The sequence below is a fragment of the Bos taurus genome, chromosome 1 (genome assembly GCF_002263795.3).
Source record: "Bos taurus isolate L1 Dominette 01449 registration number 42190680 breed Hereford chromosome 1, ARS-UCD2.0, whole genome shotgun sequence".
In the NCBI taxonomy this organism is placed as follows: Eukaryota; Metazoa; Chordata; class Mammalia; order Artiodactyla; family Bovidae; genus Bos; species Bos taurus.
Window position 1 is genome coordinate 13,739,197 of NC_037328.1, and position 144,179 is coordinate 13,883,375.

General features: G+C 35.7%; 1 long non-coding RNA gene across 1 annotated transcript; it reads left to right on the top strand.

The window, feature by feature from the left end:
- Positions 1-16,063: 16,063 nt before the first annotated feature.
- On the top strand, positions 16,064-92,790 carry LOC132345454 (uncharacterized). Its single transcript, XR_009494768.1, has 4 exons — positions 16,064-17,014; positions 89,600-89,765; positions 90,982-91,031; positions 92,636-92,790. It is a non-coding gene; the product is annotated as an uncharacterized lncRNA (long non-coding RNA).
- Positions 92,791-144,179: the final 51,389 nt, after the last annotated feature.

Here is a 144,179-nt window from a genome sequence, read left to right on the forward strand (position 1 = left end):
GTGTCAAAATCAAAGCCCATATCGTTAGCACAAGCTTTTAATGCTCTATTTCAAAAGAGCCAGAGGAAAGTACAAAAAATAATATCCTAGTTCTACTTCCCCTTTTTGTTAAATTACTCATGTTCAAATAAGCATCTTGTGTTGTTTTAGACATTTGACACCTATCTGCATAAAAGATATCTGAGACATCATCTAAGTTCTGATATTATTTTCTACTCTGGGAGTTTAAAGGATCTTAAACTGGCTTCTTGAAGATTCATGTGAAGGCAGTCTCACCCAAAGATGACAATTGAGTCCTCTGATTTTGAAGTGCCAAAACCTTTCAGCAAGGTGAAGGGACAGTGACACTGTAAAGTAAGTGTCAAGACACAGTGTCTACTGACATTTGAATTTTTGATTTAGCTATGCAGTGTTCAGTGGAAGACAGCTTCATTTCTTCATAAGAAATGACTTTTTATCCATCTCTATAGCAATACATGGTCCAAGTGTACATGCAGTTGATAGATTGTTCAAGGATTGAGTAAGCATTTTAGGAATTAGTTCTGCCCATTCTCCTTCTACTTTGCTCACCTTCTTGTCCTAAAAATCCAAATAAACAAAAAAGTCTTGTCGCATCCATTAGCAGTTGAATAGGAACATTTGGGGCTTCCAAAGTCGCTCAGTGGCTTAAAACCTACCTACCAATGCAGGAGACACAGGTTCGATCCCTGGGTTGAGATGATCCCCTGGAGAAGGAAATGACAACTCACTCCAGTATTCTTGCTTGAGAAATTTCATGGACTGAGGAGCTTGGCAGGTTTCAGTCCACGGGGTCGCAAAAGACTAGGATACAAGTCAGTGACTAAACAAAAACAGTGAAGGAAATTTTAAAGGGAGAAGATGACTAGGTAGGAATCCTCCATAAAATAGTTCTGTTAAGAGTTTTGGAGGCTGAAAGCACTGGCTAAAATGAACTAAATGGGCTTTACCTCTATATGTGCTAATGCTATTGAACTCTTACCACAATATATGCTAACTCTGAAGTTTACAGAAGTGAGATTAAACATTTATGTGCTGACCATGTTACATTAGAAGCATTAATTCTAAGCTGTTAAAATTTTTAAGTGCCTGGAGTGTTTAGTGTGAGGATACTGAATTATTGTTTTTTTTTTTTTTCTTTTCATTGCACTTTAGTGATAACAGATATTCTATGAAATGGCGAGAAAACTTGGAGAAAATTCTGTGTATTCATGAAGTATTTTGCACAAGTAAATTAAGTTTTATGGTCTTTTAACATACATTTCTGAGTTGGATTAAAACTACTATTTATATGGTCTAGAAAAAAGTATTCTATGCATGTTGCTGTGTTAGCCCCTGAGTCATGTCTGACTCTTTGCAGCACTATGGTCTAACCATTGAATTCTCTAAGCAAGAATATTAAAGTGGATTACCATTCCCTTCACCAGGGGATCTTCCTGACCCAGGGATTGAACCTGGGTCTCCTGCATTGCAAGCAAATTCTTTCCCATCTGAGCTACCAGGGATATGCATATGATATCCCAGATGAGCCCAGCTTTGATTTCCCAAGTGCTGCTACTGGTAAAGAATCTGCTTGCCAATGCAGGAGACTTAAGAAGAGATGGGTTTGATCCCTGGGTCAGGAAGACCTCCTGGAGGAGGGCACTAGCAACCCATTGCAGTCTTCTGGCCTGGAGAATCCCCTGGACAGAGGAGCCTGGCCAGCTATAGTCCATGGGGTTGCAGAGTTGCACTCAACCAAATTGACTTAGCACAAGATGTCCACTGCTCATGAACCACCCCCTTGTACTCGCCCACCAACCCATACATGCCACTTACATGCAGTACCTGTTTGAGTGTCATTTGAGAACAATTCAGTAGGTTGTTTCTGTCATGTCCCTGACTGTGTCTTCAAGAAATGTTTTATCTGTTAACTGTACTCTTTGTTCTTCAATGTTTGAATCATATTGGAAACAGAATTACTTGGTACTATCTGGGTTTGTTTTTGAATCCTTCAATATTAGACTTGGAAAATTTTCCTACACCATTCTGATTTTTAGTTATCTCATCCTAAACTTAGAATAATAGTAGCACTCTCAAAATTAGAATTAAAGGCACTCATTTATGGACCCATTGCAGGCCCTGGACTATAATAAGTGACAAACACCAGTTCCGTCATTTGTCTTTAAAAATCAGTTATAATGTTATCAATTAGGCATATAAAGAGAAATAGTTTTCTCAATATATTGTAGCATATTTTAATATTTTTGATGTGTAGGACTAACGCAAGATTCACATGAAAAAAAATTTTGCTCTGTGCTGCCTATTTCTTAAAACACTACTACACCAACCCTGCCCAACCCCAACAGCAGCTGGAGAGGTTTTGTTAAAATGACAAACTGCTTAACTCTTATTCCTTTAATCCTATCCTAAAACTTTGATATTTAATAAGGGACATTCTCCTCAACATGTTCCTTTAAGTACTCCTAAGATTCACAGCAATGGACCTGCCCACTTTCACTCCGGAGGGTACCCTTCTCTAATAGTACTATTTTGTATGATTTTCATGAACACTGCCATTTGTCATGGTCTCTTCTCTATGAACACAGTAACAGTTTCAGCAGTTTAGTTTCTGGTTTTTCTTATGCTGTTATTAATAAACTGAGTTGTAAATGAGCATTCTTAGCCCTTTCAATGTGCTAGAAAACTCACCATATGCTATATAGATTTTTTTTTTTTAAAGATCATACTCTTTTCCTAAAACTTTTATTAAATCAAATTCTATATTAAAACCTGGTTTCTTGAGAGTAATGCTTTGCAGAGTCACCATCTCCTCATCTACATAATACAAAATCAAAGGAAATGGCAAAGTCTTGCCTGGAGAATCCCATGGACAAAGGAGCCTGGCAGGCTACAGTCCATGGGGTCGCTAGAGTCGGACATCAGTGAGCGACGTCACTTTCACTTTTCACTTTTATGCATTGGAGAAGGAAATGGCAACCCACTCCAGTGTTCTTGCCTGGAGAACCCCAGGGACGGGGGAGCCTGGTGGACTGCTGTCTATGGGGTCGCACGGAGTTGGACACAACTGAAGTGATTTAGCAGCAGCAGCAACAGCAGCAGCAGACTGACTAACACACACACAATACTAAAAATATCAGCATACAATAGCTGTTAAAGTTAAAGCTCAAGAATAAGTTCTTTTAAAAATCTTTATTTATTTTTGGCCATGCTGGGTCATTGTTGCTGCATGGACTTCCCTATTTGCGGCACGCAGGGGCTACTCTTCATGGAGGTGCCCAGGCTTCTCACTGCAGTGGCTTCTCTTTTTGTGCAGCATGGGCTGTAGGCTCTAGGTGCACAGGCTGCAGTAGTTGTGGCTTCCAGGCTCTAGAGCACAGGCTCAGTAATTGTGGTACATGGGCTTAGTTTCTCCACAGCATGTGGGATCTTCCAAAATCAGGTTTGAACCTGTGACTTCTGCATTAGCAGGTGGATTCTGAGTCAAAAAGGAAGTCCTAGAATATTTTCTAATTGATCAGCAGCAATGTTTATTATTATTGTTGTTATTCACTAAATCATTACATATTTTTCAATCTGGAAATACCAAATGTAGGAGAGAATTTAAGGCAAATATGTAGGAAATTATAATTTGCAGTGCTATGAAGTTGTGGTTTCTTAGCAGCCATACAAAATCAGGAAATTTAGCCCAGGGATTTGAATTAATTTCTGTCTTTCCTCTTCAAAATTCTTTAAAAAAAACGAAATTAACACCTAGGCTGCCAGCAATTAATAGTCCCTTTTCCCCTGTAGAAACAACAGTGTGTCCCATTATGGAAACCTTATTGGAAGTAATTCTAAGTTATAGTTAATATTATCCAGAATTTAATTCCGTAGCTGACCATTTATAAAAGTGTAATGAATTAATTAAAACTAAATAATTCAAATTTTATAATTATACAAAGTTTCCTTAGGCAGGAGTCAATGTTCTAATTGCACAAATGAACAGGAAAGCAGCTACACAGATATTTTCAAGAACTATAGCTGAATGAGTCTGAGAAAAACGCTAAGATGCTAAACTAAATACTTAAGCAGCATAATTCAGTAGAATGTGGTAGAACTAAGAGACCAATAATTTAACATCGTTGTTTAGTTCGCTAAGTCATGTCTGACTCTTTTGTCACCCTATGCACTGTAGCCCGCCAGGCCCTTCGGTCTAAAATAGTGAAGCAGGTTGCCATTTCCTTGCCCAATAACTTAGCAATTCTATTTATATCATTATTTGCTGATGCAAACTTTTCCCAATAAGACTAGAAAAAATTGGAAGAAATTAAGTCCAATAATATATTTACCTTAAAAATGTAACTGAATAATGCTTACTTTTTATTCATTATTGTAAAAATAATAATTTGGTGTTGTTTTGCTGTGCTTAGTCATTCAGTCATGTCTAACTCTTTGCAACCCATGGACTGTTGCCTGCCAGGCTCCTCTGTCAATGGGGATTCTCCAGGCAAGAATACTAGAGTGGGTTGCCATTCCATTCTCCAGGGGATCTTCCCAACCCAGGGATCAAACCCAGGTCTCCTGCATTGCAGGCAGATTCTTTACCAGCTGAACTACCCAGGAAACCCTAAAATGCCATACTTTGTGTTGAAAACATGGGACTATAGTTCTCCAATGTCAGTTTTTGAAAGTAGATTATATATTCAAATATAATCATTTTTATATACATAAATATGAAATTCACTTTCTTTTTAGCAATTAGTTTGTCTATCCTATTTTTTATAGAATTATCTGAAGCATGCTAGAAAGATGAAGTGAATAATTGTTCCTTCTTTGCCAGAGATTTAGTGCTTGCTTCTTAATTATGTCTTTAAGTCTTAATGACAGTGTCATATTGAATTCTTTTGAAGTCATGATATCAAAATGCACAGGATCTTCAGGCATTATGCTTTATTTTACAGTATAAAGTTTATATGGCAGTTGAGGTTCAGTGGAAAACAGAGTACCTTATTCCAAAAATGCATATGAACCAATGATAATGAGAATAAACTGACAAAAAGCAGTGAGATGTAGAAGTCAAGTTTATTGTCTTTTCTTTTTAGATTTCTTCCCAATAATTGATGACATTTTTATTATTAAAAATTGAAATGACACAAATTTATAAAGTAAATGCAGAGTATAAGATATATACTGAGAGGTAAGAATTCAATAACTATAAATGAATTTTAAAATGCATTTGACTTAATTCAGTTCAGTTCAGTAGCTCAGTCGTGTCTGACTCTTTGTGACCCCATGGATTGCTGCATAGCAGGCTTCCCTGTCCATCACCAACTCCCACAGCATGCTCAAACTCTTGTCCATCAGGTCGGTGATGTCATCCAACCATCTCATCTTCTCTTATCCCCTTCTCTTCCTGCCTTCAAACTTTCCCAGGATCAGGGTCCTTTCCAATGAGTCAGTTCTTCGCATCAGGTGGCCAAAGTATTAGAATTTCAGCATCAGCGTCAGTCCTTCCAGTGAATATTCAGGACTGATTTCCTGTATTTGACTAGTGATTATTTAAATATACTTTGACCATAAGTAGTTTTGTTTTTCCAAATAGATTGCTAACAAACTTTTAGATATCTTTTTTCCTCCCTGTTTGTGTCACCCAAAATTCATATGCTGAAACTCAATCACCAATGTGAAGGTATTAGGAAGTGGAGGCTTGGAGGTGATTAGGTCACGAGGGCAGACCCCTCATGAATGAGATTGTTGTTGTTGTTTAACCACTAAGTCATGTCGGACACTTTTGCAACTCCATGGACTGTAGCCCACCAAGCTTCACTGTCCGTGAGATTTCCAAGGCAAAAATAATGGAATGGGTTGTCATTTCCTTCTACAGGGGATTGTTCTAACCCAAGGATTGAACTTGTATCTCTTGCATTGGCAGCAGATTCCTTGCCACTTAGTCACCAGAGAAGCCCCATGAATGGGGTTAGTGCTCTTAGAAAAGAGGATCAAGGGATCTCCCTTATCACTTCTGCCATGTGAGGCTAACAGTGAAAAGACAGCTGTCTAGGAAATGGGCTTTCTGGCATCTAGAATTTTGAGAAATATATTTCTGTTTTTTATAAACCACCTAGGCTGAACATTTTGTTATAGAATTCGAACTGACATTCCTCTATCTGTACCCTTGGATCACTGTAACCACCTTAATCTTAATCTCTTTGCTTCTAACTGCATTACCTGTCCCACATGCTATATAGACTGTTAGGCTAGACATAGCCCTTTTTAGGTTTTATACCCTTTCACCCTTGCCCTTTTCTCTTTTTACTGATTTATAATAATAATATTCAAACACTGAGTCACCCACAAACCACCACAGGGGAGAGTGATGGAATGTGAATGCTACTCTGAGGATAGTGGAGGCATCCAGGTATTCTCAGGGGCAGTGTACGATGTAGGCAGAGAGGATGGATGGGGATCCTAGCTTGGACTCTCATTGCTGCTTGCTGATTGACAGAGCAGGAAAGGGGATGAGAATGAATGAGTAAAATTGTTATCCCCAAAAGAGAATAGCATTTAGCTTATAGAGGGGGTCACAGTATGTATTTCATGCAGACTAAGGCTGGAAGTTGGGCGTCCCAGGTGGCTCATTGGTAAAGAATCTACCCACCAATATGAGACTCGGGTTCAGTACTGGGTTGGGAAGATCCTCTGGAGAAGGGCATGGAAACACACTCCAGTATTCTTGCCTGGAGAATCTCATGGACAGAGGAGACTGGCAGGCTACAATCCACAGGGTTGCACAGAGCTGGACACACTTGAAGCAATTTAGAACACATGCAAATGTCCCTTTCATCCCTGCTAACTTTCTGATATTTTTAATTTCTCTGCTATATTTGGTTCTGATGCTTGTTCTTTCTTCTCAAATTGCACTTTTTGCCTTTGGCATGGCTTATAGTTTTTTCTTTAAGCCTGGGCATGATATATTGGGTAAAAGGAGCTGCTGCAAATAAATCTTTCGTGAAATGGCAGTGAGATGTGGTGGAGGTGGAGTGTTGTGTAGTCCTACAAATAGGTCCAGGTGTTTTAGTGAGCTGACAGCTGAATTTGATAGGTGTTTCTCAGTTTTTGTTTTTTTTTTTTCCTCCTCTTGCTTTAGTGGGACAGGATGGCTACAATATGCTTACGTTGTGTACTACCCTTTCCCCTAATGAAACATCAGGTCTGATTAAGGGTTCCCAGATGGCTCAGGTGATAAAGAAACTGCCTGCCAATGCAGGAGACTAAGAGACACGGGTTTGATCCCTGGGTTGGGAAGATCCCCTGGAGAAGGACATAGCAACCCACTCGTTTTCTTGACTGAATTATACCATGGACAGAGGAGCCTGGTGCACTATGTTTCATAGGGTCACAAAGAGTGAAAGTGAAAGTAGCTCAGTCATGTCCAACTCTTTGCAACCCCATGGACTATACAGTCCATGGAGTTCTCCAGGCCAGAATACTGGAGTGGGTAGCCTTTTCCTTCTCCAGGGGATCTTCCAAACCCAGAGATTGAACCCAGGTCTCCCACATTGCAGGCGGATTCTTTACCAACTGAGCCACAGGGGAAGCCCAAGAATACTGGAGTTGGTAGCCTATCCTTTCTCCAGCAGATCTTCCCGACCCAGGAATTGAACCCGAGTCTCCTGCATTGCAGGTGGATTCTTTAACAACTGAGCTATTAGGAAAGCCCAGGGTCACAAAGAGTCATACACAACTGAAATGAATTAACATGCAATCAGGCAGCTTTGATTAAACCCCAGCAGGTGAGGCTCTGTATCACTAGTTTCTCCAGAGGACAGGCCTTATGAAGAAGAACACAGAGCTCTGAAGTATTTCAAAATGGTTCCTTTTCCTTTTCTCCAGCTGGAAACAGGAGTTGTTCTCTGATATTTAGTGTGAGAACCTAGATGACCTCCGAGTGGCAAATTTCACAATAATGTTGGGCTCCCCTAGGCTGAGTCCCCTGTTGTTTTTAAATTTCAAAGCTATCCACACTGAACCTCCAGCAATTTGTCAGTTTCAGTCCAGATTTTCCTAACACAGTGTCGGTTCTTCCAGCAGGTACAGTCGTTTGTGTCAGCTCTGGTGAGTCATAACTCCAGGTATTTATCTGTTTCTTTTCAATTCAGGGGGTAAGCAATTTGTCCTCTGTGCTCCTTTATCTTATGGATCCAAGAATAACTGTTGATTTTTCATTCTGTTCAGTTTTTTACTTGTTGTTAGGATATGATGATGACTTCTAAGCTCCTTTTAAGCAGAACTGGAAACCAACTATAAAATATATATACTTATATATATATATATATATAATAAATACTCACATATATATATATATATATATATATATATATAGAACAGTTCAGTTCAGTTCAGTCGCTCAGTGTGTCCGACTCTTTGTGACCCCATGGACTGCAGCACTCCAGGCCTCCCTGTCCATCACCAACTCCCGAAGCTTGCTTAAACTCATGTCCATTGAGTTGGTGATACCATCCAGCCATCTCATCCTCTGTCATCCCCTTCTCCTCCTGATTTCAATCTTTCCCAGCATCAGAATCTTTTCCAATGAGTCAGCTTTTTGCATCAGGTGGCCAAAGTATTGGAGTTTCAGCTTCAACGTCAATCCTTCCAATGAATATTCAGGACTGATTTCTTTTAGGATGGACTGGTTGGATCTCCTTGCAATCCAAGGGACTCGCAAGTCTCCTCCAACACCACAATTCACAAGCATCAATTCTTTGGTGCTCAGCTTTCTTTATAGTCCAACTCTCACATCCATACATATTGGAAAAACCATAGCCTTGACTAGACAGACCTGTGTTGGCAAAGTAATGTCTCTGCTTTTTAATATGCTGTCTAGGTTGGCCATAATACTTCAAGTTATATATAATACTTCAATATATTATATTAAATATAATATAATGCTTCAAAGTCACACTGTTAAGATTCAATTCAAATTTGATTTTGTATTCTATTCAGATCTCTGATATTTTAATCTTTTTTTTTTTAATGTTCAAATATTTCTCCTTGAGAACTATTTCATGAATCTTAAATTTGATAAGGCAGAAATTTAGTACAAATATTGGACTGGCCAAAAAGTTTTGAGTATTACCATAAGTTTTTTGGGACTTCCTGGTTGGCACCATGGTAAAGAATCCGCTTGCCAGTGCCAGAGATGCGAGAGATGCAGGTTTGATCCTGGGTTGGGAAGATCCTGTGTAGAAGGAAATAGCAACCTACTCCAGTATTTTTGCCTGAGAAATCCCATGGACAGAGTAGCCTGGTGGGCTACACTCCATGGTGTAGCAAATAGTTGGCCATGACTGAGTGACTAATCACCCACACAAGTAGATCATAGCAAACCTGAGTCATGACAGTGACAGAAACTGAGATTAGAAAGTTTGCAAAGATATTTCACACTCTGCAAAGAGACTCATTCTTTACCTTTCAGTCAGTAGCAACTATGTTAGAGACTGCAAAAATTGAGAAAGTTATGACTAGAGTCATAACCCAATGGAATATTATAAAATTAAAAGAGAAAATAGACCAGAGAATAATGAAGAGATACATTTAATACATTTATTAAAATAGTTGTGGTTTTGTAACCAAAGATGGGATTCAGTTGCTTACCACTCAAAAGCCAATAAGGGGACCAGATAGGTGAAATGGAAAGTTCGCTCTATTTTGGATGCCAGCAACCTGAGGAAAGGGTGAGCTCCTGTCCAAAAGCAACTCTACCACCACAACTGACAATCAGTGGGCAAGAGCTTTTACAGGCTGAGGGAGAGATCTAAATGCAGAGACAGCACAGTCAATTCTGACATTCATCTTGAACTTGGTCCTTGATGGTCTGATCAATGCCATCTTGGTTGTTTTAAGTGTAGATAATCTTCATTTCAAGGATCAGTTTGTTCCCACATCCTTAGGCCAATTCTTAGAATTGTAGCAGCTTATGTCATGGCTATAGTCTGGTCATCTCATTGTTAACTTTGTCCACCTGGTACGAGTTTCAGTATCTATGCTAAATGCTAAGTCGCTTCAGTCATGTCTGACTCTGTGCGACCCCATAGATGGCAGCCCACCAGGCCCCCCATCCCTGGGATTCTCCAGGCAAGAACACTGGAGTGGGCTGCCATTTCCTTCTCCAATGCATGAAAGTAAAAAGTGAAAGTGAAGTCATTCAGTTATGTCCAACTCTTAGTGACCTCATGGACTGCAGCCTACCAGCTCCTCCATCCATGGGATTTTCCAGGCAAGAGTACTGGAGTTGGTGCCATTGCATTCTCATTCAGTATCTGTAAGACAGCTTAAAAGATAAGGCTCCAAATATTATCTATAGCCCTTGAGAAGGAACTAAGGTCTTGACTATACTTAATGACTACATTATTACTGTTTGGTTTCTTTCGTTTTGCTTTTTTTCTGCATGTTCTCATTTCTTAAGTGAGATTAAAATATTATTGGGCTAAAGTTTTTCCACAGACAAAAGGGAGGCAGAGGACTTGGGGGACAAGTACCATAGAGTCCTGCTACATTTCAGTATGGAATAAAGATAACCTGGTAAGTCAATGGCAGTAGGAATTAACAAAACAGGGAAGAATCAAGAGATATGTATGAGTGATTTGGCCTGAAAGTGATGACCATTTGTGCTTTATTAGATCAGTGTATTGATCGTTAATAGTAAACAAATATATTCAAAAATATAACTCACTATATTATTGTTAGTATACACAATCATTTGAAACGTTTTAAGTGAATTTTAGGTATCTTTTACTGCATCCATTTCAAGTAATATTCTATTATCTTAAATTTTTGAAGCAGGCAGTAGTACCCATTTGTTCAGTTCAGTCACTCAGTCATGTCCAACTGTTTGTGACCCCAAGAACCGCAGCACACCAGGCCTCCCTGTCCATCACCAACACTTGGAGTTTACCCAAATTCATGTCCTTCGAGTTGGTGATGCCATCCAGCCATCTCATCCTCTGTTGTCCCCTTCTCCTCTTGCCCCCAATCCCTCCCAGCATCAGTGTCTTTTCAAATGAGTCAGCTCTTCACATAAGGTGGCCAAAGTATTGGAGTTTCAGCTTAAACATCAGCCCTCTCCCAGGGCTGATCTCCTTCAGGATGCACTGGTTGGATCTCCTTGCAGTCCAAGGGACTCTCAAGAGTCTTCTCCAGAACCACAGTTCAAAAGCATCATTCTTCAGCACTCAGCTTTCTTTATAGCCCAACTCTCACATCCATACATGACCAATGGAAAAACCATAGCCTTGACTAGATGGACCGTCGTTGGCAAAGTAATGTCTCTGCTTTTGAATATGTTGTCTAGGTTGGTTGTAACTTTCCTTCCAAGGAGTAAGCATCTTTTAATTTCATAGCTGCAATCACCATCTGCAGTGATTTTGGAGCCCAGAAAAATAAAGTCAGCCACTGTTTCCACTGTTTCTCCATCTATTTGCCATGAAGTGATGGGACCAGATGCCATGATCTTAGTTTTCTGAATGTTGAGTTTTAAGCCAACGTTTTCACTCTCCTGTTTACTTTCATCAAGAGGCTCTTTAGTTCTTCTTCACTTTCTGCCATAAGCCTGGTGTCATCTGCATATCTGAGGTTATTGATATTTCTCCCGGCAATCTAGATTCCAGCTTGTGCTTCTTCCAGCCCAGCATTTCTCATGATGTACTCTGCTGCTGCTGCTGCTGCTGCTAAGTCGCTTCAGTCATGTCCAACTCTGTGCGACCTCAGAGACAGCAGCCCACCAGGCTCCCCCGTCCCTGGGGTTCTCCAGGCAAGAACACTGGAGTGGGTTGCCATTTCCTTCTCCAATGCATGAAACTGAAAAGTGAAAGTGAAGTCTCTCAGTTGTTTCCGACTCCTAGTGACCCTATGGACTGTAGCCTACCAGGCTCCTCTGTCCATGGATTTTCCACACAAGAGTACTGGAGTGGGTTGCTATTGCCTTCTCCGGATGTACTCTACATATAAGTTAAATAAGCAGGGTGACAATATACAGCCTTGACATACTCCTTTTCCTATAGATAAGCAAATTAGTTTAATGATTAAATTAACTAAGATCACATTTTAGATTGAAAATTCAAACCATTTTGAAGAGTCAAGCAAGTTCAGTTGTTCTGGAGTCTATGTTTTTTTGATTCAATAAAGCAATATATAATTACTTAAATATTTGTATAGTTAGCAAGTGGCAAGAATATGAAGTAGTGAGATGGCTGAGAGGCAAGAAAAAGAATTCTGTTAGAGGATAAATGCTAGATATATATTGAAATAAGCTATTTGATTTTTTAAATAGATGGTTAATGTAAATAACTCTGTCTACCCTCAGTCAAAGGTGACTTTACATGCAGATATTTATACTTTTTAAAATATAAACATATTATCCCATAATGTTTACAGAACAGAAAAGATAATTATACAAGGTTGAATTTTACTCATAATTTTAGGATTTGAAGAATATTCTGTAAAGAAAGGATTTTCTTGTTTTTGCCACCTTAAAACCTTCATGATATCTAAAATACTTGCACTATTGTTTATACTCATTATATCTCAAGGACATTTATAAATAGAAAATTAATTGCATAGGGAAAAAGCCCTATTAGTATGTGTTATGTTATCTGTATCATTTCTTTAGTTATTGATATAAATAAATATATTTGGTTCCAAAATGAATCTACATGTGCAATTACACTGACCAAGGAATAAACCATAAATGGAACTACAGAAATATCAGAATTAATGAGTTTTTATAAGCATGTATTCATTCTATTCTAATTCATATAAGAAATGAAGGCCTAAAAGGATCAGTAACCTGTTCTAGTCAAACTTGAATGATTTTCAGAGTCACAACACAAGACTTCTGGTACTGTTTCATAATGATAAATCAATAATTTTGTATAATATCTTAACATATTATTTCCACACACACAAAAACAGTTGCTTAATCCTTTGAAAAAGGAGTAGAAGGTATAAAAAAACTTGAACTGACATCTAAAACAAACCAAAAAAAAAAAACAAATTGATTGATATATTTAAAGCGATGTTGCAGCATTGGTTATGACAAAAGTAGGAACATACATTTATCTTCATGTCCATTTATTTATCCCTCATAAGTTTATTTTCTGTAGATACTGAAAAATGAGAGCAAAGAGTTAAGCCAGACAATTAATGAAGTGGAATTGAAGTGGAATGGAAGTCCTGTGTATATAACATTGTCAGAATATAAGGTGTAACTCAAGGGCAATTGACAAATACATTTTTATTATTGTTTCTACCTATTCTTTAGGGCAAGAGGGTTGGGATATTTTTCAATTTCTCTTTATAGCAGAATCTCAGTTAGACAATAGACCCTAATAACCATGCTTCTGAGCAAAAAGCGAATTGCACTCACAACATCCTGACATAGAAGTCAAGAGGCAGCAGGTGGACAGGAAATACTACAGTGTGCCAGGGAGAAACTGCACTTCAGTGACCACAACTGCATATGCAAAATAAGTGAAAAGATGCATGCAATAGAATATGACTGGACCAGTTTCAATTCTGTTAATCAGACAGCATTCATGCTTCAATGCTGCAACAATTAACCACTCCATCATGCTTATTGATTGTACAGATGATGCCATGGTGTTCCTGTTAAACATAAAATGGGGTAGGCTATGTGCCACCAACACAGATGTCATTACAATAATGTCCTCTTAATGGTAAAATTTTTAAATGTAATATTCTTTTGCCTTCAGAAGAAATATATTATGAAAATCATTACTAGTCTTTAAAAGGTCAATACAGTCATTTTCACATTATTCCTGCCACTGAGTTTCTTGTGCCTGATATCATCAAGTAATATTGTTTTATTTTCTTAAAGACTCAATTTCTACATGTAGTATCACATTTAGTTTTGATCTTGATAGTTTCTTCATATTGGTGATTTTATTATGTAAATGTATACACACATATGTAGATCTATTTATATCAGTATAAAAGTAGGTTATATATCAACTACATTACACTGGTTAAAGTTTCTGAAAAGTTCTTTGTATTGCTATTAGCTATTCAAAAAAGGATTTATATAAAAGCAGAACTGCAATCATGCTGCCCAAGTTTTAAATCAAAGTGATTTTAAAACAAAGCCAAGCCTTCTGCTTGATGTTTGCTTTTCTTACCATTACCATCAATAACAATTTATCCACAGTGAAAAGTGTGCTATTAGTCACCTCTGAAAATTAACCACTTGTTCAGTCTAATGACATTTTTACAGAATTGCCAAGGATCATTTGTTTACTCCTGCCCTCGATTAAGCTGACTACTTTCTCAAGCCTAAATGCCTATCATTTAGCCAAAATGATAGAAGCTAATAGTACAGAATTTATATATAAAGAATTAATTTAAAATCTGTAATTCCAAATGACAGGAAAACGAGTGAAAAAGTTGGCTTAAAACTCAACATTCAGAAAACGAAGATCATGGCATCCGGTCCCATCACTTCATGGGAAATAGATGGGGAAACAGTGGAAACAGTGTCAGACTTTATTTTTCTGGGCTCCAAAATCACTACAGATGGTGACTGCAGTCATGAAATTAAAAGACGCTAACTCCTTGGAAGGAAAGTTATGACCAACCTAGATAGCATATTCAAAAGCAGAGACATTACTTTGCCAACAAAGGTCCATCTAGTCAAGGCTATGGTTTTTCCTGTGGTCACGTTTGGATGTGAGAGTTGGACTGTGAAGAAGGCTGAACACCGAAGAATTGATGCTTTTGAACTGTGGTATTGGAGAAGACTCCTGAGAGTCCCTTGGACTGCAAGGAGATCTAACCAGTCCATTCTGAAGGAGATCAGCCCTGGGATTTCTTTGGAAGGAATGATGCTAAAGCTGAAACTCCAGTACTTTGGCCACCTCATGTGAAGAGTTGACTCATTGGAAAAGACTCTGATGCTGGGAGGGATTGGGGGCAGGAGGAGAAGGGGACGACAGAGGATGAGACGGCTGGATGGCATCACTTACTCAATGGACATGAGTCTGAGTGAACTCCAGGAGTTGGTGATGGACAGGGAGGCCTGGCATGCTGTGATTCATGGGGTCACAAAAAGTCGGACACGACTGAGTGACTGATCTGATATATATATATATATATATATATATATATACACACACACATACATATATAGAGAAGGAAACGGTAGCCCACTCCAGTATTCTTGCCTGAAGAATCCCATGGACTGTAGCCTGTCAGGCTCCTCTGTCCATGGGGTAGCAAGAGTTGGGCACAACTTAGTGCCTAAACCACCACCACTAACCATATGTATATATACATACATATATTGCTTTTGCTTTCTTTTTTCCTTCTTTTTTTTTTTTTTTGGTCTGTTTTTCCTAAGAAGCAAGAGTGAATGATCAACACACCCTTTTGTTTGGTTTGAAAAAATAGCCGCTTTTCACTTCTTCGTTAAATCTCAGACACCTCTCTTGATTGAATAGGCAATGAAAGTCTATGGCTTTTAGTGCTCCAACCAGGAAATGTGTTGATCGCAATTTACTACAACCTATGTTTCTTCTTTCCTAGTGCAAGATTCAGAGACAGGCTCAGAAGGTGATTAGAAAATAAGGGGCAAAGCTTTCAGAGGGTTTCTATGTTATAGTATGATTTTTATAGATCCAAGGGTTCTGAATTATCTGGTCTTGTAAGGAAGTATAGCTGATATACTAGAATAAAGCTTGTAGTCATATAGGTACCTGAAACTGCTCAGCTTCCACACTTGTACAGTCTCCTAGAATGAAAATGGCATAGGCCAAAGCAGATAAAATAAGGTAAACAGGAAATGTTTATTGCTTTTCATTTCTGATTTAAGTTAGACACATTTATTAGTTGAGAATTTTTGTGATAATGGAGGCTGTTTAAAATGGGAAACTAAAATGTTATTAAAATGAAGGTCTGTTTTAGTTTTCTTTGAGTTACAGACCTTCCAAACTTTTGAAAGTCAAAAGTTTTTGAAGCATTCCATTTTTTTTTTAATTTTTGACACCAATAACACAAGAAACCAATGCATTTTATTTTTATTTGTTTTCTTATCATAAAGGATTAATATTTCCTATTTGGAAACTGAGAATAGTTTTAACATTGCATTGCTACTTCAACTTTAAGACAAATAAAAAATCAATGTCATAGCAGTAAGAATGGATTTGAAACTACCACTCCTTCCTCCATAATCCCTGCCCTAAATCTTCTTCTCAGGGTCAAGGGTTTAATTTCAAGCATTTACTTGACAGAGTATCACAATAATAAGACACTCTGTTATCTACAATTGCCATACTTGTTTATCATGAGTCTTTTTGATCTGTGAATGGTTTATCTTATTATAATTTGAAAAGCGTAAAAATGACTTGTTAGAGCAATTCTCCTATATCTTTCTCTTTGTCCATTACCGTATTGACATGGCACAGATGAGCTGGAGGTGTTGAACATAAAATAACAGATAACAATTTCTTTTTTCATTTAGAAGTACTATTGATATTTTTTAAAGGAATGAACTGTTGGAGAAATGAGTTATAAATCTAAAAACAAATAATTTGAGGATCAGACTTAGGACTAGGATATATGTTGCTATTTGTAAAGAATAGGATATATGTTACTATTTGTAGAGAAAAATCTAAACTCAACATTTCAAAATGACTATTTACCATTATGACTAATGGGCTTCCCAGGTGACTCAGTGGTAAAGAATCTTCCTGTAATGTAGGAGATGTGGGTTCAATCCCTGGGTTGGGAAGATCTCTTGGAGAAGGAAATGGCAATCTACTCCAGTATTCTTGCCTGAGAAATACCACAGAGAGAGGAGCCTGGCAGTCTACAGTCCATGGGGTTGCAAAAAGAGTCAGATGTAACTTAGCAACTAAGCAATAAATTATGACATCAACACATGTAAGAGATGATTTGTTTTGTCCTTTAATATCCACATCATGTATCTGCAATAGCTAGAATGGTGAGTTCTTATGTTTGTGTTACATATTCTGCTAGCTATAGATATATTCTTAGAAATGATCAGTTAAGATTTGTTTCCTTAATTCCAGTTTGTTTGTGATTTGAGGAGTCAGTGAGTAGTCTTTTTCTTAGTATTAGTATTAAAATACTTAATATTAAAATTAGTATTAAAATACTTAAAATTAGTATTTTCTTGGCTCAACAATTTAGTATATAACACTTCAACTTCACCTAGCATTGTTGTTTGTAAGCACCAAAAAAAAAAAAAAAAAAACTGTTTTAGTGAGTATAATGGAACATAATTATAAACAATGTGAACATAAAAATTGTAAGCAAAATAATTTTCAAGAATTGATATGGATCAGTTGAGATTTTTCCTCCCTTTTAATATGATATTTTATTTTGAATTCCTTACTGTCTTGAAAATTACCTAAGTCTATAGGAGTTCTTGAAGTTGAAGGATGTAACGACTATAATTCATCAAATCTCAGCCCTCCATACAGTAGCTTTACACTTGCTTTCTCCTCTTTCCATCTCCACCCCTACTTCAAGTAATAAATTCTTCAAAATATTTCTCTTCTAGGCAAAACATGTAACTGAAAGAAATTGTAAGGGCGATTGAATTTACATGTAATGCCATATTTTAAATATAAGTCTTTGAATAGCTATAAAGTGTTCTCCAGAAAAACAGAGCCAATAGAATATATATACATGCATGCATATATATATATAATATATATATACATATATATATATATATATATATACACACACACACACACACACACACACTAGTGGCTCAAATGGTAAAGAATGTGCCTGCAATGCAGGAGATCCAGGTTGGCTCCTTGGTTGGTAAGATCCCCTGGAGAACGGAATGACTACCCATGCCGGTATTCTTGCCTGGAGAATTACGTGGACAGAGGAGCTTGGCGGCCTACAGTCCATGGGTCACAAAGAGTCTGACGTGACAGAGCAATTAAGAGAACATATAGTTTTTATGAATTATATATATTATATATATATGTATAATTATTTCATATATTTTTCTGCCAAAATGTATGCTTCCTAAGGATAGCAATTTCTGTCAGTTTTGTACCACTAGCATGTTTTGACCACCTAAAAAATAGTAGGTGCTTAGTACACAGTTTTAAATATTTAAGCCAAATTTCCCTCCATAAACTTTTTTTTTTGAAAAATCATACCCTAAACAATATAGAAGAGTAATTTACAAAGCTCTTGTTAATATAGTATATTTTTTCTTCTTATCTTTACCAATTCCTATTTATACACATCAATATTTATCAATTTCCTATACAACATGTTCTAGATAAAGTATACTTTTCATCATTAAATATATATATTTCATTCTACCAAGTATATATTATATATTAGGGGTATATAGTTATATCCCTATATACTATATGATACTATACTATACTATACTATAATATAATATCAAGTTATTTTAGATTTCAGATTTCTTAGAAGTGTGGCCTAAAAATTAGTTAAGGGCATATTCTTAAGAAGGAATGTGGAAGAAAGTAAATGAAACATCTTAGGTATATTTATTTGAATAGTGTCATCTCAAAATTTATGTCTATCCAGAACATCAAGTGTGACCTTACTTGGAAACAGAATGTTCACAGATACAGTTAGTTGTATTAAGATGAAATTATACTAAATTAAGATGTGCCATAAAGTCAATGCTGCAAAGTCACTTCAGTCATGTTCAACTCTGTGTGACCCCATAGACGGCAGCCCACCAGGCTCCCCTGTCCCTGGGATTCTCCAGGCAAGAATACTGGAGTGGGTTGCCATTTCCTTCTCCAATGCATGAAAGTGAAAAGTGAAAGTGAAGTTGCTCAGTCGTATCCGACTCTTAGCTACCCCATGGACTGCAGCCCACCAGGCTCCTCCGTCTATGGGATTTTCCAGGCAAGAGTAATGGAGTGGGGTACCATTGCCTTCTCATAAAGTCAATACCTGTTGTCTATATAAGAGGAGAAGGGATACAGAGATACATATGAGGAAGAAGGTCATGATAACAATAGAGACAGAGATGGGAGTAATGGAATTACAAGGTATGAAATGCCAAGGTTTATCCAGAGCTAACAATTAAAAGAGATCAAGTAGTGTGCTTCCCAATAACTTTCAGAGGGAGCATAGTCCTGCCAGCCCCTTGATTTCTGATTTTTAACTTCCAGAATTATGAGAGAATAAATTCCTGCTGCTTTCAGCTACCTGACCTGTGGTAATTTGTTATCAACACTAAGATACTACAGGTATACCTCAGAGATATTGTGAGTTGCATTCCTGACTACCGCAATACAGCAAATATTGTAATAAAGTCTGTCACACAAGGGTTTCAGTTTCCCAGTGCACACAAAAGTTATGTTTATGCTATACTATAGCTTAGCTGGCAAAGAATCCACCTGTAATGAAAGAGACCCTGGTTCAATTTCTTGGTCAGGAAGTTCCCCTGGAGAAGGGATAGGCTACCCACTCTAGCATTCTTGGACTTTGCTGGTGGCTCAGATGGCAAAGAATCTGCCAGCAATGTGGGAGATCGGGTTTGAGCCCTGAGTTGGGAAGATCCCCTGGCAGACAGCATGGCAACCCACTCCAGTGTCCTTGCCTGGAGAATCCCCATGGGCAGAGGAGCCTGGTGGGCTACAGTCCATAAGGTTGCAAAGAGTTGGACACGACTGAACAACTGAGCACAGCACAGTAGTCTAAAAAGTGTGCAATAGCAATATTTCTGATAACATAATGTGCATATCTTACTTAAAAATACTTTATTCCAAAAAGAAACTAACCATCATCTAAGCTTTTAGTGGGTCATTATCTTTTGCTGGCAGAGGATCTTGTCTCAGTTGATGACTGCTGAGTGATCAGGATGGTGTTTGCTAAAGATTGGCATGGCTGTGGAAACTTCTTAAAATAAGACAACAGTAAAGTTTGCCACGATGGTTGACTATTTCATGAACAAATAAAGAATAGCATAGAGTTTCCCTGTTACATACAGTGCATATCCGTGGTAGAACCACTTTCAAATTTGGACTTAATGCTCTCAAATACTGCTGCTGCTTTATCACTCAGTCAGTCAGTTCAGTCTCTCAGTAGTGTCTGACTCTTTGCGACCCCATCTTCTGCAGCACGCCAGGCCTCCCTGTCCATCACCAACACCCGGAATTTACTCAAACTCATGTCCATGAAAAGGCTTTATCACTAAATTTATGTAATATTCTAAGTCCTCTGTTGTCATTTCAACAGTCTTCACAGCATCTTCACCAGGAGCAGCTTCTTTCTCAAGAAACCACTTTGTTTACTCATCAGTAAGATGCAACTCCTCATCTATTAAAATTTTTTCATGAGATGGTAGCAATTCAGTCACATCTTAAAGTTACACTTCTCACTCTAGTTCTCTTGCTATTTCTAACACATCTGCAGTCACTTCCTCCTGTGAACTCTTGTTGGTGCTCAGTCAGTTCAGTCACTCAGTCATGTCCAACTCTTTGCAATCCCATGGACTACAGCATGCCAGGCCTCTGTGTCCTTCACCAACTCCCAGAGCTTGCTCACACTCATGCCCATCGAGTCAGTGATGTCATCCATCTCACCCTCTGTTGTCCCCTTCTTCTCCTCCCTTCAATATTTCCCAGCATCAGGGTCTTTTCTAAGGACTCAGTTCTTCACATCACGTGTCCAAAGTATAGGAATTTCAGCTTCACTGTTAGCCCTTCCAATGAATATTCAGTATTGATTTTCTTTCGGATTGACAGGTTTGATCTCCTTGCAGTCCAAGGGACTCTCAAGAGTCTTCTCCAACACCACATTTCAAAAGCATCAGTTCTTCAGTGTTCAGCTTTCTTTGTGGTCCAAATCTCACATCCATACATGACTACTGGAAAAACCATAGCTTTGACCAGACAGAACTTGGTCACCAAAGCAGTGTCTCTGCTTTCTAAAATTCTGTCTAGGTTGATCATAGCTTTTCTTCCAATACCAAAAGTCTTTAATTTCATGGCTGCAGTCACCATCTACAGTGATTTTAGAGCCCAATAAAATAAAGTCTATCACTATTTCCATTGTTTCCTCATCTATTTCCCATAAAATGATGGGAACAGATGCCAGGATCTTTGCTTTTGAATGTTGAGTATTGAGCCAGCTTCCTCACTCTCTTCTTTCATTTTCATCCTGAGTCTCTTTAGTTCCTTTTCACTTGCTGCCCTAAGAGTGTGTCATCTGCATATCTAACGTTAATTGATATTTGGCCCTGTAATCTTGTTCCAGCTTGTGTGTCATCCAGACTGGCATTTCACATGATGTACTCTGCATATAAGTTAAATAACCTGTGTGAAAATGCAAAGCCTTGTCATACTCCTCTCCCAATTTGGAACCAGTTCACTGTTACATGTCCAGTTCTAACTGTGGCTTCTTGACATGCATACAGATTTCTCAGGAGGCAGGTAAGTTAGTGTGGAATTCCCATCTCTTTATGAGTTTTCCTTAGTTTGTTGTGATCTACACAGTCAAAGGCTTTGACTAGTCAATGTAGCAGAAGTAGATTTTTTTCTGGAATTCTCTAGATTTTACTATGCTTCAACAGATTTTGGTGATTTGATCTCCGGTTCCTCTGCCTTTACTAAATCCCACTTGAATATCTGGAAGTTCTCAATTCACATACTGTTGAAGCCTAGCTAGGAGGATTTTGAGCATTACTTTGCTAGCTTGTGAGTTGAGTGCAATTGTACAGTAGTTTGAACATTCTTTGACAATGTATTTCTTTGGAATTGGAATGAAAACTAAGCAGGTTTTCCAAATTTGCCAGCATATTGAGTAGAGCACTTTCACAGAATCATCTTTCAGGATTTGAAATAGCTCAGTTGGAATTCTATCACCTCCATTAGCTTTGTTCATAGTGATGCTTCCTAAGGCCCATTTGACTTCACATTCCAGGATATCTGGCTCTAGGTGACTGATAACACCATCATGGTTACCTGGGTCATGAAGATCTTTTTTTGTATAGTTTCTGTGTATTTTTGCAACCTCTTCTTAATATCTTCTGCTTCCATTAGGTACATACCATTTCTGTCCTTTATGGAGCCCATCTTTGCATGAAATGTTCCCTTGGTATCTTCTAACTTTCTTGAAGAGATCTCTAGTCTTTCCCATCCTATTGTTTTCCTCTATTTCTTTGCATTGATCACTGAGGAAGGCTTTCTTATCTCTCCCTGCTATTCTCTGGAGCTCTACATTCAGATGGATATATTTTTCCTTTTATCCTTTGCCTTTCACTTTTCTTCTGTTCTCAGCTATTTGTAAGCCCTTCTCAGACAACCATTTTGCCTTTTTGCATTTCTTCTTCTTTGGGATGACCTTGATCACTACATCACATACAATGTCATGAACCTCTGTCCATAGTTCTTCAGGCAATCTGTCTATCAGATCTAATCCCTTAATCTATTTGTCACTAATACTGTATAATCCTAAAGGGTTTGATTTAGTTCATACATGAATAGTTTAGTGGCTTTCCCTACTTTGTTCAATTTAAGTCTGAATTTTTCAGTAAGGAGTTCATGATTTGAGCCACAATCAGCTCCTGGTCTTGTTTGTGCTAACTGTGTAGAGCTTCTCTATCTTTGGCTGTAAAGAATATAATCAATCTGATTTTGGTATTGGACATCTAGTGATATGTGTGTGTAGAGTCTTCTCTTGTGTTGTTGGAAGAGGGTGTTTGTTATGACCAGTGAGTTCTCTTGGCAAAACTGTTAGCCTTTGCCCTGCTTCATTTTGTACTCCAAGGCCAAACTCGCATGTTACTCCAGGGATCTCTTGACTTCCTACTTGATTTCCAGTCCCCTATGATGAAGACATTCTTTTTTGGTGTTACTTCTAGAAGTTCCTACTTCAGCTTTTTTGGCATTAGTGATTGGGGCATAGACTTGGATTACAGTGATAGTGAATGATTTGAATTGGAGATGAACAGAGATCATTCTTTGTTTTTGTTTTTTATTTTTTGAGATTGCACCCAAGTACTGCATTTCAGACTCTGGTGGCGCTAGCAGTAGAGTATCTGCCTGCCAGTACAGGAGACATCAGAAACAGTTTCGATCCCTAATTAGGGAAGATCTCCTGGAGGAGGGAATGGCAACCCTTTCCAAATTTCTTTCCTAGAGAATCCCATGAACAGAGGAACCTGACAGGCTAGGGTCCATATGGTCACAAAGAGTCAGACACTACTAAAGCAATTTAGCATGCATGCAGTGAAGTCTTATACCCTTTAAAGCCAATCATCAAACATGTTTCTGGCCTAGAACTCTAAGAGAGCCAAAAATTGCAAGTTCAAATCTCAGCATTTATGCAATTTTGGAGATATTCTCAAGGTGGATAGAGGATAGAAGATGTATTATTCAACAGAATGATAGTTTAATTTACACTTTTAAACATTAAACATATATGGGACCTCCATTTTTATTCTTACTGTTGAGCATTCAAATATTAGGAGTGAAGCTACTTTTTAATCTACTTTTGTGTTAGGGTCAATATTTTTTAAAAGCCACATGCAAATAAAATAAAGTATGATAAAGGGTCAAGTGAATTTCATTATGTATTTAATTTACCACTGAGAAAAATCTCTGGAATAGGTTAGGAAGTTTGAATATGGATCAAAATGTTATGAGCACATGGCCTTGGACCATGAAATAAGGCAGATATATTGAACCTCAATGTTTAGTAACATATATTTGAGGAAATAGATATGCCTTTGAGGATATGGTTGCAGTGAAATATAAGTAAATCAATTTTTTGACCTACATTGACTCAACAGATTTACATCAATTTATTGGTGCTGTCATTTTTATGATTTGATGAAGTTAATAGAAAATTTTGAGTCCTTCTCTTTCACTTCTGATGATAAAATTCAGAGCCATTTCCCTTTCTACCCTCTCCTAAAGACCTAATAAGGAAAGCCAAGTCAACATAGACTCTTGTGGAATTTAATACTCTTCTCTTAAAAAAGCTATGAGTTAAATAAATGTTATCACTTTGGTTCTGCAAACTCCCTGGCCATTCCTATTGTGACCAGAATCTATTTCATTGACTATACCTTCAACTTGCCTTCCGGGCTTAAATTAATATTTTTGGACCTTATCAAATGGCAGAGTTTTTTCTTTTTTTCTATTTTCACTTCCTGCACCAACTAGAACACCAAATGCAGGTATATATTATATTTCAGACGTATGTATGTGTGTGTGTATATATATATATACACACATATATATACATATACACATTTATGAGGATATACATTTAATACCTATACTCACAGCTAGAATCTTTCTCCTTGGCAATAAAAAAATTTCCTAATACTTACAATGATATAAATAAATTGTAGCAATTCTTTCTGGAGATCTGTTTTGCTATTCCAACTCTGTCTGCCCTTTACCCCATGAGTAATGCTGAGTTAAGAGTGGTAACAGGCTTGGTACTTAAGTGTGTTAGAATAAGGAGAATTTATCTCACCTTGGCAAGAAAGGCTCGATAAAGTGTGCTTCCAATGTTGCTGTTAGTACTTGGATAGGCAAACGTTTTCTGTAAAAGATCAGATGGTAACTATCTTATACAATGTGGACTTCATATAGTTCCTGTCTTATATTCTATGCTTGCTTTTGCACAACTTTAAAAAAAATGAATATTTCTTACCTCACTGACCACACAAAAACAGGCTTAATCTGGCCATGGGCAATAGGTGATCCATCCATGTATTTCACAACCTCTGAGATAGGGCCAAATCAATAGTTCAGATATCACTCTTTTAAATATATTCATCATGATATTTTAAGTATTATAGCCTGTGTTTTCCTGCTGAAACTAGGTATTTTCTAGAGCTGTGCCCTAATGGAGAACAGAATTCTAGGAAATTACATGCTATGACTTAGTGAGTTTTTTTTTTTTTCTTAAAATTTCTTAATGCCCTTTAAAAACTATATAAACATATATTTATAATAAAAATATACCAATTTTAAATGCACAATTTGATTACTTTTTAAAAATATATATAATCATATAACAATATAATTATGATGTGAACATTTCCAACACCTCAATGATTTCTTAATCCCTTTTGTTGCTGTCAGTCATCTCTTATCAAACCCCTGGATGCTGACAACTGTGATCTGTTGTTTAGGACTTTATTTTTGTCTTTTCTATAATTCATATAAATAGAACTATGAAACATATACTGTTTTGTGTATGGCTTCTTTAACTTAACAAAATACTTTTGGATTCAATTATGTTATTGCATGTACTGGTAATTCATTCCTTTGTACTGCTGAGTAATATTCTATTACATACCATTTGTTTATTTACAAAAATCTAATTGAAAGATTTTGGGGCAATTTCTATATAATATCTTATTATATACCATTTGTTTATTTATTTACAAAAATCTAGTTAATAGATTTTTGGACCATTTCTATTTTTCTGACTATTCCAAATTAAGCTGCTCTATAGGATCTTTTATAGACAGATCATTGTGTGGATGCATACAATTAGATGTTCATTATAATAAGCTACAAATTTTCCATCTGTAACATGAATGTGGGTTTTCTTGAATTTCAGACAATTTCAAAATTACAAAATTTCTCAAAGTCTCCCAGTATTTCTGAAAGTTTATCTAAGAAACTCAGGTCCTCTGATTTTCTTCAAGGTTTATTCTACTAGAAATATACATTTTAGATATAAAGTCTGATTGAAATAGTCTAGCTCATATGCCAACCCTTTAGGTTAGGGAGGACTGAAATATAAGGAAGTATGCATGTTTTATATGAGAAGAGTAGTCCAGAAGAAAATTACTGCTTCCTAGCTAGGAAAATGTGAAGTCAAATGGGCTTTAGGAAACATCACTATGAACAAAGCTAGTGGAGGTGATGGAATTCCAGGTAATTTATTGCAAATCCTAAAAGATGATGCTGTGAAGTGTTGCACTTAATATGCCAGCAAATTTGGAAAACTCTGCAGTGGTCACAGGACTGGAAAAGGTCAGTTTTCATTCCAATCCCAAAGAAGGGCTATGCTAAAGAATATTCAAACTATCACACAATTGCACTCATTTCACATACTAGCAAAATAATGCTCAAAATTCTTCAGGCTAAATGTGAACCAAAATTTTAAGATGTTCAGCTAGAATTCAAATGGCCAACATCTATTCAATGATCGAAAAACCTAGAGAATTCTGGAAAAACATCTATTTCTGCCTCTTTGACTATGCTAAAGTCTTTATGTAGATTACAACAAACTGTGGGGAAATTCTTAAAGAGATGGGGAGAGCAGACTACCTTATCTGCCTCCTGCAAAACCTATATGCAGGTCAAGAACCAGCAGTTAGAACTGGACAAGGAACAACATACTGGTTCCAAAGTGGAAAAGGAGTACATCAAGGCTGAATATTGTCACCGTGCTTAATTAGCTTATATACACAGTACATCATACAAAATGCAGGATAGATGTAGCACGAGCTGGAATCAAGATTGCCAGGAGAAATATTGATAACCTCAGATATGCAGATGAGACCACCCTTATGGAAGAAAGTGAAGAGGAATTAAAGAGCCTATTGATGAAAGTGGAAGAAGAGAGTGAAGAAGCTGGCTTAAAGCTCAACATTCATAAAACAAAGATCGTGGCATCTGGTCCCATCACTTAGTGGGAAATAATGGAGAAACAATGGAACCTGTGAGAGACTTTATTTTTTTGCGCTCCAAAATCACTGCAGATGGTGACTGGATTTATGAAATTAAAAGATGCTTGCTCCTTGGAAGTAAAGTAATGATAAACCTAGACAGTGTATTAAAAAGCATAGATATTACTTTGCCTACAGAGGTCTGTATAGTCAAAGCTATGTTTTTTCCAGTAGCCATGTTTGGATGTGAGTTGGACCATAAGGAAGGCTGAGTGCTGAAGAATTAATGCTTTTGAATTGTGGTGTTGGAGAAGACTCTTGAGAGTCCCTTTTACAGCAAGGGAATCAAATTAGTCAATACAAAAGGAAATCAGTCCTGAATATTCATTGGAAGGACTGATGCTGAAGTTGAAACTCAAATACTTTGGCCCCTTGATGTGAAGAACTGGCTCTTTAGAAAAATCCTGATGCTGGGAAAGATTGAAGGCAGGAGGAGACGGGTATTACAGAGGATAAGATTGTTGGATGGCATCACTGACTGAATGCGCATGAGTTTGAGCAAATGCCAGGAGATAGTGAAGGAAAGGGAAGCCTGGAGCGCTGCAGTCCATGGGGTCACAAAGAGTAAAACACAATTGAGCCACTGAAAAACAACAACAACAACACTGTGGGGAAAAAATAGCTGTCGACAACACTCTAAAAACCAAAGATTATACACATTATATATATATATGTATATATATATATATATATATATATATATATGTGTATATATATATATATGTGTGTGTGTGTGTGTGTGTGTGCATGTGTGTGTGTGTGTGTAGATATGCATATATATATTTATACATACATACACTAGTTGAACTAAATTTAGTAATTCTGGTTATGTTTAATTGTTGAAAAATTAGAACTAAAAGTAAAAACATGACAACAAAATGTCTCAAACTGGTACTTCAAAAGGTTTCAACATAGTAGATAAACTAGAGTAAGAAAATAAAAACTGATTAACTCTTAACTCTTTTATGGCATCATGGAAAGGGAGCAAATATATTGTCTTAGTGTGCACATAAATAGTGTCTGTCAACCATTGTTGTACTTGGAATTACCTGTGAACCTACAAAAGATTCCCATGTCTAAGATATAGCACATATTATTTTAATCAGAATCTCTGGGAGTAGGATCTTGGAGATTTTTACATGCAGCCAAGGTTGAAATCCACTGAAAAAATTTTAAACAAAAGAGAGGAGGAGGGGAGATTGTGATGGAGTCTGAATAAGAATGACAATCACTGTAAAATTCCCCTTTCTGCATACTCAGCTTCTTTTTGAATGGGCTGTTTCCATAATAATGAAACTATGAATCTAGTATTTCTTCTGTTCATATGCAGTTATTTTTAAAGAAGGAAAAACAGTAAGATTATCCCTTTTAGAACTGTAGTTGGAATGACTTGATTCATATATCTTGAACTTAGGAACAAATAATCACTGTAGCTAAGGAGAAGGCAATGGCACCCCACTCCAGTACTCTTGCCTGGAAACTCCCATGGACAGAGAAGCCTGGTAGGCTGCAGTCCGTGGGGTCGCGAAGAGTCAGAAACTGAGCGACTTCACTTTCACTTTTCACTTTCATGCATTGGAGAAGGAAATGGCAACCCACTCCAGCGTTCTTGCCTGGAGAGTCCCAGGGACGGGGGAGCCTGGTAGGCTGCTGTCTACGGGGTCTCACAGAGTCGGACCAACTGAAGTGACCTAGCAGCAGCAGCAAGGAGAGTAAGACACTATGATTTGACCAACTTGATTTACCCATTTAATCTTATTTTGTGGCAAAGAAGTGATACAGACAAAAATGAAAATTTAACAAGTAAGCCTAACTACAACAGCACAAATTTAGAGGCTGCTAAGCAGGCAAAATATATTCTATTCCAATAAATATCAATAATATTTAGATAATAAAAGAAACTAAATCTAAGAGTAATATCTAAAAATAAGTTATGTAATTGTAAGGAATAAATCAAAACCGACACAAAATTCAAACAATAAGGAGATAGAGAAAACTTTTTAAAAATTAAATATGAACATACTTAGATTAGTAGAAGTATACAATTTTAATGCTCAATGCCTTAGAGTGAGACATTGATAAATATCATCATTTGCAAAAAGAGTTCAAGAATTTAGATGCATTAAACAAAATAACATCACTATTTTTCAATCATAATCTGTAGGGACAAATTTTTAAAAATCATAAATATTAAATAAGAGGTGTCAGCATACCTGTATCAAGAGTAAATTTTTTAAAAAGTTCATATATATATATATATATACACACACATATATTTGAATAACACATTTGCTGATTATTATGTTTGGCTTTGTAACACTTTCTTCAACTGAATTGGTATGACTTAGCTTGATTATGCCTGGAGAACAATTGCATCAGTAGACTTAGGAGCATCAATTGAACAGAGGTTAACAGTACTGTGAAATGTCATATATTTTAAATGTATGGATATGGATATCTGAACAAAAGGAACTCCAATGAATTGCAGAGCCTGAAGAGGATGTGAGGAATTCATGATTAAGATCTTGCTCCAGCATTTTTAGTAAAGCTGAAATAGTAATCCGTAATAAAAGATTTTTGGACAATTTCAAAGGAATATTACAGGCAATAATTCAAAATGCAACAAGAGACTCTCTGTATCTTGAGGAATATGCAGAATAATTATTTTAAAAGGCCCAAATATCCACTTAATAATTTCAGTGGTTTAATAGAAGAAAAATTTGAGTCATTCCTTTTTTATGGGATTTATTAATGAACAATTAAGTAACAGGGATTATTATTTCCTTTTGTTGCATTATGAATAAAAATCACAAATGGACTTTGTGTGTATATATGCAGATACCTGAGCATTTAGACAGATGTGAGAGATAAGAGGATGTTGAGTGGGAAGTATTGCTTGAAAGAAAATCAATTATATAGGAGGAGAAAAAATAGGCCATAGGTTTGGTTTGTAGCACAGGAGTTTCAGTGGAGATCCACAGGACATTGTAGAGAAAATCTAATATTGGAAGAAGAGAATGTCAAAAGAAGAAGAAATAGGATAACTGTGGAATGATTTCATTATTTCAATCAAAATGATTCTCACTTTAAGAAAATTTAATGAAATAAAACATTTCTAACATCCATTGATGTAAGCAGTAATGAAGGCAGGGACATGTTCTAAGAAATGTTAGAAAACTACATACACACAAACAGAAAATTCTATAAAAAGGAAAACAATGGGATGAGTCGAGTTTTCTGAATGTAAGTAATTTTTTCTTCACAAGTATGTTTCTTTACTAGATCTTGGTGGTCACCAAGATCTAGAAAAATACTAAAGATTAGCTATTCTATTACATTTTTCTACTAGGTTAACATAACCCCCAAATCTCCCATACCTTTAGACATATATTAACAAGCAAGCACAAAACTGTGCTGTGATTATTTTCTATGTACTTGGAAATATCTTTTTCTCTGTGAGTCCTTTTGGGTATTCTGGAGAAAAAAAATAAATATAAAACCAGAATACTTCAGTCCTTTTTACTGAAGGTGACTGTCACCACATTGACTGTAGGCACAGGGTTTGGTTTAGCATCTTTCGCGATCAGACATTTAGGGACCAAATTGAAGGTACTACTCTTTAAGGCTAACCACTGAAGCCATTCTTCACTAATGTAAGCCCATTTTTATTTTATAAATATCTTATTTCATAAATTAGTAAGTCAGTGGAGCTGGTCATAAATAAGATAGATGAAGCACTCCAGTAGCCACCTCCAAGAAAGTGACTTTTTAATTAAATGCTAGCTGACCACCATTGGAGTATAAATTTCTGAATTCAGCAAATATTTTGTCTAGGCTGTAGATCAAATTAACATACAGTGTTACATTATGCTGAAGAATTCTAAACTACTGACATACTAACATTCAGTCTAACTAGATTACTACTAGGTATAACTGACTTGTTGCTTCTCTTACTGACAATTCAAATTAATATCTGTAATAAATCATATTGGGGCTGGTGCACTGGGACGCCTGGAGGGATGGTATGGGGAGGGAGGAGGCAGGGGGGTTCAGGATGGGGAACACATGTATACCTGTGGTGGATTCATTTCGATGTTTGGCAAAACCAATACAATATTGTAAAGTTTAAAAATAAAATAAAATTAAAAAAAATAAATCATATCATATTTTATTCACACTTTTCAAGTCTACCTGCATAAATTTCTGCTTGCAAAGAAACCTCAGGAGTGAGGAGCCTTGTACTAGGAACAGATTAATATAGGTTCACCTAATTGTTGTGTAGTTGCTAAGTCACGTCTGACTCTTTTGTGACCCATGGACTGTAGCCTGCCGGGCTCTGTTCATTGGGATTTCCCTGGCAAGAATACTAAAATGGGTTGTCATTTCCCTCTCCAGGGAATCTTTCCAACCCAGGGATTGAACCTGTATCTCCTGCTTGGCAGGGAGATTCTTTACCATTGAGCCCACCAGGGAAAGCCACATTTGTCTAGTATTCTGTTTAATCTCCCATACAAGCTAGGTGACCTGAAACTTGGGGTCTCTATCTTTGCCTTACCATCACTTCAGATAAATTATCCAAATAAAAATTTATTTTAGAAAATAATGTAGAATGTCATAACCAGTCTATTTACAATCTTTTCAAAAGCTTTCCTTTCTGGAAGTCAGTATTAATCATAAAGTTTTCTGCTAGGATGAGTTCCAAAATTTAAACTCTTTACAATTCCCCCATCTTCAGCTGCAAAATCTGCAAACTTAATATATAGACACTTTTCTTTAAAAAAGTTAAATAAAAAAGAATGTTGATTAAAGTGAAAGTTTCAACTGTTTCTTAAACTTTAATTTTTATTTATGCATGTGTCTCTTTTAATTCACCCCACCAAAATTAGTATTTACACTTTGTGATTTCAGTTTTCTGTCTTCAAAGGTGTATGTTTTTTTGTGTTCTTGAAAGAGAATTGCTCTTACTTTTAGTGGATTTTGAAAAAAATTTGATTAAAGGAGCTTTTGGAGGTTTATTTATTTTGTCATGACTGGTTGAGTCATAATTTAAAACATCAACTTTTCTTTTACTTAAATATTTTATTTTGCTCATATTTACTAAGGAGTATTAATTTTCTTTCCAGAGAGTTCTTATCGCTGAACTGCTTAAGATTTAAAACTTAAAAAAAAAAAAATAAGATTTCATACGTAAGTTGAAATTCATCTACTTTTTAATAAATGTTTTTCTAGGAAGTGTGTGTTGTTCACATATATTCACACCTCCTTGAAATAGATTGATTTTATATATATATATATATATTTGAGCCCATTATACTTAATAACCAGGATACACTGCATTTAGATCATGAGCTTTAAAGACAATAGATTTAAAATTTTAAATTCTTTATTGTAGGTCCATATACTTACAGATATAAAGAACTTTTGCCACAAAGTGCAAAGCAGTATAATAGGGATCTGTGTGTATTTTGTGCTTGATCTATTGCCATGTTTAAAAACCTGGAGATTTCAATATATGTGCTGTGATGACATTTTTATTTGAGAGGGAGGCATTTAGATGTTTGATTAAATGGTTATTCAATGTCTTGGTGTTAAAATGTTTCATGGGGTTAATTAGTTTTCCAAGAAATTATCAGCAAATATAAATATTTAACTTTATTAGACCAATTATATTATATTGTATGTGAATCAAAATAAAGCAGAAGTCCAAAGCAGAGATAACAATGTGTTACTGAGAAGAAAAGTTGATGAAAGTTATTTCTACTTCACTTAAAATGGCAATTATAGGCATGTAACTCACATGTCTAGGCTGATTCAATTTTACACTAAAATCTCTCCTTAATAGTTTCTCAGGTGATAATGTTTATTACCTTGCAGTTGAGTTATCCATGGGGTTTATTCTCTGCCTTAAAAATGAGCAGATGTAATAACAGCAAACCCCTAGGTAATAATGAAAAAGTTTTAATATAAGAAAATTATATTTTACATTTTCTAGCTTTTAAAAATGATTTGACTTTCACAATAAAAGTATGAGGGACATACTTTTGGCAAAGTAGAAATATCCTGGACTCACCTTTATGCAGACACCAAAATTACAGCTACATATGAAACAACTCTTTCTGAGAACTGATAACTAAAGAACAGCTACATCATAGTGAAGGATAAAAGAAACACATCAGAATGGGTAGGAGAGAAAGGGACACAGTCTTTCCCAAACCCCACCCACAGTGTGGTAACCTACAATCAGAGAGATATACCAAAAATGGAACTTATCCATGAGGAGTGAGAGATTTGCATGCCAATTCTTGCAGATCATGCACCCCAATTCTTATCACAATATTTATTAAATTATTTATATCAATAAGGGTTCATGTATATTTTTGTAATCTCTGAATTATAATCCAATACTGTTATTAATGCTGCTGCACAAATGTTCTGTGGCCGTAGAGAACTCTCTCAGTTTACCCCTATTTCCCTTTGATATGTCTCTTTTCATTTTACTTTGAGAACATTTCCTTTCTTTCTAGAACTATCAGATGATCAGGACTTATCTTGTATATTTTCTGTCTAATCCCTAAAATCAGAGCCCTGATTGCTTTTATTATAGAATGGTATTTAGAAACCAAGTTATATGATTTGGGTGTGTTCATTGAGGCTATGTTCATCACTCTTTCTAGACCTATTCAGTAGACAAAGACAGAAAATCCATGTTTATGCAATAAGTATTTATACTGACATATTTATAATTAATTTTCATTTATCTGTGTGTATATTTAATATAACATATGTGTATATACATATTTATACACATGTTTAAACCTATGGACAAAAATAGTTACAAAAACCATTTTTAATGTCTTTGCTAATTGTAATGTGTGTCTATTCTGGTTGTATTTTCATTAATTTAATATTCACATTGTGGTTTATATTTTCATGATTCTTTGCTACACAGTGCAAGACATTGTGAATCTTGATGTGTGATGGCTATTTTTTTTATATCTTAGACACTTCTGAGCTTTTTGAGGATAGTAGATTCAATTAATTTACTTGGAATAGGTTGATCTTTGTTAGTATTGTTATTTTTTATACTTTTAGGTCAATTCAGTGTGGTCCACATTCTAAAGTTCCTTATTCCCTACTACCTAGATAAAACCTTAAGTGTTCTACCCAATGTTCCATGAATTAAGAGATTTCCCAGCCTGGATGGTGAGAACAGATGCAGCCCTGTTTGAGCACTGGACACTGTTTAATTTAATTATTTGAATGCTCATTTGCAAAAAGCTAAATAAACAATGAGGGGGAAAATATATGCACACATTTATGATTGCAACATAACAGCATGGATCAATTATTTAAAGACAGACAACTGTGGTATAAATAACTTGTTTGCTCCTAGTCAATGACCTTGCCCTTTGTTTTTAATATAGTCAACTTTAACATTGCCTTGAACCTTGGATCCCTACTGAGCTGCATCATGTTGGCAATTTTACCCCCTGCATCCAAACTCAAGGGGAGCAGCACAAGTTTTCAATAGGCTAATCAAAGTCACTTCCGTGCTCTGTAGGAGAGCAAATTAAGTTGATCATTTTCATTGCTCATATGCAAATACAGTTGCACTAAAAATCCAAAATACACAATGCATAGGTTGTATTCAGTGTCAGCATTTTAATATATTCTTATAGAACAACCCACACAGTGCTTTTAAATTTACACATAATTATAGAGAATTATAATATTAAATTTTAGTGTAGTACTATTAAGTAAAAGAGGTATGTTAAGTAACTATAGACAGGTTTTTGCATTTTAAAATACTATTGGATATTTTAAATAGTCTATATTATTTTTTTATAAGATTTGTAAGCACATAAAGTGGAAGAGCCAGTGGAAAAACATAATATTAAATGGAAATATTACCATTTGAATTATTTTCAATTCATGTCTCTTTAGTATTCAAGTAAAGCAGACACATTTGTGTGATATGAAACTAATGTTATAAATAATGCATATCAACATTACCATACATTACAGTTACACTTTATAAGACCTTTACAGTAAAAGTGGAACCCCTTTGAATGAAGGAGACTTAAATATAAACATGAATATCTTGCAAAAATTCATAAAAGGAAAGGAAAAATCATACTTAAAATTTCATTTGAAATATCTCCAACATGAGAAAAAAAGAGTGGTTAGTTGTTTAAATTTCATTTTGATCCAGTGCATGAGGAATCTCTCACAAAGGCAGCTATAGTTAAAATATGAACACAATTACTTTCTTGGTATGATATAAACTGTACTTACTTTCTAAAAGAAAAAGTACATAAATCATATTAATAAGCCCTATTATTTCCTCTGAAGGAATTATCTCCCATATTAGCATTCATTTTTTTCTTAAAATGTAAATAAGAAATAACATTTCATAAAATGTAAAAATAATTTACTTTTTCTTTTTTTAATTTATTTTTTTAAATTTTATTTTATTTTTAAATTTTACAATATTGTATTAGTTTTGCCAAATATCGAAATGAATCTGCCACAGGTATACCTGTGTTCCCCATCCTGAACCCTCCTCCCTCCTCCCTCCCCATACCCTCCCTCTGGATCGTCCCAGTGCACCAGTGTAAATTTTCTTAATATTATTTGTATTTAAGGACCTACAAAAAGAAGGCCACACAAGTGGCCTGGCCCATGTCACAAACCTAAACTGAAGTCACCCTGCACTTATGAGAAATGCTTCACTGTCAAGAAAACAGCCTACACTAAATGTAGGAAAATTTGGGTGCAAGAAGATGCTCATGTCCCTAAATGAGTAGTTCTGTGGCCTAAGTAACCAGTTAAATTTCATCTTTAGCTAAAGACAAAAAAGGGAAGGTTGTAGAGGAGGCCAGTTGTTGACAGTGTTCCAGGAAAAGTAAGCTAAACAAGGATGAGGTTTGTAATGGAGATTTAAGTCTGTGCAGTCTCTGTTGATTAGATTCTCTTGTGATTTAGAATTATCTTTCTCTTCCTGGTACAGAGAGGAAGACACCCTTAGCAATGGACATATCTTCTATAAATGTTAATTTCTCTTATAAAAGGATAACTTTTCCTCTATTTTCAGAGCTCCTCTAATGTCTACTGTTTCTCAAAACAGTTCAAAATAATCTTTAAACCAAAGAGGCATACTTCAGGCTGGGACATCCTGCTACCCTTCATAGTATTAACGTTTATGTAAATTTGGCTCATGTCCTAAACTGCTTGGGGAGTAATGGGCATGGTTGAGAAGAGTCAGTTAAAGTGAAAATTGCTATTTTTTTGCTTTTTTATTTATTTTTTAATTTTTTATTGCTATATAACCAATTAACAATGTTGTGATAATTTCAGGTGAACAGCAAAGGGACTTAGCCATATCTATACAAGTATGCATTCTTCCCCAAACCTCCCTTTCATCCAGGCTGCTACATAACATTGAGCAGAGTTCCATGTGCTGTACCATAGATCCTTATTGGTTATCCACTTTAAATATAGCAGCGTGTACCTGACCTTCCCCAAATCCCTAACTATACCTTCCCCCTGGCAACCATAAGTTCATTTTCTAAGTCTATGAGTTTCTATTTTGTTACGTTCATCTGTATCCTCTCCTTTTAGATTCCACATATAAGAGATGTCATATAATATTTCTCCTTCTCTGTCTAAAACTGTGTAGGTCCATCCATGTTGCTGTAAATAGCATTATTTCAGAGAATTGCTATTTTTTAATAGGTTCATATATGCTTATTAACTGCTTAGTACCAGTTTGAATAGTTCTGTGAACTTATTGATTTATTCCCATGCCAATAACCAAAATTATTTACTTGCACTTAATGATCAATTATTGACTGAAAGACTAATCCATGTATTATATTAGGCAGTTACCAACAGCATGCCTATTTCTCTACAGAGTTAATGTTTTCTGTATGTGTAACACAGTTCAATATGCAAGATTCAGCTATATGTTTTCTTTTCACCTTAAAATATGTTTATTTTTTATTTAAATATATTTAATAGCACATTTATTTTTCTAACAGTAATTGCTTAACAGAAAAGCATACAAGGCTTTCCTGGTGGCTCAGATGGTAAAAAGTCTGCCTGCAATACAGGAGACCTGGGTAGATTCGGATAAGACTGAGCAACTTTCACTTTCAAAGTATATAAAGGTGTTAAATGTTGAAATGGAATATATAGTGTTTTGGTAGTGGTAGTTTAGGGCTCAGTCATGTCCAACCCTTGCAACCCCATAGCTCCTCTGTTCATGGAATTCTCCAGGCAAAAATAATAAAGTGGTTTGTCATTTCCTTCTCCAAAGGATCTTCCTAGCCAAAGGACCGAACCCAGGTCCCTGCACTGCAGGTGGTCTCCTGTATTCTTTACTGAACCACTAGGGAAGCCCTAATTTTTATTTGGGCTGTAAAAACTAGGTTGTCCCAATATATTCTTCAGAGATAAGCTTTGTTTTTTTTATTGCAATATATCAATCTACTTTTCTATTCAAGCCAGAACAATTTCACAATCAAATGTGAAAGACTTGAACATAAGGCCTTAAACTATATTTCAGGAACCATATCAGGGCTCTTCTCTCCATTGAAGTTTATTGAAAAAAATCTTTACTCTTCTGGACTTTCTGGCTGTTTTCTTGGCTGTTTTTAATTTCTGTTTTACAATGGGCTTTTGACATATTAAAACTCACTCTATGAAGTGAGTTTAAGAAAATATTCTTTTTTTTTAATTTTTTAATTAAAAAAAAAATTATACATGTGTTCCCCATCCTGAACCCTCCTCCCTCCTCCCTCCCCATACCATCCCTCTGGGTCGTCCCAGTGCACCAGCCCCAAGCATCCAGCATCGTGCATTGAACCTGGACTGGCATCTCGTTTCATACATGACATTTCACATGTTTCAATGCCATTCTCCCAAATCTTCCCACCCTCTCCCTCTCCCACAGAGTCCATAAGCCTGTTCTATACATCAGTGTCTCTTTTGCTGTCTCGTATACATGGTTATCGTTACCATCTTTCTAAATTCCATATATATGCGTTAGTATACTGTATTGGTGTTTGTCCTTCTGGCTTACTTCACTCTGTATAATAGGCTCCAGTTTCATCCACCTCAACCTCGAATAGCCAAAGCGATCTTGAGAAAGAAAAATGGAACTGGAGGAATCAACCTACCTGACTTCAGGCTCTACTACAAAGCCACAGTTATCAAGACAGTATGGTACTGGCACAAAGACAGAAATATAGATCAATGGAACAAAATAGAAAGCCCAGAGATAAATCCACGCACATATGGACACCTTATCTTTGACAAAGGAGGCAAGAATATACAATGGATTAAAGACAATCTCTTTAACAAGTGGTGCTGGGAAATCTGGCCAACCACTTGTAAAAGAATGAAACTAGAACACTTTCTAACACCATACACAAAAATAAACTCAAAATGGATTAAAGATCTCAACGTAAGACCAGAAACTATAAAACTCCTAGAGGAGAACATAGGCAAAACACTCTCTGACATACATCACAGCAGGATCCTCTATGACCCACCTCCCAGAATATTGGAAATAAAAGCAAAAATAAACAATTGGGACCTAATTAAACTTAAAAGCTTCTGCACGTCAAAGGAAACTATTAGCAAGGTGAAAAGACAGCCTTCAGAATGGGAGAAAATAATAGCAAATGAAGCAACTGACAAACAACTAATCTCAAAAATATTCTTCAAACATTCCTAAATTCTATCCATAATCCAGCTTTTCATTTTCAAGATTTTTGGTCATCAAATACCTCAATAAATTTAATGAAGCCATAGACTTCTCTGAGTTCTACTGTAGATCTGTTTCCACACTCTCTGGAAGAAAGAGAACCAAATCTACAAAGAAAACAGTTCTGGAAAACATTTATTAAGTGGCCTCTTTATAAAAAAACTTCAACTAGATTTTGATATTTTGAATAATAAGTGTTTCCACACCGTGAACCATTGCTTATATTCAGTAAGCATCTAAATAATGTGTATTTGCCTTGTGAATCCAACATGCTACTATATAGCTGAAACATAGCTAAACACTTTATCCTCAATGCCTCAATGGTACACAGTGTCATGAGTTTCATTTCACTTTGAATGACTTCTAATAGTGTATGTGCCTTCATCTGTGCATCTTTGACCTCCTAACTAAAATAAAACCCAAATCTTCTTTAATGTCTTGCTCTTGTAGGATCTGACAACTTTTTATCACAGATTGAATTTCCTTCACTGTCATTCCTAGCTGTTTTCCTTGGTTTCTGTGATAAAATGTAATTGCGCAGATGAAGGTTCAGAGGCTCTACTCCAAGGGTGGCCGGGGCATTTCTCCCTGGCAGCTGTAGGTCCCTGAATAATCATTCTAGTTTATAAAGCACAGAGAAAGCAGTCAGAGGCCCTCAAGAGGAGACCACTATTCCAGTTCCACAGACCATTTTATCAGCAGTGGGGGTGCTGGTCTTCAGAGTCCTCATTGCAGTGCATAAGTGGGAGGCATCTCAGGGAAACCAGTTCTCCTGGCCTTGAACTTTGACTTCCTCCCTTCCAGCCAGGCCTGCTCTGCTTTTGGTATAGATGCTGGGTTACCTGATCATCCACTTTGAACTTTGGCTACATAGGACAGCCCAGTACATCCATTTATCAGCAGGACACTGACACCTCTCCTCCTTGTTTTGCTTTCATTGGTATCACTAGCTATAATCTCATATCTTCTATTAAGATCTAGCATATCAAATATGTAGAAGTCTTTTTATATAAATACCTCTTTAACCTGTCAGTTGGTTGTCTCTTTTATTTCACTGTAATATAATATATCAGAGTAAGTCTGTGCAATTATAGGTATATTGTATTTCTTAAGGGATATTTTTAGTAACCTGAAGACTAAGAATACTCTTCCATATCTTTCCTGTCCATCATTCTCTGTCCTGCTCTGTTATGCTTATCTTCTTTCTTGGAATATTATAGAATTTAGAACTCTCTATAAAGTCTAAAACTTATCTAAAGAAAATTTCCCAAGTTCTTCAATGGGTATGTTATTTTCAGCATTTGAAATTATTATTTAAAATCTTGGCAGGGCCTGAAAATTTGCCTTTGCTTACTTTGCCTTTGCCAATCATACATAATTGTGTTTAGGTACCTAATTAACATAGCTAATTTAAATTATTGTCTTTAATTTTGATTGATAGGTAGATAGACAATGGATATAAAAAAATGAAGTTCAAATCAGAATATATTTTTCTGCCGTTTCAATCCATAGTTCTTAAAAACATCCTCAAACACTTTTAATTGTATATTTCCTAAACATTGAGAGCTTCTACTTAAAATTAACTTTGTTATGTTGCATAGGATGTATTTGTCAGGAGAAAAAATGTAACTACAATTGGAAATAATAAATAGACTCATGTAGCCAGGAGACAACCACCTCTGTGTATAACCTATGAGAAGATCCATATGACATTAATAAACATATACAACTTTGCAAAACTGAAATGATCATAAAAAGCATGAATTAGGAGAATTCAAAGGTAATTTTTATTCAAATATTTTTGATCATTACATATGGATTTTGATGTGGAAAAATGCTATCAAATTTCAAAAGTTAGGTAAAATTTCCTTTGTTCACTCAAGCTATAACTTGAAGCATCTTAGATTAACAAGACGCTTATTGTGTATTTTCTGGTTTAAACTGTTGAAATGGCACGTCTTAAATTTTGATTTTTGGCTTTCCATAAATTTCTTCATTGTTTCAGTTTAGAATATTCTTTTTAGAAAGATAATGTCCATCCCCAAGGAAATTAAATCTATATCTTCTTTAAAGATTCAGTAGGGAGTAGTTGTTTTGTAAAATGGCACATCTTGTTATTGTATTTTTCTCATGGAAACAGTGACATGTGTCTCAATGGCCACACTTGAGTTCCCTGCTGCAATTATAAATGACTATGAAGCCATTTCCCTGGTGGAAATAGCTCTAGGATTGACATTTCATTTTAATGGAAGGAGCTGGTGTTCCTCTAAATACAACAAAACTAAAAGCCTTCCTTCTATTCTCCGCATCTATTAAGGATCTTAAGGGATTAGAAACTGAAATGCAGCTTGTGCTGGACAATTCCTTTTCTAATTGTAGCTTTTTGTACCAATCATATATAACTGTCTAGGTACCTAATGGCCTTCATACCTAATATGAAAGATTGAAAGTAATGTTGAATTTTTAAAGTAAAGAATTTTGTTGAAACTAATATTTTTCTCCTTAGATATAATGTATCTTACTCTGACTGATATTAGACAAAGTATGTTTTATGGACAATTAATTTGCTGATAAGTTAAGAAAAATATATTTCTCCCCAATCAGGACTTTGTTTCCTGATTTGATCTTATAAGCTTGCACTTCAAAACTAACTCTTAACCAATTATTCATATACTGTACTAAGCATAAATAAATCTATCTTCTTCCATTTTATAGATGCTTATGCTGCTCTATAAATGTATTTCACTTATAATGGTGAAATGAGAAGGTAGACACTGTGTTTTTCCAATTGCCAGGAATTGAAAACTTCACAGTTTAAAAACCTGGATTTATTTCCTTAGTCTTAGTTAGCAATCACATGATGAAATAGAGTAGTTTGCTGCCATACTTTATCCAGTAGGAATCATTAGTTTTTCTGTATGTTAATCAGTGATTTTGCCAATGTACTAAAAATATTTATTTATTCATTCTTCCCTTTAATCAAGTTATTGCATGCTTAAATGACTAAGCACTATATAAAATAACCCATACAAAAACTGAGCTTTAAAAGTCCTGTTGTTAGTTACTTTTTTGATCATCTCTGTTCTTGTAATGAATAGTCAACGTATATATGAAAAGGATAACTAAGCGGGCGTCTAAACATTTGATAACATTCATCTGTTAAGGCATTTCGTCAGACTCACCAGATATCTTCTCCTTTTAAACTCTGTAAGTTCTTAATTAAAATGAGGGAAAATTGAAACAGATCCATGTAATAAATAGTTCATTTTTAATTGCCTCTTATTTTAAGTCTATGTATTTTAAAATAAAAATGACTGTATTTGTAAAATTTTGAAATAAAGTTATTAACAACTATTGATCGACTTTCCTGGTTAAATGGAATTTCTCCAGAAAGGTTAAAAAAATTATAAAAGTTAAAATTGATAATTATTTTTGAAGACTACTTTGTATGGCCATATTCAGTTCAGTTATGCAATATAACTTAGTACCTGCTTTTTGCTGCTTTTACTTGATTCTCAGTTTCCCATTCTGTACATGCCTCAAGGGATTGACACAAAACTTTGTTTCTAATTATAGTTCTTGGTGTAAAAATTCCAACTACTCATCTGTTTTCTTGGACAGACTAAACTCTATAAAAACATGGAGAATTAAAAGATTTTATTACTTTGTTAAGTACAAACATATTTAACACCAGATATAATAGAATAGCCTTACCCTCTTCATCGCATTATATAATTTACAAGGTAGAGTGAGCACTTTTTCCATAAATTGCCATATTCTCTTTTAAAGTTAGATCAACTTCTAATATTTTACCCTTTGAGTTTTATTGTCACATCTTTGAGTGTTTCTTTTATGTGAGATTTTGGCTGGCATCAGTTTCTCTGAAATATCTTTATCATTTTGTCCCCATCATCTTCACTGAATACATTCACCTTCTCTAAAATTTCCTGACTCCAGTCTCTAGGACAGTTGTAGTATGAACATACCCATGGTTGTATTTCTTCTATAACTCCATTTAACTTATGTTTGAATTGCATTTCCAGTGTTGGCTTTTCTTTGCTGAACTTTTATCTTGGTTGGCCACTTCCTTTTTTTAGTTATCCATTTTTGTAAAATGTCACTTGGGTTTATCACCGGGACACCAAAAGGCAACACAATTCCATGTTTTATGTCTTTGTTGGACTGAGCAAAAGATGGGCAGTGATAAATTGCTATCCAGCTCTGAATTGCACAACTGTCAGTAATCATGATGAGCAGGTAACTTATGAAGTGATGTCTGCCCTGGAGAACTAGCTGTGAAATGTGTGCTTTATGCAACTGAGTACAGTTAAGACACTTAGGTAACAATTTTGGACCATATTTTTGAGGGAGGAATGATTTTTAACTAACAAATTTGGACCATATTTGGTGAGGAGTGATGTTAATTAACATTGAGAAGTAGAATTTGGGAACATCAAGACCATGAAAAATGAGAATTGGTTGTACATAAATTTAGATGGAAACAATTCCAAAAACAAAAATATGCATTATTTTTGTGTTCTGTGTGTATGCACTAAAGAATGACTCCCTTACACAATAGCAAAATATATCCTATTCCCTCTATTTAATCAAAAAAGAGGTTTTATGGATGGGTTAATATTCCTCCATGTCTCTAATCCTGTCCATTCTTAATGAGTTATTCTATGCATTCCAAATGTTTGACAGATATAGAGCCTTAGTTATAAAGTAAAAGTGATTTTGTAGTCATCTTTTCAGTTTTCCTCACAGATATTTGAAATCTGTGCTGATTTTTGCTTACTTCTTATAAACTCACATAGATCCTGTTTCTCTTGCAGTGTCTCACTAGAAAAATAACAAATACATCCAATTTTGGTACACACTTAGTGTTTAGATAATTTTCAATTCCTTACCTTTTTTCTATTGATGTTTACAACACACAGCTATAAGATTTAGTGTATGTCACAGGTGGACTTCCCTGGTAGCTCAGCTGGTAAAGAATCCACCCGCAATGCAGGAGACCCTGGTTCGATTCGTTGATTGAGGAGATCACCTGGAGGAAGGCAAGGCAACCTATTCTGGTATTCTTGCCTGGAGAATTCCATGGACAGAGTAGCCTGGCCAGCTACAGTCTATGGGGTCACAAAGAGTCAGACGCGACTAAGCACCGCACAGCACAGGATATCACAGGTACTCTTGCCAGAGTCGAAATGGAAACTGGAGGAGAAAATTATTCTGCCACTCTCAAAGAATTATATTTTGTTCTTAAATCCTTGCAACCAATCATTGGGAGATGTAACTGATGAAGAAAATGCTTTCTCCCCCTGGGAACAGATTTTTTGATAGGCAAGGCAGTTTTAGTCATGGGTTTACGGTACTGCCATGAGATTTGGCTTATTCAGTCTCTTGTCAGGGTCCCCTCACATAGAGTGTGAAGTGGCAGGGAGTCATCAAGCTAATATCTGGTTAGAAAACTTTTGACAGTAATCTAGTGGCAGGTCAATATCAAATACAGCAGCAACAAGGCAGGGATGAAGGAACATAGAGAGGTCAGGAAAGTCAGTGTCGCTCTCAAGTACAAGCAAGCTGGTGAACAGTACTATATATATATATACTTTTTTTTTTTTGAACAGGCCTATTTGAGATGAGCCAACTTGATAATTCTCAGTCTCAAGGTCCAGACTTTTTACTGTGTGGTAGCTGCATTTCCCTCAAATGCTGTTTTATCCTCTCCTAAAATTTCTGTGGAAAATGTTGTAACTGCTAATACTTTTAATACTCCAGTAACATTAGATATAAATAATCTCAAAAGGAGGCAGATTAGTGGCAAAGGGAGAGACTGATCAAGAAAAACCAAATACTTGGAATGCAATCAGGCATTTTCCCCTTTACTTACCTCTCTGTACCATTTCTGGAATTATAAATGACAAGTAATGCAATTTCTATACACTGAAGTAGAAAAACATACATAATGAACTACAGATTGAAATCAAGTCTAACTATAGATATAAATTAAGAGTCATTTAGCTATTCTAAATGAGTAACTTCCTCATTTCATGTTATTTGCCTAAGAGACTCCAAATAGATCAGTACATAAAGTGGTATGGATTAAGGTTTTCAGTGTTACTCTGAATTTGAGGAACTTGAAACAGAATTAGGACTAATAGCCAAAGCTGAAGAAAGGAGTTATCAATTACTACATGTTTTAAAGACAGTCAAATAGGGGATTGACCTGCTGGTCCAGTGATTAAGACTCCGTACTCCCAATGAAGAGTGTCCATTTTTGATCCCTGGTCAGGGAACTAGATCCATGTGCTGCAACCAAGATCCAGTACAGGCAAATAAATAAATACATATATGTATATATATATATATATATATTTTTTTTTTAAGTAAAAGTGCTGTGGCTCAGGCAATAAAGAATCTGCCAGCAATGAAGGAGATGTGGGTTGGATCCCTGGGTTGGGAAGATCTCCTGGAGAAGGGAATGGCTACCCACTCTAGTATTCTTGCCTAGAGAATTCCATGGACAGAGGAGCCTGGCAAGTTACAGTCCATGTGATTGCAAAGATCTGGACATGGCTGAATGACTAACACTTTCATAGTAGTAGTTTTCTGACTCGCTGGTAGCTCAGATGGTAAGGAATCTGCCTATAATGCAGGAGACCCAGGTTCAATCCCTGGGTCAGGAAGATCCCCTCGAGGAAGCAATGTCAACCCACTCCAGCATTCTTGCCCAGAGAATCCCATGGACAGAGGACCCTGGTGGGCTACAGTCCATGGGTCCATGGGGTCAAGGACGTAAATGCTTTTCTCCTATCCTATCTCAGCTAGAGAGAAGCTAGTTCTAAAAAGCCATTTACAAAAAATGTATAAGAAGTTGAGGCTAATGTCCTGTTTCCTGGCTTGTCTTATAATGAGCTTCACCATCTAAGGGACTACTGTCCTTGGGAGATTTTTTTTTTATTTTTTAAAGAAAATTTCACTTTCATTTATAAATTGGGAAAATATGTATTACATAAACAGTTACATATACCTTAAACATACATGCACAATGACAACATTTTGCAGTTTAATTTTGTCTCAACAAGCCACAAAATATTTCTAAAAAGTGAGAAAAAAGAAAAAAGAAATTTCTTCATAGTCTGCCAATGAAGGGCATCAGTAAAGATAATCCAAAGTAGATGATGATCTCATGTTCCTCATTATCAATTTAAGCAAAAGAATGGAGTACTCCTGAAGAGTACAGTAAAAAACCTACCCACCTAGCTGTGAGGTTGTTCTTTGTCCATTCCTGGGCACCAAAGAACTATTCTCCTTTTACTTCACTATTTCCACTTGGCACTTTTCTTTATAGCATTAAACCATATTCCTTATACTCGCTGATTTCCAACTAGCTGGCTAGATTCTAACCATCCTGCATTTTATCAAGAACCTATTTGCAGGGACAGAACTAGATATGCAGACTTAGAGAATGGACATATGGACAAGGGTTGGGGGCAAAAGGGAGAGTGAGATGAATTGGGTGATTGGAATTGACATAAATACACTACCATGTGTAAAATAGGTAGCTAGTGGGAAGCTGCTGTACAGCACTGGGAGCTCAGCTCAGTGCTCTGTGATGAGCTAGAGGGGCGGGATGGTTGGGGGAAGGTCTAAAAGGGAGGTAATATGTGCATACGTATAACTGACTCACTTAGTTAAAGAGCAGAAACTAAAACAACAGTGTACAACAATTATACTCAAATTTAAAAAAGCCCTGAATTACAAGGGAAAGATGAATAAAGTATTGCTTAACTTTATTAATGTATGCTTTAGACTTCTACCTACTCTCTTTAATTTTTTCATTGTTGTACAGTTAGTGTACAATATTATATAAGCTTTAGGTGAACAACATAGTGATTCACAATTTTTAAAGGTTATTCCACTTATAGTCATAATATATTGGCTACATTCCCTGTGTCAAACTTTCATTCTTGTAGTTTATTTATTTTATACATAGTACTCTCTATCTGTTATCCCCTACCCTTATATTGCCCTTCCCCTCTACTCTTTCCCCACTGGGAACCACTAGTTTGTTCTCTGTATGTGTAAGTCTGTTTCTTTTTTGTTATATTCACTAATTTATTTTATTTTATTTTTATTCCACATATATCTTGATATCATATGATATTTGTCTTTCTTTGTCTTCCTTATTTCACTTAGCACAGTAGCTTCCAAGTCAATCCATGTTTGTTGTAAATGGTAGAATTTCCTTTTTTTGGCTGTGTAATATTCCATTGTGCATATATACCACATCTTGTTTATCCATTTATCTGTTGATGGACACTTAGGTTGCTTCCATAGCTTGGAGACTGTAAACAATGCTGTTATGAACAGTGAGGGGCATGTGTATTTTCAGATTTTGTTTTTATCAGGTATATACTCAGGAATGGGATTGCTGGGTCAGTTTTTTTAAAAACTTGCACGCTGTTTTCCATAATGGCTGCAACAATGTATATTCCTACCAACAGTGTATAAGGGTTCCTTTTTTCTATGAATCCTTGCCAGCATATATTAATAATGGTCTTTGAATCATAGCTATTCTGACTGGTATTAGGTGATATCTCATTGTAGTTTTAAGTTGAATTTCTTGATGACTAATGATGCCAAGCATCTTTTCATGGAAGATATTGATAATGTGACTCCTGAATTTGAGGAATGGTTTTAAACATGGAGACTGCTTCTTCCCAAGATGCAAGGTTTGAAGAAATGACCCATCCACTCTTCTTTTGGCCGGGCTTTAAAACCTTAAGTGTGTCAGTCACACCTCCTTCTTACGCCTGGCCTCACTCCCCTGACACTCTCCCACTTCACTAGGCTTTCACACACATGATCAGCACCCAAATGTCTGTATATTTAATAACATGACAATATGATAAATGAATACTGATGTCTCTTCATGCTTTAATTTGCACTTCTTAATTAAGAAATAGTTTTCATATATTAATTGAATGTTTGTGCTTATTTTATATGAAATGCTGATTCATGTATTTTCCTTCTTTTTTATAGAAATGGTTATTTCTTTTTACTATGTTGATTAATAACTATTATTTATCTTTTAGATTTAATTAGCCTTTATCCGTCAGATGTGGTATATATTTGAAGCATACCATTTAGCATCTATTTTTGGTATTTTTTTAAAACAAAGATCTATTTTATTATTATGTAGACAAACATATCTTTCTAGATTTTGAAGAATGCATTTCTAAAAAATGCAAATTGATGAGGATAATTATGCATAAATTGGAGTATAAAGTGTGCATAATCTAACATTATGATAAATATAGTGATGAAACATTATTACCATTATTATTATTATTGTCATTTCTACATTATTGATAACTTTTGCCAACATCATTTATTGGAGAGTGAAACTTACCTCTGCTAATATCAATTTTATCTCTATCTTACAATAAATTATCTCATATATTTATAATTATTTTAGATATTTCAGTTATTTTTAATTGATTCATTTATTCCTCAGTACTACAAAGCTTCAGTTACTATAGTTGTATATTATACTTTATTTTTCTAGTAGTATACCTTCTTGTTAATCTCCTTTTCCTTGAATTTTCATGGTTATGTGTATATATTTATCATTCACTTACTTTGCAAAATGAACTTTAGAATTATTTGGTTAACTGTTTCCTCCCCCAAAATTTATATTGATTTTAAAATTTGATTGCTTTGCATTATAAAATAATTCAAAGGGAATTTACAATTTTACAGTTGAGTTACTATTCCCCAATACTTGTAATCCCTACTCATTTATTCATATTACTTATATTTTAATATTTTTCTTCATATTTTTAATTATTATCTTAAAATATGTATATATAAAACACCATACAGAAAGCCTGGCTATAACAGGACATATAAACTCTCCTTGATTACTTTTTACACTTTTTAGCTCTTTGAGGTGTGATTGGCAAATGAGCATTACAATTAAGCTGTACAACTTGAAGCTTTCATATAAACAGAATCTGAAATGATCACATCAAGCTATTTAACACAGCCGTCATCTCACATGGTGACCATTTCTTTCCTTCCTTCTCTCTGTCCTTGCTTTTTCCTTCTTTCTTCTTCTTTCTCCATTTTTTTTCTTAATTTCCATACATACATGTGTGTGTATATATATATGTATATGTATATATATATATATATATTTCATTTTCTTTAAACAGGTTAATTCAAACTTGTCTCTAGAAAGAAAGAAAGGACACAGGGAGACTGTGTTCCTGTATTTATGAATTGAGGAAGAACTCAGCCAGGAAAGACAAAATTAAATCTACATAGAGAAATCTGAAAATTTATAAAATGCATTCACAGAACAGTAACAGCAATTAAATTTACCAGTAAAATTGCATTAACAGTTTACTTCACTTGTAAGTCAAGGAATACAAATTAAATTAAAATATAAGATTATAATTACTTTATAGAAGTTGACAACTTATATAATATATTAATACTCTGGAAATATATCTAGAATTGCTCACTGTAAGTTTGTTAAAAAAAAAATATCTACCGACAAAAGTCAAGTTAAATAAATTATAGTTTAGTTGTATAATGAAATATTGAGAGATTTTAAGCAGATATGGCTAGTTTTAACTCTCCAGGCTTAGGCTTCCATCTGCCTAGTTTCAAATTCTCACTTTCACATTTTTTGAGTAAAGATTAAACTCTCAGTGTATCTGTGACTCTATGTCTTCATCAGTAAGATTAAATAAATTCTGACAGTGGAAATTGAAAGTATCAGTCACTCAGTCTGTCTGACTTTTTGTAATCCCAAAGACTGTAGCCAGCCAGGCTCCTCTGTTCATGGAATACTCCAGGCAAGAATAATGGAGTGGGTATCCATTCCCTTCTCCAGGTAATCATGCCCAACTGTAAGTTGACTATACAGATTGACTGTAATAACACAACTCACAGCTGAGAACAGTTTCTAACTTACCCTTAACATTCATTGTATGGTATCTATTATTGAAAGGATAATATAGAAATCCTTTTATTGAAAGGAAAATATTTCTAATTTTTCAGTGAATAAAAACAGCAAAAAAGGATTTTGCAGCTGTCTTTTTCAATGCCAAGAAATAAAAACACTATAGATGGTCATCTATAAAATATGGAATCATAAACTATTTTTATTATTTTAGTTCCTTTATAAATTAAATTTGCAGTAAGTATATGATCTAATGAAGTAAAATTATCAATATGGTCCAAAGAAGAGAAGGAAAATCTTTAGTTACTTGAAAAGTAACAATCTCAGTTATTGGTCTGATAAATGGGAAAATAAAATATAAATGTATACTGAAAATTCAAGTTGCAATAAAACCTTTTTTAAAAAAAAAATCAAGAATTACATAAGTAAAATCATTGACCAGATCTGTAATATTCCAATTATATATGTCATGATATCAGAACCATTTGGTACAGCCATCAGTAACAGAGTGTGTTTTTTTCTATCAATCTTAGCAACCTAGACTTAGGAGGGGAGAAAAAGAAAAAGGATGATTAAGAGAAAAAATTAACTCAGAGCCTGAGTCTGTGCTCCAAAAGATTGCAGAAAACACCTTTTTGTATGCTTCACATGTCCATTTCTTAATGTCTAATTCTTTTCAACATATAATGACCAGAATTATTCACATTATAATGGAACCAAAATGCAAATTACTACCACACAAGGCAATTCTTTTAGACCATCAAATGAGATGAAAATGTGTGTTATCTTGTGTTCCCACTATCCTTGTAAAATAACTCAGGGTAGCTCACAAATGAAAGACAAGGAGGAAAAATAATGCAATGGGTTACACATTTCTTGAGAGGTGATAATCAGCATTCAGCTAAATATAGTGGCGCTCAGTCAAGATGAAAAAAGTGAAAAACTATTCAAAACACTTCTGCCCACTTAAACGGTCAGTATAAAGAAAATATTAATAAACTGGCATGTGATGTACTATAATTACCTTTCCAAATTTGTTACCGCATTAAGTATGATTTGAATTATTTCTCAAGATGGGATTTAAATATGTTCTCTATTTAAAATACACACCTTTATAATATTTCTTTTATTTTCTCCACTGTGGCTCTTTTCCATCTAGCTTTCTCGTATAAATTGCTGGCTGCCTATAATTTGTTGTTGCAGCTATTTCCCTTCTTACATGCTTCTGCCTATTATTTTGTGGTATCTCTCTGGAGAAGGGAATTTTAATAACTGTTATTTTAACCATATTCTTCATTTTTATTTTTGTACTAGGGACTTGCAAACTTTTATATATTATCATACTTTTTTGCTGGAAGCTCTTAATTTCTAATAAATATTTGTCTTTTGTATTACATTTTTATAGAACTTTGTTTTTAGAGATATTTTTGCCAGAAGTTGTCATCATTTTTAAGTTAATTGACTTAGTTTAATCTTGCCACTCTACTGTATGGTACAGTTGCAAGGTTAGATCAAAATCATACACAGAGTTATGTTGTTTTCTCCTTATTGCAAGAATACAGCAAATATTTACAGGTGACTTTGTTTTTCTTTCAGGAGGAAAAAATACTTTAAAATTCATGAAAAGCATATGTATCTACGTACATATATAGGCATATGCTCACTACTTTTAAACAATGGCAGGGAATTATTTAAAATTAAAAAAAAATTTTTTCAGTAAAAACACAGTACCATGATGACACTATATATACTCTAAATTGCTTACAAAGTGCATCAAATTTATTGATTCTTTATACCTCACACAACTCTACAAGTTAAGCACTCACTGTTATTTACTCTATTTTACATAAAAGAAAACAGAGGCTTAGAGATGCTGAGTAACTGATGAGGCCACACAGCAAGGAAGTGGCAGACCCCAGGTAGTGTAGCTCCAGAGCCCTAATTTATACTTGTCATTATTATTGTTGCATTCCTTAATAACTTAAGCAGTAAAAAAAATCCTTATAATTAGGTATATTTAGAATGAATCCTCTTTAAGAGATAATAGTGGCTTAGATGGTAAAACATCTGCCTGCAATACAGGAGACCCAAGTTGGATCCTTGGATTGGGAAGATCCTCTGGAGAACGGAATGGCTACCCACTCCAGTACTCTCTCCTGGAAAATTCCATGGACAGAGGAGCCTGGCAGGCTACAGTCCATGGGGTTGCAAAGAGCCGGACATGGCTGAGTGACACAGTTAATACTTATTAAGAATTTTCAGGGCTAGAATTGTTTTACTTGCATTACATTGAAAAAATCACATGAATTAAAGAACTTAACCTATATAACTCAATAACATAGGTGTGTTTTATCCCCATGTTGGAAATAAGGCACCTGTGGTTTCATGAGATCAACCTAAACGATCAACCTAAAGTCACACAAGCAAATTATTTTGCAAGTAGTAATGCCGGTAACGATTCTAACTCAGAGTCAGGCTTTGGAAGTCACAGCTGTGAGTTAGAGACACCAAGTAAGTTTTCTCACTTGTCTTGGTTGCTTGTTACTGATGCAGATGTGAATGGGCAGTATCTAATGGTTCAAATCCAGATTTAAATTGCTCTTTCAGGCTGTGTAGGTTTGTCCTTAACAAAGTCTTTTCTACCTGAAGAGGTATGATTGAAATTCTTTAAGGTACTGTGCCAAATTAGTGAAAGCAATCCTAGAACAAAAAGCAAAAATGAACCAATTTCAACATGATAAATGTTAGACGGATACTTGAAATAAAAATTTATAGAGAGGTCTTTGCTAAGAAAAAACTTTTATGCAAATATCAGTTTTTATAAACAAATGCAAACACACAAAAGTATAACACTTCATAAATGAAACTTCTGAGTGTCTAGGCATTACACACACACAGGGAATTGCCATTGTATGACTAGGAAATCCACACAGTTCTTTAATTGCTGATGTAGAGGTATATTTGCGTACATTATCACTTACTTTGGACTACCTTATTTTTTTTTCAGAAGAAGTTAGATACTTATTCTTTATTTTAGGAATCTGGCATTATAATGGTATGAAATTGTCAATAGCCAGAAAGAACAGTTTGTGAATATAATCTATATTTAATCTGAGCAATGTGTCAGACTCTTCTTAAGTAATTATGATTAAACATATCTACTTTGAATTTCTTTTTTTTTTTTTTTGCTATCAATAATAAAAAATCCCCTAACCCTACAAAATACGAAGAATTGTCTGGATGATGACTTATATCTAAATCCTGAAACTACAAATTAAAATCCTGATTCTCTATCAGTCTTACATGTCTGTGGTACCTGTTTACCCTGCCTTTTGAAAAACGATTTAGTGGGAAGATTTGGGAGAATGGCATTGAAACATGTAAAATATCATGTAAGAAACGAGTTGCCAGTCCAGGTTCGATGCACGATACTGGATGCTTGGGGCTAGTGCACTGGGACGACCCAGAGGGATGGTATGGGGAGGGAGGAGGGAGGAGGGTTCAGGATGGGGAACACATGTATACCTGTGGCGGATTCATTTTGATATTTGGCAAAACTAATACAATTATGTAAAGTTTAAAAATAAAATAAAATTAGAAAAAATTAAAAAAAAAAAAAAAACGATTTTGGGGGTGGGGCTTCCCTGATCATCCAGTTTCTGAATCATCCAAGATTCTGCCTTGCAACGCAAGGGACACTGGTTCAGTCCCTGGTCTGGGAAGACCCCACATGCTGTGGAGCAACTAAATACATGTGCCACAACTACTGAGCTCATGGGCAGCAACTACTGAAGCCACGCACCTAGATCCCGTGCTCCACAAGAGAAGTCACCACAGACAGAGGCCCACACATTGCAGTGAAGAGTAGCCCCTACTCTTCACAGCTAGAAAAGCCAGTGTACAGCAACAAAGACTCAGCACAGCCAAATAACTAAATCTTTTAAAAATATTTTTTTTATTGTTTAAATTCACTAAAATTAAGATCTCTTTTAGATAGGTCCATTTGAATCATATTAGATATTTTGTAATGAATTAAGAGATGTATAAAAGAAGCCTGAATTCTAACCCAGGAAAAATGGTTCTTTGAGACATGTGTCTGCAATCTACTCCATCTGCTGGGTTTTTTAATATAGTCTCTATTTCTTGCCCCAACAATTCATCTGTTGATTTATTCATCTGTCGTGTGGCAAGAAGTCTGAGTTTGGACTTGGTAACACTCTCAGGAATGATTTTTCTGTGGCATGCAAAGCTGTTTGATACCATTCTTACCACAGCAGAACTTCTTTCAAAATTAGAGTCTATTCTCTCAAACTTTGCCTCAGCTTTATCAACTAAGTCTATGTAATACTTTAAATCCTTTGTTATTTTAATAATTGTTTGCCAACTTATATGGTTGTAATTCACAGTACCCAAAACAATTGCAATAGTAGCATCAAAAATCACTGACCATGGGTCACCATAGCAAATATAATAATAATGACAAGTTTTGAAATATTCTGAGGATTACCAAATATGACACAGAGACATGAAGTGTAAAAGTGCAGCATCTGTAAAGCACTATAGAGCAAAGCACAGTACAATGAGTATGCCTATAAATATAATTCTTTAATGTTTCTCAAAAGGAAAGCAATAGTATAAAAGTTAGCCAAAATATTCACATTATCAAAGAAAAATGAATCATGTCACTTATATAGCACTGAATGTATGAAAGAAGAAATGGTTTCATTTAGTAGGTTCATGAAATCCATCTTTATAATAATATTTTTGTAAGAATTCTATTTATAATAAATTTTATATGGAATTTGGATACTTTAAACAATTTGAGGATAGCACATATTAGAATAATATCAATATAAAAATATATATGTCAAAATGAAATACCAGGGTTATAAAATGGTCAGCTATGTTTATTGTGGGGCTTCCATGGTGGTTCAGATGGTAAAGAATCTGCTTACAATGCAGGAGACCTGGGTTCAACCCCTGGGTCAGAGAGATCTCCTGAAGGAAATGGCTACCCACTCCAGTATTCTTGCTTGGAGAATTCCACAGACAGAGGAGCCAGGTGAGCTACAGTCCATGGGGTCACAAAGAGTCGGACAAGACTGAGCGACTAACATACACACAAATATAAACAATGTTTATTTTTACATGAAGTCATAATATTAGCCACTACACAAATCTATTTGCCAGGGAAAGTGCCTTCTTTTTAAATTTTCAAAGTATACATTTCAATGATTTGTTTGAATGTGTTTGAGTGTGTCTTTGAAAATAGCAAAAGTCTAATTATAGACTATGTTTTACAAGAAAGGTTCTTTATCTATATTTGTAATTAGTGACTATTTACTAACAGTTATATTTTATTCTATGTATTTTAGTCATTAATGAGTATATGTCAAGTGTCTCTTGTAGTATTTTGATCTGTTCTAGGCATTTGGAAGTGCATGAAGTAGTTACAGGCATTGTAAGTTCTCTCAAAGCATTTATAGAAATATTGTTTTCTGATTTTTCACCTAAAATATCCCTAGGTAATATCCCTTCAAAAATACAAGTTTCTATGATAAAAACAAAAACCAAAAAAGTCTAATTACATTAGTATAAGATTTTGTAGATATTTTTAAATGAAATTAATTTATTTAAAACGTCTAAAATAGGATGAACATTTTGTCTATATGAAATAAAAATATTTTGTTATAGTCTCTATCAAAAGATTTTTTAAACCCCTACTTCCTGAATTTAAAAGAGAGTGCCATAGTAAATTTTTGTGTAATAACTTTTTTATGCTGTTCTATTTTCAAAGATGTTTTTGAGAAGTACAAATTCTGGGTATTAAATTATCTTATATAATATTTTGTAAATTTAATACATATTTATGTAAAGTAAATTAGTATCATAATGAAATAAAATTATATCATTGCCCAAGGTCATTTAACTCAAGTTTCAATCTGGGTTTAAGATGGTATTTATTCTTTTTGCAATGAAAAAACTATGATATTAAGTAAATCTCATGATTTACTATGAGCATTCTATCCTCATAAATTTGCTGCAAATAATTGCCTCAGTATTGTGTCCTGTGGAAGACCAAAAATTATACATTTGCATAATTTTACTATGTAGCTGCCATAAGCAAATAACTATTATAACACCTCACATTTGTGACTTTTGCTACAAAACATTTTGAAATTGAATTTCAATGTTGGAAATCTGTTGACCTTGAAAATGTAACAAAAAAATATTTTATCAAGATGAGAATCTTAAGGGTGTTTCTGTTACACATAGACTAAAACTTAAGAAGCTAAAATTTTACTTTATTATGCTTTTTTAAAACCTCTGTTTAAGAACAAAGTTTCAACTTGCGTATCAGGACTATTTTTCTTTTAACTTCCAAATATATACAGAAAGAATCTATTCCATAAATTTCTTACTCTACTTACCAATTAAATCACTTTCTGTGGTATTTTTCATTTGTGTGTATTTGTATTTACTTAGAAAAAGCAAAACAGTTTTGGAGCCCTAGAAAGTTTATTAGATCTAGATTGAGAACCATTTAAAATAATTGAAAACCATTTCCCTTACAATTTTAGATTGAAATACAAATATAATATGTTTTGCTTGTACATCTTTATACTTAAAAAGAGAATGCCAAGTGTGTTTATATTCAAAACTAAGTCAATAAATGTATCAGTTATATGCTATTCGCAGAAGAAAAATAGAAAAGGAATTAGAATCAGAACAGAGGGATCACAAAAGGAGAGGAAAATGAGAGGCACATGTGTGTATTGGAACACGTGAACCCACACCCAGTGCACAAAAACAACCAGGAGTAAAGGTAATAATGAGAAATACTGTGGTTTTAATGATACTCTAATAAGAGTTGTCAATTTCTGTTGAAAAAAATATTCCTGTCCTTTGTTTAGAAATTTCAGTTCAGTTCAGTTCAGTTGTCATTCACTCGTGTCCGACTCTTTGCGACCCCATGAATTGCAGCACGCCAGGCCTCCCTGTCCATCACCAACTCCCGGAGTTCACTCAAACTTACATCCATCGAGTCAGTGATGCCATCCAGCCATCTCATCCTCTGCTGTCCCCTTCTCCTCCTGCCCCCAATCCCTCCCAGCATCAGAGTCTTTTCCAATGAGTCAACTCTTCTCATGAGGTGGCCAAAGTACTGGAGTTTCAGCTTCAGCATCAGTCCTTCCAATGAACACCCAGGACTGATCTCCTTTAGGATGGACTGGTTGGATCTCCATGCAGTCCAAGGAACTCTCAAGAGTCTTTTCCAACACCACAGTTCAAAAGCATCACTTCTTCTGTACTCAGCTTTCTTCACAGTCCAACTCTCACATCCATACATGACCACTGGAAAAACCATAGCCTTGACTAGACGGACCTTTGTATGTGTAAAAAAAAAATTGTTTTCCACTGTTTTATATACGTGTCAGGATGAACACATTTTCATGCAGTTTATCTTAACAAGGACAAAGACATTCTACAAGTGGGGAAAGCACCAGCCACATATCCCAGAATGCACTAAATAGAACATACTGGATTATATCTCTGTAGGTAAGAACTGATCATGAATTCAATCAAGGACATATGGTTTTTCCAATAGAATTTTGAAATAAATGAATGTGAAGAATGGTGTGTGGATGTTGGAATATGCTGCTGCTGCTGCTAAGTCGCTTCAGTCGTGTCCAACTCTGTGCGACCCCATAGATGGCAGCCCACCAGGCTCCGCCATCCCTGGGATTCTCCAGGTAAGAACACTGGAATGGGTTGCCATTTCCTTCTCCAATGCATGAAAGTGAAAAGTGAAAGTGAAGTCACTCAGTCATGTCCGACTCTTCACGACCCCATGGACTGCAGCCTACCAGGCTCCTCCATGCATGGAATTTTCCAGGCAAGAGTAATGGAGTGGGTTGCTATTGCCTTCTCTGATGTTGGAATATAGGTGTCAACAAAAAGGGAAAATAGATGTCAACTAGAAATTTTCACAACCTAAAAGTTAGGTTATGTTTTATTTGGTGGAACTTTTTAGGACTTCAAGCCCAGGACTTCAAGAGGCAGCATCTCAAGCAATTCTGAGGAAACTACTCTGATGAGATGACGGGTGGGAGATCTTGGATATATAAACTTTTGCAACAAAGGGAAAGTAGTAAGAACAAAAGGCTATTGTTAGTAAAAGAAAACTAGATATCTCAAGTTAAGGAATTTAGCACTTTTCTATGTATAGGAAAATGCAAGAGTCTGGGCTCACTGAAATCATTTATTTGATATACACCTAGCTGTCTGGACTAGTATTCTGTTCTTTCACAGTATCCTGAGATTACTTGTGTGTTAGTTGCTCAGTATTGTCTGACTCTACTGTAGGCCTCCAGATTCCTCTGTCCATGGAATTCTCCAAGCAAGAATACTGGTGTGGGTTGCCATTTCCTTCTCCAGGGAATCTTCCTTACCTAGGGATGGAACCCGTGTCTCCCACACTGCAGGCAGATTCTTTTTCATTTGAGCTATTCGGGATGCCTCAGGGCTCACCATAGGGAGTAGCTGTAGTCTGATATCAGCTGGATGGCAGGTATTCTTCGTTTCCTTCCTGAATTCCCCCAGGGCTCACCAGCTCACCACTGCCAGCTGTGGCTGGAATCTCTGATGACTGTGACATCCTTTGTTTGCTGACATAGCAGGCAATATTCCATTTCGCATAGTGAATATGATTTTGTTTTCTGTACTTCATCTCTTCCTTTTTTGTTTTTCTAGAAGTCTAGTTTTTCTGTGAGAATGATCTCTTTGTACAATAGATAATGTTGGTGGGAATGTCGCATTCAGAGTTCTTTTCTCTCACTAGTACATGATATGCTTCAGGTCTCATAAATGCCCTCTTGCTGCCTAGATAGGATGCTGCATAAAAATTGAAAATAGTTAGCACTGTCCCTGTAAAAAATTAATAAATGGAGACTTCAATTAAAATAAATTTGGGAGACCATAAGGGGAAGCTCCCACATACCAGGAGGACAGCTGGGCCCATCATGAAAAAGAAAGATTTCCTTTTCATGCCTGGTAAGAGTGCAGCCAATGAGAGACTGTTTCAACTCAACCCATGAAAAATCACTGTACTTCAAACTCTTAGTTCCTCCAGTGGGCTCTTTGTTTTCTATAGCCCTCCTGACTTCCTTTTCTTTTCTTTAAAGTAATTCTTTTCTCCTTGTTGAAGGGGGTTTGCAAGTGGTGAGCCATCATTACAGACCTTAATTACAATTCTTTGCTGATCTTGAATAAACACCTTTTGGGGAAACATACCTAGCTGTTTATTTGTTTAGGTCCATATCCCACTGTGGCACTGTCTGGATGTTGTAGCCACGCATTCCGGGAAACAAACTCACTCAGAAGGACAATGCAGATAGTGGAGCGCAGTTCATTACACTGGCGGGCCCAAGGCAGGGTCTCCTCTTAGCCAAGGACCCCGACCAGCATTTGTGAAAATCTTTTATACCCCATGTGTACGTGTCTGAACCCACCACTCCAAATTCCTTGAGACTTACATAAACCAAGGAAAATACAATCCCAATAACCCCATCATTCACGTGCTATGTGCTCATGTGCTCAAACAGTCAAACAATTAGCCAATAATCAATAAACCCGAGGTTACACTCTGATAGATACAGAAAAAATTATGTCCTGTCTGGAGGAAGGGGTGATTAGTGTATGTTTTCTCTTAGGCGACGAGTAACCTAGATACAACATTCAAGGTTCCTCTGTCTGGAGGGGGTCTTATCCTTCTGTTGTTTTTATAGGCACTAAACACAGAGTTCAGAGTCCATTGGAAAGGTGGCCAAGCATGATCAGCATGAACAGGCCTAAGATAGAGTCCAGGCCCTATGAATTCCTTCTTCATGGACAAAAGAAGATTTATTTGCTTTCATCAGCCATATCTCTTGACCTGCTCTATTAATTCCATTTCCTTCTACTGGCTAAGTTATGAGCCTCTAAGTTTCAAATAACTTCCCTTCTAATCATCATTATCCAGAGAAAATCTGTAGTTTGTGCAACCAAAGACATAAAGACATATTTGTGGTTTTATTTTCCATCAGTGCTTATGTTGTTCACACTATACTTTTGCCTTCAGATTTTCTAAACAAATATTTAATTGCACATAGTAGCTATATTCATTTCCTCCCAGAAAGTTTAATTTAATAAGTGTCAAAGCTCTGCTAAATTTGCAGCTAGATTTTTTAGCTTTTCTTTAAAATGTTTCTTAGTAATGAGTCCAACATTTCACAACAGTTTTCAAATTAATCAGTACAACATTTGAGTTGGCCTCATTTGATCACTAATGGTGATATATGTGACAGATCTTTTAGAATCCCATCAACCAGTCATTTCTCCTTTTCCTTTTAGTTTTCAGAACTATGATTTTGTTTCTGCAGCCAAGGGCTTATCACAGGCGTATCATTATAATTGTACTTTGTTTTGATAATTATTGGTCTAGAAAAGTTTATGAATACTTCTGGTCAATGAGACCTAAATGGAACTTTGTAGCTGTGCTTTGGCTGAAGATTTTGTTCTCTTGTTTAAAGAGTGAAACACATGAGGACAAATAACCTGTATGATGCCCTTCTTTTCAGCTTTCAGCTGTTGAGTGAGTGGTGAGCTAATTAGAACTGCTTTAGCCCAGAGAAGATATAGTAAGGATGGTATTCGGCTAGAAAGATGAGAAGGGATTGAGTTTGGACTGTTTTTTTTGGTCATTTTGTTTTTGTTTTCACCCATGCCATATAGTGCGCTGAACCCTGGGATTCCACTTCCTCTGACCTGGGAATGAATGCAAGCCCCAGTGGAAAGGCGGAGTCTTAACCACTGGACTGCCTGGGAAGTCCCTGCCCTGTTGTTTTTGAGCAATTGAAAGTTACATCTGCCTAATTCCACAATACTAAGATTTCTGTGTTTGCTGGTGCAGCTTGGCCCTATGCAAACCTATGGAGTATGTTCTTAATCAAGTCTACATGTGACTACTGTCCATCACGATGGGACTTTGTTTCTCTCACAGTGGAAAGTGCAGCGAAAGCATGCTAATATGTTAAAAAATCAGAGGAAAAGAACATTTCCTTTGGTATGATCCACTGTTCAGTTCAGTTACTCAGTTGTGTCTGACTCTTTGTGACCCCATGGACTACAGCACACCAGACCTCCCTGTCCATCTCCAAATCCCGGAGTTTACTCAAACTCATGTCCATTGAATCGGTGATGCCAACCAACCATGTTATCCTCTGTTGTCCTCTTCTCCTCCAACCTTCAATCTTTCCCAGCACTAGGGTCTTTTCAAATGAGTCAGTTCTTCACATTAGGTGGCCAAAGTATTGGAGTTCCAGCTTCAGCATCAGTCCTTCCAATGAATATTCAGGACTGATTTCCTTTAGGATGGACTGGTTGGATGTCCCTGCAGTCCAAGGTTAGGGTTGGACTAATTCAAAAGCATCAGTTCTTTGGCACTCAGCTTTCTCTATAGTCCAACTCTCACATCCATACATGATTACTGGAAAAACCATAGCTTTGACTAGATGGACCTTTGTTGGCAAAGTAATGTCTGCTTTTTAATAAAATGAATCATATGAATTGGAAATAGATATCAATTGTCATGAACAAGTAGTATCATTCATGATTAAAGAAGCAATATTAACATACACAGTAAGTTAACAAGTTTTAATTACAACATTACACATTTCAATTATTATTTAGTATTCTGAAAATATCCAATTTAAGAGCTACTTGGGATATTTTCATTTTATTTTAAATTGATAACTAAATAATGTTATTATTCTGTGTATTAGGGAAGAACTAACTGGCTGAACTAGTTGAATGAAAATAATGTGAGTGTCCATAAGAATGCTATTCTGATAACAATATTTATACAAAAGAATGCATAACATTTCTTATGAAAAAGGAATGCATGGTACTAAATGAAAACAAAAATCAAAATGAATCTAGAAATTACAAACTACTAGATAAAATATGATGAAAGATAAAATATAAAATCCTCATCCAGTTGAAATGAAATATGTTATATACATAAATAATTTTTAATTTTAAAACATGTAATCCTTTCAGAGTGTTTTAAATTGTACACCAACATACTTCTTAATTTAATTTCATAAAGAAATTTCTGTTTGGAGACTTTACAAAAAGAAGTTAATCTGTCGATTGATGAGGATGTGGCCTTGCTAGTAGCATTGATGAAATGTTTTATGCTAAAATATCAATACTTACAGTCTCCAAAGCACAATGGTGTTAATTATACCAGCTCTTATTTAAAATAATGTGGAGAACAGGAGTTGAACAGCAACAACAAAAAGCCATCCTGTTAAAAAGAAAATGCTTCTGCCCAGTTGGCCTTAATTAAATATGAACAAGTTACAAGGCTTAATAATCAAGGGCACAAGATATTAAAGATACTTAAGGAGATGGATTACTGTTTTGTTTGGGTTCTACTTTTGCCCCCTTGAGAAATTAAATACTGACATGATTACCTTCATTAAAGTACTTTTAATTTCTCTCAAAATATTTCATTCCACCTAATGCTGTTATAAATAGGGTGCAGTCCAAAGGTAATTAATCCATTGTGTGGCAAGAGAGAAATATAATGTGCTTACCTTGACTTCTTTTACTGTCAATTAGTTCCCATACACAGCTATTGGAAGTCACAATCAGTTTTACCCATTAATCTTGTGGAATAAAGTTCTGTATACTGAGATTCTTAGATACAGAGTGTGTATATTAATCTACAACTTATAAAAGAATGATATTGCTAAGCAAAGTTTGATATATTCACTTTCATTTGTGTTGCAACACATGAATTCTCACTGTTTGCAGACATAATGTAATCATGCAGTTGATCATAAATTTATTTCACCTAGGATGCAAATGATCAGTTTATGCAATAAGTATTTACAATAAAATGTCATTGTATGAAGGGAATCTAATATTTTCTAATAATACATTTGCTAACAAATAAAAATGAGTGTTCCTTGTCTTAAAATATTTGCATATTGGAACATTTTTCTCATGGGAAATGTCATCTTGTTAAGATAAATTTTTCCTGAACTCCAATTGATGCAAAGAAATGTTAACCAGTTTTAGCTTTTCAACACTTAAAAATTTTCCACCTCACTATTATCAAGAAAGTGAACTTGGTTTTTGGTGGCAGACTGAAAGCATGTTTTCATCTTTCAATGACTTGTCAAAAGTTTATTAATATGATAGCCTGACTATTGCTTTTGTGGTTTTAGAGAATGTGATTGTGTTCTAAATCAAAAGTAATTTATGTGAACAGGTGAGAGTGCAGGATACAAGAGGACACTTTCTGAGAGACAGAGAAATGGGAAAAAAATAAAACTTTAGAGGGTTCCATTAGAAATATTAGATATATTGAGGTTATTTGGTAATTTATATTTTTTCCTTGAGTGTGCTAAAATTCATGCCTATGCATTTTTTCTCTCTTTTATTCTGGAAAAATATTATGGGCCTACAAATTTATACTTGTATTTGGGAGGGGTCTCCTCACACTTTGTTTTTATCAGCAAACACCTCAGAACTGTTGAGGACTAGTGAGGATCAATGTCAGGGCTGATTATTTCTAGAGACTACCTTCTGAATCTCAGGTCTCAGAATCAGTTGACTTGTAACAAGAGTCAGTATCATTTTTTTTTTCTTTCTTTCTTTTTTATTTTTTATTTTTTTTGTTGAGAGAAGATTTTGTGTCTAGTAAGAGGGGAAAACATTGGAGGATTTTGAACTATCTCGCTGAAGACCTCAGATCAGAAAACCACTGCAGTATTACAAGTGATTGAAGCTGAACCAGTGTGAGACTATTAGGCATGGTGAGAAGTGATTGAATTGTTGATATATTGTGAAAGAGCAGATAGGGTTTACTGAAGCACCCAATGTGGAAGTGGGAAAAAGAATCAAGGGTGACTCCTGTAAGTTTGACTTAAATAAATTAAAAGATAAAATTGTTGTTCATCAAAATAGGAAATCACATTGGAGAAGGAATTCTTGGGGTTGGGGGTGGGGAAATCAGAAGTTCAGTTTGTGACATGTTCATTTGCAAAGAACTGAGAAATATCTATGAGTCAGACTAACTGAATGGGCAGTTGGATTAGACTGACTCCATGTAGAAGTCCAGAACTGCGATGTACACTTGGGAGTCTTCTGCCTATATCTTATATTTACAGGTAATACATTGAATAACATTACCTGGGAAGTGGGAAGATATGGAAAGAGAAAAGAATCAATGATTGAACCCAGGAGCATACCAAAATTTAGATGTCCAAGAAGTGGGTAGAAATCAACTAAAGAAGGGAGACCAGCATTTCTCCATCTCAACATGACTGAAATTTCAAGCTAGATAATTCTTTCTCATCAAGAAAAGGGAAAGAATATTTCTCTCAACGTTCTGTACTTTGTAGAATAGTTACCAGTATCATTGGCCTTTACATACTAAATGTCAATAACATATCCTTTCCCAAAGTATGACAGTCCAAGTTTTCTCCAGACATTGCCAATGCACCTGTCTGGGAGATGTGAATACCAAGTAGCCCCAAGTTGAAATCAATTTGCTGGATGTTTAGGACAAGTAACAGGTAAATGTGGTGGCCTACAGGCTCAATTCTTTTTTTCTTCTTCATGTAAAAGAGAACAATTAACTACTTTTCAAGAGGTGAAGTAAGATGAGGACTGAAAATGAGCTAACATCATGGTGGTCACTGATCTCGCTTCCTAGACTATTGTAAGTGATTCAGTGTTTCCTTTCATTTCAAAATGATCACCATGATAAACCTAGTTGTCTTCTGTCACCAAAGACATTATATAAATATTGACCATATTTCCCACACTGTACATTTCATACCTGTGACTCATATGTTTTGTAACTGAAAATTTATACCTCTTAATCTCCCTTACCTTTCCTCTCCTACCTCAACCCTCCTCCCCTCTGGCAATCATCTGTTTGTTCTCTGTATGTATGACTCTGTCTCTGTTTTCTTAAACGTGTCTTTTTTTTTTTTTGGACTTCACATGTAAATGAAATTATACCATATTTGTCTTTTTCTGTCTGACTTACTACACTTAGCAAAATACCCTCTTGGTCCATATTTATTGTTGCAAATTTTATTCTTTTTTATGGCTAAGTAATATACAATTATATTTATATAGCACATCTTCTTTATCCATTCATATATGGATGGGCACTTAGTATACTTCTATATCTTGCCTTTCTAAATAATGCTGCAATGAACATAGGAGTGCATATATCTTTTCAAGATATTGTTTTTGTTTTCTTCAGATAAACACCCAGAAGTGGAATTGCTAAATCAAATGGTAGATCTACTTTTAATTTTTTGAGGAACCTCTATAGCACTTTTCATAATGGCTATATCATTTTAACATTCCCACCAATACTGCACAAGGATTCCCTTTTCTCCACATTCTCACCAACACTTGCTACTTCTTTTCTTTTTAGTAACAATAAAAAAAAAAATCTAATAAGGATGAGATAATATCTGTTCATGGTTTTGATTTACATTTTTCTGATAATTAGTGATATTGAAAATCTTTTCATGTGCCCTTTGGCCATCTGTATGACTTCTTTGAAAAAATGTCTATTCAAGTTCTCAGCTCAATTTTTTTTTCTTTAAATAAGGTTTTTTTGTTTGTGCAATGTTGAGTTATGAGTTCTTTGTATATTTTTAAGTTAATCCTTTATCAGACATACTGTTTGCAAATATCTTCTCCCATTCAATAGACTTTTTATTTTGCTGATAGTTTCCTTCCCTCTGCAAAAGTCCTTTAGTTTGATGTAGTTTCATTTGTTTATTTTTACTTTTGTTTGAAGTTAAATTATTTTTAATGGTCACTTATTAATACACATCACCAAAGTATTGATAATGCCAAATCCTCCCTTATTTATGTCCGTAACTCTACCTTCTTTTCCCACAGAGAGGTTTGAATGGAATTTTAGTACCATGCTTTACTGTTCTCAGCTGGTGTGGTATTAAGACTGTTTTTCAAAATTAAGAAACAACATTTAATACTTGTTACATTTCCAAAGCACTGGTGTAATACTTAAAAAACTCTGAGATTTCACTGAATTTGGTTTTTAAAGCAAAAGGAAATTATTTTAAGCCTAAATTTTATGGAAAATCAATGCATTAAACAGGTATAGATCTTTGACCTCTTTTTCAGACCCCACTTCACTGTGATTCAATCACATTAGTTACAACTTCATGTTAAGAAACAGCCCCAGAAATTCTGATTAAATACAATTCAAATTTATCTTTCAGTAAGAATCTCAAATGATTCAATTCAAGGGCTCTTTCTTAATCTTGAATCTACACTTCTAAGAATGTTCTGTTTCTCTGTATTTCTTGATATATAAATTTATCCATGCATTTTCTCCCTCCTACTCTCTCTCTCTCCTAAAAATATCTGTAAATGAAAATTTTCTGGATTGTATAAACATATATTAATATGCAAAATATATTTAATGTTTCCCAAAATAGAAATGTATTCAAAATTTTAAAAATAATATTCAGAAAAATAAAATAAACTTGAATGGCTTTGTAACTTATCTCACACTAAAGATATTTATTATGAATAATGTTACAAATTTATTATCAAGGAGACGTAAAATTCAATATATGTGAAAAAAAATCTTTCTCAGTTATTTCTATATTTTATATATCAGTTCAGTTCAGTTCAGTCACTCAGTCGTGTCCGACTCCTTGCGACCCCATGAATCACAGCACGCCAGGACTCCCTATCCATCACCAAGTCCTGGAGTTTACCCAAACTTATGTCCCTCGAGTCGGTGATGCCATCCAGCCATCTCATCCTCTGTCGTCCCCTTCTCCTCGTTCCCTCAATCTTTCCCAGCATCAGGGTCTTTTCCAATGAGTCAACTCTTTGCATGAGGTGGCCAGAGTACTGGAGTTTCAGCTTCAGCATCAGTCCTTCCAATGAACACCCAGGACTGATCTCCTTTAGGATGGACTGGTTGGATTTCCTTGCAGTCCAAGGGATTCTCAAGAGTCTTCTCCAACAACACAGTTCAAAAGCATCATTCTTCAATGCTCAGCTTTCTTCACAGTCCAACTGTCACATCCATACATGACCACTGGAAAAACCATAGCCTTGACTAGATGGACCTTTGTTGGCAAAGTAATGTCTCTGCTTTTGAATATGCTCTCTAGGTTGGTCATAACTTTCCTTCCAAGGAGTAAGCATCTTTTAATTTCATGGCTGCAGTCACCATCTGCAGTAATTTTGGAGCCCCCAAAATTAAAGTCTGACACTGTTTCCACTGTTTCCCATCTATTTCCCATGAAGTGATGGGACCAGATGCCATGATCTTAGTTTTCTGAATGTTGAGCTTTAAGCCAACTTTTTCACTCCCCATAGGTACTTTCATTTGCATTATCTTGATTTTTCACCATGTCACTTTGCATGGTCATAAATTAGAAAAAGTAAACTAAGTATTTGAGGGGGGAATTACTTAATATTAGATTTGTTAGAATATGATTTAATTTGATTGACTTGTGATCTGGAAAAAGCAACAGCTTTGCTTAAATGTGTGTGAAATACAAATGTAAGCATGACCCAGCTCATAAGCATGATGAATTAACAAAGTATGAAATAGTTCTCTAGTCAGCCTTCTATGACTATCCATTGTAATATCATAACTGATGTTTTCTATTGAGCTTTTTTTTTTTTTTCTGACACTGTATCCTATGAGAATAAGTTACGTATTTGCATGAAATTGTATGCATTGCACATCAGACTAATCTTTCAAATTTGTCACTTTCCAAAAGAGTAATAAATCAATGGATATATGTGATTTTGCTCCATTATTCAAACATAATCGGCTCACTGTAATGTGTTGAGTACATTTAGGTGAAACATGATTTATAGACTTTGGATAAAAGTCTACTGATATTACCATCTCAATATTGTACTTCTTAATCTGTGTTATTTATTTTAAAACATATTCACATTTCAGAAAGAAGTAGTATATTCTAACTTCAGTGATGGAACATTAATTGTACAGTCATGTATGACATATGGTCTCACCAAATATCACCTTCAGAATTTCATGTATACATTTGTTTTTCCTGTCTACGATGTGGTCTTTAATAAGGCAGTGTACAGTCTTATCACTGACAAAATTAAAGAGTATAAATATAAATCATGGAACCATTTTTTATGCTTTGTAGACAATGAAAGTGAAAGTGTTAGTGGCTCAGTCCTGTCCAACTCTTTGCAACCCCATGGACTGTAGTCCGTCATGCTTCTCTGTCCATAGGATTCTTCAGGCAAGAATACTGGAGTAGGTTATTACTTCCTTCTCCAGCGGATCTTCCGGACTCAGGGACTGAACCTGGGTCTCCTGCACTGGAAGGGGACTCTTTACCATATAAGCAGTCAAGCCCAAAGATACTGAAAAAATTAAGAAGGTTAACAAATGTAATTTTAGCAAATGTTCTGGGAGAAATATGCTCTTGGATATTTTCCCAAAATGTTTGAATTGTTGTGGGAGAAATATTCTATGTCCTGAATTATCTCTGGCCTCACATGATCTCATTATCACTTTTAAGGTCCCACTCCCATTTTTTCAAAGCCATTCAACATAAAGAATGTCACACAACCTAATTAAGAGACAAGGAAAAAATAAAGTAGTTTTAAAATTTCTTTGGAGATTTCATTGTTGGAATAAATAGAATTTAGTCAAATTCAGTTGTTTTTGAACGAAAGTGTGTAGGTTGAAATTTTATTTCAAGAACTACTAACTCTGTACCTTGAACACATTTATATACAGGGAGAGTTCTTGCATCATAAGTTTTTTATGAGGAATAAAAAAAATTTGTATGTTTGACACATTAGTATATATAAAAAACAGCGCTTGAAATACAGAATTTAAAAAAAAATGTTAAACTTAGTTTTACCTGGCTCCTTAGATATATACAAATCACCACTAGCATTGTTTTCTTTTTTTAATGTATATTTATTAGCACTTGTTCTATCTGTTAAAATATATGATCATGTCTTTTACAAGGAATAAAATATTTCTTCTATTAGAGTTCATTAATTGCTGTTGTTTTCTTCTGTAGAAATGTGGTATTGGAGTGGTCAAGAGAAACTCTAGCCAATGTCATTAACTCTCAGGAAGGAGAGACACATAATCAAGGGAGAGCATTCTTATTTCTGTTTTTTTTTTTTTTTTTCATTCTTATTTCTTAAACAATACTTTATTTTTTTTTAAATAGAAGTGTAGTTGATATAAAATATTATGTTAGTTCCAAGCATAGTACATAACAATTTGCATACACTATGTAATGATCACTATGATAAATCTAATAACTATCTGTTCCCCTACAAAGTTATAGCATTATTGATGTTATTTCTTATCTGTGTGTTATACCTCTGTGACTTATTTATTACCTATATAGCTAAAGATTTTTTTACCTCTTCATTCCCATCACCTAGTTTGTTACTCCTCCAACCCCCTCATTTGGGCCACCATCCATGTGTTCTCTGTATGAATGAGTCTGTTTTCATCTTGTATTTCTTGTTTTGCTTTTTAGATTCTACATATAAGTTACGTAATGCAGTATTTCTCTTTTTCTGATGTACTTCACTTAGGACAATACTATCCGGGTCCTAACATGGATAGTATTGTCCAAATCTATCCATGTTGTTGCAAATGGCAAGTTTTCACTTTATAGTGAAATAGTATTCCATTCCATACATGTACCATGTCTTCTTTATCTATTCCTCTATGAATTGACACTTTGGTTGTTTCAATATCTTACTATACATAATACTTCAACTAATGTTACAGTGCATATATCTTTAAAATTTTTTTTCTTTAGATAAATACACAGAAGTGGAGCAGTTGGATCACATAACAATTCTACTTTCAAATTTTTGAGAAACTTCCATATGGTTTTCCGTATTGGTTGTACCAATTTATATTCCTATCAACAGTTCATGGACAAAGATTCCCTTTTCTCTGTGTTCTCACCAATACTTGTTGCCTGTCTTTTTGATAATAAAAAGTTCTGATGAGTGCAAGGTGATACCTCATTGTGGTTTTTCACATGTAATTCCCTGATAATTAATGATGTTGAACATATTTTTATGGAACCTTTGCCTTATAGATGTGTTCTTTGGAAAAATGTCTGTTCATATCCTCTGCCCATTTTTTTTAAAGTAAGATTATTTTTATAATATTGAGTTGTATTAGTTCTTCATATATTTTGGATATCAATCCCTTATTAAACATATCATTTGAAAATACCTTCTCTCATTCAATGGCTGTCTTTTTATTTTGTTGAAAGTTTCCTTCCATGTGCAAAAGCTTGAGAGTCCCTTGGACTGCAAGGAGATCCAACCAGTCCATTCTGAAGGAGATCAGCCCTGGGATTTCTTTGGAAGGAATGATGCTAAAGCTGAAACTCCAGTACTTTGGCCACCTCATGCGATGAGTTGACTCATTGGAAAAGACTCTGATGCTGGGAGGGATTGGGGGCAGGAGGAGAAGGGGCGACAGAGGATGAGATGGCGGGATGGCATCACTGACTCGATGGACATAAGTCTGAGTGAACTCTGGGAGTTGGTGATGGACAGGGAAGCCTGGTGTGCTGTGATTCACGGGGTCGCAAAGAGTCGGACACAACTGATTGACTGAACTGAACTGATTTATTTACTTTAGCATTTTGTTGCCTTGCCTGAGGAGAAATATTTTAAAAAGTGACCTATATCATTTGACTCATTTCAAAAAACATATAGCCTATGTTTTCTTTTAGAACTTTTCTGTTCTCAAGTCCTACATATAAGACTTTAATCCCTTTTGAGTTTATTTTTGGTTTTCTGTGAGAAAGTCCAATTTGATTATTATGCATGTAGCTGTCCAGTTTTAAACACCACTTAGTGAAGATTTGGTCTCTTCCCAATTGTATAGTTTGGCCTCTGTTGTCATAGATTGCCAGGGTCCAGCTCCAGCAGGATCCAGGGATTCCCTCAGAATGATGGCATAGGCGATAAGGAAAGTAAAAGGGGAGAGAAAGAGGCTTGATCTTCCTTGGTTTACACAGGAAGCCAATAAATCACCTGTGTTCCAAGGAGTCATCCTGAAAGAAGAACAGAGAGAGAAAGAAAGAAAAGGAAAGAAAGAATGACATAGGAAGACCAAGCTTCAGTGAGTGAGGCCCATAACTTTATTTTCAAAAGGAACTTTTATACCTTGACTTGTACATAGAAGGAAATGAAAGATGCAAAGTCATGCAGAGTCAGCCCAAACATTACATCTGTTTTGTCTTTATTGAAACCAGGATTTTTTCTGCATACCTTTCCCATAAACAATGTTGTGTACATTATCTTTTGGCCTTGGAGGCCTGTGGACATTTTATGACCCTTTTTTGATAAAGGCTACTCAACCAGAAAACTTATTTTCCCTTGAAGTGCTTTTTCTTTATATTTCTAACCTATGTCAGCCTCAGAAAGTGCTAAACAGTTACATTCTCACGGAGCAAAGGTGCAGTGAGTTACAACAAAGAAAGAACCAATTAGCTCAAAGGTCTGATGTGGTTAATTCCAAGGCTACTACTTGTTTTTCTTACATTCCAACTATGTTAGCTAATGCACTCCCAGGTTCACAATGGATAAGGGATATGGGAACTTGGCAGCAAGTATTGGCCCGATAATGAAATCTTACACCAGCACTACTCTAATAGTTTTTAACTCTTTGAAAGGCTCTATATTTTTAGAATGTTTTAGGCTTCCCGTGTCTCTCACGGTTGGGAGGCTGTGAACAATCACATGCATAGCTGCAAGAGTCTGGATAAACCTGTCAGGCAACCTAAAAGCCATCAGAGGTGTTTGAATTGAAACACTCCTATCATGCCCAGGAGACTTATTAACTAAAGCCCTAAGTTGACTTTTTCCAGAGAAAGGTGGTCGGGGATAGCCCCCTGTTAATGTCAGAAGCGTTGGTGAAAGGCACAAAATAGTAAGACAGACAGATTCTGGTTTGGGGGTAGATGCTCAAGCAGATCCAGGGGGTCCCTCGAGTCATGATCTGCCTTGCTCATCAGATCTCTTCCACATGACCTTGTCATGGGTGGGATCTCCTGTGCTGGCTCCTGGCATCAGATATTTGACTATATAAGTATAGGTTTATTGCTGTATTTGCTTTTCTATTTCATTGATTTATGCATCTATTGTTGTGTAAGTGCCATAATATTTCAATCACTGTAACTTTGCAATATAGTTTGAAATTGAGAAGTATGATACTTCCAGCTTTAATATTTTTTCTCAAGAATGCTTTGGCTATCTGGGATCTTTTGTGTTTCTATACAAATTTTAGAAGAATTGTTCTTTATCTGTGAAAAATACCAAGGTAGTTTGATAATGATTACATTAAATCTGTAGATTGCCTTGGGGAATACCCTTATTTAAAAATATTAATTCATCCAATCCACCAAGTTGGTGTATCTTTCTATTTGCTTGTTTCTTCAAACTCTTTCATCATTGTGTTATAGTTTTTGAGTACAACATTTTTGTTTTCTTGGTTAGATTTATTTCTAGGATGTTGTTTTAATTCAGTTTCTAAGTTGTGTTCAACTCTGCGACCCATGACCTGCAGCATACCAGGCCTCCTCGTTCTTCATTATCTCCCAGAGTTGCTCAAACCCATGTTAATTGAGTCAGTGATGCCATCCAAACCATTTCATCCTCTGTCACCCCCTTCTCCTCCTGATCTCAATCTTTCCCAGCATCAGGGTCTTTTCCACTGAGTTGACTCTTCACATCAGGTGGTCAAAATATTGGAACTTCAGCTTCAGCATCAGTCCTTCCAATGAATATTCAAGATTGATTTCCTTTAGGATTGACTGGTTTGATCTCCTTGTTGTCCAAGAACCTCTCAAGAGTCTTCTTCAACACCAGCTATTCCTTTTGATGCAATTATAAATGGGATTGCTTTCATTTTTTTCTTTCTGATAATTCATTGCTTTTGAATAAAATGCAGCCAATTTCTAGAATTCATCCTAGAATTTATAGAATTCTGTGAATTTACAGAATTCTGAAAATTAATAGAATGTATAGAATTCTACATCCTGAAAATTTATAGAATTCATTTATTAGCTCTAATGGCTTTATGGTATCTCTAGGATTTTCCTCTGTAGAGTATTACATCATTGGCAAAAAGTGACAATTTTACATCTTGGGCTTCTGTGGTGGCTCAGCTAGTAAAGAATCTGCCTGCTATGTGGCAGATGTGGGTTCAATTCCTGGGTCAGGAAAATCCCTTGGAGAAGGAAACAGCAACCTACTCCAGTATTCTTAGCTGGAGAATCCCGTGGATGGAGGAGCCTGACAGGCTGCAGTTCATGGGATTGCAAGAGTCAGACATGATTTAGCTCTATCTTTCAAACTGTAGATTGTGGATTGCTATTATTTATTTATCTTGACTGTGAAGAAGGCTGAGCGCTGAAGAATTGATGCTTTTGAACTGTGGTGTTGGAGAAGACTCTTGAGAGTCCCTTGGACTGCAAGGACATCCAACCAGTCCATTCTGAAGGAGATCAGCCCTGGGATTTCTTTGGAAGGAATGATGCTAAAGCTGAAACTCCAATAATTTGGCCACCTCATGCAAAGAGTTGACTCATTGGAAAAGACTCTGATGCTGGGAGGGATTGGGGGCAGGAGGAGAAGGGGACGACAGAGGATGAGATGGCTGGATGACATCACTGACTGGATGGACGTGAGTCTGAGTGAACTCCAGGAGTTAGTGAGGGACAGGGAGGCCTGGCGTGCTGCAGTTCGTGGGGTCGCAAAGAGTTGGACATGACTGAGTGAGTGATCTGATCTGATTTATCTTGTCTGATACTGTGGCTAAAATTTCCAATACTATGTTGAATAACAGTGGTGAGAGCTGCACCTTTGTCTTGTTCCTTAGAGGAAGTTGATGATGGACAGGGAGGCCTGGCGTGCTGCAATTCATGGGCTCGCAAAGAGTCGGATACAACTGAGCAACTGAACTGAACTGAACTGATGATCAACTTGATATGAATTACTTGATATGAACCTTTCAGTGTATTGTTGAATTCTACTTGCTAATATTTTGTTGAGGATTTTTGCATCATATTTATCAAAAACGTTATATTGACCTGTAATTGTGTATGTGTTTGTCATGTTTGTCTCATTTTAGTATTTGTGTGATGCTGCTCTTATAAAATAAATTCAGAAGAATCCCTTCCTATTCAATTTTTTTGGCATAGTTTGAAAAGGATGAGTGTTAGCTTGTATTTAAAGTTTGGTAGTTTTCAAAAGTGAAACCATTTAATTTGAGCTTGTTTATTGAGAGTTAAATTATTGATTCAACTTCACTACTGGTAATTGTTCTGTTCATATTTTTTCATTTTTTCCTGATTTAGTCTTGGGAGATTTTATTTTCCTGGGAATTTAATTTTTCTTGATTGTTTATTTTATTGACATACAATTGTTTGAGTTAATCTCATAATCTGTTGTTGTTGTTTTTGTTTTTGTTTCCTGTAATGTCAGATGTAACTTCTCTTCCATTTCTGATTTCATTTATTTCAACTCACTCTCTTTAATTTTTTCTTGCTAAGTATGGCCAGAGATGTATCAATTTTATTTACCTTTTCAAAGATGTAGCTCTTAGTTTCATTGTTCTTTTAACTTGTTTTTAGCTTCTATTTCATTTATTTCTGCTCTGATCTTTATCATTGTTTCCTTCTACAAACTTTGGATTTTGTTTTTTATCTAGTTCCTTTTGGTGTAACTTTAGATTGTTTGGGGTTTTTGCTTGTTTAATTTTTATTTTTAATTGGAGGATAATTGTTTAACAATATTGTGTTGGTTTTGGCCATACATCAAGATGAATCAGGCATAGGTACACATATGTCCCTTCCCTCTTTAATCTCCCTCCCACCTCCCACACTTCTAAGTTGTCACAGAGCACCAATGTGAGCTCCATGAATCCTACAGCAAATTCCCATGGCTGTCTAATTTACATATGGTAATATATATGTTTCACCATTACTCTTTCAACTTGTCCCTCCCTCTCCTTCCCCCACTGTGTCCACAAGTCCGTTCTCCATGTCTGTGTCTCCACTGCTGCTCTGCAAATAGATTCATCAGTATCATCTTTCTAGATTCCATACATATTCATTAATATATAATATTTGTTTTCTTCTTTCTGACTTACTTCACTCTGTATAATAGGTTCTAGGTCCATCCATCTCATTAGAACTGACTAAAATGTGTCCCTTTTAATGGCTGAGTAATATTCCATTTTATATATATTCCACAGCTTTCTTCATTCATCTGTTGATGGATATCTAAGTTGTTTCCATGTTCTAGCTATTGTAAATTTTGCTGCAATGAATATTGGGATACCTGTCTTTTTCAATTATGGTTTCCTAAGGATATATGACCAATAGTGGGATTATTGGGTCATGTGGTAATTTTATTCCTAGATTTTTAAGGAATCTCTGTACTGTTCTCCATAGTGGCTGTATCAGTTTTCATTCCCACCAACAGTGCAAGAGGTTTCCTTTTTACCACACTCTCTCCAGCATTTATTATTTGTAGATTTCTTGATAATGGCCATTCTGTCCAGTGTGAGTTGATACCTCATTGTAATTTTTATTTGCATTTCTCTAATAATGAGTGATGTTAATCATCTTTTCATGTATTTATTAGTCATCTGTTTTTTTTCTTTGGAGAAATGTCTGTTTAGGTGATCTGCCCACTTTTTGATTGGGCTGTTTGTTTTTCTCCTATTGAGCAGTATGAGCTACTTGTGTATTTTGGAGATTGCTTCTTTGTCAGTAGATTCATTTGCTTTATTTTCCCCCATTCTGAGAGTTTTTTTTTTTTTTAAGTTGTTTTAATTTTTAACTTTAATTAGGTCCGACTTGGTTTATTTCTGTTTGTATTTCCATTATTCTAGAAGGTGGACCACAGATGATTTTTCTGTGATTTATGTCAAGGGGTACACTGTTTATCATATCCTCTAGGAGCTTTACAGTTTCTAGCCTTATGTTTAAGTCTTTAATCCATTTTGAGTTTATTTTTGTGTATGGTGTTATGAGGTGTTCTAGTTTCATTCTTTTACATCTAGCTGTACAGTTTTTGCAGTACCACTTATTGAAAAGTCTGTCTTTTCTCCATGTAATCTAATATGTTAAGGCCAACATTTCCTTATTGATATTCAGTCTGGATGATTTATTCATTGATATAACTGTGATGTTAAAGCCCCCTACTATTATTGTATTACTGTCAATTTTCCCCTCTATATTTGTTAATATTGGCTTTATGTATTTGGATGCTCCTTTGTTGATTGTATGTGTATATACAATTGCTGAATTATCTTGTTGGGTTGATCCCTTTATTTTATACAATGCTCTTCTTTGCCTCTTCTTACAATACTTGTTTTAAAGTCTATGTTGTCTGATGTAAGTATATAGCTTCCTTTTTGTTTCCATTTGAGTACAATACCTATTTCCATCTGCTCACCTTGAGTCTTAATGTGCTTTTAGATATGAAGTGAGTTACTTGTAGGTAGCGTATATATGGGTCTTTTCTTCTTTTATTCATTTAGCCATTCTGTGTCTTTTAATTGGGGTATTGTGTCCATTTACATTTAAAGTAATTATTCATAGGCATATACTTACAGCCATTTAGTTGATTATTTTCCAGTTGTTTTTGTAGTTTTATTGGCTGTGGTATTGGTGTTGATAGTGTTCATCTTTTGCACTCTTCCTGTATGATTTGATAGCTATCTTCAGTGCTATGTATAGAGTCCTTCTTCTTTATGTATGTTTGTATATACGTTGTAAGTTTTAGGTTTGTGATTATCATGAAGTTTACATTCAACCATGTACATGCACTTATTTTAAGTTGATGATCTCTTAAATTCACACCAATTCTAACCAGCCTACATTTTTATGTTATTTTTGTCATATTTTGCATCTTTTTGTCTTGTACATCCCATAATAATTTATTGAATATATAGTTGACTTTACTGCTTCTGTTTTTAAGCTTCTTAATAGCCTTATAAGTGGTTGATTCACTCTCTACTGTATGTTTAACTTTACCAGTGATTTTTAAATTTTTTTTATTTTATCACTTTCATATTTCTGATTTTGGTCTTTTCTGCTTTGAGAAGTCAATTTAACATTACTTGTATAGCCAATTTAGTGGTGTTGAACTCTTTTTCTTGGATAATATAGTAGAGGACTGCCTATGTATTCTTAAACTTATGTACGAGATATTTATTAAAAATTAGAAATTAGTTTAACTCTTTTTTTGTGACTTCAGTAAATTATAATGTTAATGTTGAACAAGTAGTCTTATTCTATTAATAACTCATGTATATGGGTGTGCTCAGTCATGTCCACCTCTTTTCTACCCCATGGACTGTAGCACACCAGGCTCACATATTTGGGAAAAATATCAAATACTATATTTCTTCCATGAGTTTTGCTAAGCTTATATATATATATATATATATATATATATATATATTCCTGTCTACAAAGCATTTTAAAGGAACATTCTGTAATATTTATTAGAATTAGAAGACAAAATTAAATATGATTGCTTCTTGTCAGGAAACCTAGGCAGTGTGTTAAAAAGCCAAAGTGTGCTGACCTTTGCCAACAGAGGTCCATATAGTCAAGGCTATGGTCTTCCCACTAGTCATGTACAATTATGAGAGCTGGATAATAAAGAAGCCAGAGCACCAAAGAATTGATGTTTTTGAACTGTGGTATCAGAGAAGACTCTTGAGAGTCCCTTGGAAAGCAAGGAGATCAAACCAGTCCATCCTAAAGGAAATCAGTCCTGAATATTCATTGGAAAGAGTGATGCTGAGACTGAAGCTCTAATACTTTGGCCACCTGATGCAAACAGTAAACTCATTGGAAAAGACCCTGATGCTGGAAAAGATTGAAGGCAGAAAGAGAAAAGAGTAACAGAAGATGAGATGGTTGGATGGCATAACCAATGCAATGGACATGAACTTGGGAAAACTCTAGGAGATAGTGACAGACAGGGAAGCCTGGGATGCTGGAGTTCATGGGGTTGTGAAGCATCAGACAGGACTTGGTGACTGACCAACAATAACAATACTTATTTATACTGTTTAATTTTGCTAATAATAAAATTATGCACTCCCTTATTAAATATTGCTATTAATAGTTTTATTACATGTGAAACAGTTTGTGTATATATTGTTCAGTAAAGAAAAAGTTGTTCCTAGAAGTAGCTGATATCATTACCATTGTTAAATCTAAACCTAACTACTTGTTTATTGCTAAGGTTATTTTAAGCTTTTTATCTTTAATTATCCATCACTCCCCACATGAGATTACTATTCATCTCTTTATTAGAAAATGAGAGTTATACATCCCTCTTACTTCCTTAATAAAGTGTAAAAGCATATAAATAAAAATTCTATAAATGGTTTGTGTGTGAAAATGTATAGGCTTAGGATTATGGAAACTTTTAAATCAATACACTAATGAGCCATGTCCTCTATACAACCAAATATTCACTGCTGCTACTCCTGCTGCCAAGTCACTTCAGTCGTGTCTGACTCTGTGCGACCCCATAGACGGCAGCCCCTCCTTATGCACTTCTGGAACCTAGTTTACAGTGTTGGGACCACTTGTAGACAATTTAGCACAATGAAGCTTTAGTTAAACAACGTCCTTGAGGGGGTAGCCATTCCCTTCTCCAGGGGATCTTCCCTACCCAGGGATCAAACTCAGGTCTCCTGCATTGCAGGCAGATTAGTTACCATCTGAACCCCCAGGGAAGCCCAAGAATACTGGAGTGGGTAGCCAATCATTTCTCCAGTGGATCTTTCCAACCCAGGAATCAAATCAGGGTCTCCTGCATTTCAGGTGGATTCTTTACCAGTTGAGCTACCAGGGAAGCTAAAATTGTTAAGCAGATCTAAATAACTTTCCAACATTTCAAAAATAATTTTAAGGTTATTATTAGTAAAAGCATAACACAAAATTTTTATTGTTTTTATCAGTTGTGCTTCAAAGTGGAAAGAGATCTTTTGAGGCCATCCAATTATGTCCTTTTAAGTAAACATATTTATCTTCAGTAGATCCATAGAAGAAAACTTGTCACATCCTCTATGCTTCCCAATTTCAATAGTTTCTTTTCAAATAGCTTTCAATAAATTTGATATTGATCAGTTTAGCTTCTTTCCTTATTTCAGGAAAATGAAAATGAGCTGGTAATACTTTTTATGTCACTATCATGCTATATATTAAAATAAAATTACAGAATTCACTTTCCCCCCAATAATAATTATAATCTTCTTAAAACTCTTTGATTAATATTTCTGGCTTTCCTTGAATCCATTACAGAGTTGTTCTTAATCAGAAAATGGTGCAATGAACAAAATCTGACTTGGGCCATTCTGATAATGCACATGAAACTTCACATAAACAATGTGGCTAATAAATGTCTGTTACCAGATAAATGGTTAATTGAAGTGATTAAACCCTTTGGCCATTCAGGCCAGAGCCAGGCAGCATAAGCTTGAACCTCAACTTTAATTTCTTCATTTATTAAATGGCTTTGCTAATTGTAGATACTTAAAGGGCTTTTTGAAAAATAAATCAATTGCTATGGGTATAGCACCTAGAATACTGACTGGTCAACAGTAATCAATGTAAAAGCACGAATTTTGGAAATATTAAGATTTAAACAAACAATAAAAAATACATAGGAATATATGATTTGAAAATAAATGTGCATCTCTACAAGACAAGGCTCTAAAACAAACAAACAAAACACTTCAGGCTTTAAATTGCTAGACTTATATTCTTAAAATGCATTAAAAAATACAAGAATTCTGATTTGTATGAAAATCTTCTCATATATTTATGTAATCATACTCAATAAGAGTGTCTTATCAACCTCACCATAAAAAAATTCCTTAAAATGATAAAAAAAAAGAAAGTGCATGGGTGTGTGATTTCACATTCCATCTCCTAAGCTATGCAGAATGATTATGTAGGTCAGGGGTCTGCAAACAAGGCCTCTCACCCAGATTCATCTCAGTGCTTCTTTTGTAAGTAAAATATTATTGGAAAATGGTCATGCCGAATCCTTTACCCACCGTCTATGGCTGCTTTAATATTACCATGTTAGAGTTGATCAGTTGTGAAAGAAGCCCATGATAGTGAAATGATTTACTATCTGTCCCTTTATAAAAAATGTTTACAGATACCTAGTGTAAATAATAAAGAAGAAAATATGCAGGAATAGACTATATTGCTGAACATATCTGAATTACGTAACACTAATAAACTCCTACTTTTATAAATTTTGAATAAAATGTATAATCCATTAAAGACATTTGCATGTAGATCTAAGAACTGAAAAAATGATTGCTCTTCTTTAAAACTGAGCAGGCTTACACTAGAATGTTAATTTCCTTTATATATTCGGGCTTTTTACAAGGACAAGAGTGGATGTTAAAGTTACGGGATATTTAGATAATATATACAAGTGAAAGTGAAAGTGAAGTTGCTCAGTCCTGTCTGACTCATTGCGACTCCATGGACTGCAGCCCACCACTCTCCTCCATCCATAGGATTTCCCAGGCAGGAATACTTGAGTGGGTTGCTATTTTCTTCTCCAGGAGAACTTCCCCACTGAGGTATAGAATCTGGGTCTCCCATATTGTAGGCAGACACTTTACCATCTGAGCCACCAGGGAAGTTAATGTTGAATACTATTTGTTGAATGTATGTAATAAAGTATATTAGAAAATTGAAAATTTTAAAGGGAATATGCAATCATCTAAAATATGAGATTAGTTATATGTTATGTAATAAAGCAAATCTCAACATATTCCATGGAGTAGAAGCCACAGATTTTGTGCAAACTCTCTTCTCAGCCACCCAAAATAAACAATGAAAGCAAACAAAATCATAACAGATAATTCAAATTAAGTTTTAAAATTCTAAAAGTTATCAAATATTCAGTTCAGTTCAGTTCAGTTCCTCAGTCGTGTCCGACTCTTTGTGAGCCCATGAATTGTAGCACGCCAGGCCTCCCTGTCCATCATCAAATCCCGGAGTTTACTCAAATTCATATTCATTGAGTCTGTGATACCATCCAGCCATCTCATCCTCTGTCGTCCCCTTCTCCTCCTGCGCCCAATCCCTCCTGCATTGGAGTCTTTTCCAATGAGTCAACTCTTCTCATGAGGTGGCCAAAGTATTCGAGTTTCACCTTTAGCATCTGTCCCTCCAAGAACACCCAGGATTGATCTCCGTTAGAATGGACTGGTTGGATCTCCTTGCAGTCCAAGGGACTCTCAAGAGTCTTCTCCAACACCACAGTTCAAAAGCATCAATTCTTCGGCACTCAGCTTTCTTCACAGTTCAACTCTCACATCCATACATGACTACTGGAAAAACCATAGCCTTGACTAGACGAACCATTGTTGGCAAAGTAATGTCTGTGCTTTTCAATATGCTCTGTAGGTTGGTCATAACTTTCCTTCCAAGGAGTAAACGTCTTTTAATTTCATGGCTGCAGTCACCATCTGCAGTAATTTTGGAGCCGAAAAAATAGTCTGACACTGTTTCCACTGTTTTCCCATCTATTTCCCATGATGCGATGGTACCAGATGCCATGATCTTCGTTTTCTGAATGTTGAGCTTTAAGCCAACGTTTTCACTCTCCTCTTTCACTTTCATCAAGAGGCTTTTGAGTTCCTCTTCACTTTCTGCCATAAGGGTTGTGTCATCTGCATATCTGATATTATTGATATTTCTCCCAGCATATTGATTCCAGCTTGTGTTTCTTCCAGCCTAGTGTGTCTCATGATGTACTCTGCATATAAGTTAAATAAGCAGGGTGACAATATACAGCCTTGATGTACTCCTTTTCCAATTTGGAACTGGTCTGTTGTTCCATGTCCAGTTCGAACTGTTGCTTCATGACCTGCATATAGATTTCTCAAGAGTCAGATCAGGTGGTCTGGTATTCCCATCTTTTTCAGAATTTCCCACAGTTTATTGTGATCCACACAGTCAAAGGCTTTGACATAGTCAATAGAGCAGAAATAGATGTTTTTCTGGAACTTGCTTGCTTTTTCGATGACCGGTGGGTGTTGGCAATTTGATCTCTGGTTCCTCTGCCTTTTCTAAAACCAGCTTGAGACTGTTACATACATCAGTGTCTCTTTTGCTGTCTTGTACACAGGGTTATTGTTATCATCTTTCTAAATTCCATATATATGCGTTAGTATACTGTATTGGGGCTAGTGCACTGGGACAACCCAGAGGGATGGTATGGGGAGGGAGGAGGGAGGAGGGTTCAGGATGGGGAGCACATGTATACCTGTGATGGATTCATTTTTATATTTGGCAAAACTAATACAATTATGTAAAGTTTAAAAATAAAATAATATTAAAAAAAAATAAAAACATAAATAAAGCCTGAACATCAGGAAGTTCACGGTTCACATATTGCTGAAGCCTGGCTTGGAGATTTTTGAGCATTACTCTACTAGCGTGTGAGATGAGTGCAATTGTGTGGTAGTTTGAGCATTCTTTGGCATTGCCTTTCTATGGGACTGGAATGAAAACTGACCTTTTCCAGTCCTGTGGCCACTGCTGAGGTTTCCAAGTTTGCTGGCATATTGAGTGCAGCACTTTCACAGCATCATCTTTGAGGATTTGAAATAGCTCAACTGGAATTCCATCCCCTCCACTAGGTCTGTTTGTAGTGATGCTTCCTAAGGCCCACTTGATTTTACATTCCAAGATGTCCGGCTCTAGGTGAGTGATCACACCATCGTGATTAACTGGATCATGAAGGTCTTTTTTGTACAGTTCTCCTGTGTATTCTTCCACCTCTTCTTAATATCTTCTGCTGCTGTTAGGTCCATATCATTTCTGTCCTTCATGGAGCCCATCTTTGCATGAAATGTTCCCTTGGTATCTCTAACTTTCTTGAAGACATCTCTAGTCTTTCCCATTCTATTGTTTTCCTCTATTTCTTTGCATTTATCACTGAAGAAGGCTTTCTTATCTCTCCTTGCTATTCTTTGGAAATCTGCATTCACATGCTATATGAATGTGATATATATTTCTCCTTTGCTTTTTGCTTCTCTTCTTTTCACAGCTATTTGTAAGGCTTCCCCAGACAGCCATTTTGCTTTTTTGCATTTCTTTTCCATGGGGATGATCTTGACCATCTCTCCTGTACAATGTCACAAACCTCTGTCCATAGTTCATCAGCCACTCTATCTATCAGATCTAGTCCCTTAAACCTATTTCTCACTTCCCCTGTATAATCATAAGGGATTTAATTTAGGTCATACCTGAATGGTCTAGTGGTTTTCCCCACTTTCTTCAATGTAAGTCTGAATTTGGCAATAAGAAGTTCATGCTCTGAGGCACAGTCAGCTTCCAGTCTTGTTTTTGCTGATTTTACAGAGCTTCTCCATCTTTGGCTGCAAAGAATATAATCAATATGATTTTGATGTTGACCATCTGGGGATGTCCATGTGTAGAGTCTTCTCTTGTGTTGTTGGAAGAGGGTGTTTGCTATGACCAGTGTATTCCCTTGGCAAAACTCTATTAGCCTTTGCCCTGCTTCATTCCAAGGCCAATTTGCCTGTTACCCCAGGTATTTCTTGACTTCTTACTTTGCATTCCTGGCCCCTATAATGAAAAGACAATTTTTTTTTTTTTTTGGGGTGGGTGTTAGTTCTAAAAGGTCTTGTGGGTCTTCATAGAACCGTTCAGCTTCTTCAGCATCACTGGTTGGGGCATAGGCTTGGATTACTGTGATATTGAATGTTTTGCCTTGGAAATGAACAGAGATCATTCTGTCGTTTGAGATTGCATCCAAGTACTGCATTTTGGACTCTTTAGTTGACCATGATGGCTACTCCATTTCTTCTGAGGGATTCCTGCCCACAGTAGTAGATATAATGTTCATTTGAGTTAAATTCACCCATTCCAGTCCATTTTAGTTCGCTGATTCCTAGAATGTCAACGTTCACTCTTGCCATCTCGTTTGACCACTTCCAATTTGCCTTGATTCATGGACCTAACATTCCAGGTTCCTATGCAATATTGCTCCTTACAGCATTGGACCTTGCTTCTATCACCCAGTCACATCCACATCTGGGTATTGTTTTTGTTTTGGCTCTATCCCTTCATTGTTTCTGGAGTTATTTCTCCACTGATCTCCAGTAGCATATTGGGCCCCTACCAACCTGGGGAGTTCCTCTTTTAGTATCCTATCATTTTGCCTTTTCATACTGTTCATGGGGTTCTCAAGGCAAGAATACTGAAGTGGTTTGCCATTCTCTTCTCCAGTGGACCACATTCTGTCAGACCTCTCCATCATGACCTACCCGTGGGTGGCCCCACACAGCATGGCTTAGTTTCATTGAGTTAGACAAGGCTGTCGTCCTTGTGATCAGATTGACTAGTTTTCTGTGATTATGGTTTCAGTGTATCTGCCCTCTGATGCCCTCTTGTAACACCTACCGTCTTATTTGGGTTTCTCTTACCTTGGACGTAGGGTGTCCCTTCACAGCTGCTCCAGCAAACCACAGCCGCTGCTCCAGCAAACCACAGCCGCTGCTCCTTACCTTGGATGAGGGGTATAGTTTACCACAAATATTACAAATTACTAAAATTTTCTGTTAAAGATAACACAGCATATCAAAACCAGTCAAAAATGTAGTCAAAGAAAATATTTTCCTTGCACATTTTTTTTCTGACAAGAAAAAATGAAATGATAGTTATTAGGCATTTACTGAGGGAAAAAACAATGCAGAGTAACTATAACAAGGTAAAAATATGCACAAGCAAAAGTAAATTAGTATTCACTTAAAAGGCATGTAATTAATCATAGAATTCAAGAATCATAGGGCCTTCAGGACCATTATCTAATTTATTTTGGCATAACTTATTTTATCCCCAAGAAAAAGAAATGGAAAAAGGCAAAGTGTTTGTCTGAGGAGGCCTTACAAATAGCTGTGAAAAGAAGAGAAGGGAAAAGCAAAGGAGAAAAGGAAAGATATACCCATTTGAATGCAGAGTTCCAAAGAATAGCAAGGAGAGATAAGGAAGCCTTCCTCAGCAATCAATGTAAGGAAATAGAGGAAAACAATAGAATGGGAAAGACTAGAGATCTTCAAGAAAATTAGAGATGCCAAGAGAACATTTCATGCAAAGATTTCATGCATTTCATGCATTTCTGTCCATGAAGGACAGAAATGGTATGAACCTAACAGAAGCAGAAGATATTAAGAAGAGGTGGAAGAATACACAGAAGAACAATACAAAAAAAGTTTTCACGACCCAGACAATCACCATGATGTGATCACTGACACTCACATAGAGCCAGACATCCTGTAATGTGAAGTCAATTGGGCCTTCGGAAACATCACTACAAACAAAGCTAGTGGAGGTGATGGATTTCCAGTTGAGCTATTTCAAATCCTCAAAGATGATGCTGTGACAGTGCTGCACTCAATATGCCAGCAAATTTGGAAAACTCAGCAGTGGCCCCAGGACTGGAAAAGGTCAGTTTTCATTCCAGTCCCAAAGAAAGGCAATGCCAAAGAATGCTCGAACTACCGCATAATTGCACTCATCTCACACGCTAGTAAAGTAATCCTCAAAATTATCCAAATTGCTGGTCCAGGCTTCAGCAATACATGAACTGTGAACTTCCATATGTTCAAGCTGGTTTTAGAAAAGGCAGAGGATCCAGAGATCAAATTGTCAACATCTGCTGGATCATTGAAAAAGCAAAAGAGTTACAGAAAAACATATATTTCTGACTTACTGACTATCCCAAAGACTTTTGCTGTGTGGATCACAATAAACTGCAGAAAATTCTGAAGGAAACAAGAATACCAGACCACCTGACTTGCCTCTTGAGAAACCTGTATACAGATCAGGAAGCAACAGTTAGAACTGGACATGGAACAACAGACTGGTTCTAAATAAGAAAAGGAGTATGTCAAGGCTGTATATTGTCACCCTGTTTATTTAACTTATATGCAGAGTACATCATGAGAAATTCTGGGCTAGAGGAAGCACAAGCTGGAATCAAGATTGCTGGGAGAAATATCAATAACCTCAGATATGCATATGACACTTTTTGGCAGAAAGTGAAGAGAAACTAAAGAGCCTCTTGGTGAAAGTGAAAGAGGAGGGTGAAAAAATTGGCTTAAAGCTCAACATTCAGAAAACTAAGATCATGGCATCCAGTCCCATCATCTCATGGCAAATAGATGGAAAAACAGCGGGAACAATGGTTTAACTTATTTTATTGGCCTCAAAATCACTGCAGATGGTGACTGCAGCCATGAAATTAAAAGACGCTTACTCCTTGGAAGGAAAGTTATGACCAACCTACATAGCATATTCAAAAGCAGAGACATTACTTTGCCAACAAAGGTCCATCTAGTCAAGGCTATGGTTTTTCCAGTGGTCATGTATGGATGTGAGAGTTGGACTATAAAAAAAGCTGAGCACCAAAGAATTGATGCTTTTGAACTGTAGTGTTGGAGAAGACTCTTGAGAGTCCCTTGGACTGCAAGGAGATCCAACTGGTCCATCCTAAAGGAGATCAGTCCTGGGTGTTCATTGGAAAGACTGATGTTGAAGCTGAAAATCCAAATCTTTGGCCACCTGATGTGAAGAGCTGACTCATTTTAAAAGACCCTCATGCTGGCAATGATTGAGCGCAGAAGGAGAAGGGGACGACAGAGAATGAGATGGTTGGATGGCATCCCTGACTCAATGGAGATGGGTTTTGGTAGACTCTGGCAGTTGGTGATGGACAGAGAGGCCTGGTATGCTGCAGTTCATGGAATTGCAGATAGTTAGACATGACTGAGCAACTGAACTGACTGAGTGTATGGTCTTCCCTGATGGTTAAGACTATAAAAATCTGCCAGCAATATAGGAGTCCTGGGTTTGATATCTGTGTTGGGAAGATCCCCTGGAGAGGAGAATGGCAACCTCACTCCATTATTTTTTTCTGGAGAATTCCAAGTACAGAGCATACTGGCAGGCTACAGTCCTTGGAGTTGTAGAGTTGGATATGATTGAGCGACTTATACACAAATTTACTGCATGGAAATAAATTAGATAAATCAACAAAAAAAGATGTCAGTGCATATTGAATAATTAGTCCAGCAGATGAGTACTTTTTACAGTAGTCTAAGTTATTTTAAGATAGGAAATAAATTAAGATTGAAGAATAGGAAGCAGTTAGAAAATGGAGGTTTACATCATTGTTCCCAAATGTGTTGCATCATTTGATGAAGTTTATGTCTATAATTTGACTTAATTGGATATTTAAAGAAAGAAACTTGACATAACAAATATATCAATTCTTCCTAAGTTGATTCCAGTCTTAATACTATTCTTACCAAAATTCCAGTAGGAATTTTCATTGGCTTGAAAAAACATTATTTATACACAAAATCTTGGGCCCTAGGATAAAAAATTAAAAGCCTCCCAAAAAATCTTGACAAAGAAGGATAAAATAACAAGGATCACACTATTTGATATTGTCTTATAATAAACCTATAAGATAACATAGTACTGGCAGAGGAGTAGTTGCATATATCAATGGAACAGAATGGAGAACTCAGAAATATACCCACATAAATTTTTAATTTAATTTTAATTTAATGATTTAAAATAATATAATGAAATAGTGGAGATATATCAGTCATACAGTTTCTGGTGCAAGAGACATATATGTACTGTGCTGTGCTGTGCTTAGTCTCTCAGTCGTGTCCGATTCTTTCATGACCCCATGGACAGTAGCCCTTTAGGCTCCACTATCCATGAGATTTCCCAGGCAATAATACTGAAGCTATGACAAACCTAGGCAGTGTATTAGAAAGCAGAGACATTATTTTGCAAACAAAGGCTGTATAGTCAAAGCTGTAGTTTTTCCAGTAGTCGTGTATGGATGTGAGAGTTGGACCACAAAGAAGGCTGAATGACAAACAGTTGATGCTTTTGAACTGTGGTGTTGGAGAAGAATCCTGAGAGTCCCTTGGACTGCAAGGAGATCAGACCAGTAAATCCTAAAGGAAATCTATCCTTAATATTTATTAGAAGGACTCGTGCTGAAGCTGATGCTCCAATACCTTGGCTACCTGATGAAAATAATTGATTCATTGGACTAATTCAATGAATTCAATGATTCATTGATTCATTGAAAAGACTGATGCTGGGAAAGATTGAGGGCAGGAGGAGAAGGGGATGACAGAGGACAAGATGATTGGATGGCATCACTGACTCACTGGACATGAGTTTGAGCAAGCTCTGGGAGATGGCGAAGAACAGGGAAGCCTGGCATACTGCAGTCCATGGGGTCACAGAGTCAGACAGGATTGAGCGACTGACCAACAACAAACGTATAAGCAGAGTGCTACTGAATAACACAGCTGATAATAATGGAAGATCACAGACATGCAGTTACTCTGTTGATCCATCAAATGCAAGTGTCTGTGTTGATTACAGTGTGCATCCACAGGTACAAGCATTACCTATCTAAAGTAGAACTGCCAGCAAGGAGGGAAAATAAGAGGTTTCAAATGTGGAAATGGTTAACAGTTGATCATCAACTCTGGTAGAAGAAGAATTTGCTATAATTCCTTACTGCAATGCTAATGAGTGAGATAATTATCCTTTTTGCATAACCTATACATAATTTAATTGAGCCTAATTCTCCTTTCAAATTCCCAAAGGGAGATCATTCTTGATGTCAAAAAATTTACCCTTGGGAATCTTTCTCTCCTGCTCTGCATAGTTCCTTGATGGTGGGAGAAATTACATCGACTGTACAAATCCTCTTTATTTCCCAAACATCATTTAAAAATATTCAATCAAAAATTATTCTACCAGTTTCTGTTTGAGTATGTTATTCTTCTAGAATTGAGATAGAAAAATTCAAAATTTCTTTAATTTGTTTTAATTTTAAGTGATAAACGAATGCACATTTGTACTCATATGTGCATACACATATACAGAGAAACATGTAAAATATTTTGCCACCATCCATTTTATGAAAGAACTCTAGGGAATAACCAACTTCCTATTTCCTCAGTCTTAATGAATATTAAAAAAAAAATGTTTGTTTATGAAAATCTTCCCCCAGAGATATGCTAGAGTTGGGGTTTCATACCTCCAGGATCTAATGCTTAATGGTCTGAGCTGGAGCTGATGTAATAATAATAAGAATAAAATGCACAATAAATATAATACACTTGAATCATCCTGAAACTACACCCCTCTCCCCTGGCCATAGTCCATGGAAAAATTGTCTTCTAGGATACAGGTCCTTGATGCCAAAACACTGGGCACTGTTGCCCTAGAGGAACAACTCCCACAAGATGTAATATGTGGTTTATGTTTATAGCAGTATTTGACCAGTGTTGTTACCTCTTACTTATAGCTTTATTTATTGATCTTTAAGATATTTGAGTAAGCCTCTGACAGTGACGGGGTGGATTTTTTTTAAGCATATGAATGGTTTGAAGTTCAATTTCTATTCACTTATTTTCATTCCACATTTTTGAAGATATAGATAAATGCAAAAAAGCCCTATAAATTAATTATATGTTCATTTTATGTCTATAGGCATACTAATATTCTTTGCTTTCCAAAAGCTTTGTGTTTGAAAGTGATCCTGAGTTTATCCTTTGGAGAATGCAAATTACTTGGCAATTTATAAATTGGTTCAGAAAAGTTGTCCCACCAACTGTATTTATATGTTTGTTGGCTGGGAAAGTACCTTCCCCCACCGCCTTTTTTTTTTTTTTTATTCTCACTGTGGTAATATGCTCAGTTTATAAAATTTGAAAAGTACAGTACAGTATAAAGAAGCAGCTATTTATTCTAAAATTTGCTCATTGAAAAGGTATTTATTGTCTATATACAATTCTATTTTAATGTATTTTTAAAATTTTTAATGCATTTTATAGGCTACCTTCCATTTCCAGTTATTACAGAATACTGGCTTTAACCTGAATGCCATACAATACATGTTTGAGCCTGTCTAATATCCAAGAATTTGTACCACCTGCTTCATCATTCCTGTGTCACCCCTCGATGAACCCAGTGGTAACCACTAGTTTGGTCTCTATATCTGTAAGTCTCCTTCTTTGTTATATTCAGTAGTTTGTTGTATTTTTTAGATTGAACACGTATATGATATCTTACAGTATTTGTCTTTCTCTTTCTGACTTACTTCACTTAACATAATGCCCTCCAAGTCCATCCAGGTTGCTGCAAATGGCAAATTTTCATTCTCTCTTATGGTTGTCTGATATTCTATTGTTGGAGCAGGAAATGGCAACCCACTATAGTGTTCTTGCCTGGAGAATACCATGGACAGAGGAGCCTGGCAGGCTATAGTCCATGGGGTAGCAATGAGTCGCACATGACTGAACAGGCATGTAGTATTCCATTATATATATGTACCACATCTTCTTTATCCATTCATCTACTGATGGACACTTAGGCTGCTTCTCTATCTTGGCAATTGCAAATAATGCTGCGATGAATTCCAAATAATGCTGCTATGATGGCCTGTTGACTATCTGCATTTCCTCTTTGGAAAAGTGTCTGTTTAGTTCTTCTGCCCATCTTTAATGCATTTTTAGATACAGTACATTTCTAGGAAAAATAATGGTGATGTTAGCCACATTCATTTACTGTGTTACAAGGGGAACTACTTGCCAAAGCGTCTACTCTTTGTGGGAAGCATTTAATAGAGAATGATAATCTTTTCTTTACCTTTTGCTCCCACCCTAAAGAAAGAGTGATTCAACAAAAGCAGTCATGAGAACCTGGTGTACATTGGCTATATTTTCTTTTTTTTTAACTTTTATTATATATTTATTTGACTGCACCAGGTCATATTAATAGTTGTGGTATGTGGGATCTTTACTTGTGGCATGTGGCGTCTATAGCTGTGGTATGTGACATCTAGTTCTTAGTATGTGTCTGTGCGCTCAGTCATGTCTGACTTTTTTGGTCCAATAGACTAACCCACTAGGCTACTCTGTCCATTGAATTTTCCAGGCAAGAATACTGGAGTGCCATTTCTTATTCCAGGATATCTTCCCAACACAGAGATTGAATCTGTGTCTCTTGCATCTCCTGCATTGGCAGGCAGATTTTTTACTACCAGTGCCACTTGGGACTAGGATCAAATCTTGGCCTCCCACATTGGGAGCATGGAGTCTTATCCTCTATACATTCCGTGGAATTCTCCGGGCCAGAATACTGGAGTGGGTAGCTTTTCCCTTCTCCAGGGCATCTTCTCAATCCAGGGATTAAATCCAGGTCTCCCCCATTGCAGGTGGATTCTTTACCAGCTGAGCCACACAAAGGAAGCCCAAGAATACTAGAGTGAGTAGCCTATCCCTTTTCCAGTGGATCTTCCTGACCCAGGAGTTGAACTTGGGTCTCCTTCATTGCAGGTGGATTCTTTAACAACTGAGCTATCAGAGAAGCCCCTTAGCTACTGAACCACCTGGGAAGCCCCGGCTGCATTTTCTTATTAAGCAGGATGAAGATGACACATATAAACTATAATTAATATTTGCCATTGTATATCCAGGCCCAGTAGATAATATAACTTTTTATTCCCATGAAAAAAGTAAATAAGCAAAATTTGATTACCCAAGTTCATCATATTCCAGTCTCTTTACTCATGATTTAGTGACTGTCCATTACTTGGGGAGGAGAAGGGGATGACATGGTTTGATGGGATCACCAACTCAATGAACATTAGTTTGAGTAAACTCCTGGAATTGGTGATGGACAGGGAGGCCTGGAGTGTTGAAGTCCATGGGGTCACTAAGAGTAGAACACGACTGAGTGATTGAACTGAGCTGAACTGAATTACTTGGGAGTATAAGTGGTACATGTTATGAGTGGTAAATGACAAAGAGATCTGAAATTATTAAGGATAGATGGTCAATTGCTTTCTGACATTAAAATCTATGACTTTATTATTTATTGACTGGTATATCTTCTGAATACTCTTAAGGAGGACATTTTGTAATGATGGGAAGATCAATTACGACTCCTAAAACATCATTAAAAATGAACATCAAGTAAAATTTTCTTCAGGGGTTGTATCACATTAAAAAAATTAATAAGCAGAAACCTCAATTAAGTAGTTGTGAGGCTAGAGTGGGAAGCCTTCAAGCCCTGGAATGATAACAGAGTCCAACAGGAAAAAGAAAGTCTTTTCTATTTTACTAGCAACAACTCAGCTGAGAAAAAGCCACGGACTCTTTGTTGTTTACTATATCCTTCTCTTCTTCCTTTCCCCCTCTATAAAAGTGTTCTCCTTTTTCTGTGTTGGGACTTGAATGTGTCTCACCATGATTTCAGACGGAGAAATGCAATTCTTTGCGTGATGCTGAATGCACTTATTTTTGCTAGAGAAATAGCTGTCAGTCTCTTTGTTTCAGGACAACAATGTAAGGTGTACTACTAAAAACCCTTGTTATTAAATTATATTAATGAACTTCATATTATTGGTTATTAAATATTTCAAACATGTTAACATTTTCCCCATTCTTTTCTCTATTATCAAATCCTCTGTGATAAGCTGTCTATATTCAGCTTACCCCAATGACGCATTCTTATCTATGGCATAATTGTGTTGAAGAATGTGATCAAACTGTTAAATTCATTCACCCATTGCTTTTCAAAATGTTTATTTATTTGTACAACATTGGCAAAGTTGCCCATTATTTTAAATTGTCTTTTTCAACAACATTACTACCAGCACTGAAAATTACATTTTAACATATATATGCATATATATACATGTATTCATATGCATGCTTATTTATAAACCTGCTTATTTATATATATATATGGTGTGTGTGTATATATGCTAATTGGAGATACAGAGGTAGGAATTCTTTAAAAAAATTCAGCTATATGCTTTTCTTCTTCTGTGAACCTAGGTTAATCTCTTGGTTATTTATCTTTAGTGGGAAAAAAAAGGAAGGCAGAAGAAAAGGCAGACCACTAGCATGCTAATTACTTTGAGTTGATGAATTCAAGGATATGAGCCTCTGCAGATGAAGCTGCTTGATCAGATTGGTGCAAATATTGGCCATCTAAGGTAGAACTGCCAATAAAATATGTTGACCTGAATGCTGTGTTTTTCCAAACATGTTACAAATGCAGATTTTCTTTTAACAAATATTGTATCTTCCTTTACATACAAATCACATATATTTATCACAGATTTTGAATCTCTTAGTTTTTCTACAGTGGGTGTAATTTTCTCCACTGTATTTAAAAATGTTTACTGCTATTCTAAAAGAGTATGATCAACTGTTGTTTTTGTGTTCTACTAAGACTTATAATTTATTTTAAAAGGTCTTCCCCAGAATTGAAAGAGACACGTGTACTCAAATGTTCATCCCAGCACTGTTTATAATAACCAGGACATGGAAGCAACCTAGATGTCCATCAGCAGATGAATGGATAAGAAACTGTGGTACTATACACAGTGGAATATCACTCAGTAATTAAAAATAATGCATTTGAATCAGTTCTAATGAGGTGGATGAAACTGGATCCTATTATACAGAGTGAAATAAGCCAGAAAGAAAATCACCAACACAGTATACTAATGCATATATATGGAATTTAGAAAGATGATAATGATAACCTTATGTGCGAGACAGCAAAAGAGACACAGATGTATAGAACAGTCTTTTGGACTCTGTGGAAGAGGGTGAGGGTGGGATGATTTGGGAGAATGGCATTAAAACATGTATATTATATATGTGAAAAGATGGATCAGTCCAGATTCGATGCATGATACAGGGTGCTCAGGGCAGGTGCACTGGGATGACCCAGAGGGATGGGATGGGGAGGCAGGTGGGGCGGGGGGGGGGGGTTCTGGATGGGGAACACATATACACCCATGGTGGATTTATGTCAATGTATGGCAAAACCACTACAATATTGTAAAGTAATTAGCCTCCAATTAAAATAAATAAATTTATATTTTAAAAAAAGATCCAGAAGAGCCAAATGGCAGAACGGGACAACACTTTTCAGATGAACTAAAAAGGAAAGGAAAATAATGGAAACTTGAGGACACTGTGGCTATAGGAAATGGTTATTATACACCTATGGAAAGTTCTTGGTAATTGGGAAATGTACAAATATTGTAATTAAATAAATTTTTTGGTATTGAAAAAAATAAAATAAAAGGTTTTAACTTGATCAGAATAGATTTTTAAATGTCTTTCTCATTAAAATAAACAATAAACATTTCTGCCTACTTTTTAAGTATTGATATTAAAAAATGCTCTTTCTGCTCTTCCTTTGATAAGAGTGCAAGAATTAGGACAAAAATGTAACAGAAATATTCTGGCAAATTATGCAGTCTAAATTATACATTCAGTCTATCATACATTTCATGAAACAGAGGTGGAGAAGAATTACTAGTGCTGGGACTGCAAAAAACTTTAATTTAATAAGATGTGACTATGTTCTGAAAATTGTGAAAAGAATACCATATGCTCAACAAATATATATTGAGCACCTACCATGTGAAAATGAAAAAAATTAATCAGTCAATCTATGAAAGAAATGGGAAATTCAGTTCAGTTCAGTCGCTCAGTCATGTCCGACTCTTTGTGACCCCATGAATTACAGCACGCCAGGCCTCCATGTCCATCACCAACTCCTGGAGTTCACTCAGATTCACATCTATCAAGTCAGTGATGTCATCCAGCCATCTCATCCTCTGTTGTCCCCTTCTCCTCCTGCCCCCAATCCATCCCAGCATCAGAGTCTTTTCTAATGAGTCACCTCTTCGCATGAGGTGGCCAAAGTACTGGAGATTCAGCTTCAGTATCATTCCTTCCAAAGAAATCCCAGGGCTGATCTCCTTTAGAATGGACTGGTTGGATCTCCTTGCAGCCCAAGGGACTCTCAAGAGTCTTCTCCAATACCACAGTTCAAAAGCATCAATTCTTTGGCGCTCAGCCTTCTTCACAGTCCAACTCTCACATCCATACATGACCACAGGAAAAACCATAGCCTTGACTAGACAGACCTTTGTTGGCAAAGTAATGTCTCTGCTTTCGAATATGCTATGTAGGTTGGTCAAAACTCTCCTTCCAAGGAGTAAGCGTCTTTTACTTTCATGGCTGCAGTCACCATCTGCAGCGATTTTGGAGCCCAAAAAAATAAAGTCTGACACTGTTTCCCCATCCGTTTCCCATGAAGTGATGGGACCGGATGCCATGATCTTCGTTCTCTGAATGTTGAACTTTAAGCCTACTTTTTCACTCTCCTCTTTCACTTTCATCAAGAGGCTTTTTAGTTTCTCTTCACTTTCTGCCATAAGGGCGGTGTCATCTGCAAATCTGAGGTTATTGACATTTCTCCTGGCAATCTTGATTCCAGCTTGTGTTTCTTCCAGCCCAGCTTTTCTCATGATGTACTCTGCATATAAGTTAAGTAAGCAGGGTGACAATATACAGCCTTGATGTACTCCTTTTCCAATTTGGAACTGGTCTGTTGTTCCATGTCCAGTTCGAACTGTTGCTTCCTGACCCACATACAGATTTCTCAAGAGGCAGGTCAGGTGGTCTGGTATTCCCATCTTTTTCAGAATTTCCCACAGTTTATTGTGATCCACACAATCAAAGGCTTTGGCATAGTCAATAAAGCAGAAATAGATGTTTTTCTGGAATTCTCTTGCTTTTTTGATGATCCAGTGGGTGTTGGCAATTTGATCTCTGGTTCCTCTGCCTTTTCTAAAACCAGCTTGAACATCAGGAAGTTCATGGTTCATGTATTGTTGAAGCCTGGCTTGGAGAATTTTGAGCATTTCTTTACTAGCCTGTGAGATGAGTGTAATTGTGCAGTAGTTTATATTCATTCAAATAGAGAATTATAACCCAGAAGTAGCTTCTCAGAAAGCTCCAAGAACTGTTCCACCCATGAAGAGTTAAAGCATGGTTATATAAATTTTTGAGACTGGCACTGTATATTAAATGGCATGTTACTATCAGTTTACATAATCCAGATCTATGTGTGCAAAGTAAGAAATGAGTCCTTTGTCCCCTTATAAGATTAAAAATTAAAGTTATCTACTTAGGAGTTGCCTTGTTGGTACTGAGACAGTGTTGCATTTTATGACTGAGAGGGTATTTCTGCCACTGGGGAAGTTTTCCAATGTGTAATGCAGAGCAGTAGGGATAGAAGAGGCCAATTATATTCAGTTTTCCTTGACTTGCTTTAGAATATGAATTTTTATTTCATCATATGCATGGAAGGTGGGAGGAGAAGGGGACAAAAGAGGATGAGATGGTTGGATAACATCACCGACTCAATTGACATGAGTTTGGGTAAACTCTGGGAGTTGGTGATGGACAGGGATACCTGGCATGCTGTGGTCCATGGGGTCGCAAAGAGTCAGAAACAACTGAGCAACTGAACTGAACTAAACTGAACTGATGTATCTGGAACTGTTCTAGCTTCTAGGTTTTTAGTAGTTTGCAGAATACTTTGAAAAACCATATGAATCATACAGTTTATAACCTAGGAGTAATTACTAAATCAATTAAAATTAATTTAAACTAATTGTTCAGCTCTTCACCCAGAATTAGAAAGATGTTCTACATTAAAAATTCAAGTGTAAACTCTCAAATGTTCAAAAATAAACAGGATTTAAAATACATTAAATAGAAACATTCTAAAATTATATCTTTGTTTCTGAATAGAATGAAGCTATTTCTGTCAATTACATGAATATACATTTATAAGTGAGTTGTGACAATTTTATCTTAGGTAAATGTAATTTTTGGTGAGATGAAATGTTTTGCCTGTTTCTCTCTTTTGCTTGCTTAGAGATTACAATACAAAACTGAAGAATAAATTATACTGTTGCATTTTATTCATACTATTTTCCATGACCTAATGTGTTTTGAGTGAAATGAAGACATATTTTATATTAGTCAACAAGAAGAAACATCTAAAGCAATTTTCCCTGTGAGGCTAAATTATATTTTTAATTTAGTATTATTTTCTTGTAGATACTTAGCAAATTAAAACACACACACACACACACACACACTTATCTCCATGTTAAAAACACAGAGCCTACAAATAAAAAAAACCCCATGAATGCATATTGTAGGTGAAGGTCAAATATACATGTGAAAAACAATTGAAAAATTCTTAAGATATTTAGTTATAGTAAGCGATACAGTGTGTAAAACAATGTGGCCTACCATCCAGTCCTACAAGGATCAAGTCATTAGCTGCTATAATCCCTGACTGACTGTACACCTTGAAAGGAATTCAAGATGAAAAACATGTTAGGGCATTCTGTTTTGTAAAACTGGTCCCTTAGTTAAATATATTTTGGGAAGAGTTTTAATAAACCTAGATTCTTACATCTTTCCACACATAGAAAAAACATAAATCATTCAGGTATCTGTTCCTTGTGACTCCCATATTCCTTAGCTAAAACAAGGTATATGATTTGCTGGTATCCCCATGGACTACAGCCTGCCAGACTCCTCTGTTCATGGGATTTTCCAGGAAAGAATACTAGGCTGAGTTGTCATTTCCTTTTTCAGGGGATCTTCCTACACCAGGAATCAAACTTGCATCTCTTGCACCTCCTGAATTGGCAGGAGGATTCCTTACCTCTAAGTCACCAAGGAAGCCTTTATATGCGTGTGTGTGTGTGTGTGTGTGTGTGTGTATGTGTGTGTGAAAGTGTTAGTCACTCAGTCATGTTCAACAGTTTGTGTCCCACGGACTATAGCTGTCTAAGATACTCTGTCCATGGATTCTCCAGGCAAGAATACTGAACTGGATATCCATTCCTTTCTCCAAGGGATCTTCCTGACCCAGAGATTGAACCCATTTCTCCTGCAGTGCAAGCAGATTCTTCACCATCTTAGTCACCAGGGAAATATAGGTATAGATATAGATATAGAGGCTTCTACTTCTTTCCCAAATTCTTCAAAACAATTCCTCAGAGCTAAAGAGCTATTTCCCAGACCATAGTTCTCAATAAGTTCTCAGAAGAAAACTAAGACTTGCAGCTTTTACCTTATGCATTTTCTTTCAGTCTACAAGCAAAATTCCTTCAACTCTGTTTGATAAATATATTTGAAAAAAATTAGATACTTTGGTTGCTTCAAATAATAAGTGGTGTATTTCTTTACTGTCTTTCAAAACACAGTATGGACTTTAAAAATAGAAGATATAAAAATTGTGAGTCTGGTTTATTCAGTATTTTACTGAGGATTATAGCCTGGGAGACACTCTAACATAGCTCTGGGAAATTGTTTTGAAGAGATAAGAAGGGGTGATTTTGGTGAAGGAGTTATATGCAAGCAAACACACATCTTGGCAGAAGGATGCCGTTAGTCACACGGAACAGATATCTTAGTTAATGGCCTTAGTGCTTTTCTAAATATGGGAAAATGCAAGAATTGGGGTTCACTAAATTTTCTTCTGAAAATATCAAACTGAAGGCATGTTCTGGCAGTTTTCCCAGAGCACAGAGTGACTCATTCTGATTTCCCAGAATTCCCTTAAGAGTGTGCTGAAGGTCAGCAACTATAGTGGATAACAACTTAATCCTCGTAGAATTGGATGGCAAACAATGCTCTTTACCTGGAAACAGAAGATGTATTCTGTTTTTATGGATGCTAGGAAATGAGGGAAAATATACCTAGTGTGATATTTATTAAGAAATATATAATTAGTTTTTATCCCAGTTTATGGCATAGAGCTCCTAGAACTCTCAGAATTTCCTTGAGTGATGAAAACTATAAGGTGTCTTTTGTTACAATAATGAGATGACTTTAAGAAGGCATTTAATGATGGGGCTGCTTTCCATTGAAGCCAACCATGCTTTCCATTGAAGCCAACAGGGTTGGAACTTTCAATCTCACTTCCTAACCTCCAGGAAAAGAAGAGAGATCTAAATCGAGTTCAGTCACCAATGGCTAATGATTTGGTCAATGATGCCTGTGTAATGAAGTTTCCATAAAATCCCATAAGGGACAGGGTTGGTGCACATGTGGAGATCTGAGAAGAGTGTCTGGCTGGGAGAGGGCATGGAAGCTCCACTCCATTTCCCTATGCCTTGTCCTGTGCATCTCTTCCATGTGGTATTTCCTGAGTTATTGTTTTATAATAAACTGGTGATCTAGGAAGTGAAATGTTTCTATGAGTTCTGTGAGTTGTTCTAGCTTTGGAATCTCTGATTTATAAATAGTCATTTGGAAGTACCTCTGGAGAAGGAAATGGAAACCCATTCCTGTATTCTTGCCTGGAAAATCCCATGGACAGAGTAGCCTGTTGGGCTATAGTCATGGGGTTGGATGTGACTGAGTGATTCAGCCCATATGACTGAGAACAGTCAGAAATACAGTCAGTAACCTGGACTTGAGATTGGAGTATAGAATGGGGGATGGGGGACAATAGTCTTCTAGGCCTGGGCCTTTAACCTGTGAGATCTGACACAGTCCCCTGGTAGATGGTGTTAGAAATGAGATGATTGTAGGACATTGAGCTAGTGTCTGAGAATTGCTTGGTGGTGTGGGGAAGAACCCACACACATTACAAATTGATCCCAGAACTTACTAATGTCAAAGGATAGGAAAGATAGAATGGAGAAAAGAGGAAAATGGTGACTCAAAGAATAGAAACACATGGATTTGGAACCAGAGATCTAATTAAATAAGGAAGAAACTCTGCAAATAGTATATCTACTCTTAAGGAGGCTCCATTGTGGGGGTTTTTTTTTTGTTTGTTTTTTGTTTTTTTGGTCTCTATTCTATCTACCAGAGGTCAGGTGACAAAAATAATACAATTTACTAACAAGTTTGATATATTTGGGGCTTCCCAGCTGACTCAGTCGGAGAAGGCAATGGCATCCCACTCCAGTATTCTTGCCTGGAAAATCCCATGGATGGAGGAGCCTGGTAGGCTGCAGTCCAAGGGGTTGCTAAGAGTCGGACACGACTAAGTAACTTCACTTCCACTTTTCACTTTCATGCATTGGAGAAGGAAATGGCAACCCCCTCCAGTGTTCTTGCCTGGAGAATCCCAGGGATGGGGGAGCCTGGTGGGCTGCCGTCTATGGGGTTGCACAGAGTCGGACACGACTGAAGCGACTTAGCAGTAGCAGCAGGTGGCTCAGTGGTAAAGAATCTGCCTGCAGTGCAGAGACATGGCTTCAATCCCTATGTTGGGAAGACCCATGGAAAAAGAAATGGCAATCCACTCCAGTATTGTTGCCTGGGGAATCCCGTGGACAGAGGAACCTGGTAGGCTACAGTCCATGGTATCCCAAAAGTGCTGAACATGACTTGGTGACTAAAACAACAACAACACTGATGTCTTTTATTTAAGAGAAGCCAATCCACAGATTGATGAGTACAATGGCTCACAAGCAGTGGAGCACTGTTCATGAGGGAATTTGAACAAGAGCTAATTTTCTGGCATTAGAAGAGGCACCTAAAAACAGGGCATGATTGACTAAGGAGGTGAGGGTTTCCTTATGAGGCCAGCAGGTACAATATTCTAGGGTAAGATAAGCCAGATAAAGCTGAGTTGGAGGGTAGTGTATGCTAAGATTCCTTGGCATGTTTCCTGTACATGCTGAGTGATTTAGGTTTAGATCTGTAATGTAGACAGATTATTAGGGTAACCTCTATGTTGTGGATCCCAATATACAAATTAACTTTGTCACCTGACAATGCCTATAATTTCTACCCCAAGGGAAAATTTCAGTGACCTACTCATTAACTATTATTCCTACCAGGGCAATGTCCTCATAAAAAGCCACCACGGAGTTAGTGACTGGCCTGATGTTGGTTGACATTGTTTCAGTTACTTACTAATTTGGGAAAGCACTGACAGTATATGGTCAACTATGAGAAAGACATGGTGAATGTTTGTATTTGTCTGTCTAATGGCTCGGTGGGTAAAGAATCTACCTGCAATGCATGAGACACAAGAGACATGGGTTTGATCCCTGGGTCAGGAAGATTGCCTGGAATAGGCAATGGCAACCTACTCCATTATTCTTGCCTGAAAAACTCCATAAACAGAGGATCCTGGAGGGTACTTTCGATGGAGTAGCAAAGAGTTGGACACTGAGCAGCTAAGCATGCAATAGGGGAGAAACTCTTGAATAACGATGGGGAAGCTATTAAGTTCACCATAGCTCCTGAACCACACAATTACAAATCCAATTTACACAGCCCCTACCAATATCCAGCATTATTTCAAAATATATCAGTCTCAGAATTCACACATTCCAGGTGTTATCTAGAATTTTGAACACATACAAGTATATTTCTTATCATTTTACAAGCTATTACAGAAATAGTTGAATTATCCTAATATAAATTCTATTCAATCAAAAATGCTGATACTGTATATTACAATATATTTTAAAAGAGAATAGAAAAGTAAAAATTTGAAGAAGTAAATAGCAAGAGAAGATAGAAAAAAAATATACTTAAATTGATTACACTCCAGTATGAGGGCTAGAAGACAAGCTTTTTCTGCAACTGTTTATGCAGACAAGGTCACTCTTCATCACTTTCTTCCTCTAACCTTATATTTAATCTTTGTGTCATTAACTGCTATATGAGTTTTTGGTTGTTGATTAGTTGATAGTCTTTGCTTTTTTTTTTTTTTTTGCCTGGTTGTGAGACGTAAGCCTTCATTACTCGATGGCTTGAGTTCTTAAACATGTTCCATCAGTATATAATACTGGGTTAATTTTTAAAAGTAAAAATCTTGAGCTATATGAGAAGATTATTGCATACTACTTGAAGGATCTTTGGAGTAGAAGACCCTTTTAAAATTTACTGGAATTGGGAGAGATGTATAACCTTGATATAGAACCTCAAGTATATTTCTATAAAGATGCAGTGTTGTGAGTTATGGATGGAATGTAGCATCACTATCAAATAACATGGTTATTTTAACATGGTTAAATATATGTTAGCTACATGATCTACTACAATCATATAATATCAAATGCTATAAAAAGTATATGTCTTTTCTGTTAGGCTCTACTAGACACTATATCATTAGGTAAAATATATTTGTAGACAAATATTTTGTTTAATAATCATATGTTTTCTCCCTCACTAAAATCCCCAAAATCTCACCCCACGAAACTCCTTGCTAATTTCACCTAGAGCAGAGTCATCGATCTGTCCACAAATGTCCTAACACAAGGCTTACACAAGGCTTTTACTGAAATGCTGAATCCAAGAGTAGCTCACAATCTCTACCAACAAACTGCCCAGATCTCTTAGTCTTCATGGGAAATAGATGGGGAAACAGTGGAAACAGTGTCAGACTTTAATTTTTGGGGCTCCAAAATCACTGCAGATAAAAGACGCTTACTCCTTGGAAGGAAAGTTATGACCAACCTAGACGGCATATTGAAAAGCCGAGACATTACTTTGCCAACAAAGGTCCGTCAAGTCAAGGCTATGGTTTTTCCTGTGGTCATGTATGGATGTGAGAGTTGGACTGTGAAGAAAGCTGAGCACCAAAGATTGATGATTTTGAACTGTGGTGTTGGAGAAGACTCTTGCAAGTCCCTTGGACTGCAAGGAGATCCAACCAGTCCATTCTGAAGGAGATCAGCCCTGGGATTTCTTTGGAAGGAATGATGCTAAAGCTGAAACTCCAGTACTTTGGCCACCTCATGCGAAGAGTTGACTCATTGGAAAAGACTCTGATGCTGGGAGGAATTGGGGGCAGGAGGAGAAGGGGACGACAGAGGATGAGATGGCTGGATGTCATCACTGACTCGATGGACATGAGTCTCAGTGAACTCCGGGAGATGGTGATAGACAGGGAGGCCTGGCGTGCTGCAATTCATGGGGTCACAAGGAGTCGGACACAACTGAGCGACTGAACTGAACTGAACTGAGACACATTCTGCCTCATATCTCCATCCAGTGCTTGTATTAAAATGTTTTCTTTAATAGTGTTTAAAGTTATTGACTGCAAACTTGTCTGAAAACTCAAGGGTGACCTGCAACCATAGTTAATCTTCTCCATCAACTTACTGATTTACATTTTTACTGGACACCACCCAATCAGATTACCCTTGAGGATCTTTCCTCTGTACTCTGAGTTCTCACTTCATCATTATCTAACATCTTGACATCCTGAAAAATTATATCCTGTTACTACTGTAGCTTTTTGAGGACATAGTATGGAAGCAAGTAAAATGCACTTCAGAAATGTCTGTTCAGGGACTTCCCTGGTAGTCTGGGAATTAAGAATCTGTCTCCCAGTGCAGGGGATGTGGATTTGATTCCTGATCCCACAGGCAGCTAAGCCCCACATGCCGCAGGGCAACTAAGTTCATGTGCCACAACCAGCGAGAAGCCCATGAGCCACAACTAAAATCCAACACGGCCAAGTAAACAAATGAATATTAAAAAGTAAATGCCTGTGCAATAGAAAAAAGATGAAGAGAAAGTCTATCCATTGGCTTTCTTAATCAAATGCTCAAAATTTAACTCAAGGAGTTTTAATTTCCTACTCAGGTTTTGCTCATGGTATACAATGCCAAAATAGTTCTGTAATTTTCCACACTGTAGAGACCTAGGTGAAGAAATTGAGAGATACTTAATACAGGAGGCTGTAAGTATTGTCACTTTACTCAGGAATGCCACTGATTGTTACAACAAGAGTACAATTTTGAAATGAGCCAAGTGAACGTGAGGCAGAACTCAGGATGAGTTAGATATACTCTGTAGAAAACTGCTTTTTAAAAAATAGCAGTGTTAGGTTCACACAATTGAAAAGGAGGTACAGAGATTTCTCATATATACATCCTGCCCCCAAACATGCATAGGTCCCCCTCACATTACCAACATCTGTGGCAGAATAGCAAATTTGCCACAACAGCTGGACTTACACTGACATCATTATATCCAGAGTCCATACTTTGTTTACATTAGGGTCTACTCTTGGTGGTGTATATTCTATGGATTTGGAAAAGTGTATAATAATATATATCATCATTATAGTATTACACATAGTTAACTTAGTCTCTTAAAAATTATCAGTGCTCCACTTGTTCATCTCTCCTTCCTCCTAATATTTGGTAACCACTGACCTTTTTATCATTTCCTTAGTTTTGCCTTTTCCATAAGGTCATATATTGGAATCACACAGTATGTAGTCTTTTCAGTCTGATTTCTTTCACTTAGTAATATGGATTTAAGTTTCTTCCATGTCTCTTTTCATGGCCTTATATTTCACGTTTTTTCATGCTGAACAACATTCTGTTTTCAGAATGTGGCATTTATTTATCCATTCACCTACTGAAAGACACTTAGTTGCTTACAAGATTTGGCAATTAAAATAAACTGCTAAAAACATCCGTATGTAGTTTATCTGTGAACACAAGTTTTTAAATTAGTTGAGTAGGGACTGTGATTGCCAAATCATATGGAAAGATATATTTTGTTTGTAAGAAAAAGCCAAATTATTTTCCAAAGCAGCTCTACAAGTTTGCATTCTTCCTAGCAAAAAATGAGAGTTCTATTGCTTCACATTCTTGCCAGTATTCGGTGTCATCAGTGTTGCATAGTTGGCCATTTTAATAGTTGCATATTATAATCTGTTGCTTTAATTTACATTTCCCTGATGACATATAATTTTTATATGTTTATTTGCCATCTATATGTCTTCTTTGCCAAGGTGTCTATTAAGATATTTGGCTAATTTTCAATTGGATTGTTTGTTTATTGTTGCATTTAAAAAGTTCTTTGGATATTTAGGAGAATATTCCTTTATCACACGCGTCTTTTACAAATATCTTTTTCCCAATTTGTGGCTTATCCTTTCCTTCTCTTGACAGTTTCTTTAACAGAGCAGACATACTATATATATATATATATATATATATATATATATATATATAAAATGAGGTTAGGCTTATCAGTTCTTTTTTCATGAATTATGCCTTTGGTGTTATATTTTAAAAGTTGCTGTTATTCAGTAGCTAAGTTGTGCCTGGCTCTTTGTGACCCCATGGACTGAAGCGCAACAGACTCCTCTATCTTCCTTATGGTCCTTCACTATCTTCTGGAGTTTGCTCAAATTCATGTCCACTGAGTCAGTGAAGCTATCTAAACATCTCATCCTCTGCTGCCCCCTTTTGTTCTTGCCCTCAGTCTTCTGCAGCATCAGAGTCTTTTCCAATGAGTCAGCTCTTCTCATCAGGTGGCCAAAGTATCAATCCTTCTGTTGAATATTTAGGTTGACTTCCCTTAGGATTGAGTGGTTTGATCCCCTTGTAGTCTATAGGACTCTCAAGAATCTTCACTAGCCATTACTTATCATAAGAACATCTAGATTTTTTCCTATGTTATCCTCTAGGACATTTGTAGTTTTGTGTTTCACATTTAGCTTGTGATCATGTTGAGTTAAATTCTGTGAGGAGTGTAAAGTCTCTAACTAGATTTACTTTTTTGCATGTCAGTGTCTGTTCAACACAGTTTTTAAAGATTATGTTTGCTGTATTGCATCACCTTTCTCTTTTGTCAAAACTCAGTTTATTATATTTATGTGGATCTATTTATTGGCTCTTTGTTCTGTCCCATTGTTTTTCTATTTTTTTTGCCAATACCACAGTAATTGATTACTGTAGAATTGTCAATACTTCTTCATTTCAGATCCTTGTTCTCACTTGGATAGGTGACTGAATTGTTATTATCTTTAAAAACATATATTTATCCCTACTTAATATTTATTTTTTGTTTGTCATCTGGTCTTAAAAAGAGAGGATTGCAGTCTATGTATGTAACATCTCTGTCTCCTCTCTTCCCATTTAATTTTCATTCACAGCTAAGACAGTTGGAGTAACCTATATCCCTTCCCACCTAAAGGTGGCCTTTCTTTACTTTTGAAACATCAGTTTTCTCTAAATCTGTTTGTCCCTTTGATTACCCCTATTTTCTTTCTTTATTTTTCTGTCTTTGCTTTTGCTGATAGCCTAGTAATATTGGTGCTGATCAGGGTTTCATTAAGAACTCTGTGCTCTTTCTACTCTACTGAATTCACTATATTGACCAACCAGTTAATTAGGAAGTAAAATTCCTAAGGATTTCATCATGATGTTAAATTTTAAAATATATTATATAGCCCTCAAAGTATCCCAATATGCTCTAATATTTTTTTTCAGTGAAAAAAAAAAAAACTGACAGTGAATGCATTTCACTTTTTAAAATAATTTTACTTATTTCTTTTTGTTGTGCTAGGTCTTCTTTGCTGTGCAGGCTTTTCTCTAGTTGTGCTAAGTGGGGAGTACTCTCCATTGCGATGTCCAAGTTTCTCATTGCAGTGGCTTCTTTTGTTGCAGCGCACAGGCTCTAGGCTCATGAGCTTCAGTAGTTGTGGCTCCTGGTCTCTAGACCACAGGTTGAATAGTTGTGGAACACGAGCTTAGTTGTTCTCTGGCATATGGGGTCTTCCCAGATGAGGGACTGAACCTGTGTCTGCATTGGCAGGAATACTCTTCACCATTGAGCCACCAGGGAAGCCCTCTCACCTTTTTGTATCTTATGATTTTGTGAGTTAGATATTCAGGCTGAGCAATTCTTTTGTTCCCCCTGACGTAACTAGGTAATATGCAGTTGGTGGCTGGTCTTAGTAAGGAGGATACAAAAAACTTTATTCACATGACTGATATGTCACTGGGTAAAGGGAAGGCCAGACTCATCTGCACCCCCAGCCCTCTCCATGTATTTACAGAGCCTCTCTGATTGGACGTTGATATTGGTGACTCATCAGGGCAGTCACAGTTTATACACAGTGACTCGGGGCTTCTAAGGAGCAAGTTGCTGCTGCCAGTTCTTTGGAATTGGAACTGACATGGCATCATTTTATTTCAGCTATACAGTTTGGTCAAAGGCAGCCGATATCCAAGGTGACAGAAGAATTCCCTCTTGTCAATGGTGGTGGTGGTGGTTTAGTCACTAAGTCATGTCTGACTCTTGTGACCCCCATGAGCTATAGCCTTCCAGGCACCTGTGTCCATGGGATTTCCCAGGCAAAAATGCTGGAGTCGGTTTCCATTCCCTTCTCCAGGGGACCTTCCCAACCTAGGTATTGAGCCCAAGTCTCCTGCATTTGCAGGAAACTTGGACAACAAGATCAAACCAGTCAATCCTAAAGGAAATCAACCCTGACTATTCATTGGAAGGACTTATGCTGAAGCTGAAACTCCAATCCTTTGGCCACTCGGTGTGAACAGACAACTCATTGGAAAAGATCCTGATGTAGGGAAAGATTAAGGGCAGGAAGAGAAAGTGGTGACAGAGGATTAGATGGTTAAATGGCATCTTCAACTCAATGGACATGAATTTGAGCAAACTTTGAAAGATGGTGAAAAACAGGGAAACCTGGTGTGCTGTAGTCTTTGGGGTTTCAAAGAGTTGGACATGACTGAGTAAGTGAACAACTCCTACATTTGCAGATGGGTTCTTTACCACAGAACCCCCAGCGTAACCCCTCTTGTCAATGAAGAAACTCTTAATGTATTTGTGGCCTACTTTTATTTTTATCATTAAGTCTAATGTATTGAGTCTTAGCTAATAAATGTCTTGCATAAATTCACAAAACTAACAAGTAGTGAACTAGATTTGTCATTCATGTACATTTTTTCTCTCCAAACCATATCTCAGTTCAGGTATGAAATTTACACTTATGTTTCCAATTACTGATTAAGTATAATTTGTGAATTAGTCAAAATTCCTTCAACCTGAATATGCTTGACAAGCAGGAAGAAAAAAATAGTATAGTAAACACCCAACTTAACTTTTCCCTATTTTAATGTTTTGTTGTATTTTATAATATTGCATTGTCTTCTGGTGAAGACAATGAAGAAATTTCCCAAATTGTATCTATCTCTGAAGTATTGACTTATTCTAAAAATAATTTGCTTATGAAACTGTCTCTTGTATTAAACAATAAATTGCTTGAGAACAGGTACTTCATTGAATTCCTCTTGGAGTCTGCAGTTCTAAGCATAGTGTCTGGAACAATTTCTGTGGGCTTATTTGTGGAAAGAAAGAAGGACTAAATATATGTGGAATGGGCGTACTTATTTCAAGCTAATCTCTCAAAATGAGATATTATTTAATATAATGATTGACCCTTGAAAAACATGGGCTTGAACTGCTTGACTCTACTTATGAATAATTTTTTTCAATAAATATATACTACATGATCTGATTGATTAAATCTGTGGATGTGAAAGCGAGGATGCAACAGGCTGACTGTAAAGTCAAACATGAATTAATGTGGAGGGGGTCTGCGCCCCTAACCCACACATTGTTCAAGGGTCAAATCTATTTAACATACTTTTCAGTCTCTATGATGTTGCAAAATCATGTACTGACACTTTACTAGAAATTCTTAATTGTAAAACAGTATTAAATTTCAGATTCTATCAGCTTCTACACTTAATTATATTTCAACATTCTTAATGATTTTTCTTAAGCAAGACTAACTTATTTTCAGGAGAATAGTTATTTAGTCATACCCAGGAGATAATTAGGGCTTCCCTAGTGGCTCAGTGGTAAAGAATCCAGCTGCCAATGCAGGAGCAGTGGGTTTGATCCCTGGTCTAGTAAGATTCCCTGGACAAGGAAATGACAACTCACTCTGGCATTCTTGCCTGGAGAACCCCATGGAGAGAGGAGCCTGGTGGTCCATGGGGTAGCAAAGAATTGGACATGAGTTAGCAACTGAACAACAATGAGATAATTAACTGCTTTAGAAAATAAAAACAATAATGATACCTTTGTGTGTATAGATCGAAAAAACTTTGCTCTCATATAACTTATATAACTTTAAAAATTATCTTTTCTGACAAAACAATATCTATAAAAGGATTTTAGAATTAAGAGTACATCAAAAACTTACTGACTTTTCAGGTATGTTTCCCTTCATGACAACAATACAATATTTGATACAAGTCTGTGTTTTCATATACTATCATTTAAGAAATTTATTAAAACTATAAATAATGTCAGATAATTTGAAGTAATAAAGCCACCAGGTTCTCTGCCTTAGTTTCAATGTGTTTCTTTCTCATATAAGTGCCTTTGAAGTAATAAGAAAGTGATTGATTTAATTTCAAATTCTTCTCATGTTACATGCTTATATCATTAGAGAAATTTACCTCATGTTTGAACATGTTCAGTAACTTCACCATATTGTCTAGCTTAATATTCTGAGAAGGAAGGTACCAAATGTTATATAAACTCTTGACTGATTGCGCTTGATATAAAATTGCCTGCTCATTATCATCCAAATTATTGGCACCTTATCAAGTCAACCACAGTGATGAAAATAAAGCACATATCTCCATATTTTACATGTAGATGTACTTTGAGAAATATAGCATTTTTACACATAAGATATTAAGGGAATACTTTTAAATTGTAGTTTAGAAAATTAAGTTCAGTGTTAATGTTCTATAGTTTACTAAGTTTGGCTGTCTTTTTTCACTAGCCCATAATTTGAGCATTTCTTTAAGGTGTGAAGGTATTTCTGCTTTTCCATCTATTTTAATTTTTAAAGTATTTGATAATAATTCCCTTTTACTCCCTAATATTATGACAGAATAGCAGCAAATGAACATAGAATATAATGCATAATTGAATTAATATAGATAATGTAAAGGAGTCTCCCAAATTTTAATAAAGGTGATTGAAAAATGATCTACCTTATATTTATAACAATAACAAAATAACATAACAAATGAAATAAAGTAAATACTGTGTGCTGTATTAATGATAAAAGAATATATCAAGACAAGTTGATTTTTTTTTCAATTTCTGGATAATTTCTGCTCTTCTGGTATTTCATGTATTTTTTCCACAATCATTTATTGGGTGACCACTATGAGACATGCACAGGCCTTAGTAAGCCCATGGTCTGATAGAAAAGCTGAAAAGTGGACAGCTATGATGAGACTGGGATTCGTGCTGGGGCAGAGAGAAAAGCAGACACTCCAAGAGCACAGAGCAAGGGTTTGTTTCCCAAAGAAACTGATGTCCCAGAGACCTAAAGATGTTAGGAATTATTCCGGCAAGGGGAATTCTGATTAATGGAAGCACTTGTGTAAAGATAACGAGATAAGAGAGAACGCAGACTGTTAAATGTCTCCCCGCACAACTTGGTATTTCTTGACACGCGACCTTGCACAGTGGTACAAGGCCTTGTGGTTCCACAGTAATCATGCTTTTCAGAGGTTTGTAATTTGCTGTTGGAGACATAAGAACTTTTGTGGCTAAGAAAACTACATCTGTATATGTACCATATACACAATGGAGTATTACTCAGCCATTAAAAAGAATTCATTTGAATCAGTTCTAATGAGGTGGATGAAACTGGAGCCTATTATACAGAGTGAAGTAAGCCAGAAGGAAAAACATCAATACAGTATACTAACACATATATATGGAATTTAGAAAGATGGTAACAATAACCTTGTGTACGAGACAGCAAAAGAGACACTGATGTATAGAACAGTCTTATGGACTCTGTGGGAGAGGGAGAGGGTGGGAAGATTTGGGAGAATGGCATTGAAACATGTAAAATATCATGTATGAAACGAGTCACCAGTCCAGGTTCAATGCACGATACTGGATGCTTGGGACTAGTGCACTGGGACGACCCAGAGGGATGGTATGGGGAGGGAGGAGGAAGGAGGGTTCAGGATGGGGAACACATGTATACCTGTGGTGGATTCATTTTGATATTTGGCAAAACTAATACAATTATGTAAAGTTTAAAAATAAAATAAAATTTAAAAAAAAAAGGAGAAAAAAAAAAAAAGAAAACTATATCTGTTGAAGGAAGGAATCAAACAAGAACTAGAGCAAAGGAATCATTGTTTTCTGTAAACATACATTCTAAATCTAATGAACCCCTTATTTGATTAAATGACATAATTCAGAAGAGTTTGGTTTCCAGAAGATTGTGTTGTTAGTATTGTTCTGAACAAAATGTTTGAATCTGACTGACCCATCTCTAGACTCATTTGTCTCTGATTGTAGTGTAAAGAGAAAAAATAAAGTAGACAAGTTTTATAAGATTTGAATTTTTCAGAACACTAAAGGCCAAGGATTAGAAGAACTATTTTGTGTTATCATGCTGATGTCAGAGAGGGACCATGGCAACTCTTTATTGCAACACACTGCACAGTTCAAACTGTTATTTTCACATGTGTATTTATTTAAACAGAAAAAAATGGAATCTTCCTTTGGAAGCTTGTTTTGAAAAAAAAAAGCATATTAGCTATTTTGGAAGAATATTCAAGTGAGTTTAAATTATTTATCTTTGAAAATACATCACAGAAAACATTTTCAATGAAGATTCCATGCTGGATCAAGGACTTGGTGAAATGATTTAGGCTTACTGGTATTAACTACATCTCAAGCATAGACAAATTAATGATCCATATAACTAGATATTGGGGCTTCCTCAGTGGATGGCTCAGTGGTAAAGAATCCTCCTTCAATGAAGGAGCTGCAAGAGTCATGAGTTCAATCCCTGGGTCAGGAAGATCCCCTGGAGATCCCCATGACAACTCACTCTAGTATTCTTGCCTGGAGAATCCCTTGGACAGAGGAGTCTGGTGGGCTACAGTCCTTGGGGTCACAAAGAGTCAGACATGACTGAAGCGACTTGGCACACACATAACCAGATTTTACCATTTACAGATATGAATATGAGGCTGTTCAAAAGGCAGTAAGCCAAAAACCATTACACTCAAGTGTTCTTTAGATTAAATATAAATCTATGCACTTGTATATAGAAGAGTCCTAAGAGGAAACTGCCAAGCGATTATTTTTGTGACTATCAAGTGGCAGAGGATGAAGACTTTCTTAAAATTCTGTGTATTTTACAAGCATTGAAAAGAATATTGCTCTTCAGTCTGAGAATGATGAAAGACATTGCACTCACTTAACTAGAAAGTCATCAGGAGATGATTAGGAAAATCTCTGAAGACTTTGCATTTTAATGAGACCATAATTATTCATGCAAGTTTCTCCAAACAAAAGTTTGTGCTTATGATATTCAAAGTCCATAAAGAAACAAGGTGTTTTGAGGAAAATGCAATGAATTTTAAATCAAAAAAAGTTAAGCATTATAGCAAAAATAAGACATCAACTTTGAAAATCTTAAGTAACTGAGAGCAATGGTGTATGATTAGGAAAATGTATTTATAATATACATATGGAATGACTGTAAAATAGTGGTTCTGAGAAAAAAATTCTCTCACAAAACTTAGTAAATGTAAAAATCATCACACAAACTCACTTTTAAAGTCTATATTCCTTTTGAATAATTATTTAGAAAGCTATTGCATAGGTCTCAGCCTCTGATATTAACCCTCTTATCACAACCATGGCAATTATAGAAATATTTATGGCAAAAATGCATTCTATTTTAAAGTAATTCATTCACTTTCTATAAGGTTCCTTTTTATTATTACTTCTGAAAAAGGAATGTAAAAATTTGAAGCAGCCATGGAAATTAGCATATATACTTTCCCAGGATCAAAAAGAACCTAGGGCCTAAAGCAGAAATCCTTTTTTTAAGAAGAAATTTCATATACTTCATTTTTTCTTAGTTTAATGGAAAAATGTCTGTGAGGAATCTCTCTGGTTTGAACGCACATATTTTTCCAGAAGAGTTTGAATTCTTAAGGTAGAATCTATAAGACAATTTTTTGTTTTTGTTTTTGTTTTTTTTTTGGTAGGGGAAAAAAAAAACTACCTAGACAGTTTTAAATGGTAGAGATTTTGGAAGTTCAGTAAAAATGACATTTAGCTCATACTATTAGAACTTCTACTTTCTGCTTTCTCTGTAAACATTTTCAAAGCTTGTTACAAAGTCTGCATATGGAAGCACAGTTCCTTTCCTCATGGAGCTCAACAGTTAACCAAATTTGGTCAATTCTGTTTTCATACATGTACTCATTTAACCTTCATAATAAAACTAAGTAGGTAGGTAGACATATTAGTCCCATTTTAGAAACAAGGAAACCAAAGATTAGATAAATAAGTGGCCCAAGGTCACACAGCTATCAAGCTTCCTGTTTGATGCCTAATTTAACTTAGGTATGATATAATGCCCTTTGTCTGCTGCTAGTATCTGTCCTCAATCCTTCCTTTCCATGTCTACTGCTGCTTACCCTAACTTCATTTAATCTTTATAATTTATCATTTGGATTTCTGCATGCATTTCCTCTCTGGTTCATTCTCTACCTCTCTGCCAGAGTTATCTTTATGAAAGGGAAATATAAAGGTCGCATGAAGAGTGGGAAACATGGCTGTGATATAGCAAGAGTGTCATTGGACTATATATACCTCAGACATCTGTCTGTCCTGAGTTCCATAGACACCTGGGAAGGAGAACGTTGGAAGAGCCAAGATCCTTCCTTATAAAGAAATCTGTAATCATTAAAACAAACCAATTAATTAAATAAGACTGTCCTTACCGTTTTTTCTAGATTCCACATATATGTGTTTATATATGCTATATTTCTATAAAGACCAAATATATGGATACCAATGGGGAAGGGGAGGGTAGGATGAATTGAGAGATTCAGATTGACATTTATACATTGTTGATACTATGTATAAAATAGACTGGAAAAGGGAATGGCTGCGCACTCCAGTATTCTTGCCTGGAGAATTCCACAGACAGGGAAACCTGGCAGACTACAGTCCATGGGGTCACAAAGGGTTGGAAATGACAGAGTGATTGACACTTAACTTTCACTTTCATAAAGCAGACAACTAATGAGAACATGGGGAAGAAAATGGCAGCCCACCCCAGCCTTTTTGCCAGGGAAATCATATGGACAGAGGAGCCTGGCAGGCTACAGTCCTGGGGGTCGCAAAGGGTCAGGCACGACTGAGCAGCTCAGCAGAGCAATGAGAACATGCCGTGTAGCACAGGGAGTTCCACCTAATGTACGGTGGTGACCCGCCTGGGAAGGAAATCCATAAGAGATGGGATATATGTGTATGTACAGTTGATTCATTCTGCTGTGCAGCAGAAACGAACACAACACTGTAGAGCAATTATAATAAAAACTAATTTAAAAGGAAAAACAAAACCACAACCAGTTCAGTAATATATATGCTTTTAATAAATTTCCTTTATTGAGATCTCACTATGATGTGATAGAAAATGAAGAGTAATGTCACTTAACATACATTAAAATGCTAAAAGATGGCAACTGTTTTGTTAAATTTCCAGTAATCATCCCCTTTCACATTAGGCTCCTTAACAATTATTTCACATAAGGCTGTGAGGCTTAATTTGTTTTGCTATATATAACAATTATGCCATAAAAATATATACACCACAGAAAAAGAGAAAGAGAAATGCAGATACTGTTTTCCTGTATCTAAACTCCAGCAAAATGAAGCTGTGCTCCTTTTTTCTGTTAACACCTTTTATCATTGACTTTTGATTTCCCAGATCTGGGCACGTTGAGCAAATATTACCTTGGTTGTAGAAGATGGAAGAAAACTGGTTCTACTCCACTATTCACTAATGCATATGTAAGTTCTCACTCCATACAAGGACTAACATGGTAAATTTCACTGACAACTTTATTGAGACTCATCTTTCCTTAAGTTTAATTACAGTATAAATGTACTTCTTTCTTTTTTGCAATCAATTGCCCATCAAAATTTTATGTAAACATTATATAAAATTGCATAGGGATTAGCATTTTCTGCTACATATTCTCATACCAAATTTCACTCTGAAAAACAACTTATTTGGAAAGTGGTCAAGGAATTGTATGTGTAAATATAATGCATGCATGCCAAGCTGCTTCACTTGTATCCTATTCTTTGTGTCCCTGTGGACTGTAGTCCACCAGCCTCCTCTGTCTTTGGGATTATCCAGGCAAGAATACTGGAATGGGTTACTATGCCCTCCTCCAGGGAATCTTCCTGACCCAGGGATAGAACCTGCATCTCCTAAGTCTCCTGCATTGTCAGGCAGATTCTTTACCCCTCATGCCACCTGGGAAGTCACACGTAAGCATGATGTTTACCTGTAATTACCAATTACTCTGTGGCAACAAGGCTAAGAAACTAAGGTTTTGGCACATTGTTCTGTAACCATTACTTGTGAGATTACAGTAATTTATTTCTAAGGACAAGCAGAGTAATGTAATTTATACAATGATTATTAATGAAACAACCTATGATAGTTTTTCAAATAAAGTTACTTTAATTGCTTTCTCATTTGTCTTATTAAATTGAAGAAGTGGTATTCACTGGGAATTTTATGAAAACCAACATATACTTTTTGCTATTATAGCTATACAGAGTGACTGTTAGAAAATACAGTAAATCTTTTTGTGTACTATGAAATTCTATGGTGGCTTGTTTTTCTGATATAATCTTAGTTTGTGCAGGGAAGTGTGTTTTAAATCTGAACCTCACAATCCTAGTTAGAGGAAAAGAACTGAGACTCACTAGACTATGGAATTAGTCTTATTTTAAGCAGTCTCTCATGTATCTTCATAGGCTGTTACTCTGAATATTTATTAGAGAATTTGCACAGCTCCCAGTTGCACTTGTGACATGTTATACCAAATAGCTGTAAGTTGCCTGAACTTGCAATTCTATCTCAAGTTTAAATAATTATTTAGTACAAATTAATTTGTTAAATCAGTATAGGAAATGTATCAACATTTTCAAACATAGTAAATAGTAGAAAGAAAAAAAAATTCTGATCAACTCATTATAAGGAAAACATTTCAGTTCTTAAAATTATTAAACTAGTTGGTCAATGGGGAATACTTGAACTTCATGTGTTACATTTATACTAAATTTAACTTCAGAGCTTTGATAAATAAATAATAATGTGAATAAGATTATTGGGGGAAAAATTTCCATACAGCACAAACATATTGTCATTTACTTTGTGTAGCTAATTAATAATCTGGGAAGTAGGGGTAAGCAAGTTCTCATCTTTCATGGAGTTTTTGACACTAAATAAAGTATTTCAAGTGTGATTGGTATTATAGCAGAGTCTTCTTATTTACACACATGTTTTTAAAATGTTATTATTTATTTTTTGTCTGCACTGAGTTTTCCTTTGCTGCACATGTACTTTCTCCAGTTGCAGTGAGCAGGGGTACTTTTCTTTCTGGTATCTGAGCTTCTCATTTCAGTGGCTTCTCTTGTGGCTCACGGGTTTTGTTGCTCCATGGCATGTGAGAGCTTCCTGGGCCAGGGATTGAACTTGTGTTCCCTGCATTGGCAGGGGGATTCTTAACTACTGAGCAATGAGGGGAAGTCCTACACCTGTATTTTAGAAGATCTCAAGCAGAAGGTAGTTGAAATGAATGCAGTGGGACAAAAACAGAAGAGTCTTCTAGGCAGATATCTGTAGTCCTTGTCTGAGAGATGGCACAGTGTACATGATGATTGAGCAAGGACAGTGGAGAATGACAAGAGTCAAAGATGGGAGGAAAAAGAATTGGAGTCTAACTCAGGTTTTACTAAGGCATTTGGACCATTGTCTGAGGGGCAATGGGAATCCATGGGAGGATTACATATAAACATATAATAATATTATTATTATTGATTTCAAAAGAAAGATTCTGACTACACTTGTGTACCTCACCAACATACAAGGGTGAAACACGTGAATCAACTTAAAAGGGGGAGATGATAATGACTTTAGATTAAACTAATTGGACAGGGAGGCCTGGCGTGCTGCAATTCATGGGGTGGCAAAGAGTCGGACACGACTGAGCGACTGAGCTGAACTGAACTGAATGGTAGATAGATTTGATGTAAATAGCAAGATTACATAAATATTTAGAGATATATAAAATAGAAGAACTGGAATTTTAGATTTTAGCGATTAAAATAATGAGATTGTGTGGTAATTATTGTTATATAAATATTTCAAGTACTGCTGAAAAGCCAAGTCATTCATGGACAGGAAAATGTATTGAATTTGAAAACAGCAAAGTCTTTGGCAACTTTAGTACATTTGAACACATTAACACACAAACACATACAAACCGCATATATACAAGCAGGAAAAGCATAAACTAAAACAAAACAAAACAAATCTACATGTGAAAGAATGCTGTGTTTTCCTGTCCAGTGTGTCTATCAGATCAGGTCAGGTTTTGGTTTGATGAGAATGTCAGGGAGTATGGTTTCGAAAAGACAAAATTGAAAAAAGACCTCTCTAAACTCAGTAGGGATAGAACATTCAAGTATATTAATAGTAATCCTAGTTGGGACCATTTAGATACTTGAACCTGGATTTGCTTATTTATGTTTAACATGCTTAATAGTAAAGCAAACTTAATAAGTAGTTATTTGTAAATTGTCTTCTTTCCAAAGTTGTCTAAATGTTCTTTCCAAAGTTGTCCGAATCATCACTTATGACTCCTGACAACATTCATGTATCTTAATTTTATCATAGGGATGCTAAATCAGAGAACCTGATTTAGAACATAGTGAACCTGGGAATATTTATAGTTTCCTAGAGGTTTCTTTGATTAAGAAATTTGAATAATACTTGGTATATTTCATAGAGACACCTTGTTTTGTGTCCTTAGTTATCTAGACATTAAACTGATAGAAGCAGTAAGATGTTATTTAGCTTATATAAAGAAAATCTATAACAGTAATTGGAGTAGGATTCCAGTTAACTATATAGAGCAAAGATTACAAAAATTATTCTATATAGGGCTGCATAGTGAATATTTTAGACAATGTGGGCCTTATGACCTCTGTTAAAATTATTCCACTCTGCCATTGAAGTGTGGTGTGAAAGCATCCATAGACAATTTGCAACCAAATTGAGTGTTTTCATTAAAACTATTTTTGCAAACAGGTATCAAGCTGGATTTGGCCCATCAGCAACAGTTTGTGAATATCTGCTCTAGAGAGTACTGGCCTTTTATTAATTTTCCAAATATGAGTCAGTTTTAATCTTCAGTGTCCCTTAAAAATACAATATTAGATAATAACTATCCTGTATCACTAAGAACATATGATCATTTTCCAATTTATTCCAGTCTCTAATTTTTGGGTATTTACCTGTATAACTCTGCTTTACAAAAAAGCATGATTATTGGTGCTTTTTAAAAAAAATCTTAAAAATTAACTCTAAAATAATGCCAGTGTTAGGAATCCAAGATGCTACCTTGGATATCACAAAGAGATGTATACAAGCATCTGGTAATAAACCCATTTTTTACTAAACTTGCCCTTCATAGTAGGCCCGTGTGTTTATTATTCCAAACCATGAACCATCAATTAAAGTCTAACTATTTTTATTATATAGGATTCATAATAAATCATTGAAATTCCTCTTCCTGACTATAGTAAATGATAAGCAATGTGAGATCCCTGTGTGTGCACATGTGTGCATGTACGTTCATGTGGTGTATCAGTACTATCACCAAAAATTAAAAAGTTTCAGTGTTGGTGACACTTCTATGACACAATTACAATTTTCGTCTTTCTTCTGGATATCGTCTTCTAAGTGGATCTGGTCAATTCACTGGTGTCAGAATCAGACTTACAGCAATTAATCTTGAATGCCTCTTTCCCCTATTCTGATAAACAGAGTATATCAGAAGTTTGGTTTCTCACGACAAGGACTAAAACATACCACATCAGGTATAAGGCCATTCTCTACATTTGTGCCATAATTTAGTTCACAAGAGCTTCGACTTTCTAAATACCACAGAGAATATTACTTTCATTACATTCACATGCTGGAAAGACCTAGAGAACAAAAGATTTTGGGTAATCAGGAAGGAGTTCATTTGAAACGTGGCCGTTGAGCTGAGCTCTGAGTGGAAAGTGCTCTCTTGCTGTACATCTTTCTCAGTCACTTATCCCCTGTGACTTGACAGAGTAACTGAAGCATCTGCAGCATATCTATGTCTTTTATGGAAGCTAAGCAATCGCTAATAGGAGATTTTTGGCGCAAAGCCAAGATAACTTCAGGTAATCACTTGAGGAAAACTTATTTTTAATGCAATAGGGCTCCACTTGAGACAGCATCTGGCTATGATGCTTTTGGTGACTTTGAGATGCATGGTGTTCATAAGGAGGCTGATACTATTTAATCTGACTCATCATATCCTTCACTTTGTCCAGCATTCTATTCTAAATTGGATGTAGTTCAGAGGCAATAAGTACTGAGAATGTACTAAAGTTCTGTGAACGTGTCTTTCACACACCTAGTGTTCCGTCTCTATCACTAGTCATTCTCTCCCAGCTCAAAACTGATTCTCTCAAGGTTTACTGTGTTAGCTAGAAATTAAGTTTTTTTTTTAGATGGAATTACAGATGATTCTGAGTAACACACGGACATTTGTTGGAAGTGGATGATTCTGAAATCATACTGAAAAAGAGAAATTCTACAGTAGAATGTTTTTGTGTACTTTTTCTGGGGCTGTTGTATATTTCTTATCAAATGAACTTTGTTGTTACTTTTCCTCAAAAATTGCAAAAATGTATCTTTCTAAATTATATGTAGTAACTCAGTGTATAGTAATGACATCCTCTAATTAAAATTCCAATTAGGACATACAAATAAACCTAGAAAAATATGTTCAGAACTCTGGAGCAATAGTCTTAAAAGTTTCTTGTTTAAGTATTTTATTTGTTTTTTTGTTTTTCTTTTTTTTAAATGGACACAGGGAGTGAAAGTGGAGGGGAAGTAAATAAGTATCGGTAGAATTTCTCATTTTTCCCCAGATATTAAAATAATATTATAATATATATTTGTTCTCTTACTTTTCATTGCCTGTTGTTAGTTCTTGCTCTTGTTGACAATGCAGGTGAATTAGGAAGAACTGAAGCAAGCAACCTGTAAATTATTCAATGTAACCTTGAAGTCTTTGAGCTAAAAATCAAGTTATTTTTGCAACAAAGATGCTTTGCTTGAAATGTTGTTCTCATCTCTGCTCTGGTCTTTTTCTAAGTGCTTTTGAGTTCTGATGGTTAACTTCTTCATATTTTTTCCTCCAAAGGAGACATAAATATTATTTGAAGAAATTGTCTATGAAACAGTCATTGCATTTTATACACTGACAGAGTTACAGAGTAGATTATGTCCTAGATCCCTGACAGGAAATAATTGAGAGTAAATCGTATAGTCTAATGCTCTTTATGTTCCTATTTCTAGCACATTAGCTGTTTATTTATGTTCCAGTTTATTCTAAAATCATTTGCGGTGCCTCATATAAATAGCATGATTTTTATAAGACTGAACATTTTCTGACAATTAAAAACAAATAAGAGCAAAAAAGGGGGGGATAAAATATATTTCAAAAGAAGCAACAGAGAAAAGTGACAGCTTAATAAAACAAATTATTGTCCATTATAATTCAAAGAAAACACATGTTTTCTATATCTCGTAATAAAAATGATGACTTTTAACTTGAAAAATATAAAATTGTAGATCTGTCTTCTTTCTTACTCTAATTGATATTCTTCCATAATTGCTAGGAAATAGGCAAAAGTATTAACTGTGGATCGGGACAGCATTTTTCCAAAGAATTCCTCTAAGACTAAATTCAATAATTTCTAAATTCCTAAATTCAATATTCTTGTAAACATCCTAGTGAGATTCGTATATAAATTTAAATCTGCCTTCAGCTTTACGTTATATTAGATTGTGTTCAGAAATAGTACTTGATAAGAATTGTCATGCATGAAGTTTAACTGGGAGGTAGATTCAGGAATGATAAAAAGGGGTGATAGGGCAAGGAGAAAGTGAGAGAGGAAAAGGAAAAAGACCAGTAAAGAAGGCATTGATGAGAAATTTATTCCTTGATTAACTGGACCTTTATCACAATAAAAAACCTCTGTGAGACAATATAGAGCTGTCTTACCCAGATTCCAGAAGGGAGAGGTTCCTAGAACGTTTCTGGTGGATTCCAGAAAGTATCCACCAACTTAAATGCATCCTTCATTAAATGCTATACGCACGTATTAATGACTGGCACTGCTCATCTATCCCACTTCTGCTCCTAATAATGTACAAAAATGTATTTGAGTCTGATTCTATGATTTTAAATTATATTTTTTTCAGCACTTCTTACTGTAAAGGTAATTTTTTTTCTTCCATTTGGAATCTGATTTCTAAGAAATTCCATTTGATCCATGAACCTTAGGGTCAAAATACATGGCATTCTGTTTCTTCAAATTTTATATTGTAAGATGGAGCTGGAATGTATTAGGCATAAAATTATTATTTTTTAATCTATTTTGTCAGGCATGATCAGATAAATATAGAAGAATGAGTTAGAGAGATTAAGGAGATGCTATGAAATTAATTCATAATAGTTACTGTAAAACATTTATTTTTAATAAAATTATTTTATAACTGAGATATCAATCACATTTTTTAAATTTCTAAAATCATTTATATTGATTTAAAGTGAAATTACCACTGAAGTGAAATGAACATGGAGAAAATTGTACATTTAATAAATTGTATAGCTAGATGAATTATCACACATCCAGTCCTATCACTTTATGGCAATTAAGGAGAGAAAGTGGAAGCAGTGACAGGTTTTATTTTCTTGGGCTTCAAAATCACTGCAGATGGTGACTGCAGCCATGAAACGTAAAGACGCTTTTTCTTTGCAAGGGAAGCTATGACAAACCTAGAAAGCGTGTTAAAAAGCAGAGAAATCACTTTGCCAACAAAGGTCCATCTAGTTAAACTATGGTTTTTCCAGTAGTCATGTATAGATGTGAGAGTTGGACCATAAAGAAGGCTGGATGCCAAAGAATTGACACTTTTGAACTGTGGTGTTGGAGAAGACTCTTGAGAGTCCCTTGGCCTGCAAGGAGATCAAATCTGTCACTTCTAAAGGAAATGAAGCCTGAATATTTATTGCAAGGACTGATGCTGAAGCTGAAGCTCCAATACTTTGGCTACCTGATGTGAAGAGTTGACTCATTAGAAAAGACACTGATGCTGGGAAAGATTGAAGGCAAAGGGAGAAAGGGACAGCAGAGGATGAGGTAGTTAGATAGCATCACCAACTCAGTGGACAGGAATCTGAGCAAACTCTGGGAGATAGTGGAGGGCAGAAGAGCCTGGCATGCTTCAATCTATGGGGTTGCAAAGAGTTGGACATGACTTAACAACTGCAGAACAGCAACAGCAACAATATGCAGTATTACAAAGCAAACACATCACATCATGAGCACTCAGATCAAGAAACACAATATTAACTTTACCAGAATCTCAGAAGCTCTCACATTTAATTCTATTCACTGCTATTCATCATCTGGAACTTAGGTCATTCTATGACCACTTCTAAGAACACACATTATTATTGCTGTTCTTGAAATTCATATAAATATAAAACAAGTGTATGTATTTTTCTACAACTTCTTTCTCTCAACATTATTTTTTATATTCACGTTCTTGTACGCTTGTATGTATATCTTTCATGTTATTACCATTTAGTATTTAATGGTATAAAGTGTATATTTAACCATTCTGTTGAAGGATAAGAATGATACTTGTGCATATTTTTGTTCATAAACTTATGAATAATGCTGCTTCAGCTCATATGGTATATTTGTTCTAGTAAAATATATTCTAATCTGTATTGAGAATATAGCTAGAAATGAAATTGTCAATTCATAGCTGATGCTAATGTTAAGTGGTGATGGCTTAGTTGCTACTTTGTGTCCTACTCTTGGGACCTCATGGTCTGTGGTCCACTAAAGTCCTCCATCCATAGAATTTTCCAGGCAAGAATATGGGTGCGGGTGGCCATTTTCTTCTCCAAGGGAATCTTCCCAACCCAGGGATCAAAGCTGGGTCTCCTGCATTGCAGACAAATTATTTACCTACTGAGCCACCAGGGAAGCCAATATTAAGTAGATATTGTCAAATAATTTTCTAATGTGGTTATTTCAATTTATACATCCACCAGCAACAGATGTGAATACTGGTCACCCTGTAATTTAGCTAACACCAAGTATTGCTAGTTTTTTCATTTTAAACTTTCTGATAAGCATTCCAGGGAACTGCATGCATAAGAGTTTATGAAGTAAAGCAACTTTTTAAGTATGCCTTTTGGTCTTTGAGGTATCCATCTTTTCAAAGTGTTTATGAAGTCCTTTGCTTATTATTCTAAATTAGGTCATATGTTTCTACCTCTGTGTAATATTCCTTTATGTATATTTCATAACATACTTTCTTAGATGTATATTTCACAAATATATTCTTTCACTGTAGTCTTATCTTTTTAGTTCCTAATGGTATCTTTTAATGAACATAATTTCAAATTTAATACAGTATGATTTATCATTCTTTTCTTTATGATAAACACTTTGCCTTTGCTAAATAAGAAAACTTCGTATGTTATATCATAAATATATTATTTTTAAATTTTCAAGTAAAAAGTATAGCTTTTTAATGGGTATGCATATAATCACTGGCTTTCCTGAACTAATTTTTTTTTATCATAGTACTATGTAAAGAATAAGAATAATTTTTGGTTTATACATAATTAATTAATCATTACTTATTGAAGCCTGTGCTTTCTCTACTGCACAGAAAAGTTGTTCATAGTTGTTGTAAATCAGGTGATCATGCATGTGTGGATCTGTTTCTGAACTCATGTTTATATTTTGTTTGTTGACCTGTATATCTCTGATGATAACCATAATAATCCTTTAATGCCATCCCTAATTTATCTATCTCCATATATGCATTTTTACCTATTATAAATTATTAACTTTATAATCTAACAATGACTACAGAAAGCTCAAAAGTAATGGTTATATAAATATGACTCAATAAGATCAAGAACCAGATAAGGGAAAACACCAGAAATGTTTATAAAAATTTAAGTTGAATATATTTTACAACATGTTTAAGAACATTAATGAGCTGAGACAATATCAATAAACATTTTATTAAATATATAAACTTAGATATCACAAATTTAGAAGTCTCAAGAACAATAGGGAAGTAGTCAAAAAAATTCACTCAAGAGGTATAATAACAGTGAATATAAATTAAGGAGTTCAGTTCAGTTCAGTTGCTATTCCATGGACTGCAGCACCCCAGGCTTCCCGGTCCATCACCAACTCCCAGAGCTTGCTCAAACTCATGTCTGTTGAGTCAGTAATGCCAGCCAACCATCTCATCCTCTGTTGTCCCCTTCTCCAGCCTTCAATCTTTCCCAGCATCAGGGTCTTTTCCAGTGAGTCCATCCTTCACATCAGGTTGCCAAAATATTGGAGCTTCAGCTTCAGCATCAGTCCTTGCAATGAATATTCAGACTTCATTTCCTTTAGGAGTGACAGAATATTCAGGGCTGATTTTCTTTACTATTGACTTGTTTGTTCTCCTTGCAGTCCAGGGGACTCTCAAGAATGCCAATAAAAAAGAATAGATTACTTTTTAAAATATAAAAACTTTTCACACAAATACAGAGCCAGAACTATATTGTTGGATATGATAATGAATTCAGAATATCAAGTATATATTTACACACGTGTATAGACACAGAAATGGAGAAGGCAATGGCACCCCACTCCAGTACTCTTGCCTGGAAAATCCCATGGGTGGAGGAGGCTGGTAGGCTGCAGTCCATGGGGTCACAAAGAGTCGGACACAACTGAGCGATTTCACTTTCACTTTTCACTTTCATGCATTGGAGAAGGAAATGGCAACCCACTCCAGTGTTCTTGCTTGGAGAATCCCAGGGATGGGGGAGCCTGATGGTCTGCCATCTATGGGGTTGCACAAAGTCAGACATGACTGAAGTGACTTAGCAGCAGTAGCAGCAGCATAGAAACAGCATATTACAAATAAATATAATGAAAGTTATTATAATAAAATATTGTGTTAATAACCAAGCCAAGTTGAGAGCTATTTTTAAAATAAATTACATTTTCTTTGTACCCTTTTGTACATATATATACAAAATATGGTGTATATATATATATGTATATATATACCATATAAAAATTCATGAGTTTTTATACAGGACAGAGTTACTTAGCAAGGTTGGGTTGCTCTAAAGCTATACTTTTCCAAGAAAGGTCTAAAGGTCTATTTTCAGGACTGGCTTTTGGTCAGCCCTTAGGAGTAAAGCTTTAGAAATAATCAGTCTTAAAAGTGTTTTGGTACACCTGAAACTTTGGGCCACATCTTAGTAATATGACCAGGTGGTTTATGCAATGTAGTTAATGATGGCTACTTGCTTTTGTTCTGATGGTCTGAAATCTGAATACTGGACGTCAGTCATGCAAACACTGCATACTTACATGACTCGTCCTAGTAAAAATCCTGGCTAAGTCTCAGGTGTGCCCATGGTTGGCAACACTTTGCACGTGTGGTCACACATCCTTCTTGGAAGAAATAAGTATATCCTGTGAGAATCCACAGAGAGGGGATACCAGCCTCTTTCACCTAATTTCTCCCAGACTTCCTTCATGCTCCTCACCTTTTCTCTTTTCTGTTTTTAACTGATATCTTTTGCTGTAGGCAGTAACCATGAGTGTCAAACTTCTGAATCCTATGTCTCTTTAAAAACAAATCACTGCGCCTGATGGTTGTCCTGTGGATATCCTATACAGAGAGTGAAAGAGCATTTGTCACAAAATATCTGCTCCAATTGCCCATAATAATAAAAATTTAAAAAATCAGAATGATGGCATATATCACTACTGTAGGATGGATATTCAAAGGAAAACAATGAAACGTTGCTTTTATGCAATACACTCAAACTTCCCATTTCTGAGAATTGACTCCTTCAGTCAGTTCAGTTCAGTCTCTCAGTTGTGTCCAACTCTTTGCGACCCTATGGACTGCAGCACACCAGACTTCCCTGTCCATCACCAACTTCCAGAGTTTACTCAAACTCACATCAATTGAGTCAGTGATGCCATCCAAGCATCTCATCCTCTGTCATCCCCTTCTCCTCCCACCTTCAGTCTTTTCCAGCATCTGGGTCTTTTCAAATGAGTCAGTTCTTCACATCAGGCGGCCAAAATATTGGAGTCTCAGCTTCAACACCAGTCCTTTCAATGAAAATTCAAGACTGATTTCCTTTAGGATGAACTGGTTAGATGTCCTTGCAGTCCAAGGGACTCTCAAGAGTCTTCTCCAACACCAGAGTTCAAAAGCATCAATTCTTCATGCTCAGCTTTCTTTATAGTCCAACTCTCACATCCATAAATGACTACTGGAAAAACCATAGCTTTGACTAGATGGACCTTTGTTGGCAAAGTAATGTCTTTGCTTTTTAATGTGTGTCTAGATTGGTCATCACTTTTCTTCCAAGGAGCAAGCGTCTTTTAATTTCATGGCTGCAGTCACCATCTGTACTGATTTTGGAGTTGATTTACTCCTTAAGTCTGACTTAGTCCTCTGCTACTCATACATTCCTTGATTTATGCTTTTACATGATATCTATATTCATACCTACTTGCATACACATGATCACTCAGTCATATCTGACTCTTTGCAACCCTATGAACTGTTGCCTGACAGGCTCTTCTCTCCATGGAATTCTCCAGGCAAGAATCCTGGAGTGGGTAGCCATTCTCTTCTCCAGTGAATCTTCCTGACTCAGGGATTGAACCCAAGTCTCCTGCATTGCAGTCAGATTCTTTACCATTTGAGCCACCATGGAAGCCCCATCTATATTCATATGCTCGCCTATATCCCTCTTGCTTTTCATAACTCTTTCTATATTTGTATTTGTATATACAGATATATTATTTGTATATATCATCATATAAATTGGAGATTCCAAGTACTACAGTGAAGACAATAAAAAATAAATGTTAAAGTGATCAGAAAATAAAACAGTCATTATTTACAGATACATAATTATGTACATAAAAGAATCAAATAAATTACAGATGTACCATTAGAATTTATAAGGGAATTGAGAAAGTTGACATACAGATTGATTTAAAAATATTAATTCAACATGTTAGCAAAAACACTCAGAAAATGTAATTCCCAAAATAAAACAACTTGTTAACTTGCATTAACCTTTGAATTCATCTTTTTAAAATACATATGTAAAAAAAATATTAATAACTTTATACAGAAACCCAATATATTACAGAGAATAATTAAATACATTCTCAAAAGCAATGGAATATACTGTTTATGGATTGACTGACTCAATATTGTAAAAAATGTACTTTATGCCCAATTGCTTGTCTGTATCCAATGCAATCTCAGTCAACACATTAACATGTTCTGATTGTAAAATTTAACAGAGATATGTCTCATTTGGAAATGAAAATGGTGAATAATACAAAAGAAATCTTAAATGAGAAGGGAAACAAAGTTGGAGAATATAGACTACCAAATATCATGCCTTATTAAAAATCTAGAATAATTGCAGCAGTGTTATCTCACTAATCCTCTCTAGTGCTATCTAAAGCACTGTCTGACAAAGATAGACAAAGAAAAATATGAGTAAAAGAATGAAACAGAGGTACAAACAGAAACCTACAAATATATATTCAGTCAACTTACCACATAGATGATACTGCAGGGCAGGTTTAAATGTGTATTCTTGAATACATATAATGTTGGTTGATGTGTTTATGTATATGGAAAAAATTAATCACAACCCTACTGTCCATGATATAGGAAAATAAATTCTGGACAAATTACAGATTTTAACTTGAAAGCAAAACAATGAAACTATTATCAAAAATGCCAAGTAGGTAAAAAGAAAATTTTTAAGTTAAGATATTCTTAATACATATAAAACTAAGAAGTTTTATACGTAATCTTATATCAAGATTATGTATCTATATATTAAACATCAATATGAAAGTGAAAGTGAAGTCGTTCAGTTCTGTCTGACTCTTTGCAACCCCATAGACTGTAGCCTACCAGGCTCCTCAGTCCATGGAATTTTCCAGGCAAGAGTACTGGAGTGGGTTGCCATTTCCTTCTCCTGGGGATCTTTCCGACCCAGGGATTGAACCCAGATCTCCTGCATTGCAGGCAGGCACTTTACCATCTGAGCCACCAGAGAAGTCCAATATGAAACAGGCATGCAATCCAATAGAAAAATGGCAAAAGCCTTTAATGATCACGTCACAAAAATGTATAATCAAAGAGCCAGTAAAAGTATCAGAAGATGTTTAACTATATTAAACAACAGAGCTTATGTAAATTAAGGCTACAATAAGATACTGCTACACATATAATGGAAAGACTATGTTAAGTGAAATAAACCAGGGACAGAAGGATAAATATTACATGATGCTACTTGTATGAGAAACCTAAAATACTCAAATAAGAAGCAAATAGAACAATGGCTCCCAGAAACCAATGGGAGAGAGAAATGGGGAAAAACTACACCAATGTTCAATCAGTATAGTTTCGGTAATGTAAGATGAACTAGTTCTAGAGATACAATGTACAGCACAGTGCCCATAATCAACAATACCGGATTATACACTAAAATAAATTGTTGAGAAGGTCCCTTTTTATCTATACATAGAGATTTTTGTCGTTGTTGCGGTGAGAACTTTCCAATCTACTCTCAGCAACTTTCAAATATGCAATAGAGTATTTTTAACTACCGTTGCCAAGTGGTATATTTTATCCTCATGACTTCCAGCTGGATGGCTGTACATTTTGACTCCCTTCACCTGTTTCACATCCAAATTCACCCCAACAACCACATGCTCTGCTTGCCTCTGGTAGTGAGCTTTGCTTCTTTGTTTAGATTTCACATATAAGTGATATTATAAGGTATTTTTCTTTCTGACTTATTTCACTTAGCATAATGCCCTCAAGGCCCATATGTGATGACAAATGACAGAATTTCATTATTTTTATGATCTAATAATATTCCATTTTATGTACATGAATATATATATATATAAACACACATGCATACTTCATATATGTATATACACACAGGTAATAAATATGTTTTTTACTTTGATTGCACTGCTGGTTTCATGGACATTTGCATAAATCCAAACTCATCAAATTGTGTACAATTCTTTGTTGTTTCTTAAACCCACTCTGTATAAAGTGTAGTCTTCATAACACATCATCTCCAAGTAATTCATCATGGATTTTCCAATAGTGAGAATACTGATATCATTTTCACCTTGAGAATATTTTTATTAATTATACACATCATCAAATATTAGTTTATATTTCAAAGTTGACTCAGTGCTGCCTATATTTTCTTTGGTTTTATCATCCATCAAAATTCAAATATTGCAATTGGTATGTACTGATCATATGTTTCTTTTAAATCAGAATAAACCCTTTTCCCCAATCCCAATACTTCATTGCTTTGGTTTTTCTTTTACTATTTCCATAGGCCCAGGGCAATTTCATTATGGATCAGTCTACATTGTGGGTTTTTCTCAGCAGTAAAATTATAGATTTTTCTATATCGTGCAGGATAAATATTTTTGAGGAGTAAGTATGAAGGGAGGAGGGTGTAAAAATGTCACTTCAGTAATTGCTGGTGTGTTTTTATTTGTATCTTGTTAAAAGACAGCAAATATTAGATTATCTCTCTATAAGAATACATTGGAGACGTTACAGGGTTGGTTCCAGACCATTGCAATAAAGTGAATCACAGGGAATTTTGGTTTCCTAGTGCTTATAGAAGTTAGGTACAGATTGTACTGTATACTATCAGGTATAAAATAGCTTTTAGACTATTAAATCTAACTTGTAGACTATTAGGTCTGAAAGAGGTATATACTTTAATTGCAAAACCTTGCTAAAAATGCTCACAGTATCACTGATCACAGATCACCATAACAAATGCTATAATAAGGAAAATGTTTGAAATACTTTGAAAATTCCTGAAATGTGACACAGAGACAAGACATGAGCAAAAGCTGGTGGGAAAATGTCAATGATAGACTTGTAGAGTTGCCACAAACCTTGAAATAACAGTCATATGGTCTTTTTACTTGACAGCTGTAACTGCTTAAATGAAATCACCCACTGTCCACTCCATTCATAGTCCTTTTGCCTAATAAAATGTACATAGACGTCTTCCATCTCAACCTGTCTGCTTTGAATTTGCTTCCTCCCCACTGCCATCCAAATGTGCTCCTCTTTCTGTATTTTTTTATTTTATTGATATTTGGCCTCATTTATGAAAGCAGAAATTTTAAAAAAATCCTTCAAAGGAAACATAAACTTTGTATCTGGTCTGTACAGTCATACAATTTATGGCCTTTGCTCCTTCTCATTAGGTTCCTATCTCTTAACATATTTGCTCATTCACCTTTGCTACCCTTCTCCTTTGACAATACCTGAATTTTTTTTTTTAACTTCATGCTTGCTTGATGTCTAGGATCCATGTTTCCTGCCTATTTCATGATTGTCTCTTTACCCAGGTTCAAGTCTTTCCATTTTTAATCTGACATTTTTCTTATGTGTGACTATGATTCCCCAAAAGAAGTAATTCCTTAAGATCAAAGATCATGCCAGTTAAATTCAGTTTGTCATTGCTGCATTCTCATGTCTAAGGGCACATTGGATGTCCTTAAAATGTAGTCATCATGTATTTGGTGAATTAATGAAAAAAAGAAAGTCTGACTTCTTCTTTTCTTATACCGATGTCCTGGCATTGACTGAATGCTACAGTCGACCTAAGAACAAGACTTCTGTATTCCAGGGTTTTGTGGCACAGTATTGATTCTTGATGTAATAGTGATTGTATAAGGAGCCCTTATTAAAAATCCTCATCGCCTCTCTCCTGTAGTATTACATGATTCAAATTTAAAACTCACAGATAACTGAATGGAGCCCATGGCTAAATGGTAAAAACGTAATTTAAATATTTAGCTAAATTAATAATTTTAGTTAAGTGATTTGATATTACTTTGATTTTTAAAAAAAGATGACTCCACATACAGTGCTTATATATATGACTAAGAAATTTTGAATAGAAGATATCTTATAATAAAATAATTATGTTAAGTATTATATAAAACAAAATAAACACTTTCACATACATGCATACACACAAGCGCTAACAAAGGAAAAAGAGAAAAATTGGAAAACATCCACAATTCATTACAGAACCCAATATAGATGTAAATCAATTCCTTGAAAGCATTTCCCTATTTGCTTCCTTATCCTGAATTATTTTGTCCCTAATGGTCTTTAAAATATTTTCCTTTAAATGATTAATTGAATGTTTAATGTTCAATTTGATTATTATTATAATATAGCTATTTTCAATTTCTATCAGTATGTAAAAAATTTAATTTCTTTACCCAAAATGATAGTCTAAATGTAACATTTGTATATTTAATGATCTCTAAAAATTTATCACTTCATTCTCTACAGAAGTAGAGAAGGCTCTTCACCGGATTCTTAAATTGAGATATTATTTTATTCTTTTTTACAGCCATTCATATTCACCATTCATATTCTTGTTACAAAAATGCTCAGATTTTTAAGGTGAAAGCCAGAAAATATAAAATATATAATAATATAATTAATAATCAAGTAGTTTTTGATAAATATTTACTGAAGTTATTTAATTGTAAGATGTTTGGCCGCCAGCCTCCCTTGAGGTATAGTTTCTAAGAATATATGCAGGTGAAAGATTACCCTAGAGTAAATCCATTATCCACTAGGTGGCAGTATATCCTTTCTTATTTTATAACAATAGTTTGGATTTCAATTTATTCTTTTTTTTCTTTTTTTTTTTAATTTTATTTTATTTTTAAACTTTACATAATTGTATTAGTTTTGCTAAATATCAAAATGAATCCATCACAGGAATGCGAAGAATGAAATACTTGCAAAACAAGTTTAGTACTGTTATATATTTGTATTATCTCATTTTTTATTTTGAGTTTTTCTATAAGATTTTTCAAATCGTCTATTTTGCTTCCTGATTAGGAAAGGAACTATCGATAATACAATAGTTTTATTGTTCAGATAATACAACTATAAATAAATATGTGAATATATATGGATATATGTGTCTCCCAATTTATAACAAGAAATTTAGGAATTTTCAATAGCATATATTAAAGTATTATCTACTTTGTTTCAGTCTATATTATTTTAGATGCTTAAGTTTTATTTTATTGGGAAAAATATCTCTTCATCCAAATTGTGAATAGAATTGTTTCATTGGAGGTACTTTTCTTAATAAGACAGTGTCCAAAATTTCAGTATTCTGAGGAGAATAGAAAGGTCAATTATGATAATTCATTTTTTCAAAGGTGATAGCATTTATTAATACTGATGAATTACTTCTCTCTGGCTTTTTTCCACAAATAATTTTTTGTAACACCTAAACTAGAAAAATTAATTTCATGTTGTTTTTGTTACTTTCAATACTTAAGTAAATGAATCCAATGGAAAATAATCCATATTTCAGCATATATAGACATCTGCTTGAAAATGTTATTTCTTGCAATTGCTAAATTTATCTATCAAATAAGATGACTTTATTACGGAGTGTTTTCACTTTTCACTTTCATGCATTGGAGAAGGAAATGGCAACCCACTCCAGTGTTCTTGCCTGGAGAATCCCAGGGACAGGGGAGCCTGGTGGGCTGCTGTCTATTGGGTCACACAGAGTCGGACACGACTGAAGTGACTTAGCAGCAGCAGCAACAAACAAATAAGGTATTAGAACCGTTCAAATAATATTGCTGCAGATTGAAGTTGAGATAACATTTCTGGAAGACTATCTTAAACCACATTGTAATAAAGATAATCATTGACATGGAGTCAAATTTCTTGAAATGCATTTCAATATATATTTATAAAAGTGTGCAGCAATTTAACTATGAAGTTGTTTATTCCAACATTATCCATAATAGTGAAGAATTTGATGCTGTCTGGATATACAACAGTATGGAATTTTAAAAATCATTAATGATTCCATTAATGGAGTTTCCATGAAGGAAAATAACCATTAAGCATGCTTCTATAATAATTCACACAAATATCTATAGAATATTAATTTGCATGGAAAAAAAATAATGATATATCCTTAGTCAAAATCCCAAATTATTATTAGATTATGGGCACATTGCATAAGAAGACATCTATAGTATTCTATATAGATTTCTATATATTTTTATATATACTCTATAACACATTTTAGTTATATTTTTACCTTAAAAAATAAAAACGTTGTATGAAAGCAAAATAATACATAATTTTGCATAGTTGAAATGGATCTACATTGTGATTTTATGTTTACTAGTTTATTTATAGTGGACATGCTTATATAAAATGATGAATAATATATTAAAAATGTAGTTTATGAAAATTTCTACAAGTAATTATTATTCATTATGGAAATAGATGAAGTAAAAATGTAAGTTTCAAGTTTGTTACCATTCATTTAATGTAGCTGTGCTGTGCTTAGTTGAGTCTGGACTGTACCCCATCAGGATCCTCTGTTCATGGGGATTTTCCAGGCAAAAATACTGGAATGTGTTGCATGCCCTTCTCTAGGGCATCTTCCCAACCCAGGGATCGAACCCAGGTCTCCTGCATTGCAGGTGGATTCTTTACCATTTGAGCCACCAGGGATTTAACTATATAAATAATGTGTTCATTGAATACTAGTTTTAAAAAATCTTCACATGTATGAAGCATAACATATGTGATAATTGGGACATGTGAGAACATAGCAAAAAGGCAGCGTTCTGCAAGTCAGGAAGGAGTCTCATCAGACACTAAATTAGCCACCACAGTGATCTTTGACTTCTGAGACCTCATAACCGTGAGAAGAAATGTTTTGTTGTTGAAGCCACCTAGCCTATAGCATTTTGTTACCACAGCAAGAGCCAACTAAGACACTTTCTTATATAACTGAAGCTTTGTACCTGCAGACAGCAAGTCCACGTTTCTCCCTCTTCCAGCCCCTGCAACCACTGTTCTACTTTGTGTTTTAATTTAGCTTGTCAGTGCTTTATAAATGTTTATATTTTGGTTGAGATATATTGTTAATTTTGTCTCTATGTAGTTTGTGTTTTGGGTTTCCATCATAAATGGCACACTTTAAAATTTTTAAATGTTCAATAATTTGCTACTGAAATATAGAAATAGAACTGATATGAACTATTGGCCTTGTATTTTGCAAAATACTAAGCTTATTAGTTCTTTAGTGTTTTTGTAGATTTATAGGATTGTCTTCAATTGAAATAATCTTTCTCTCTGCAAATGAAGACAGTTTTGTTTCTTTGTTTTCAATCTTCTTCTCTTTTATACTTCTTTTTCTTGTTTTATGGCACTGGCTGGAATATCCAGTACAACACTGAACAGAATGGACATCCTGATCATCTTCCCAGTGTAGGGGAAAGTGATCCTATCACTCATGATTAATGACAATTTGTGTTCATATAGGTCTGCTGGCAATATATGCTCTCCATTTGATCTATTTGAACAAATTTAAGTGCTTACATTTTTGAAAAATATGTGTCTGGGTACAGAATTAGATATTGACAGTGGTTTGCTTGAGCATTATAAAAGGATCAGTGCATTCTCTTTTCACCCATATCATTTCAGCTAAGAAGCATGCTTGTATTCTTGTATTTTTCTGCACATAATGGGTTTTTCACCTCTGGCTGTTTTAAGATTTTCTTTTTTAGTATTGATTTCCAGTAATTTCATATTGTATGCTTTGGTGTGGTGTTCTGTATGTTTATCTTGGTCTGAGTTTGTTGAGGTTCCTGAGTCTTTGCATTCAGACTTTTCATAAAATTTAAAAAGTGTTCAGGTATTTTTGCTTCACTCTTTGTGTATGCCCTTCTCTTTCTTGTATCCAAGTAATGTATATATTTGAACGCTTGATATTGTTCTAGGTTTTAAAGAGGGTCTGGTTAATTTTTCAGTGAATATGTATATTCACTTATGTCATCATTTTTTCTTTTTTTCTCTTGTGCTTTATTTTATATTTTATGTTTTCTGTTTAATAAATCTTTTCTTCAATAGTACCTGAAGTGCTGTTAAGTTTCAGGTGCACTATTTTCTTTTAGAATTTATTTTTGGAGATTCTTATATCCTTCTTTTCTCTTCCATTAGATTCATTTATTATTTTTATCATTTCTGTTTATGTTCCTATTGTTGACTATTTTTATCCTGATTTTGTATCATAGTTTTCTGCTTGTTTATTTATTTATTTTTTTTGGTATGAGATATATACATTGTACAGTGCTGAGTGTTGGATTTTGCTGCATTTTGTGACACTCTTTAATCTTGAAATCTATTCTGATAAATTGCTTGAAGATAAGTTTGAACTTTTAAATGTATATTTGTAAGCTCTCTTAGAATAGGTGTAGAACAGCTTTTGCTCTCAAGTTAATTAACCACACTTCTTAGGTATGGATTTTTGGGAATCTCTGATGAATGTGCTATTATTTAAAAGGGGTCTTTCCTATCTTTTTGTGATCTCTTAAAATTTTTCGACTTGAAACTACCTAGTAATTTTTCTTTCCCTGGAATATGTGCTTTCTAGGCCTCAGGGTGCATAATCAGATTGGTAGCAAACTAAAATCTCCAAGGTGACTCACTCATATATCTGGAATTACTTCCTGGGAATTATCTGAACCAAGTAGCTCAACTCCATAAATTATAGTTCCATTGTCCTTTTCAACTCTGATACCTGTTTCATCAATTCAGAGAAATTGCTAGTCCCTGTTTTGCTGGCTGCCTTCCTGAATTGGAGTCCATATACATACATATAGGAAAAGGAGTACATCAAGGCTGTATATTGTCACCCTGCTTATTTAACTTATATGCAGAGTACATCATGAGAAACGCTGGGCTGGAGGAAGCACAAGCTGAAATCAATATTGCCAGTAGAAATATCAATAACCTCAGATATGCAGATGACACCACCCTTATGGCACAAAGTGAAGAGGAACTAAAAAGCCTCTTCATGAAAGTGAAAGAGGAGAGTGAAAAAGTTGGTTTAAAACTCAACATTCAGAAGACCAAGTTCATGGCATCTGGTCTCATCACTTCATGGCAAATAGATGGGGAAACAGTAGAAACAGTGACAGATTTTTTTTTTTTTTAATGGGGGGCTCCAAAATCACTGCAGACAGTGACTGAAGCCAAATTAAAAGACATTTGCTCCTTGGAAGAAAAGTTATGAGCAACCTAGACAGCATATTAAAAAGCAGAGTTGTTACTTTGCCAACAAAGGTCTGCCTAGTCAATGCTTTGGTATTTCCAGTAGTCACGTATGGTTATGAGAGTTGGACTATAAAGAAATCTGAAAACTGAAGAATTGATGCTTTTGAACTGTGGTGTTGCAGAAGTCTTGAGAGTCTCTTGGCAGCAAGGAGATCCAACCAGTCCATCCTAAAGGAGATCAGTCCTGGGTGTTCATTGGAAGGACTGATGCTGAAGCTGAAACTCCAATACTTTGGCCACCTGATGAAAAGAACTGACTCATTTGAAAAGAACCTGATGCTGGGAAAGATTGAAGTCAGGAGAAGAAGGGGACGACAGAGGATGAGATGGTTGGATGGCATCACTGACTCAATGGACATGGGTTTGAGTAAACTCCGGGAGTTGGTGATTGACAGGGAGGGCTGGCATGCTGCCGTCCATGAGATCGAAAAGAGTCGGACATAACTGGGCAACTGAACTGAAGTGAAGCATCATTAAGGAAATACAGTTAGCTATATTTAAAGGAGAAATTGTACAGTTGAAGATCAGGTACAATACCAAAGATTTCATAGTATAACTCAAGATAGTAGTTGCTACAATTTAGAATCCATGGGTCTATCTTTATGTTATTGCAATTACTGACTTATTTTTTTACTTCCAGATTCATGTGCTTTGTTCAAAAACCTTTGTAGCCTTATATTAGTTACTAGATAATTTCTGTGATCATGGATTATATATGAACGGTAGCTAATCATTAGCAAATGAAGTATGTTCTTTACATTTATATTTTTGAATAAACTTTATAATCTCTTGAATTGCTATTTGTGAGATATGTGAAATGGTGTTTAAGTTAAAAAAAAAAAAGTGATGTATTGTTTTTTAAATAGTCTTTGTTGCCCCAAGAATACTTTCCCCTCCAGCTTTATTCAGGTATAACTGGTATAAAATCGACTGCATATAATTAATATACACAATATGGTGATTTGGGAAATATATATACACATATAATCATCACCACAATACACATGTCTGTCACTTCCAAATGTTTCCCTTTGTCTTCCTGTGGTTGTTTTTTTCCTCCATTCCACACCCAAGAAAGATATTTTGGATATAACAAGTAGCTATGACTTGTACATATAGTAACAATTTAAGAACTATTTCCCAAAATAAATGCTCTAGAGGTGATATTGGATTTAGCATGGCTATGATTAATGATGTTGTAAATTCCATTTCTTATGGGGGTTTTGTCTAATGTTGATTTTTAAATTCAGATTCTCATGTATGTTGGAGGGCCCGGGCTATTAGAACTCTCATAAATAAATGAGAGTTTCATTCTCTAATATTTAAACATTCACAAATATGTTAAAGATGAGTTTATTATATAATTTTATAGAGTATTATAAATAAATAAACTTATTTAAACTTTATTAAAAATTTACCTTCCAATAATATCATTTAATTATTTAAAATCAATAAAAGTACTATCTAAACCCCAATTGTTTGGAAGTTAGATAATTTGTATATTTCTATCTTATTAAGATGTTTACATTCTGAAACTTAGTTTTTGTTGTTGTTATTGTTCAGGTACAAAGTTGTATTTGACTTTTACAACTTCATTGACTGTATAACTCACCAGGCTCCTCTGTCCATGGAATTTCCCAGGCAAGAATAACCCACTGGAGGGGTTGCCATTTCCTTCTCCAGGGGATCTAACCAATTCAGGGATTGAACCTGCATCTCCTGCTTTGCAGTCAGATTCTTTACCACTGAGACACCTGGGAAACCTGTAAGTTAGTTTAAAACTCAAATAATCTATTATTGTCCTTGCTACATTAAAATCACAGCTCTACCCCTCTTATATTACTGACAATGCTAAATTGTGAAGGGCAAAAAAAATCTTGAAATATGATCAAGCTACCTCTCACAGAAATTTTGCACATAATACATATCAAAAATTATTATAATTGATTAAATGAGAAAAAAATTCCTGATATTTTCTAGGTATCTAACACTAGAACATGCCACAATTTTTCATTGGTGCTTGAATTATCCACACTGATCTTTGGAAGGAGTGATGCTAAAGCTGAAACTCCAGTACTTTGGCCACCTCATGCAAAGAGTTGAGTCATTGGAAAAGACTCTGATGCTGGGAGGGATTGGATGCAGGGGGAGAAGGGGACAACAGAAGATGAGATGGCTGGATGGCATCACCGACTCGATGGACGTGAGTCTGAGTGAACTCCGGGAGTTGGTGATGGACAGGGAGGCCTGGCATGCTGCAATTCATGGGGTCTCAAAGAGTCGGACACAACTGAGCGACTGAACTGAACTGAACTGATATTACTCTGAGATGGGTGCCCTTGCAATAGTGATGAATTACCAGACTGGTCATGGCCAGGCATCCTGATCTCCACGGGCAAAACAATCACAATGTGTCTTCAAGGACATCACTGATTTTCAGGAATGAATGTCACCTGCAGCCTCACCAATTCTCTTTCCTGAGCAGCCTAACCTTTCAGTATCTAATAGTCTGCCTTCTGTCACTGACAGTTTTCTTACAGGCTTCATTCATTTAAAGCTTCCTCAAGCTTTTTAAGTGTCTGTTTTTCAAAGACATCTGATTACCCCCTTAAAACTTCATTCTTTTCTCTGTCATGCTTTGTCTTATTGCTAAAAGTGCTGAGGTTGTTAGTAATTCATAGTAAAATACATATGGAAACAAGATAAATGTTGTATGGGAAATTCATTTGGTAATTCTGAAACCTTGTTATATAAATTCATTTAAGGTTATGTTTTACTAAAACCTAAAGGAAAAGCCCAAAGGATCATAGAATTTTTAACAATGGGATAAGGATTATACTTAAATATTAATTTAATTACCATTAGTTCATTCATTTTTGGGTTCCCTGGTGGCACAGATTATGAAGAATCTGCCTGCCATGTAGGAGATCCAGGTTCGATCCCTGGGTTAGGAAGATCCCCTGGAGAAGGGAATGGCAACCCACTCCAGTACTCTTGCCTGGAGAATTCCATGGCATTAATTCATTTAATGAATTAATTAATTAAGTTCATTCATTTAATTACCGTTAGCTCACCAAGTAAGTATTTTTTAATAGCCTTGGGCTTTCTATCATAAAATAGGATTATTTATAATAAAAGTCTACTAAAGAACAGATTATTATATGACCATAATTTATCTATTTTTCATGGCAGCTATGAACATTTAAATGAAATATTTCATTATTTCTCTTGTTCACTCTTTTTCTCCAAATATAACTCAAATAACTCTGCAATAGATCAGGTCGTTCTTGTGGTTCAGTCAGTACTGAAACAACCTGATTTACTGTTTCATGAACCCATTATTTATTCCATTTTTTAAACTCTCCCCATACCCCCAAATTTCCAGTGCAAAATAAAAATGACAAAGGAATTGTTTTTGACTATTTAGAAAGAAGGACTTTCTGGTCTTACTGTTCTATTTCCTGTAATTTCAAAGGGTATGATGCAGTAGCCTATATTTTATGACTAATATTGTGGTTCTTCACATATTCATTCAATATATTTTTCAATAGATTGAGATATATTCATTCAATATATTTTTCTTGCAACTAATAACAAAATATTAAAATATCTACTCTATTCAGATACATATCCCAGGAGAATAGCAAAAGGAAAAGAGTGTATAGTGCTCTTTTTTTGCAAAAGTTTGAAGAGAAACATAACCATCATAAAAGGAATAAGTGGTAACAGATGCCCTACCAAAGTTGAAAAAGAGCAGAGTATAGAATATGAGACATATGCATATGTGGGTAAAACATTCCCAGGATCTTTTCTTACTCCTTTTCAACAGAGACTATTAGCACAAAGATTTTCAAGGTGGTCTATGCTCCCATATGTTCACAGGAATCTATTCTAGTTACATGAAGATATCAGGTTACATATATACTGCAAATATAATCTCATAAGTAATGAGACAAAGAAAAATCTCATATGCCATTCTACCTTACTGAAACATTAGAGATACTGATGATTCAAAAATAGTTTGACTATTTTGCTTTGTCTTAACATTGTAAAATTCACTCTAGCCTTTTGTTGTAGCAACATATGTAGATGATAACATATATGTAAAAGAAGCATTGATAATATTTAGAAAAGTGTTTAATAATATGTTTAGCATATCATCTTGTGGCTAGATTACTTTATATATAGAATTTTGGCACAAAAGCATTTCTTGCATACAAAAGGCATTTGATAACCACATATTAGGTTAAAGAAAGGTTTAAGAGAGAATTGTTTACTCATAGGGCTTCCATTGTGACTCAGCTGGTAAAGAATCCAACTGCAGTGTGGAAGACCTGGGTTCAATCCCTGGGTTGGGAAGATCCCCTGGAGAAGGGAAAGGCTACCCACTCTAGTATTCTGGCCTGGAGAATTCCATGGACAGTCCATGGGGTCGCAGAGTCAGACAGGACTTTGTGTTAACTCCCTTTTGTTTACTCATAACAAAGGAGAAATAACAGATAAGTTCCTTTCTGAGAAAGAGGAGACCCAAGGTGTTATTCAGCTCCAAGGTCATGATTAAGGAATGAACTGCCATTAAAGAGAATAAGAAAACAATTGGATTGTTAATGAAGGCTAATCTTTAACTTTGGATTGCTATGAGAGAGTATACAATTGTCTCCATATCCAAAAGTGATTGTGTTTAGGATCCCCAGTGTGTATCAAAACCTGTGTATGCTCAAGTCCCTTATATAAAATGGTAAAATATTTGCATATAACCTATGTGTATGCTCCAATATAGTTTAAATCATCTCTAGATTACCTATAATATCTAATACAATGTAAATGTTATATAAGCAGTTGCCATAATGCAGGTAATTAATGTTTTGCTTTTTGGAACTTTATGGAAAAAAATCTTGGGGGGCACATTTATGATCTGTATTGGTTTTATCCTGGGATGTGGAACCTGCTGAAACAGAGAGCTAACTCTAATTCCAATGTCCCCCAGTCATGGCACCATTTCAATCCCATGGGGTTTTTACTAGATATTTATCAACAGCACACTGAAGGCTCTAGGCAGGTAAAGAAGACAAGAGAAATCTCCTGAGGTATTGCAAGCCTATAGCATTGACAAGGGTGTTGCACAGAAAAAAAGTTCAAGAACATCAGCTTTTGGTGCATGGATTTGTGTTAGTATATTGTGGTCCTCACAGAACACTGGAAATGGAAGTTGAAGATAGAAAGAATAGTGAATACCACAGTGAAAACAAAATCTCAGGAAGCAGACAGACATCTCCTACAGATTAAAAAGCTGGTTATATGTATTGAAAAACATACAGACATCTACAAAGTCAATTGGTTTTGGATGTCACTTCAGTTCAGCCGCTCAGTCATGTCCGACTTTTTGCACCCCATGAACCACAGCACGCCAGGCCACCCTGTCCATTACCAACTCCCAAAGCCCCCAAAGCCCACCCAAACCCATGTCCATCTAGCCGATGATCACATCCAATCACTTCATCCTCTGACTTCCCTTCTCCTCCTGCCTCAATCTTTCCCAGCATCAGGGTCTTTTTCAATGAGTCAGCTCTATGCATCAGGTGGCCAAAGTACTGGAGTTTCAGCCTCAACATCAGTCTTTCCAATGAAGACCGAGGACTGATCTCCTTTAGGATGGACTGGTTGGATCTCCTTGCAGTCCAAGGGACTCTCAAGAGTCTTCTCCAACATCACAGTTCAAAAGCACCAATTCTTCAGAGCTCATCTTTCTTTATAGTCCAAGTCTCACATCCATACATGACCACTGGAAAAACCATAGTCTTGACTAGAGGGACCATGGTTGGCAAAGTAATGTCTCTGCTTTTTAATATGCTGTCTAAGGTTGGTCATAACTTTCCTTCCAAGGAGTAAGCGTCTTTTAAATTCATGGCTTCAATTGCCATCTGCAGTGATTCTGGAGCCCAGAAAAATAAAGTCAGGCATTGTTTCAACTGTTTCCCCATCTATCTGCCATGAAGTGATGGAACCGGATGCCATGATCTTAGTTTTCTGAATGGTGAGCATTAAGCCAACTTTTTCACTCTCCTTTTTCACGTTCATCAAGAGGCTCTTTAGTTCTTCTTAACTTTCTGCCATAAGGGTGGTGTCATCTGCATATCTGAGGATATTAATATTTCTCCCAGCAATCTTGATTCCAGTTTGTGCTTCCTTCAGCCCAGTGTTTCTCATGATGTACTCTGAATATAAGTTAAATAAGCAGGGTGACAATACACAGCGTTGATGTACTCCTTTTCCTATTTGGAACCAATCAGTTGTTCCATGTCTAGTTCTAACTGCTGCTTCCTGACCTGCATATAGGTTTCTCAAGAGGCAGGTCAGGTGGTCTTGTATGCCTGTCTCTTTCAGAATTTCTTGTGATACACACAGTCAAAGGCTTTGGCATAGTCAATAGAGCAGAAATAGATGTTTTTCTGGAAATCTCTTGCTTTTTTGATGATCCACCGGATATTAGCAATTTTATCTCTGGTTCCTCTGCATTTTCTAAAACCAGATTGAGCACCTGGAAGTTCACGGTTCACGTATTGCTGAAGCCTGGTTTGGAGAATTTTAAGCATTACTTTATTAGCATGTGAGATGAGTTCAATTGTGCAGTAGTTTGAGCATTCTTTTGGCATTGCCTTTCTTTGAGATTGAAATGAAAACAGACCTTTTCCAGTCCTGTGGCCACTGCTGAGTTTTCCATAATTGCTGGCATATTGAGTGCAGCTCTTTCACAGCATCATCTTTCAGGATTTGAAATAGCTCCACTGGAATTCCATCACCTCCACTAACTTTGTTTGTAGTGATGCTTCCTAAGGCCCACCTGACCTCACATTCCAGCATGTCCGGCTCTAGGTGAGTGACCACACCATCATGATTATCTGGGTCATGAAGATCTTTTTTGTACAGTTCTTCTATGTAGTCTTGCCACCTCTTCTTAATATTTTCTGTTTCTCTTACATCCCTATCATTTCTGTCCTTTATTGAGCCCATCTTTGCATGAAATGTTCTCTTGGTGTCTCTAATTTTCTTGAAGATCTCTCCAGTCTTTCCCATTTTAATGTTTTCCTCTATTTCTTTGCATGGATCTCTGAGGAAGGCTTTCTTATCTCTCCTTGCTATTCTTTGGAACTCTGCATTCAACTAGGTTTATCTTTCCTTTTCTCTTTTGCTTTTCACTTCCCATCTTTTCACAGCTATTTGTAAAGCCTCCCCAGACAGCCATTTTGCTTTTTTGCATTTCTTTTTCTTGGGGATGGTCTTGATTCCTGTCTCCTGTACAATCTCATGAACTTCCATCCATAGTTCATCAGGTACTCTGTCTATTAGATCTAGTCCCTTAAATCTATTTCTCACTTCCACTGTATAGTCATAAGTGATTTGATTTAGGTCATAACTGAATGGTCCAGTGGTTTTCTCCACTTTCTTCAATTTCAGTCTGAATTTGGCAATAAGGAGTTCATGATCTGAGGCACAGTCACCACACAGTCTTGTTTTTGCTGACTGTTTAGAGCTTCTCCATCTTTGGCTGCAAAGAATAAAATCAATCCGATTTTGGTGTCAACCATCTGGTGATGTCCATGTGTAGAGTCTTCTCTTGTGTTTTTGGAAGAGGGTGTTTGCTATGACTAGTGAGTTCTCTTGTTAGAACTCTATTAGTCTTTGCACTGTTTCATTCTGTACTCCAAGGCCAAATTTGCCTGTTACTCCAAGTGTTTCTTGTCTTCCTACTTTGGCATTCTAGTACCCTATAATGAAAAGGACATTGTTTTTAGGTGTTAGTTCTAAAAGTTCTTGTAGGTCCTCAGAGAATCTTTCAACTTCAGCTTCTTCAGTGTTACTGGTTGGGGCATAGACTTGGATCACTGTGATATTGAATGGTTTGCCTTGGAAACGAACAGAGATCATTCTGTCGTTTTTGAGACTGCATCAAGTACTGCATTTCAGACTCTTTTGTTGACTATGTTGATATGATGGCTACTCCATTTCTTCTAAGGGATTCCTGCTCACAGTAGTAGATATAACAGTCATCTGATTTAAATTCACCCATTACAATCCATCTTAGTTCACTGATGCCTAGAATGAATATGTTCACTCTTGTCATCTCCTGTTTGACCACTTCCAATTAGCCTTGATTCATGGACCTAATGTTCCAGGTTCCTATGCGTTACTGCTCTTTACATTATCGAATCTTGCTTCTAACAAAGGTCCGTATAGTCAAGGCTATGGTTTTTCCAG